Source organism: Microtus oregoni, unplaced genomic scaffold (genome assembly GCF_018167655.1).
Source record: "Microtus oregoni isolate MIOR12 unplaced genomic scaffold, Mior012 000016F_ref0000370, whole genome shotgun sequence".
Lineage (NCBI taxonomy): Eukaryota > Metazoa > Chordata > Mammalia > Rodentia > Cricetidae > Microtus > Microtus oregoni.
Window position 1 is genome coordinate 43,177,109 of NW_024543075.1, and position 144,179 is coordinate 43,321,287.

General features: G+C 43.4%; 7 protein-coding genes and 3 pseudogenes across 8 annotated transcripts; 4 read left to right on the forward strand and 6 right to left on the reverse strand.

The window, feature by feature from the left end:
* The first annotated feature begins 2,162 nt into the window (after window positions 1-2,162).
* On the forward strand, window positions 2,163-8,746 carry LOC121457431 (annotated as a pseudogene).
* A 7,049-nt stretch (window positions 8,747-15,795) lies between these two features.
* LOC121457432 (olfactory receptor 52I2-like) lies at window positions 15,796-16,797 on the reverse strand. Its single transcript, XM_041666091.1, has one exon. The coding sequence runs from the start codon at window positions 16,768-16,770 to the stop codon at window positions 15,796-15,798; it is 975 nt and encodes a 324-aa protein (XP_041522025.1). The 5' UTR covers window positions 16,771-16,797.
* Window positions 16,798-24,443: 7,646 nt separating this feature from the next.
* Window positions 24,444-40,199, reverse strand: LOC121457433 (annotated as a pseudogene).
* Window positions 40,200-40,374: 175 nt separating this feature from the next.
* Window positions 40,375-41,328, reverse strand: LOC121458071 (olfactory receptor 52M1). Its single transcript, XM_041667194.1, has one exon. It carries the CDS (start codon window positions 41,326-41,328, stop codon window positions 40,375-40,377), a length of 954 nt encoding a protein of 317 aa, XP_041523128.1.
* An 11,622-nt stretch (window positions 41,329-52,950) lies between these two features.
* On the forward strand, window positions 52,951-53,910 carry LOC121458070 (olfactory receptor 52M1-like). The gene has a single exon (XM_041667193.1). The coding sequence runs from the start codon at window positions 52,951-52,953 to the stop codon at window positions 53,908-53,910; it is 960 nt and encodes a 319-aa protein (XP_041523127.1).
* A 10,680-nt stretch (window positions 53,911-64,590) lies between these two features.
* Window positions 64,591-65,544, reverse strand: LOC121457434 (olfactory receptor 52K2). Its single transcript, XM_041666093.1, has one exon. It carries the CDS (start codon window positions 65,542-65,544, stop codon window positions 64,591-64,593), a length of 954 nt encoding a protein of 317 aa, XP_041522027.1.
* Window positions 65,545-75,357: 9,813 nt separating this feature from the next.
* On the forward strand, window positions 75,358-76,305 carry LOC121458072 (putative olfactory receptor 52P1). The gene has a single exon (XM_041667196.1). It carries the CDS (start codon window positions 75,358-75,360, stop codon window positions 76,303-76,305), a length of 948 nt encoding a protein of 315 aa, XP_041523130.1.
* A 9,194-nt stretch (window positions 76,306-85,499) lies between these two features.
* On the reverse strand, window positions 85,500-86,450 carry LOC121457435 (olfactory receptor 51G2-like). The gene has a single exon (XM_041666094.1). It carries the CDS (start codon window positions 86,448-86,450, stop codon window positions 85,500-85,502), a length of 951 nt encoding a protein of 316 aa, XP_041522028.1.
* Window positions 86,451-98,362: 11,912 nt separating this feature from the next.
* Trim21 (tripartite motif containing 21) lies at window positions 98,363-105,920 on the forward strand. 2 transcript variants are annotated; one of them, XM_041667191.1, is made up of 7 exons: window positions 98,363-98,436; window positions 99,435-99,848; window positions 100,179-100,274; window positions 101,321-101,551; window positions 103,128-103,150; window positions 103,624-103,724; window positions 104,012-105,920. In XM_041667191.1, exons 2-7 carry the CDS (start codon window positions 99,453-99,455, stop codon window positions 104,554-104,556), a joined length of 1,392 nt encoding a protein of 463 aa, XP_041523125.1. In that variant the 5' UTR covers window positions 98,363-98,436; window positions 99,435-99,452; the 3' UTR covers window positions 104,557-105,920. The 2 variants fall into 2 exon arrangements, with proteins under 2 accessions (XP_041523125.1, XP_041523126.1); XM_041667192.1 differs by lacking the exon at window positions 98,363-98,436 and adding an exon at window positions 98,678-98,739.
* An 8,296-nt stretch (window positions 105,921-114,216) lies between these two features.
* LOC121457436 lies at window positions 114,217-115,001 on the reverse strand (annotated as a pseudogene).
* Between the last annotated feature and the right edge of the window lie 29,178 nt (window positions 115,002-144,179).

Genomic DNA, 144,179 nt, shown 5'->3' on the forward strand with positions numbered 1-144,179 from the left:
TTTGATAGCCATTTGGGCAAGAAACTGCTCTTGCCTGGACTGTTGCATAAACTGGACCCAAAGAACCCGCAGAGAGAGGACTGCTGAACTTGCCTAAAGGTGAGATGATCCTTTGGGGTTCTTGTTTCATGAAAGAGTCTGCGAGACATTCTGCAGGATACAAAAGAAAGTGACTGAACTGTCTTTGGAATTTCCTGCTTCATGAAAATGTTTGCTGGATACTATGGGCCAGAAGGCCAAAGATGGATGCCCCAGTTGTACAGAAGAACTTTGGGTGACTGTCCAGGCAGCGAGATGTCTCTATCATTTCTAGAATTTTGGAAGTTGTTTGCTTCTTGTTTACTTAGGTAATATTATATCCTTCTGGAGTCTTTGATGGAATTGAAGAATGGGTAGTTATAGTTATAGTTTTCCTTAGTTATGATAAAAGATAAAATAGATATAAATATTGTAACTGTAATTCTTGCTTGATAACTGTTTTGTTATATGTAATTTTACTGTTAAAGTGAAAGCCTTTCTTTTCTGTTTAAACAGAAAAGGGGGAAATGGTGTAAGAAGGTCTTCTTTCTTTGTGTTGCTCTCATTGGTTGAATAAAGAAAACTGCCTTGGCCTTTTGATAGGGCAAAACTTAGATAGGCATAGTAGACAGAACAGAATGCTGGGAGAAAGGAGGTAGAGACAGAGAGTCGCCCACCCATGAAGCTACCCGGTCAGACATGCTGAATTTTTCCCGGTAAGTCACTGTTGAAATAGGAGTGGCGGGGCTGCGTCTCCAGCGCCCCGGTCGCCTGGCTAGCTTATGCCCCGAAATAACAACACACAAATTGTATTCATTTAAACACTGCTTGGCCCATTAGCTCTAGCCCTTACTGGCTAATTCTGATATCCCGATCAACCCATCTCTAATAATCTGTGAGCACCAGTCTTACCGGGAAGATTCTAGCCTACATCCATCCTGGGTCAGAGCCAGGAGCGGGGCATGGCATCTCTCTGAGGCGTCTGCCCCGAGAGGAGAGCTGTCCAGTCTGAGCTCACTTCATCTTCCTCCCAGCATTCTGTTCTGTTTTCTCCTCCCACCTATGTTTTAACCTATGAGGGCCAGCCAAGCAATTTCTTTATTTTTTTAACCAATGACCTTCCTCCATCAAGTCACGAAAAGATTATTAAAAATGAGTTGAATCAAGATGTGAGAGTCAGCCAATAAGAGGCTGGAACTAATGGGCCAGGCAGTGTTTAAATGAATACAATTTGTGTGTTGTTTTTTCTGGGTATAAGCTAGCCAGATGGCTCTGGGCGGGAAGGCGCCCTCCATTCCTTTTACAACACCTCTGGCCTCATAGGGATTCACAGAGACTGAACCGACAACCAGGGAGCCTGCATGGGACTGAGCTAGGCAGGCTGCATACATATTACAGCTGTGTCCTTAGAGGACGCCTAACAGTGGTGACGGGGGTGTCTCTTACTCCTTTACTGACCTTTGGGACCCTACTCCTCACACTGGGTACCCTTAATACATGGGGAGGTACTTAGTCTTACTGAAAATTGGCCTGCCATGTTTTGTTGATATTCATGGGAGACGGGCCCCTTCCTAAGCAAAAATGGAGGAGGACTGGATAGGAGGATGGGAACCTAGGGGGAGGGGAGTGCACTGAAAGGAGAGGAGGGAGGGAAAGCTGCAGCCGAGATGTAAAATAAATAAATTATTGTTTTTAAAAAGAAAAGAATGGTTTTAACGACTGTTTATGACCAAGATTCTTCTGCTTCGTCATTCAATATTGTTTCTAACTTTGAAACTAGGTTGTTGCAATGACGAGCTACCTGGGGAAGTATGGAAGTGTCGAGTAAGCCAGGAAAAACAGAAACGTTTGTTAATAACTTTAAGTGTCTGACATCTGGAGCCATGGTTAGCTGCACATCTTCCAGGAAAACACGATTCCTGCGTGTAAATATGCCACCAAACACTCAAGCTGGGACACTAATTCAAACCCCGCGGGGCTCCCAGGCTGCTGACGTCAACAAGGAAAAGTGACAGATTAACAGCCAATCAGGCCGCTTTTAGTGCAGAAGTGGGCTGGACCAGACCCTGGCCTGAGGTTCGTGGGTTCCGAAGCTGTAGGCGGGTCCTGGAGCTCTGCGGAAGCCGCCAGGTTCTACCAGTACCATGGCAGTCCGGCTTGAGGTCCTCGGCTTTCCGGACCTGGGTGGCAGGTTAAGATCCTTGCGGCTTCTGATGCTGCAGACTGGGCCTCTGGAACTCCGCATCGCCACTGCGGGTTACGCTGAGCATAGAGAAGGGAGGCGGCAGCTGGGGATCTTTGGAAGGCACAGGTCCTGCCCTCCTTACCCAACCCACTAGCCCACCACCCGGTGAACCTGCTTAGGTCTTCCCTGGCCTTCGGGTTCCCGGTTACCTCCAGGCTCCGCCCTCCCTCTCTCGCTCTCCTGTAGGCTCTGTGGAAGCGGCGGCTGGGTGCTCCGTTCTAACGTCGTCAGATGACTTGTCATCTACAAAGATCATGCTGGAGAACCGGGCTAACCAGAAGAGTTTCATAAAGAAAATTAAGTTTACAGTTTTGTGTTGGGCCGTATAGCTGAATATAGCTGTTCTCGGCTGCAAATTGAGCACGCATGAAAGGTTAATAATTTTAAGACTCGATCAAGTAATTTATGTGTGAAAAAGAGCATTAAAGCAGATTTTCTGTTGGAGAACTATTTCTATTTATCCCCAGATCTTTGACAGCTCCCCGTGGCTACATCTTTTTGAGGCCATATGTAAAAATAACATGTTTCTACCACTTTTCATGATTTATCGTTTCTGTTTCTTTGCCTCAGTTTGCTACAGCCAGTATCTTCCAAATTTTCAACTGCTGTTTTGGTTCTAATGTTTCTCTTTGTGTTTTTGATATCAAAGTGTGCACACACACACACAACTACCTTAGATGAAAATATTATATCAAAGTGTACACGCACACACACTACCTTAGATGAAAATATTATATCAAAGTGTACACGCACACACACTACCTTAGATGAAAATATTATATCAAAGTGTACACGCACACACACTACCTTAGATGAAAATATTAACAACTCTACTATCAGCTACCATCTACATTTATATTTAATTCTCATAAATTTGGCGTACGCCTTTAATCCCAGCACTCAGGAGGCAGAGGCAGGCGGATCTCTGTGAGTTCGAGAACAGCCTGGTCTACAAGAGCTAGTTCCAGGACAGGCTCCAAAGCCACAGAGAAACCCTGTCTCAAAAAAACCAAAAAAAAAAAAAAAAAAAACAAAAACAAATACTGAGGAATTGTTCTTGGCACTGAGAATACAATGTAACCAAAATAAACCATCTCTGTAATTTAAATTTATCGTGGCATTAGGAATATTATGATAAAAACAAAATATGCTTGGTCAATCAAACTTGTGGTAAGTGATGTCCCAGTTAAAACAGCACGACCCCAAAGAGGGTCAAATGAGTAGACGTGGGTCAAGGATCCCTCCAACGGGGTTTGCAATGAACCATGCGGGACTTCGGTATTTGCAGAACTGGATCTTAGGATTCCGGATCCCGTGGTCTGGTGGTGGGAGTGGAGCAGGGAAACGGTGAGAAGGAAAGACCTGCTGGTGGCCTGGATCCAAGCCCTACAGATTTTCTGTCCTGGCTCCTCCAAAATGCCCTTCTGCAAGAATCAACAGTGAGTTCTTCCTCTCTGATTTTGAATTTGTCTCATATCCTGAGCTGGAGAAGACAGGTGGTTTTCCCAAAGTAGAATAATAGGAACCTGGCACAAACATCTGCAAAATGAGAACAATGGTTTCTATCCTGGAAATTATGGTGAGATAAACATTATCCATGAAAAGTACATAGAGCCATACCTGGCACATAGTATATATTCAAGAGTGTTTCCTATAATTTCTTATATCTCCTAATAAACTGTAAGAGCATTTGGGGTCTAGGAAGTGTTTCCTAACCCTGATGTAATCACTTGGCAGGCGTGTATTCAGCAGTTCTTTGCCTGGTAGACACTATTAGATCCTGGAGATATAGCAGTATTTAAAGCCAATGTGAAGCCTCCCTTTACAAGGCCTGTTCAGGAGCACAACTTACAATGTGAGTTAACAAATATACCAAGAAAGCCTGCCACTGACCGCTCACGCTCCATACACATGTGTGGCCTGGGCAAAGTCTTCTGTATACATCTATATCCTGAGTGATTCTTGTTTTCCAAGGGGTGCTTTTCCCTCAGCTTCTAACATGCCTCACTGCCTGCTGAGGAGAGTGTCCCATTCTGTTGGTGAATGACAAGACACAGGAGAGGCCATTAGTAAGAACGGGACACTGAGAAACGACATTTTACACTTGAGTGTACAAGCTCTGAAATCCTGAGCAGACAGAGCTCCTGTGCTTTTGCACCTTGAAGAACATAACTGTACACAAAAGGTGTCACAGAGAGAAGCTGACAGTATTTTGTGGCCTTCTTCTGAATGCAGGAATATCACATTTTCAACTACCTTGTCAAAGTCCAAGTGAGAATATGTTGATTTCTATAACATGATGGGAATGGTAGGGTAGAATAAACTCAGAAGAGTCAGAATTGAACAAACAAATAAAGAAGAATTCTCTAAATCCACTGTCTTAGCCATCCCTACCCTTCTTGTGCCTTCTGTGGTGTGAACAGTGTTGCCCCATGAGAGTTTGGGTGGTGGCCAGTGTTCATTATAAATGGCAGCCAATGAAGGTTCTAAAACACGTGTATTTTTATCAATCACTAGTTTTGTTATGGGGGGCAGAGCTTACTGTTGTTACCTTTTCCTCTTATTTTCTCTTTTTTCTTTTATTCTTTGCCGTCTTCATTTCTGTTCTGGGACTGTTGTTAGATGGAACCATAGGTCCTGCAGCATTAGTAGAAGCCTTTGTGGAAGAAATGAGCTATCCTATCTGTATGCCCTTCCTCAGGGAGCCTGTGGGCATCAACTGTGGCCACACTTTCTGCCACAGCTGTCTCTCTGGAAGCTCTCGGGAGAGTCCCAGGACTTGGACCACACCTGTCCCCTTTGTCAAGCTCCTATGCAGCCAAGGAAACTATGTCCCAATTGGCAACTGGCCAGTGTTGTAGATGAGGTCTGTCTACTAAGGTTCTGTATGGAAATGGGACTAAAGACTGATGGGTGTGATCTCCATTAGGAACCTCTGATGTGCTCTGCAAAGAGGCTGACGCGGTAACCTGCAAGGCCTGTCATCAGTCCCCAGAGCATTAAGCACACAGTGTTGTGCCCATAGAGGATGTTGCCTGGGAATATGAGGTAGAATAGAAGCTGGCTACACCAGCCTTTTCTCTGCCCCTCATCTGGTCTTCTCTGTATCAGAAGTCTATCTTGGAGAGCTGATCCCCTTTCCCCTGGTGGCTACAAATGATTGCATCTAATATTCTGAGCTACATCTTTTCCTTCATTCATGGCCATCTTTGATTTTCTTCTCTCCCATTTCCTCTGCATCCCATCTCAAGCCTTATCTTGGGGATGCCTAACCAGAGGATGAGTTTAGTGTTGAGAACTTGAAGCAAACCCTTGGTTTCCATTGGTTTCTATGTGACTTGAATGAGTTTACATAATGACAGCTATTTAGTAGTTAAGAACCTGCTGACTTCCCCCTACTAGGGCCACATGAGTTACTTGACATTAGCTGAATCATTTTAACCTCCTTATTTTATAAATTCAACTCAGGCTTAGTAATTTTGGATCATGACACATTATTTGGGAACTGGAAAGGACTGTAGATGAATCCCTTAGGATTGATTCTCCAATGGCCAGGCATGCTGATGTGCTAAATATACATTAATACTCACAGGATCCATATTATCAGGTCTTTCCGACTTCAGTTTAAATTAAAGACAGATGAAAGGCTAGACTAGAGAGCTTGTTCTTTGCCAAGGGCTCCATTTCCCACAATTGGGGATAAGACCTCTGTCACATGCCTTGCTGGTTTGTCCTAACCACTGTGATCAGCTTCTAGGCCCCACCGTGCTCTTTCTCAGATATACATGAGAAATAATCTTGTTCTATTTTAATTCTCTTTCTTTAAGTTAAGATTAAAATGTAAGGACATATGGCAAATCCTCTGAATAAACATTTTTCTTATGGGACAAATATCTAAAACATTAAAAGTGTGGCTATTTCATTTCATTTTGAGAGTTTTAGAACAAGGAAATAGTTTAACATTCTGACACAGAGGCTAAGATCTTGGCTGGTTCCCAGCCCTGTCATTTATTAGCTTTGGATAGGGCACTTTCTGAGCCTCAGTTTTATTTATAAAATGGTGATGACACCAACATCTGGGGACTGTACTTTTATTAGTCGTTTTTCTTGTTGTTGTCATCAAATCCCAGACAAGAAGCCACGGTAAGGGAGAAGAGGTTCATTTTGACTTAGAGTTCAAAGGGATACAGGGCATTGTGGTGGGAAAATCACAGTGACAGGAGCACATGACATCTGGTCACATGACATACGTAGTTAGGAAGAATAAACAGGAAGTGAGATTAGGCCATAAGACCTCAAGGGCTGCCCCACAGTGATCCGCTTTTTCCACTCTGGCTAGACCTCCTAACGTTCCCTACAGCTTCCCACAACCATCCCCAGCCGAGGATGGGGCTTCAAACACATGGCCTGTTGAGGGTGCTTCACATCCAAATCCCAGCAGTATTACTGTGTTATATATGCTTGAACCATGTCTGTACTTTATATTTTTTTAATTTTATTTTTTCATGGTTTTATTTTTATTGGTTTTTATTGAGTCATATATTTTTCTCTTCTCCCCTCTCTTCCTCCCTGCTGCCCTTCTGCCCTCTCCCGTGATCCCCACACTCCCAATTTACTCAAGAGATCTTGTCTTTTTCTGCTTCCCATGTAGATTAGATCCATGTATATCTCTCTTAGGCTCCTCTTTGATGTCTAGGTTCTCTGGGATTGTGATTTGTAGGCTGGTTTTCTTTGCTTTATGTCTAAAAGCCTCTTATGCATGAGTACATATTATATTTGTATTTCTGGGTCTGGATTACCTCACTCAATATGATGTTTTCTAGATCCATCCATTTGCCCACAAATTTCAAGATGCCACTATTTTTTCCCATTGTGTAGTACTCCATTGTGTAAAAGTACCACATCTTCTTTATTCATTTTTCAGTCAATGGGGCATTTAGGTTGTTATTAGGCTCTGGCTATGACAAATAATGCTGCTATGAACACAGTTGAGCACATGTGTTGTAGTACAATTGAGCATCCTTTGGGTATATACTCAATATGGTATTGCTAGGTCTTGAGGTAAGTTGTTTCCTAATTTTATGAGAAATGGCCACACTGACATTCAAAGGGGCTGTACCAGCTTGCATTCCCACCAGCAACGGAGGAGTGTTCCCGTTACCCCACATCCTCTCCAGCATAAGTTGTCATCAGTGTTTTTGATCTTGGCCATTCTTAAAGGTGTAAGGTGGAATCTCAGAGTTGTTTTGATTTGCATTTCTCTGATGGCTAAGGATGTTGAGCATTTCCTTAAGTGTCTTTCAGCCATTTTAGATTCATATTGAGAGTTCTCTGTTTAGGTCTGTACCCCATTCTTTTATTGGATTATTTGTTCTTTTGATGATCAATTTCTTGAGTTCTTTGTATATTTTGGAGATCAGCCCTCTGTCTGATGTGGACTTGGTAAAAAAAAATCTTTTCCCATTCTGTAGGCTGTCGTTTTGTCTTGTTGACCGGGTCCTTTGCTTTGCAAAAGCTTCTCGGTTTCAGGAGGTCCCATTTATTAATTGTTTCTCTCAGTGTCTGTGCTGCTGGGATTATATTTAGGAAGTGGTTCCCTGTGCCAATGTGTTCAAGTGTACTTCCTGCTTTCTCTTCTATAAGATTCAGTGTGGTTGGCTTTATGTTGAGGTCTTTGATCCATTTGGACTTGTGTTTTGTGCATGGTGGTAGATGTGGATCTATTTTCATTCTTCTATATGTTGATATCCAGTTATGCCAGCACCATTTGTTGAATATTCTTTCTTTTTTCCATTTTATATTTTTTTACTTTTTGTCAAAAATCACATGTTCATAAGTTGTGAATTGATATCTAGGTCTTCGATTCAGTTCCTTTGGTCCTCCTGTTACTTTATAATTCCCTAACAGAAAACTTGCTGTTATCAGAGTGGAAGGCAGTAACTAAATGCTTTTGGCTTTCCCATAAGAATCTTTATTCTCCTGGGAAAGCATCTTACTGTGCGTCCGAACTACCCAAGGAGCTTCCTAAATTCAGGTTCTCTTTTTCTAGGTATAGGGTAAGACTCCAGAGTCTGCTATGCTTATGCTCCTGACTTTGGAGCACACTCTCAGCAGCAAGGTTTTGGGAAACAACAGGGAAGAATAATGAGTAATGAGAATAAAAATAGCCATGAGCAGGGAAGTCCTAAGTTATTGTTTCCTAGCCCACAGACACTTGGCAGCTATGCAAGTTAAGATGATTCTGAACCCAAAGAGCTTCCCTGGGTGTCACATGGGCAGTCTGTGCCTTCTGTGACTCACTTTTCTCTTCCATTTATCCAGCCTTTTGTCTGAGGAATATTGTCACACTCATGAGCTTCCTGTCTCTTGCAGTGCAAACTCCAGGAGGCTCTGGAACTTCTGAGGAAAGAACAGGACAAAGCCTGGAAGCTGGAAGTCAACAAGGAGGAACGAACTGCCAGCTGGAAGGAAGGTTATGCTTGAGAAAGGGACTCACGCCATCCTCCTCCTCCAGAGCTGACGGTGGAGGCTTCCTCGTAGCTGTGAAGCAGAATGCGAGCCTTCGGCTTTCCCTTTACCTAACACTACATAGCTTCTCAAGTCCAGCTTGTGGTTGTGAGGTAGCACTTGCCTCTTGTCTCACATCTCCATGTATGAGGAAAAACCAGTGCTCACACATATGAGCTCATGGGGGTGTGGCTTGTAGAGTGGTAGGCAGTCAAGAACAGCTTTTGTTTCACTTTGCCTAGTGACGGCAGAGCTGCTAAGACTTTGGTTACCTAAATAGTAGGAAACCACTTCTGAAATATATTTGAAACAAAGAGGCATGAAACTCTCTGAATTTTTGGTCAAGAGACAGTACAATAAACATAAAAACATACAATAAACAATAAACATAGAAACATCACCAAGAAGAAAAAGTACCCAACAGTCTAGTTAACATCCTTAGTAACCATCAGTATAACCTCCAGCCTTTCTGAAATGGAAGGTAGTCCACATCTTATCATACCAAGATAATTTGTTGTACCAGGATGGTGGGGCCTGCCTATAGACATGCCCTTGAGAGGCAGAGGAAGAGAATTGCTACAACTTTAAGTCCTACATAGTCTACATAGTGAATGGCAGTCCAGTGGGGCTACATACTGAAACCCTGTTTCAAGAAAAAAGAAAGGAAGTACGCTAGATCCTATGATGGCTAATAAGAGTAGAACAGATTAAACGTCACTCATTCAAAAATGTGAAATCCAAAATGCTCCAAAATTCAAAATGTCTTATAATCAACATAGTACCAAAAGTAGAAAAAAGTTCACATAATGATAGGTCACATTCAGAATGCAATAACACTAAAATTATTTTATAAAATTACGTTCAGGCTATCTGTACAAGATATATTGGAAACATAAATGAAATTCATGTTCAGACTTAGATCTCACTGCCAAAATGTCTCTTTATGTATACATAGTCACAAGTCCAGGAAAATGCTAAGTCTGAAATACTCTGGTTCCACTCATTATATGTAAGAAAATACTCTACCTGTGTAAGGACAAAAACCAAGCCCTTGAGGCTGTGAGGAGTCAGGAAGAGAGGAAGATTGGGTCCTTAGTCTTTGCCTCCGTGGCACCCAGTAAATGGTCATACCAAGTCATTTCCAGAGTGTGTGTGTTCCCACACATGAGTGTCCTCCATCCCACATGAACCTTACACCAAAAAGATCAGTGCTAATTACAGTCTTGGCACCACAGACACAGATGGAAACACGAAACTTCCAAGTTAGCCAGAGCTACACAGGAAAACCCTGTCTCAAAAAAGAACAAAACAAAACAACACCACCAAAAATCAGAAATCCACCAACACAACACCCATTCTCTTAAGGGTTTCAGTTGTCCTACCATGATCTGACACTGAGGTTTTGCCCATAGAGTTGGCATTAATGCCAAGATAGTTTTAAAATACAATGAGGAACTCACTCTCTGTTCTTTTACAAAGTGGTTCCAAAACTAAGCCTTTTGTCTGTTCATTTAATATTTTTCTGTTATCACCCGTTCTGAACAAAAGAGCCTTTCTTATACTATGTAAAACTCTGCTTCTAATTATGAAGCCTTAGAGTGTGTGAATATGGCTCTGATGTCATACAAAATATTGACACCAAAATGTAGTTGGATTAGGGATCAGAGTGGATGTGGCAAGTGCACTCTGAGTAGGCTCCATTCCTGCCTAAGCACATTTTCTGACCACTCCCAGACCATTCCTCTTTCTTGGGACATGCACAGGTAGTTTGACCTAGGAAACTATGAAGTAGACCACGGTAAGTCCCCCACACTTTCCTTAAGCCCAAAGAGCCTTAACATTGCATCATCGGAGGCCTTAGCCTGGCATGGCCATATCACCCGACAAGAAAGGTGTTGACTTAATATTCAGATGCAGCCCAAGAAGTGTTTCTAATATTTCCTTTCAACCCTCCATGAAAAGGGCTTATTTGCCAAGCCTTGAGACTAGTTAGTTTGTGTAGGCTCTCAAGTACCGTAACCCCTGATTAATAAAGGTTTTGCAGCCTAAGAGGTTGTCTCGTCCTTATCATTGAGTCCTGACTCTTCTTAGCTCTCAAATCTCCTGAATGGTTGAGTAGATCAGAAAGGTGAAAGTCGGTGTTAGGGTCCCATGTGCAGGAAAAGACATCTTCTGTGTTACCCAAACGTAAGATAAGCTGGGTCTCCAGCCTCACCACATGGTGTCCACTTGACTCCTGGAGGGATGACTGACCCCACACTGGTGCAGAATCTTCCAGAGTTTTCTAAAGACCCAATTTTCTAGGACTAGATATTCACATATGGTCTTTTTGAGAAAAAAAAATGAAAGACAAACCTTCAGAATAGTAAATGCTGTATACTGAGACTGGCTGAACTACAGAACAAGTTCCATGTCACGGTCAAATAAAATCCATCGCTGACAGATGAGATCACACTGAGGACTTCACAGTGGAATTGAGAAGAATCGTGAAAATGAAGCCTGGGTATCCCTGTAGCCGCAGTCTGTGTTTCGGATGCTACAGATTTGGGGCTGAGCTTTGGTGCCTATGGATTTGAAGAAAACTGAAGGATCCAGAATGCCCACACCCATTCTCCTCTGACCCAGAAGCTGCTCTCTATAAACTCACCTTTCACCTGTGGGTGTCCTTATGCCCTGCTCCACCTTCCTGTCTGCAGCACTGGGAACCTCATCTCTTCCCAGATCTCTCAGTGGTTTGGAGTTAGTGATAGTCCTCATTTCTTTTAAACATTTTTTTACTTGGTTTTATTTGCTTTTCTTCTTAGTTGGTGTTGTGTGTGTGTGTGTGTGTGTGTGTGTGTGTGTGTTTAGTCTTTTCAAAATAAAGAGCATTTGTTTTAATTGCTTACTCTTTAAAATATTTGAATATTTTCTTGAGAATATCAATAATGACTTCCATTAAAGATCTGTTGTGAATACAGTAACTTCTTAAGCATCATTTCCTGTATGCTTATTTTATGATTAGCTTGTTGGGCCACTCAAAACACATGCTATAAGATACAGAAATCTAAGATGTAGAGATTACACTCTCAACACACGGAAACATGCTGCTTGTTGGGGTGAATTCTTTCAAAAAGCCTATGCCCAAATCTCCTGAGACACCTTTCCAGCCTCACACTGGCCCTTAATCCCTGAAGGTGCATGTGTCTTCAGGGTTCATCCCTGAAAAGTGACCTAGGCAAGTCATTTAACATCAATAAGTAAATCATAGGATGTGAAAGGATATTTTATTCCAAATAAAAGGATGGAGGGATGCAGAATTAACATGCTGTCCGGATGAAAGCAGTACTGCATGCATATTCACTTGAATACAGCATTGCAGCCTGTGACAACCTCATGTGCCTCCGTCGACACCCAAAAACAATCTCACTCTGCCCTAGGGCATCTGTTTTCTCAAAGCAAGTCTTGGCCCCTAAAAATACATATTTACCAGTCCAGGGTTGTACTTACCTTTTCATTTCTCTGCTTTGGACACAAGTAACCCTATATACCTATTATATAGGTGTATAATATACATCTGCCATCCCTCGCATCCTTTCCAGAGGAAGTGCAGGTGTCCATAATGCCTCCAGACCTGGCCGGCCACATTATACTTATATACTTGGATAGGGAACTAGAATCCTCAGTTCTGACGTAACCCTAACCTCGAGACTTTTTAAATTCAAATGCTTTCCTAATTCAGTTATCACATAATAGATTTCCTCTTGTAGAGTTCATTCTCTGGTTAAGAATGCCTCCTATTACACATGTCTCACACCAAATAATATGTAGATTCACGAGAAGCAGTAACATCACAGGAACCACAGGAGATCAAAGACAATGGGGTTACTTTGAGTGTGGTCCTTTCCAAACACCTCCCACTGGTAGACTCCCTTTCCCATGAGATACTCTGGCGTCTGTCTTCCCAGAACACCACTGCTCTTGGCCTCTGCCCAGCAGCCAAACACTGTGACTCCTCCAGAGACTGCCTCTCTTCTCTGCAGTCTCTTGGGCATTTCAGACTGAGAGGAGTCAGGAGCCTGGAGAGCAAAGTGTTTGTGTCTTCTCATCTCCAGAGGATACTTAAACATTTGACTAATGATGCAGTATACATCTAAAAAAAATCAAATGGTCCAAGTTTAATTTTTTTCTCTTAGTACATTTTTTTCATTCATGTATTTGTTGACTTATCTATTTATTTATTGTGCATATGTATGTGGGGATGCCCATACCACGGTATACATAGGAAGGTCAGATAGCAGCTCGAAGTAGTCATTCCTCTTCTTCCGTCATGTAGCTCCTGGGAACTGAACTCAGGTTGTCAGGTGGCAGCAATGCCTGTACCCACTGAGCCATTGTACCAGCCCTGGTGTTATACTAGCCCTGGTTACTTTTTTAATTCTTCAATACTCCAGAACCTCTAAGGCAGTGGTTCTCAATCTTCCTAATGCTGCAATCCTTTGATACAGTTCCCCATGTTGTGATGACCCCCAAATATAACATCATTTTTATTGCTACTTCATAATTATAATTTTGTTACTTTTATGAAACATAGTATAAATAGCTCATATTTCCAATGGTCTTAGGTGACCCCTGTAAATGGGTCATTGAACCCCATAGAGGATGTGACTGAGAGATTGAGAAACACTGCTCTAGTGGGTGTTTTCTTAAGATTTCCACATTTGGTTTCTCAGTCCTCTGAAGGACCTGCTGTCATTATACCGACATTTCATCTCTGAACTTGAGATACAGAAAAATGTGCAAAGCTTCTAAGACCAAGGATGAAGTTGCAGATTCTAAATCAGAACATGCTTCACTGGTCTCATACGGTTTGCACATCTGTGTGATGCCATGAACGTGAGGGCCAAGAACTAAGCTTGGAGACCCGATTCCATTGTTTATGAATTACCTAGTGGGATTGCTGCATCATCAGGTTATCCCTGCTTTTCATATTTCATAGATTACCCATCCCACTAACATAGTGTTACTGTTCCAGTCTCCACTAACGGTACAAAGCGATTTCAGTTTGTTTGCACTTTCACCCAGAGTTGGTTTTTACATGGCAGGGGGTGGTCTAGTTTGAGTTTCTGTGATCACGCCTAGGGTCAAATGGATTATCTCACTGTAGTTTTATTTTTAATCCCTGTAATTATTAGTGACAAAGAGCATCTTTGCATATGTTAGCTGGTCACTTGTACATGTCCTTTACAGAAATATCTGCTGTTCTTTTGGTCCCTGCCCTAGCCACGCCTACTCCTTTTAACTCCTGACCTCCGCCCCGCCATCGCTCTCTTCCTGCTTTTCCTCTCACATGGGGCTTTGCCTCTCTCCTCCCCGAGTCACGGCACCAATCTTGTTCTTAAAAAATATCCCTTGGGGTCCCACGCCCCGCAGCAAACTCTGGCGGGTCCCAGCAGTGCCGGGCGCCGGCTCTAGGGTCCGGCACCCGAGCAGGCGGCTACAGCTTCTCACGCGGTGGGTCAGACATATAAACACAAAAATAGCCATAAATGTTTATTAAAGAGGGGGAGAGAGAAAGAGAGAGAGAGAGAGAGAGAGAGAGAGAGAGAGAGAGAGAGAGGAGAGAGAGGAGAAAGAAAGGAAGGAAGAGAGAGGAGAGAAAGAGAGAGAGAGAAAAGGGGAGAGAGAGAGAGAGAGAGAGAGAGAGAAGGGGAGAGAGAGAGAGGAGGAGAGAGACAAAGCCCCTTGTGAGAGGAAAAGCAGGAAGAGAGCGATGGCGGGGCGGAGGTCAGGAGTTAAAAGGAGTGGGCGTGGCTAGGGCAGGAACCAAAAGAACATTATCGATTGCAGTTTGAGTACCTGATTTGTTGTTGTTGAATTATATAATTTAATCATTTACTAAGTAAATAATTCTTATTAAATACCCAGTTCCAAATATACCTTCTTCCATCCCGCATGGCGTCTCTGCACTCTGTTTTATCTTTTGTTACACAAGATTAGTTCTGCTCCTTGTAGCTGCATCTATTTTTCGCTTTTGCTGACTACACTTTGGATATCATATCCAAGAAATTTTTGCAATGTTAAATGTTTTCTCTAGTTTTATGATTTTCAGTCTTCCAATTAGTTCTTCATATTTTTTCTGTTAATTTTTGCATACGGTGTAAGGTCTCCTCTAATAGTTTTGCATTTGAAAGTCCAGTAGTGATAACACCATGAGCAATGTCAGATCTGTTAACCAAATATACCTCTGAGTTCAGGTCTGAGCTCCCTATTAATTATTTTTCCATCTTTACGTCAGTACTATACTGATTATATTTCCAATAGACTTAAAACTAATTAGAAGAGGTGGAAGACAGTTCATTCTAATCAAGGGAACAATTAACCAACCTGCTACTGCAGTTTTTCCTAGCACTTTGGATTTTAGTAACAGATAATTAGTCTTATTAAGATTTTCAATTTCATTAAGAATCAAATATATGTGTCTCTGCCCTATGAAACTGTGTGGCTATCAGAAGGGAATTTCCTCCCAGATTCAGGATTGGTTTTTTTATTACTGTGTTTCTTTTTCCAGTTCATTCATTAGAAAGGGGCCAACACCATTGACCTTAAGTTTACATAAGATAAACTAAAATCTATTTTAGGTGAAGGAGGTTTGTGCTCCAAGAATAAACACGGGCATCAAATAAAATGGATTCACTGGTTAGCCAGAGAGGAAGAGGTAGTTTGTAGCACAGCATAACACTGGGGGAGGAACAAGAAAGTTCTAGCAAGGGAAAAAGGGACAAACTAACTTTCATCAACAGAGGGAATGATTTTAGATAGGAATAGAGATCTTTTTTTAAAAAAAAAAACAAAATAAAGAAACAAAATAACAAACTCATGCTCTGCCCAAATTTCAATATAGTAGCATGCTAAATAAAGACACCAGGAAATACAATCACTTCTGTCAAACTCTAGTGAGAAGCTGAAGTAAGCCAGTCCTTGTCCATAGATCTCAGAGTTTTCACGGCCGTTGGCTGGAACTTAAGGTATGGGAAGCTGTGTGCTCACGAACCGTGAGTACCCTGGTGAGAGAAGCCCTGCATCAGCAGACTCCATATCCGCTCCCGGATCTGCTTGGTCCTGATACCATAAATGACAGGGTTCAGGGTGGGCGGAATGATCAGGTACAAGTCAGCCAGCAACACTTGGGTGTGCAGCGGAACTTTGTCCTGCCCTAGCCAGGCTACATAGATGGACGCCATCCCAGGGAGATAGTACAGAGCCATAACCGCAACATGAGAGCCGCACGTACTCAGCGCCTTCCGCTGTGCTTGCTTTGATGACAAACCAAACACTGCCCTGAGGATCAAAGTATAGGAGGCAGAAATGAAGGCCACATCTGAGCCCACAATGATGGAGGAAAAAACCAAACTGTAGAGACTGGTAGGCATGGGATCAGCACACGCTAACTTGGCCACAGCCATGTGTTCACAGTAGGAATGTGGAACTACACTGGAGCCACAGAAAGGCAAATGACTCAACATCCAACTCAACGGAGTCATAAAAATCACAGCTCTAGTGGTGATGGTCACACTAATCCCCAGCATCACGTTAGGAGTGAGGATTCTCATATAATGTAGGGGCTTGCAGATGGCCACATAGCGATCAAAAGCCATGGCCAGTAGCAGCCCTGTCTCTACAGCTGTGGCTGCATGGACAAAGTACATCTGAGTGAAACAGGCATTAAAGCTGATGGAGCCGCCTCCTGAGCTGAAGATGCTCAGCATCTTAGGTACCACAGAGGAAGCCATAACAATGTCCACAGCAGCCAGAACACAGAGAAAGAAGCACATGGGCTCTTGGAGAGTGGAGTCCATGCAGATCACAGTGATGATAAGGGTGTTTCCTAGGAGTGCTATGCTGTACATGGAGCTCAATGAGATGGCCAGCCAAAGATAGGAAGACTGCAAGCCTGGAACGCCAACGAGGAAGAAGGTGGCAGGGGACTCCATTGTGTGATTGTAGGATGTAGCCAGCATCACTGGTCAGACTGCTTTCCTGTTCATTTATAAGGTACTATGAGAGAGGTAATTGTCTTACAAAGTTGATTCTTCTGTGTGATGGTCAAAAACTGTTGGGGTATTTTCTTCTTGGTGGTATTTGCATAACCTAAAATAATTAACATATTTTAAAAGTAACCTTTCATCCTATAAAAATTTTGCACTTAGCCAATTTCTATTCACATCTCAAGGATCAATTCTTAGTTTTTCTACAGGCGGTGTTCTCTCTCTCTCTCTCTCTCTCTCTCTCTCTCTCTCTCTCCATACCTATTTCCATGTAGGTATTGCATGTTTATTTTTATCTCAGGTGTTCATGGAATCTTTCATGTTGATCCTTAATGATTTCAAATTGATGATTCTATGGTTGATGATATACAGTCAAGTATGTATCATTTATTTGTAACTTTGTGTAACCCTAGCCTGTAGAACAAAACTAGGAGATACATTTCATATATTCCTTATAGACAGCTACTTCAACATAATGAATAATCAAAGAATTTGCCTTTTTTCTCATGATTGCTAAATTATACAAACTTATTGAGATCAAACATCATATTATAGCTGCTTAAGATCGTACCTAGAGAAATTAAAAAACGTTCTTGTTGATCAGAAATGCAATATATAGAAAGTGTAGGTTCAGGAAATAAGGCCTTTAGAAAATGACATAATTGCTTTCCATATAAGTAAATGGTTTTTAAACACTTTTAATTTCTCACTTTGGTGCTCAATTTCCTTGTAGTTTCAATTACTACACTAAATAATTGCACATTAACCCTCCAGATGCACATCAAGATGAACCTTCCCATAGCTTTTCTGCTTCTTCAATATGGTTTACCCCTTCTCATGATATCTACCAAGGTACTCCAGAGACCAAGGAAACTTTATCCTTGTGAAAGTGAAGCATGTTTTAAACAAAACATATGTCATACTAAGAGAAGAAACATTATTTATAACGAGAGAATTTTTACATTGATAATATACAGCAGGGATTCATGTAAAACAATTGACTTAAGTACTTAAATGAGAAAATACTTCATCCAACATCATGCAACACCATATAGTCAGTTTTGGGTTCCCAACTAGATCTTCCCAGCACTGACTCCTAGCAGTAGATTTAACACAGCACTGAAGTCAAGAGAACAGCTATGGACACTCACCCTAGAGAGTCTTACAGATTTGCCTTGACAGTTCTCCTCTGCCAGTCTGGGAGCCGCGTGCCAACCTTGGCAGGGCTTGCTTTGCCCTCATTCAGGTATTTCTGGGTCACTGGTTATGCAGTGACTTCCCCAGTGTTCTGTGCTGTAAGCCTTTGCTTCCCTCCCCTTTAATTTCTCATTTCCTGTAGTTTTACACAGCATTTGAATGTGTGTACAGCCCCAGAATACTCTGAGAACACATCACACAAGCCCCCTTTGGTTTGGTGATTTCTCTCAGACCTGGAAATGCTGGTGGATCTTCCAGAAGCACAACCTGAAATCCTTTCTGTTGTCTCATGCAAAATGTGTCATTAGAGTTATGTCGTTTAGAGACAGAAAAACAGTGGCAAACAGCAGTGGCTCTAAAATCATAAGGCACAGAATGAAAACCCCAGTTTGTCGCTTGCTAGCCCTTTTTCCTTGATCACATCCTGTACACCTTCCAACCCTAACTTTCACACTAGTAGGAAAGAAAATTGCCGTTCCTGTATCAAAGAGCTATTTTGAACTTAAATGAAAAGCTAAACAAAGAGCTTACTATGCTGATTTGAACAATATATTCTGTAAAGTATAGAAGTAGAAATCGGCTTTGCTTATCCTGCCTAATCTAGTATGTCCAGATTACTCTAGCTAACATGCTTAAATGAGTTTGACTAAATTCAAGGCAAAATAACAACCAAAACTCAATCAGCAAAACAAGTATTCCTGAGGTTTCCTCCTTGCCCTTCACTGACCTTACTGCACATGCCCCTGTATCGGAAGATGCTTGGTGTACAGCAGGGTGCTTGGTACTCAGTGTGCTCAATAAAGTAACTAATTTTGAAAAGACTGTTTTCATGGGTTAATCCAAGAAATTGCTCTAAATCACATACTCAAATGGGTAATTATAACTCAGAGACCAATTTTTTTAAAAAAGCATGCATTGCCTGACACTTTCCTCCTATCACCCGGTGATCTGCCAGTACGAGATACCCCCCCCCCCCCCCCCGAGATGCGCACAGTGAGCAGCGAGCTTCTAATGACCTGAAATTTGCTCTGGTTTTTTTTGTTGTTGTTGTTGTTTTTCAGGGGTGGGGTCTGTTTAATCATTTCATTGTCGCCTTAGTGGAAAGAGTACTTGTCCATCTACTAACAACTCTTTTCTGATAACAAAGTCTAAGAACTGTTACTGGGTGCTGCTGCGGTCTAAAAGTCCTTCCGGGGATGAAAGGATGTTTGGAGTGGGTGTGGCAGGCAAAGTGGTGCTTCCACAATTTATCCTGTTGCTCTCAAGAGCATTCTGCATCCAGGGGAAATGGACAGGTAGCTTAGGCTCAACCTAGTAGATTACCACATCAATTACATGCCTGTGTTCACTTAATAATAGACAAATACACCCAAGGAACTAATTCCTCAAGTTTCCAACAATCTTCAAATGAAGAGTTATTTGACAAGCTTTGAGAGCAGGCTGACATTCCACTAAATCCTATGACCTCTAGTCAGTAATGGGCTTCCAGGCTAAGCTGACATGTTCTTACCCTTGGATAATGTCTTGACTCTCATCCCCTCCTCAGCTTCTCTTCTGTGTGTCTGTGTGTCTGTGTGTCTGTGTGTCTATTACCTCCCTGGGTAACTGTATAGCTGAGACCTATGGGCATCTCTCCAAATCCCATTGCTACATTAGACATCTTCTCTGTTATCTAACGACTAGGAGAGTACTCACCTGTTCTCATGCTAACTGTAGGACATACACCTGCCATTTCACTGTCAGTCCCGGACAGCTAAGCACTAATTGACATGACATCCAGGTGTCTGCAGCCACCTTGAGCAGAGTTTTCAGGAATTATCTGCAAAACCAAATGTGTGAAATCTCAGTTCAAATTATGAAACTTTGAAACAAACTAACCACAAAGGGGGAAATGTTGTCTAATGACAGAGACTGAGGTCATGATAAGCTCCCCATGATGGAGCACAGGAACCTTTTTTTCCTCAGCAAGGAACAGGTGAGGACAGGTGGACACAGTCTTGAAAAGTGAAAACAGCTTAGGATACGCTAGCTGCTGTATCAGCCCTGAGTGCCACAGAGGCAGGGCTCAGCGTCACAGCCTAGAGATCTGAGGAAAAGCCCAAAGATCCAGAATTCCCACTGCTCCATTCGTCTTTGACCTTCCTCTCTTGGCTGCCTGACAGAAACCGGCCTTTTGCCGAGGGCTTTATGTACTTATGCCCTACCGTTCTTCTCTCTCCAGCCCTGACAACCTCACCTCATCACACTGTCTGTGACCTTCTAACGTTACTTACTTTCCTATTAGTCAGGACTCACAGAGGGTTGCATGTTTTACAAACATTTGTTTTGGTCATTTTTCTTCAAAATTTTTATCTCATTTATGAAGGTTTTTTTTTTTTTCGTGAAGATCAACAATGGGCTCCATCCAAGATCGGTTGCCACCCTGTGGCTCCTTTTCACATCAGTAACTCGTTGAGTTTTAGATTTTAAATTTCACCGAGGGTGAAAGTGAACTGCGATTCTCATCTGAATGTAGCCTAGCTGCCAGTGTTAACCCTGTGTGCCTGCCTCACGGCTGCTCCCCCACATCAGACACCCTGCCTCTCGGCCTAGACAGTTAGATCTTTTCACATCGCTCCTCCTTGTCCTGAAACTATCGGTCCATTATCCCAGAGCTGGACCTCTCCCTTCTTTCTGCTAAATACAAGTAGTTTTCAATTCCTGTTCACGCTCCCTTTTCCTCCACTCTCCCGTCGCTTGCTGCAGAAGCCCTTGGTGTTAGCGGCACCTTGCAAACCTGGCCAACCTCTACACTTTGGCAGAGGACTTGGTTCCTCCTTTCTAGGGTGGCCTTGCCCTAGAGACTGCGTCAGCCCAACTTCCTGTTTCAGTTGCTTTCGTGCCTGCCTTTTGTTTGTTTACCTTTCTCTAATTATCTATGTGTGATGATACACATTTTTTCACCGAAAAGAAATAAGATTTATTCTGGACCCTTCCCAGAAGCGGTGAGCACCACAGGAGACCAAAGGAAACAATGGAGTCAAGATGAGAATTGTCCTTGTCAAAGACCTCCCACTGGGATCCCTCCTCCCCAGTACTCCTTCCACCTGCCTTTTCCCTGGATACCCAGGGTCCCTTGGCCTCTGCCCAGCAGCTAAGCACGGTAATTCCTCCAGAGTACTGGCTTTTCTCTGTGTTCCATTTGGAGCTCCCCAGACGGCAGGATGACTCAGATGCCTAGTGAGTTGACCAGCTTTGTTTCTTCAGGTCTCAGGGAATAGCTAAATACCAATTTAATAACATCAAGTTCATCCTGAAAGAAAAGAAGGGTTCAACAGAAAGCCTGTATGAGCCTGGCTCCCAGGGAGATTCTTTTTTTTTTTTTTAATTTTTTTTCCCCAGGGGGATTCTTTTCATGGTGTTTTCTCATTGCCTTCTCAACCCTCTGATTTTGCTGGCATCATCATGATGGGGCTCCTCTTGGATATCCTGTTGTCCTGTGTCATGGAGATCCTGCTGTTTGGTATTTGTAGGTTTGTCCCTTTCAAATGCTCCAACAGTTGATAGATTCAGTGAGTGCTGGGGTGAGCTAACTCACAGCCCTAGTTCTGAGCCTGGGTGGTAGCAGGGTTGGTCAGCTTGCTAGACTTCCCTCGTCATTACTACCCAGATGAGCTCTCCAGCACTGCCTCAGCTAGCTCACCCAAGGCCAGAAAATGGAGCAGCCTAGATGTTTGCCAATTGATGAATGGGTGATGAAAATGTGATACATATGTATGATGGAAATTCATTCAGCTATAGAGAAAAATTAAATTTTGAAATTTGTATGTAGACGGAGCATTATACTGAGGTAACACAGACTCAGAAATATAAATGCTACATGGTCTTTCTCATGTATCTAAGCACTGAACCTTTAGATTTGTATGTTTTAACTGGAATACCCATAGACATCAGGGACCAAGTAAAAGTCTAAGAAAGTGATTGAAAGGGAGGAAAGAGATACATCACAAATGGTATTAGGTGAGAAGGAGTAATAATTGAGCCAGATAAGTTAAGGGGGTGCTTCTTACGCAAGATAGAGGAAGGGACTAAGAAAGGAAAACTAATGTTGAAGACCCTTGAAAAAGCCACAGAGAAACCTAGTACTTTAGAAACTTCATAAAATGTGTATCAATATAACAATAATTTGAATGGAATTATCTTGTAATGAATTGAAGGAGTGATGCCTTTCCCAGACACCAGAGACTACCAAACTAAAAGCCTAGTACCAAGTTGTTGGAGCCCCACAGATATCCAGAACATTACAAAGTATTGCTATTGTTCTTGGTTACCTTCCAGAGCTTGAGAGTTAGACCCTATTGTTGAAGATACCACATACTTGAATTATAGTACACAGAAAATCAGACTGACACTGACCCAGAAGCTTTTCCCTACTGTCTGGCTTTCATGGTACTGGAAACCCTTGGAGAACAGTAATCAACAACCTGACTCAGATGTGAAAACAAGCTGTAATAACAACTGACCTGGCAAGGCAGATCCTCTGGTGTAGTAGTGGCACAAATGTTATAGGAGTAACAAACCACTTTCTGATTGGTTTAGAAGGCCTGCTCCACAAAACAGAACTCGTTTCTAGTACTGTTAAACAGGCCAAAAACCAGTGACAGAATAGTTCATAGACTCTAGGGAAGAATCAATTATTATTATTCTGCTAAGTGGACATAGTGCTACATTCCTATGTACTTATCTTTATGCCAATAGATTGGTGCATCTCTCAACCCTCATCAAAGAAGTTTCTTTTTGTAGTGGATGGTGTTTAATGCAAAGACTCACAACTGCTCAGTGTGCAGGGAACAAGAGTCGTGGAGTGGTTGGTCCTAAATGGGACATATATATCATCCCCATTCCCCTCAAGACTCGAGACTATCTCAGAAGTGACAGAAAGCCTATAAAGCATTGGATGACTACTTCAACACAGTGTTTTCCAGATAAGACAGGACTACTGACTACAACTTGCAGTTGTTGTGACTGCATATATAAGATCTACACAAGAGCAAACTAGCATAATTCAAGCATGGATGGGAGAAGAGCGCATAACGTCCCTTTCTCCCTTGCTGAAGAACCTTTGGCAATCTTGTGGCTATAAGAGAGAGAGTTGATTTCCTTTAGAGATACAGCCTCTTATTGGATACACATGCTCCAGTATATGTCTTTATACCGATGTATATGCTAGCAATATTAAGCAGATTCAGTGGTTTTAAAAATGACCACATGAAATTGGGAGGGAAAAGTGGTAATGGGTAGAGGGAATATTTTAAGGAAGATGAAGTAAAGATCTCTTTCAAAACATATTATAAGCATGTATGAAATTCTCAGAAAATAAGAAAACTTCCACTGAGAATTGCTTGCCCCGTACAAAGACCAGGGATCACCCAGTATACAGAAAAAATTGTCCATTTTCATTTGGTCAAGACAGAAATGGTGGGACATTTATTACTGCCCTAATTGTGTGAAAGAGAATCTAGAAATATATTAAATATAAAAGGAAGTAATACCAGTAGAAGAAGGCATATATAAAGAACAATATCTGTATCTGGTTTAGTTATATCATAGACACCTGGACAGAGAGAAATGTAGTTTGATCATATAACAGTTTTTCTTTTCTCTACTTAAAAGCATTTTTAAATTTTGTTCATTTTGTTTGGGGGTAATTTCATATATGATCACTGTATTTACATCATTTTCCTTGTTCCTCTTCTCCCCCTAATTCCTCTTGTGTTCATCCCACTTCTTCCAACATATATAGCCTCTTATTCTTTAATTGCAATTATTAAATACACACACATATATATATACATACATATATATATATATAAGTTTATAAATACAGGATGCTGAGGTGATTCTCTTCTATGTGTTTAGGGCTGACCACTTGAAATTGGCTAGCCTTTTCTTGGGGGCTGGTCCCAGGACAAAAAGAGTATTTTACATGCCCAATTCTTCAGAATTACTATAGGACTTAATGAATCTTCATTGATGTAATTATTAGTTAATTGATAACTAAATTAAATAATTTTGAATTAGTTAGAGAACAAATCAGTTTAATAAAGTTTACTTTCAAGAATACTGACAACTGATGGGCAACTGCACAATTAAAATAATTCTTAACATTATATGAATGAATGTTTATATTTTGTAGCTAAACAATTTGCCATAGCTTATATTCATCTTCACTTTCAAAGAAGAAAAAGCATGTTACTTAATCAAATTGGATTTTATGATACCACATATCAAATACCTATTTTCCAAAATATAGTAAAGAACAATAATCACCATATTTTATCTGCAAAAATCTTTCTTGATCTTTTATTTTAATGTCTATGAATAACTGATTTCACCATAACTGCTAAATGCGAAACTCACAGTTTTTCCACTGTCTACTTATTCCGTATCCGGGATTTGACTCTGCCTCACTAGGCGCTGGTCTTTTTCCCCTGAAACACTTGGATGATCTGTCTATATATCTGCTTGTTCTTCACACTGTAGACAATGGGGTTTAGCACAGCAGGGAGAAGGTAGATATTGGCCATGAGCATGTGCACAATTGATGATTAATGTTTCCCAAATCTGTAGATCATGGTGGTACCGATGAGAGGAATATAAAAGAGAAGCTCAGCACAGATGCGAGAGAGACTGGTGTTGAGGGCTTTGAGCCTCTGGGCTCTGAGGCAATGCCCAGCACTGTCTTCAGGAAGAGAATGATGGGAGCATCGAGCCCTGACATGAGGACGATAAGGCCGTAGAGGCTGTGGACATGGTGCTGGCACAGGCTAGGTGCATCATATCTTGGTGCACACAGTATGAATGATAAGACATTGGAATGACAGAATGATAGCCAGAAAAGGCACAGGAAGACCACACAGACTGCCCGAGCAAAGACAACTAGTCCAATTTTTCCAGTAACACCATGAGTGAGGATTGATGCATAATGCAGAAGTTCTCAGATGGCCACAAATCTGCCGAAGGTCATGAACACTAGGACTCCAGATCCTACTACTCCAAATCCATGAATGAAGAACATCTGTGTTACACATGCATCAAAGGGAATCTCAGAGGCATTGAACCAGAAAATGCTGATCATAGAGGGCAAAGTAGACATGGAGAGACTAACATCAGTCAGAGCAAAGATACAGAGGAAGTACTACATAGGTCATGGAGACTCTGCTCCACCTTGACAACAGCTAGGATGGTGCCATTTACCAGGATGGTGAGTATGTAGAGAAATCCTAGGGGAAAGGCCATCCATGGGTTCTTGTCTGACATCCCTGGGATGCCTGTCAGAATGAAACTATGGTGATTTGCTGTGGGACAATGGTCTTGTACTTTATAAAGATTTGTCACTTGTATCATTTTAATAAAACACTGGCCAGTAACCAAGCAGGAAGTATAGGTGGGGCAACAAGAACAGGGGAATTCTGGGAATAAGAAAGGCTAAATCTACAGTCATCACCCAGACACAGAGGAAGCAAAATGAGAATGCCTCACTGATAAAAGGTAGCAAGCCATGTGGTTAAATCAGACAAGAATTATGGTTTAATGTAGGATGTACAAGTTAATAAGAAGCCTGATCTAATAGGCCAACCAGTTTATAATTAATGTAGACCTCTGTGTATTTCTTTGGGACTAATGGCTGCAGGACCGGGAGGAACAGAAACCTCTGGCAAAATGATATTTATGGGAAGCATTTGAGTTCATCTTGGTGATATCACCAGTGGATAAAGCTGGTCTCTCCAGCTTAGCTCACAGCTCCTAAACTAAAAAGATAGTTTCACATGAGATAAACAAATGGTTTTATAAATAATAGACAAGAACAGAGAAAAGAATCAGGTTAGCAAATAGTACCTAGGTACCGTGTGTTCTTATGTATGTATGTATGTATACATGTATTCTTATGTATGCATATGTGTGTGTATATATATATATATACTTTACTATACCCTTAACCCACTGTGTTTCTAATGAACCATTAACTATATGTCATGATAGACATGTTTGTGGATACTCATACACATCATTTAGTAGTTAATGCTCACAAATGTCAAAAATATACAATTTTTATCATTTTAATTTTAAGGAAGCAAAAAACAAACAATAAGATATATAAAAATTTATGCTGTTTATTTTCAGATTCTCTTAACACACCAGACATCTAAGAACCAATATTGGAAACTCTATTTATTCAAGCAACATTTAACTCCTTTTAAAATTTACCTCTAAAATATAAGAAAAGTTTATCTTTCCTTCCCATTCTTTTTTGGTGGAGTAAAAGATTTGAAACAAAGTCTCACTATGTATCTGGGGTTGGTCTTGAACTTGTGGCCCTGCGTTGGCCTCATGAATGCACATGTACCACCATGTTCAGCTTCCTTTCTCTCTAGTTTTATAGCTAATAAATAGTGTGGCTCTCTTATTTCAGGCTCCCTAAGTCGTTTTTTTCACATTCACGCCTCTTTCAGCACATTTTTTTCATTCTGAAGGGAGGATAAAATTTGTTCTAGAAATCTGAGTTACCAATTACAAACAAAATTTTCTTTATGAACTTTGACATACTTAGAGGAGAGTCATAACTTGCACTGTCAGAGCCCTCACAGTAGGATACAACACCTATCTACAGTTACATCTCTAGCAACTTACACCAGTTACTCTTTCATTTGGTCCCTTCAACCAAATTTGCATCCCTGGGTCTCATTAAAATACTTTCTGAGACCAAGTTTCTAGAAAATGCCTTTTCCAATTTCCTTATCTTGTCTCCCCCACATCTGCTTCTCTTTGTCTGGCCAGTCTATCCATCTCAACCAACCCTTTTCCAAATGCTAGCAGGAGTTTAAAACTCTTTGGCAAACTCCTTTCACATGCTGCAATCATTTTTTATATATGCATGAGTTAATTAAACATTGCATAAGTATTGAAAGTTAAACATAAAGGATAAAATGTTTCATTATTCATTACTTCATAAAGCATACATGAAGAATATACATGCATTTTCATATTGTCCAGTGAAGGAAGAAAACAACAAATGAATGAAAATAGATGATTATATATTAGGCTCTCTCAAGGATTTTTGAAAACTATCAAATACCTCCATTATCTTCTTTCTGTGGATTGAAATTGTCAACCAAGGAGGGGGAGTTTCTTCTCAAGGTCACAGAAAATGCATGGGACACTTTTGAGGTAAGGAATAGTGAACTTTTCTCGCATACATATTTAGTCAGAGAGAGAGAAAGGCAATCCAAAGAGCTGCTCTGTGAATCTAGTGGAGGAGGGGTGGTGGCCCTGCTTTTTCTGTCCCGTTTCTGTTGGGGAATGAGTAATTGTTACGTGGGGTCCATGATCACAAATAAGCTAGTTTTCAGACTGGGATCTCTTGGAATTCTTGAAAGGTAGAGTCCATGTCCATTACAGAACCATGCTGCCTTGTAACCAGATCCCAGGCTTCTCTCCAAGTCGATGGTGACCTCTACGGAAGCACCTTATAGTGTCTGTCTAGTCCTTCATTCTGAGCATGGGACTCTGTGAGACTTCACGTTCTCTATAGCAGCCCTTCACTTCTCAGAGGCTGTTGGTCCCTCCTTCCAGGCAATTCGGATGCCCCCTTAATTATCAGAGGAGCATCTCTTAGCACTGCTTTCTTAGTGTCCCATAGGTTTGGGTAGATTGTGCCTTCATTTTCATTGAATTCTAGGAAGTCATTAATTTCTTTCTTTATTTCTTCCTTGACCCAGGGAAGATTCAATTGAGCACTGTTCAATTTCCACGAGTTTGTAGGCTTTCTGCAATTAGTGCTGTTGTTAAATTCTAACATGGTGATCCAATAAGATACAGGGGGGTCGTTCCAATTTTTCTTTAATCTGTTGAAGTTTTCTTTGTTCCAGAATATATGGTCAGTTTTAGAGAAGGTTCCAGGAGGTGCTCAGAAGAAGGTATATTCTTTTGTGTTTAGGTGAAATGTTCTGTAGATGTCTGTTAAGTCCATTTCAGTCATGACATCTGTTAGTTCTCTTATTTCTTTCTTAAGTTTCTGTCTGATTGACCTGTCCATTGTGGAGAGTGGGGTGTTGAAGTCTCCTACTATTATTGTGTGGGGTTTGGTGTGTGATTTAAGCTTTAGTAATGTTTCTTTTACATATGAGAGTGCCCTTTATTTTGGCCATAGATGTTCAGGATGAAGACTTCATCTTGATGGATGATTCCTGTAATGAGTATAAAGTTTCCTTTTCCATCTCTTCTAACTGATTTTGGTTTGAAGTCTATTTTCTTAGATATTATGATAGCTACACCTGCTTGTTTCTTATGTCCATTTGACTGGGAAATCTTTTTGCAAGCCTTTACTCTGAGGTAATGTCTGTGTTTGAGGTTGAGACGTTTCTTGTATACAGTAGAAGGATGGATCTTCCTTTCATATCCATTCTCTTAGCCTGTGTCTTTTTATGGATGAATTGAGTCCGTTGATATTAAGAGATATTGATGACTAATTAATGATTGTTAATTCCTGTTATTTTAGATGGTAGTGTTTATGTGTTTCCTTTCTTTGGGACTTGCTGGTGTGAGGTTATCTGTTGCCTGTATTTTTGTGGGTGCAGTTAGCTTCTTTGTGTTGGAATTTTCCTTCTAGTATTTTCTACAGGGTTGGATTTGTGGATAGGTAATATTTAAATCTAGTGATGTCATGGAATATCTTGTTTTCGCCATCGATGGTAATTGAAAGCTTTGCTGGATATAGTAGTCTGGACTTGCATCCATGGTCTCTTAGTGTTAGCAGCATATCTTTCTAAGACCTTCTGGCTTTCATGGTTTCCAATGAGAAGTCAGGTGTAATTCTGATGGGTCTGCCTTTATATGTTACTTGACCTTTTTCCTTTGCATCTCGTAATGTTCTTTTTTTATTCTGAATGTTTTGTGTTTTGATTATTATATGGTGAGGGGACTGTTTGTTGTTGTTGTTGTTCCAGTCTATTTGGAGTTCTGTAAGTTCTTGTGCCTTCATGGTGATATCCTTCTTTACATTGAGAAAGTTTTCTTCTATGATTTTGTTGAATATATTTTCTGTGCCTTTAAGCTGAAATTCTTCTCCTTCTTCTATCCCTATTATTCCTAGGTTTAGTCTTTTCACTGTGTCCCAGATTTCCTGGATGTTTTGGGTTAAGAATTTGTTGGATTTATTGTTTTCTTTGACCAATAAATCTGTTTCCTCTTTTGTATCTTCAGTACTTGAGATTCTTTCTTCCATCTCTTATATTCTTTTTGTTATGCCTGCCTCTGTATTTCCTGTTCATTTACCTAGCAGCCTACTGTTGTGGGGAGCTGTGGGCCTCTTCCCACAGCCCGGCTTCTGTTGAGGGAGCTGAGGGTTGCATTCCACCACCCAGCTCCCGCCACCGGCTAGCTTTACCCGAAATAACAACATACAAACTGTATTCATTTAAACACTGCTTGGCCCACTAGCTCTAGCCCTTACAGGCTAATTCTCATATCCCGATCAACCCATCTCTAATAATCTGTGTAACATCAGTCTTACTGGGAAAGATTCAGCATGTCTGACCTGGCAGCTTGCTTCATGGCGTCTGTCCGGGAGAGGGGAGCATGGCCTCTGTCTGAGGCATCTTACCTCACTTCCTCTTCCTCCCAGCATTCTGTTCTGTTTACTCCACCCACCTATGTTCTAAGCTATGAGGCCAAGCAGTTTGTTTATTACTTAACCAATGAAATCAACAGATTGATATATGACACTCCCACATCAGCCTACCTCCTCAATTTTGACTTCATTTTAACTTCTCCATGAACTATTTTTAAAAGCATTAATGTTTCATATCTTATTTCCCCTTTAGCATTACATCATAGCATGACTCTCTATACTATTCTCTTCAGTCTTAATCCTCTGAGGATTCTATTTTTAAAATACCCCACAGTATCTTCTATACAATTTGCCTATGTAGAAGACATAACAAATGAGACTTCTCCTACCTATGTCAGTCCGTGTGCTCCAGTTCTGAATTACTTTCTCTTCTGTCTTCCCTAAGAATAGAATGCAACATATTTATGAAGATGACTCAGACCTCTGTGGATGTCTGCACCCAACATGATTCCATGGGGATTTTCAGCTGCTCTGGAAGACATCCCTTAAGGAGTGATGTGCAGCTGCTTGGGCTATTCTATTCTTATTTCGAGAACTCTAGCCTCTTTCTTCAGATAACACAGACCAATATTTTCTTCTCTCAAAACCTTCATTTTATTTTTCTTTGTGTTTTCTCTATGTCTGTCTATCTCTCTCTATCTCTCTGTCTCTCCATTTCTCTCTGTGTGTGTCTCCCTCTGCCTATCTGTCTCTGTCTCTCTGTCTCCCTCTGTCTCTGTCTTTCTGTCTGTCTCTCTGTTTCTCTCTCTCATACATACACACACATACACACAAACACACATGCACACACACACACTGATTTGCCTCCTATTACATCAATCAGTTATGAGCGCATCCCTCTTTGGATTGCAATCTTCTGTCTCTAAAGCTATTCTTAGCCTCAGTGATGATATCATGCCACAGTTTGCCCTGAAACTGTACTGGAGTTCACTGTACTGGAGTATATGAAAGAAAAGATTGCCTAAATTTTGTCCATCAGAAACAAAGAATTTTTTTTTTGGATTTGTGGGGGTTCTTAGGTTTTCTGGTTAATAATTTTAATATATTATGTCTAAGTTCTTACATTTGTTTTAATACACTTATGTGTGGTGATCCTTTCTGTCAATGAGATTATTCTTACTACAAAGTCAGTTACTCCAGTCTGCACCTTTGTGTAGTCTGCCCTTCATGTTCTTTTGGAGCTCATTTGTTTTTCTACGTAAGCATATTCATAACTCCACAGCAAATAATCACATATCAGATAGAAATAATTTATATGGTGATAATTTTTGTTAGCCATAATTGAGAGTATATAGCAGAACTTTATTTTCTTTTATGCTGTTTTATAAAGCTTATTTTAGAAAATGTATAAAAACTTAAAAAATATATGCTACAGTAATATGCAATATATTGATAGATGTATATATAATTATAAAATATTCAGCTCAAGTTAAAGATATGTCTTCAAATATTTATTCTATCTTATAATTCAAATATTTATTCTATCTTATAAATACAGGTGCTTGAAATGGACAATTTTCTTTTTATTTGTGGTTATCCTACCATACAATAGAACACAAGAACGTTTTTCTCATAACTATAGCTTAGTAGTCATTAACCAAACTCTCCATTCTTCCCTCCCCCATAGTCTCTTCAGTCTCTACCCTCTTTGAATTTTGTGAGGCCAACATTCTGAGAGTTCACATATGAATGAGATCATTTTTCTTGGTTTCCATGGCTTGTTTTATTTAGCATAGTGACAGAACTTCAGTGTGTTTATGACTGAGTAGTTAGCCATTATGCACATATGTGGCTCTTTTTAAATCCATTCATCATTTAAAGGGCACCTAGGTTGTTTCTTAGTCATTAATGCTGCAATAAACATGAATGTAGATGCTTCTTCAACACATTAATTCCATTTCCTTTAAATATATACTCAGAAGGGGCTGGAGAGATGGCTCAGCGGTTAAGAGTATCGCCTGCTCTTCCAAAGATCCTGAGTTCAATTCCCAGCAACCACATGGTGGCTCACAACCATCTGTAATGAGGCCCGCAGGAAGAATACTGTATACATAATAAACAAATAAAGAAAGAAAGAAAGAAAAAATAGTAATATATATATTATATATATAACATACACACACACACACATACATATATATATATATATATATATATATATATATATATATATATATTCAGAAGAGGGATTTTGGGGTGATGGAAGGGTTCTATTTTCCTGTGTTTGAAGAAATACCATGCTATTTTACATGACAATTTTACTAATTTGCATCCCCATCACCACTGTCCAAACGTTCCCCTTCTCCACACCTCAGTGACAGGAGGAGAACTCAGCGGCTTGAGGTTCACTTGAACTTCCATGATGATCACCACTGTGGCACATTTCTTCCTTGCCCTCATTGCCCATCTGTGTTCTTCCTTAGAGAAATGTCTACCTGGGTTGTTGCTCTCTCCTAACCAAGTAACTGTTTTTTGTTTTGTTTCACGATTGAGCTTTTACAGTTCCTTATATACTCTGGGATTAACCCATTGTCATTGGTACAATTTGTTGATATTTTCTCCAATTCTGGGCATTGTCTTGTCACTTCATTTACTGATTCCTTTGCAAAATCTTCAGGCTTCTGAAAACTGAATTCTCAAGTTTTGCTCTCTGTTGGAGTCTCATCTAAAATGTTCTGTACATTCCAAGGCCCTGAAGGGTTTTTCTTTTGTTTTCTTCTAGTGTTAACATGATGGTTTCAGTCCTTGGCACCACATAAACATCCATGCCTGTAATCCAGTCACTTAGCATGTGATGACCAGGATCAGTTTAAGGTTGTCTTAGCTATACTGAGGAAACTAGCACGAGACACATGAGATCTTTTCTCAAAAAATACAAAATAAATAATTTTAAAAGGATTGATTTCCAGATTATTCTTCATTTTCCAACCATGGTAGATTGCTATATCACCCATGAATGTTTGCAAAATAAAAGCTACCTACCAACATGCCATTTAAACAGAAAGATTCATTATCCTCAGACCAGGTCATTTAGAATCTCTCTATCTGAATTTCCTTGTTGATAAATTGGAAACCATGATATTTATCAAACTACTTAAAAAATTACTTAACTACATGTATAGGGCTTGTCATATTATCTAGGTTAAGTCAAGTCCTTCATAAATACATATCACTACGGTCAGTAATGTAGATAATATTTGTAAAAATGGAATCTTGGTGTGAATGTTGAAGATTTAACTTCAGTTTAATGTAGGGAGTCACCAGGGTGTGTAACTATTTGCTACACAAAGCATGCTCCTCAAACAAGTAGGATATCACCTGGGAGCTTGTTAAAATGTAAAAAGAAAATACAAAAATGTTTCACCTCGGAGCCCCAGTGATCAGTGCATTTTAACCAGACCTCCCGAGTGGTTTGCATATACATCAACATTTGAGAAGCACTGTTCTAAGCCACTCCTTTTGAGAATCACTGCTGCAAGAATTTGGGGATGTGGCATTAGCTCCCGGGGACATACACTAGCCAATAAGGTAACAAATGTTTCAATACTATGTAACTCCAATTACTATAACATGTTTGCATACATGTTTATACCTAAAATGTCTTAGGACATACTTAGACAGCTCAAGGGAGTGTAACAGAAAATCAAGCAATCATTTAGACAAGTGGATGAACTATAGGCAGCAGCGGGAATCTTCAAATGTCAGCAAACACACAACCTAGAAGTCCTGTTGCTAAGACCCATTGAGCAAGCGTGTAGCAGACTCACTAAGCAAGGATGTGTTTTGGGAATACCACCTTGTCCTGAAGGAAGAGTGAGGCTGGGTACACTGTGTGTTCATTCACACATGTGCACAGTAAGTACTGATTAATAAACTCAGTTTTAACCTTTGTGCTTTTGTAACCCTTTGTTTTAACCCTTTGTGCTTCAGCTAATTTTCACTTAGAACCTTACGATATTTTTTCAAGAAAAGAATTTTATTTTGGGCCATCAATATCACTTAATGAAAAACAGTTGATGGAATTCTTCATTAAACTAGCTCTTTATTGTAAAAAAAGAACAGAATGTGTATGAAAGTATAATAATAAAACTCTTTATTTTGTATGACTGATATATATAAAGAAGGAAAGGAAAAAGAAGAATAATGAAAAGAAATTTTCCAAGAAGCAAAATAATTCCCCTTGGAGACGGTTCAGTGTATTAAGTTTCTTGATGTCAGTGCTCTGAAAGAGACGCATCAACTATTCAAGGTCATTGACCTTTACCAAAGCCATGACTTCCAGCTCCCCACATTATCCTTTCTTAAGAATTCCATTGGTTAAAAGTTAACCAATAAACATGGAAACCACAAAGATGTAGTGTCAGTCAGAGATGTCATTCAATATTAAGTTTTTAAAGGCTAAATAGGTAGGTGGGTTTGATTTTTATTAATTCTGGTACTGAATAGTTAACTTGAAACATCAGAGACATACACACACATGCACACATGTTCACATACACACATGTATGCACATACATGCCTCCCCCGGCACACACTCCCTACAAACTCATTGCCACCTAACCATAGTGACTAGTTTACAGTGGGTCAAGGCCCAACTCTTTTCAGGAACACTCTGCGACATTTTCAAAACAAGCCTCCAGGACTATATGTTCTTTAAATGTCTGTAATTAGTGCTCACCCAAAAAGTCCTTCAATGAGCTGAGATTATTTCTGCTGATACAGAAAACAGCAAAAACAAATAACACAGAAAAAATTTCTACTCTACTTACATGAGGTGTGCAGATGTTTTTCTTTCCTAGATGTGATGTGGAGGTTTGACTGTTTATTGTGTAATAGATTGGATGCTATGGTCTTTTTTAGATAAATACTCATTTTGTTCTTAGATCTAAATTAGCACATCATGTATATTTCTTCTTTTGACTATGTTTACATCCAACTTTAAGCATACAAGTGTACCATAGCCTTTACAGTCACTCACCATAGTGTTGATGGTGGATCTTGCTATTGCTCAGATTAGCTTCAACCTCCCAAATATTTCTCCTCTCATTTAAGCTGTAAAACTGGTCCTGGTTCTATGTCAATCTAAATCAGTGGTTCTCACCTAAGACTGTCTGCCTATAGATATTTACGTTACAGTTATAACAGTGACAAAATTACAGTTATGAAGTAGCAACAAAAATGTTATGGTTGAGTGTCACCACAACATTATAGGGTTGCAACATTAAGAAAATTGAAAACCTCTGATTTAAATGAATAATTTTAAATATCCTCTTTATTTTAAAAATATTTATATACAATATGTTTGACTCCTTCCCCCAACTTCACTCTCTCCTTTAGTCTTCCTTTGGGTAGCCAGCTCACAAAAAAAAAAAAAAAAAAAAGAGAGAGACTTATTATTAATTATGAAAGCTCAGTTTAGGATTGTCCCACCAGCTCTTATAACTTAAATTAACTCATTTATATTAAACTATATTTTGCCTCATGGCTTTTTACTTTTCTTCCTTCTTGCATCTCCTGTCTCCTCCTTCGTGTCCTCTAGCATCTCTCCAAGCCTTAATTTATCTCCTCTTCCTTTTTCTTTGCCTATAAATCCTACCTAACCCCTTCGTGCCTAGCTATTGGCCGCTCAACTCTTTATTAAACCAATCAGAAGTCACCTTGGCAAAGGCACATCTTCAAAGTACACAAAAAAACTATCCTACAACATTTCCCTCTTTTGTCTAAATAAAAAGAAAAGGCTTTTAACTCTAACACAGTAAAACTACATATAATAATAACAATTATTGTACAAATAAAAAGGGAAGAACTTAACTTTAGCAAAGCAAAACTATATACAGTAAGAACAATTTTCAAGTAAGAATTATATTCATAGTGTCCAGTCCAGATGCATTTTGCAAATTTGTAGAAAGTACTATATTATCTATCTGACTTAGTGAGTCCAAAGTTTTATACCTAAATCATTTTTTAATCATATCTTATATTACCAACCTAAAAATATCTTTTTGGACAATAGAACATGCTGTTAGATAAACAATTCAAATTTTTATGTCTCTCAACCTTATACATTTTATATCTTTTTTGTAAGTTTCTTTTCTGAATTTGGTAACAAAGAAAACTGTAACTAAAACTATCTCATTTTCAACTCCATCAGAGACCTGAGAATAAAGTATTGAGTAAATAGGAAGTTTAGAACAAACCACTTCCAAAACTAAAAAACAACAGAGATATCTGACTGCCTGAACAGTCACTCTAAGGTTCCTCTGCAACATTAGGACATCTGTCTTCAGTCTATGGGTCTAAAATTATGACAGACTTTTCTGTAAAGCAGGAATTTTGAAGGACTGTCCTGTCTTGTATTGGCAAAGTTTGGCAGTTTTCTTCTTTTGTGTCCTGTCGATTTAGACAGCATATTGTCAGCACTCGAAGTAAAAGCAGTTTCTTGCCCAAATGGCTAGCTTTTGCCACAAAGAAAGCAAACTCCATGTGGTGGTTCTTCAATCCCCACTATCCTTTTTTGAAGTAAATTAGTGCTGTGAAGAATGAGTAGACAAGTCTCACTCTCATGAAAAGCCTTAAATTTTTTATTTTTTGAGATAGAGTTTCTCTATGTAGCAGTCCTAGTTGTCCTGGAACTAGCTTTTGTAGATCAGGTTGATCTTGAATTCACAGAGCTCTGCCTGCCTCTGCCTCCCAAGTGCTGGAATTAAAAGTGTGTGCCACCACTGCCCAATTTAAAAAACCTTATGTTATTAAAGCATTTTAAATGCCTTATTCTGTAGGTCTTTAAAGTGTCTGAAAATCACCTATCTAAAATATATATAAATATATGTGTATACATATTATATACAACTATATAAACAAACTTAACATGACTATGAGTTTGACTGTTACAGATAACTAACTATTAATATGTATTTCTGTATTATCCTAAATAACTTTCAAGGACTAAAACTTTACATTTTTTAATGAACTACATAGGTACAATACCTTAAACAAAAAGAAAAACATTTATATAGTATAATAAAAATAACCTTAAATTGTATCAATATACAAAATCCATTCCAATATAAAACATTTTAGACTAGTGTTTGTTCAAATTAGACTCAACAGTCTGCTCTTTTATTCCACCATTTCTATACTATATTCCCCTTTCTCCCTTTAGAAATAGATTCCTGAGTCTGATCTCTTTTGTTTAGCTTTCTCCCTGACCATGACCAGGAAAATTTGTAACCAACCTTTTAAGTTGAGAGCATAGCCTCCAGCCCCTGGCATCCAACCCAGCTCCCAGGTCTGGAAGTTGCTTTGTTCTGGACTCGAAATTCCAGCATGCCCACAGGGTATTTAAGTGTGCTCCCAGAGGAGAAACACGTGGTTTTTGGGTCTGCATGGGCTCCTTGCTGTCCTGTCTCCCCACTGTGCACTCGGCCACCCAAGAGCATCATTCTTAATAAAACAATGGGTATCTTGATTCAGTTTGATTTGACCTAATTGGACTTTCTTGTGCTGGCAGAGATGCCTATTTTCTTATTATTTTTCTTAACACAGTCCCCCTAAATCATGACAAACATTTATAACCCACAAAATGATCAAAAATTAACCATCCCACCTCTTGGGAATATAGGTGTTTTATCCTCTAGACTGCTTCCTGTTGTCTGGGAGATATGGAACCTGAGAAAATTGAGATAATGGTCAAGTCCTGGGAAACCTAGCCATAATCTTTGTGGCTCAGTCTTTGTGCAAAGGGAAAGCACAAGGTCTATCTGCAGTCCTGGCTGGAATAGTCTGGAGGCTAGGCCATCTCAGGCAACAACTTTGAATGAAGCTGTTCTGGATGCAGAACTCTGAAGAAACTGCAACAGAGGCACTCTGAGAGGCTGGGTCACCTGGGCCACCTGTTTTCGTTGGTGTCTGGTCCCTTTGCTCTAAAAACACAGACTTTCAAAGGTAGCATACGTATCTGGATTAACATAAGCATTGTTACCAGTGTTGTACACTGCTGCCCAAAGACGATCTTTTGTTTTATGTCTGAGCAGGTAAATATACGCCACCTCTCTTGTAGTTTGTTTTGGAATTTTTTGGGGTTTATTTCTTCATATTTGTAGTCAAGATTTTCAGGAGGTTTCTGCCTATAAAACCTGATTCTCTTTAACCTTGAAGGAATTCACAGCCTTTTGTTTGCTATAGAAACAAAAGCATAACCTCTCCTCTGATGCAATACAATTTTGAATTCCACTTTAAGGTTAAGGCATTCCTAACGTAGCTAGGATGGTTTAATTCAGCAGTTCCTCTTCTCTCCAACGTCTCTCAGAAGTTTTTGTTGCTCATCAGCAATAAAAAAATTTAAAGTCAACAAGACACCATACAGGATCCAGACTTTCTGTGTATTTTCCATTGTTACATGACTTATCATTTTTATACTATTTTATTCTCTGTAAAGACTTTATCTTATTATTTATAAACTACTTTTTCTATGACTGTCTATACTCATTTTTCTTTCTTTTTTAAATCTATGCACATTTTTTAAAACACATTGTAACATGTTTAGAGGTTCTTTTTCCTTCTGGATCTGTCTTTACTGAGCCGCTGCAGTGTTCTCTGGTCACATGAGACAAATCTTAAACTGTTATGTCTGCTGTTGTGTGGCTCAGCTTAGCACCTGGTGCTGGCACATGGTACTGGCCACTGGCTCCGGGCCACAGGTAGTGGCTGGTAGCCAAGTCTCTGCATACCACTGAGCCTACCCATGGTCACCAGGAAGCCATGTTTGACTCCAAGTTCTGAAATTTTTGTCTTTAAACATTCTTAGGCCTTATGTGGATATACATGGCCAGACATTGGACACCATATGTAGTCAGCCAGCTCATAAAAATCAACATGGAGACTTATTATTAATTATGAAAGCTTGGCCTTTAGCTTAGGTTTATCCCACTTGCTCTTTTTTTAAAATATTTATTTATTTATTTATTTATTTATTTATTATGTATACAATATTCTGTCTGTGTGTATGGCCAAAAGCCAGAAGAGGGCACCAGACCCCATTACAGATGGTTGTGAGCCACCATGTAGTTGCTGGGAATTGAACTCAGGACCTTTGGAAGAGCAGACAATGCTCTTAACCACTGAGCCATCTCTCTAACCCCCCCCCCCGACACTTGCTCTTATAACTTAAAAAAATCCATTTATGTTCATCTACATTTGTCTCTTGGCTTTTTACCTCTCTTCCATCTTGTACCTCCTGTTTCTTCTCAGTGTCCTCCCGTGTCTCTTCTGCATCTCCATTAACCTCCTCTTCCTCTCTCTCCACCCAATCTCTTCCTGCCTAGCTATTGGCCATTCAGCACCTTGATAAAGGCACATCTTCACAGTGCACACAAAGATTATTCCACAACACTCGGCCCCTTTTTCCCTCTCTCTCTCTCTCTCTCTCTCTCTCTCTCTCTCTCTCAAAATCATAATGCAAAAAAGCAAAAAGTCATCAACAAAATAAAACAGAAAGTACACACAAAAGAACTTCTAGTCCACTTTTCTACTCCTGGGAATAGGGCTCACCCAGGAGTGTTACTGACATAGTTAGCGATGCTTCATTGGGAATTTTTGGTTGATTTAGAGGCTTTTTAAATGTAGAGGAAAAAAAAGCCTATATAGTGGCGTGGAGGAATGCTGCTTACTACCTGCTTTCTTATACAACTCAGGACCACCTTCCCAGGGATGGCAAACACTCACAATGGGCTGGTCCTCCAATATCTGTCATTAATTTTAAGAAAATGTCCCACAGGCCTATCTGAAGCATTTTCTCAAGTGAAGCTCCCTCTTCTTAAGTGGCTCCAGGTTGTGTCAAGTTGCCAAAAACACTATCCAACACAGCTATTTTCTACATGCCAAGCTAGTAACACCTGCAAGTTCAGAACCAATGTGTTTATAAATTGCAACTTTATTTTAAACTGATCCCTCTTGGACAGAAATCCCACAGATGGATCAGGGCTCAAGGTGGGGGGATTTGAGTGGGAAAGGAGAGTTTCTCTTCCTTGAAGCCTCATGTACTTCAGGCCCAGAGCAAAAACCAAAAGGCAATTGGCAAATACAGTCATTTTCTCATTAATCCAATAGCTTTGTCAATCCATGCTCGGTTTCCTGAGTGGTGTCTGCACCCGCTGTGGACAGTTCAGTGTTCTAAAACACTGGGTTCTCTCTATTACTAAAATCTGTTTTAGCAACAGTTAACTCAGGAAATATTTTTGGATCTATGGTGACTTTGAAATGAGCAAGATTTTCAAATGTACTTATGAAAGCATGTCTAGAAAAAAACTAAATACAAAGGGCTAGTAATGACACCAAAGTGTCTTGTAAATTTCAATCAAATACTGAGCTAGAATGTTTAAGTCGTTTTATATGTGGATTATAGAGCAATTTTTCCTATTTCCTTATACATAAAATGTGAGCAATAATACCTCATAAGATCTGAGAGTATTTATAAGAATTGTGTGGAAAGTGTGGGATTTTTAAAGTGCTATTTACTTGCTGCTGGTATCAACGTCATTGTTGATTTATCTTCTTTGCAGTTCAAACATCCTCCAGTCATAAACAGACATTTCAGAATTGTGCACTCCTCCTGGACTACAAACGCAGCCCAGACTGGGTTTCCCAGAATGGGAGTCCATATTTGAATGCTTTCTTCTCCAGGGACTTACTTGAGAGAGAAGAGGAAACTGCAGTCACCTGATCTTGGTCCCTGTCTTTAGGATCTGAAGAAGCCTGTCTCGGATCTGCTTGGTCCGAACAGCATAGACAATGGGATTAAGGATCGGGGGAATGAGGAGGTAGAAATTGGCCAGCAGCGTGTGGATTGGCGGAGGCACGCGGTGACCAAACCGGTGAATGAGGGAAGAAACAGCAATGGGAATATAGAAAATCAGAATGGCACAGATATGAGAGCCGCATGTCCCCAGGGTTTTAAGCCTGGCCTCAGGAGTGGCCAGGCCCATCACAGCTCTAAAAATCATTACGTAGGAGGCAGCAATGGCCACTGAATCCAGGATCAACACCAGAAAGCCAATGCTCAACCCATAGACATTATTGACTCTGCTGTCACCACAGGTCAAGGCAACCACAGCCATGTGCTCACAGTAGGAGTGAGAGATGACTTGGGTTTTATAAAGAGGCAGTCGCAGGCGGATCATAATCGGTAGAGGTCCAATGTAAAGAACTCCTCGGAGGAGAGCAGCCAGCCCCAAACGACCCACCACGGCCTGGGTGAGCACCATGCTGTGTCGCAGTGGGTTGCAGATGGCTACATATCGGTCAAAAGCCATGGCAAGGAAGATGCCTGACTCAACAGTAGCAAAGCAATGGATAAGAAACATTTGGCATAAGCAGGCATCCAGGCCAATGCCGCCAGCACCAAACCAGAAGATTGCCAGGAGTCTGGGCATAGTGGAAGTAGACAGAACCAGGTCAATGACAGCCAGCATGCACAGAAAGAAGTACATGGGCTGGTGCAGGCTGCGTTCTATCCTTACCACAGCTAAGATGGTGATGTTCCCCACCACAGCCACCAAGTACATGGAGCCAAAGGGGATGGAGAGCCAGATGTGCAGGGACTCCAGCCCTGGGATGCCGGTGAGCCAGAAGGAGCTGGGTACTGAGCAGGCATTTTGAAAAGAGAGCATTTCTATTTATAAATAAATCTCATTTATGTCCCCAAATGCAACAACACATTTTCCCCTGGAAAGAAAAAAAAAACAACAGTATTCTTGGACATATAATAAATATCATAAAATATACAATGATACACAACTTTTACAAGAAACTGTAACATTTCATACTACATTGAATTTCATGTTGCATTAAAGTATCCATGTAAATTTAGCAAGCATAATAAAAAATCTGTGTTTGAATGAATGGATGAGTTTTACAGTATAATCCTCAATGAGTAATACTTTACATCAATAAATGAATTACCCTGAGGCAGGAGTGAACTCAATTGGTAATTTCTCTCTCTGGGTATACTATGAAGTGGTTTGGAGGGTCATATTAGAATGATTTTCTAATGTCCCATTAAGGAAGCAATCTGCTTGTCAAGAGACAATACTGGGTGAAGGTTGTGCCCCGATAGGCTGTTATCTAATACACACAGAGGACACACGGATGCTTGTGGAGTCAGCTGAAGGGGCCATTTGCAGAGGCACAGCCAGCCTCGATGGGATTATGAAGGATGCAGATGAGCAGTGAGCATGGTTACTAGCCCAGGTGTACTTGGCAGAACACATGGGGGACCACTTTCCAAGAGCTGAGGCTTTTGGTAGAAGAAAAGCCTCCCATCCTGAACATGCCTGGTGGGAAGGGCAGGTGAGAACAGCGTCTGGTTTCTGCTATTGCCCCTCTCTCTCTTCCTGGTTCCTCATACTGGCAGGGCCCGGCTGGAAACAGGGCTGTTCTTCACAATAACCACTCCTTAAAGAAAGCTCCCTGGAGGTGAGGTAGAAGCTCAGACTTTCTAGACTCTGCGGTAAATTAATCTGGGAGCCATCACTAACTGTCTGACTTTCCTTGCTGGTTACAGCCAGCAGCTCTTCACAGCAATCTTTCAAAGCTGCAGCCTGAAGGCTTGTTCTGGGAGTTGCATGCCATGTCCCATTCATTTGATACCAGGGTGCAAAATTAAGAATATGTTCATCAAACCTCAAAGAACTTGGAGCTATCCATCCCAGGGAGCAGTGGTAACAGTACAGTTGCTGCCCTGTAACTTTGTACTTCTGTCCATAAAGTGGGCTCACCCACAAGCTCCACAGAGATTGTTAAACAGACCTAGTGTTAGCAATGCATACAAAGACAAATGATGAGTCTACCATTGGGCTGGAAGGTAGGGTCCATCACAGCTGGCCTCTGAATTCACTGGACAGGGTAGAGCAGAGCCATGCCCGGGGTGAGTCTGTCTCAGTTCCCTGGCCCTATAGGCTGCCCCTATGGGTAACAGGATGGTGCATCCAGAAGGTAACCATTTCTGTGATCATCCAGAATGTCCTGTTTCCAGCCGGGCCCTGCCAGTATGAGGAACCAGGAAGAGAGAGAGGGGCAATAGCAGAAACCAGACGCTGTTCTCACCTGCCCTTCCCACCAGGCATGTTCAGGATGGGAGGCTTTTCTTCTACCAAAAGCCTCAGCTCTTGGAAAGTGGTCCCCCATGTGTTCTGCCAAGTACACCTGGGCTAGTAACCATGCTCACTGCTCATCTGCATCCTTCATAATCCCATCGAGGCTGGCTGTGCCTCTGCAAATGGCCCCTTCAGCTGACTCCACAAGCATCCGTGTGTCCTCTGTGTGTATTAGATAACAGCCTATAGGTGTACAACCTTTACTCAGTATTCTCTTGACCAGCAGATTGCTTCCCTAGTGGGACATAAAGTCTGAAAGAGGCCAGCCACAGGACTGAAAAACAGGAAAAACAGCTACAATGCGATGGCCAAGTCTAGAGAACCTTGTACATGACGTTGAGATTTATAATTAATGGAGATTTGTTTATTTCACCCCCTGCTTCTAATCAAATTACTTCATAGCTTGTGCAGGTTACAGTAAGCAGGACTTTAATGTGGAACTTAATAGCTTTGCTTTGCTTGAATGGAAAATACGCAGAACTGACAGATGAGTGCTTTCGTGCCCACAATTCTGCACGGCTGTTGCTACTATTGCATTGATGAGAGTTATTTCAGATCCTGTCTTCCCTCCCAGTGTCATGCAAGTCCCGCACTGCTGCCCTGGGGAGGAAAGGCCCTTTTAGGTTTGGGCAGACGAGTTGCACTGTAGAATCTTCCTCCCACTTCCCTATGTCTGAACACATACAGACCTGTTTTTCTGGATATCTCTCCTCCATTTTATCTCTCCATGCCAGCTCTTCTTAACAGCGAGAAAGGAGCTCAGGAGAGAGAGCTGTACCTCAGCTGCTGAGTGAGACTAGACAGAGCCAATCTTTTCTCCAGGGTCCTAACTAAATATCTCCTTATGCCCCTCGTCAGAAGCAAGCCATGTGTACCTTAATACCTGCAGGAGGGCAGGGTGCCTCTCATGGACGGAAGGGTTCAGTATTGACATTAAGACAGTCTCCCACCTGAGACCCCTATCCAGAGACATCCATAGCCAACCACAGCGGCTCTGATCCTCACCCTGTTTACTACTTTCCAATGGGAAGATGTTGGTTTGTGGGCTGTTCATGATCTTTTACGGCTGAGTTCCCCATGCTATTTCCTAGCACTGAGACAGTCCTACCTTCTTCACTTGAAAAATCCCTTGCTGTAATAATTAACATCGTAGGAAAGCCTGCTTTAATAGGCCTCTTCTGTAATGCAGAATCCTCTGACCTGCTGGTATGCTTGTTTCTCTGGGTATAACGCAAGTATCAGAGGCCAAGGGTTTGTCTGAAGCCTTCTCTACTAGAAATGCTTGCCTGGCCTGGTCTGCTGAATGAGAAGAAAGTGCTACGTCTCAAACACTGGAGATGTTAAGTGTTAAATCTTTGCTGGCACTGGCGTGTAAAAGATTTTCCAAGCACCCTCTGTGAGGCCACTAACCTTTTAGTCCAATTCCAGGAGCATCCCTTCCCTTGGTTTTACCGTGGAGACTTAAACAGAGGTGTGATCTAGAGTTGAATGCCCAGGAACTCCAAGTCTCCACCTCAGCTGCAAGTCTTCCTGGTAGTCAGTGCTCCTCTCTTGGTTACCCTTCCTAAGATGCTTTGATCAGGTCAGAAGAGCCCAAGACTCTCTAATGCTTCAGAGACTTATAAACACTCTGCTCAGCAGTCTTGGGAATACCGTCTGAGAGTGGTGGCGTGGCTGGGGCCCAGTGCAGAGGGTAATGCCCAGACTTGTCCCAGGAGGAGGAACAGAGAATCTGCTGTTTGCACAGCTCACCCACCACACCATGGCTGCTCTGGAGTGGGAAACAGGAAGGACACGGCTTCTGAGTTGCAATTTCTTAGATCTAAGTCCTGCTCTGTTCTCCTGTCCTGGCCTCCCTAGAAGATGTTCTAAGGATAGTATGCAGAAATAAGAAAGTCCTCCCAACTGAGTCTGCTTGGACTCAGAAGGGATGGGAGGTCCATATTTCTGAAAACTGTAAATCCCTGCATTCCTCTCTACAGTATTGGGGGTGGTGGTGGGGTCCTGAATTAATACTAAGGTATATTGAAGGACAATATCAGAAAAAATAGACTTTAGAAACTTTTTCCTATCTGTGGTTTACATCATGCAGGAAGGATCCCATGTGCTCATAAAGGAGATGGCCTACTACATGCACATTTATATGCACTAACATCACAAAGCATGCCATTCCTCATTTAAAAAAAAAAGGTATAGCCAAGCTGAGAATGCAGTCTCTCTCAGGGTATTCTAATGAGATGCTTAGGGTATGAGACAGAGAAACTCAAACTGTTCCAACTCTGTTTCTTCTAGTAGAAAATTAGATCATTTACCTCGTGCATAATTTTGTAACTTAGGTTCTTCTCCATAAGAGAGTTGGTGAACCAACCATGCTTAACCAGCGTTATCCCTCCCCATCACTAGTGTTCTTTCTGCATCTGTGGGAGACATCACTCTCCTGGGGCCAGCAGACACGAGCTTCCTCCTTCAGATCAGGATCAGGTAAGGTAGGGAAGAGGGCAATGCAGAAAAGTATATCCCCAGCTAGTTCCTTGGGCAGCTGAGGAGGGGGAGCTGAAATGGCCCTTTCCTATAGCCATACTGATGAATATCTTGCATATCACCATAGAAGCTTCATCTGTCGATGGATGGAGATAGAGACAGAGACTCACACTGGAGCACCAGACTGAGCTCCCAAGGCCCAAATGAGGAGCTGAAGGAGGGAGAACATGAGCAAGGAAGTCAGGACTGCAAGGGGTGCACCCACCCACTAAGACGGTGGGGCTGATCTAATGGGAGCTCACCAAGGCCAGCCAGACTGGAACTGAAAAAGCATGGGATAAAACCGGACTCTCTGAACATGGCGGACAATGAGGGCTGCTGAGAAGCCAAGGACAAAAGCACTGGGTTTTGATCCTACTGCATGAACTGGCTTTGTGGGAGCCTAGTCTGTTTGGATGCTCACCTTACTAGACCTGGATGGAGGGGGGAGGACCTTGGACTTCCCACAGGGCAGGGAACCCTGACTGCTCTTTGGACTGGAGAAGGAGGGGGAGGGGATTGGGGGAGGGGGGAGGGGAGGAGGCGGAAATTTTTAATAATGAAAAAATAAAAAATAAAATTAAAAAAAGAAAAGTCAGCGCAGGAAGGATGTGTTCTCTGCTCTCCTTCACGGCATCCTACTGATGCAGAACCTCAGGAGGTGGGAAGCTCGCAGCCTGCTGCGTTCCGAACAAGCTCTTTCGCTGCTTCTGAATCTTGGTTCAATATTCCCACCTCAGACAGATGAGCTCCGCCTTCGGTAAACTAAGCTTATCAGATGAGTCTTTCATAGCTGACTATTTTGTATTCAAGGCATTTTTAAGACTAATGCATCACTCTTTGATTGGCATGTACCAACTCTCAATCTTTTCATTTTCCCAAATAGAGAAAAGTGTACATCAGATTGAAGAACAATAAAAAAAAGGCCTTGTCTTACCCCACAAAATTATCTTAAATTTATATATATTCAAAAGATGCCTACATATAGCCTTGGAATCAGAAGCAAACATTATCATTCTAACCCTGTTCAGGAGAGGACACCCAACTGAAAATAAGGTGATGCTGGGCACCAACTGGGTGCGCTGACAAGGGTTTCCTGGAACCTATGTCTTCCCAGCAGCTGGGACAGCATGCACAAGAGCCCTACAAAGTGGCGCCGGAGAGAATAGCAGTGTGGGGAAGGGAGGTGGTCACTGGTGCCGGATAGAATAACTGTGTGGGAAGGGAGGTGGGCACAAAATCCCACCCCAGCTGAGGAGTGAGCAGCAGTGGACAAGTGCTGAGAGGGAGAGTCTATATTCTTTAAAGGATGGGCTGCTGGTGGGTTAAACCCTCTGGTGAAGGCCACATACCCAAGAATATATCAGCAGCACAAGCTATATTTAATTTTTTAAAAATAGGACACAAAGTTGAGTGGCCATAGAAGGCAGAAAGGATCTGGGAGGAATGAGAGGGAAAGGGTGAATATAGTCAAGATACATTGCATTAAATTTCCAAAGATGGGGGCTCTGTAAACAGTTCAGAGGTTAAGAGCACTGGCTGCCTTTCCAGAGGTCCTGAGTTCAATTCCCAGCAACCACACAATGGCTCCACAACCATCTGCAATGCGTTTCAGTGCTTTCTTCTTACCTGCAGTACAGGCATACATACAGGCAGAACACTCGCTAAATATGTAATAAATAAATTCTTTTAAAAAAACTGTTTCTATGTACATAGAAATGAATTTTTAAAAAATGTCAGAGGACATTTTAAAAATTAGAAAAAAATAGCAAAATTTAATCATTAAATTTATGTACACAGTTAAAAAAAATAAAAGAAAGTTTGATGCCACTAAACATCTTCCTCACTTATGTAATGATTCTACTTAGCCCTCAGTTTGGGTTTCAGCCAATCAGCTTTGTTGCAGAACTAAACTTCCAAACCGCTAGTGAAAATGTGTTGGTCAGACCAACACAGAAATACCGAAACACAAGACTACTCTCTTTATAATTTGAAATTTTAATTTCAAGTTTATAACCTCATCAGTGGTCTCTCTGAAACTGCCCACTGATTGTGTGTACTTCTGGAGGAAAACGTAATTGAAAGCTTGCTAGCACATATGCTAAACTGAAAATATATGGGGTCCTATATAATTTTAGTGGTTTATATACATTTACAAAGACTAATGGTTCATTTTCCCATCCGTGAATGTGATTCTAATAAGGAATAAGTAAAGAGTTTTTCTAGAATCCTTTTATCTTGAGCAGAAGACCCAATATTTAGGCTCTGGGATCACACACACATCCCATGTTCGTTTCCATGAGGAAAATGTTCTACCACGTTATTAGGTGAGCACAGCATAGGATGTCATCTAGCATAGTGAGCGTCACTTCTAGTTCTTAATAGACGTAGGTCCTTGGCATCTCAAAGCCTTAATTTTTCCTCATCCCCATTTCATTCTCCATAGTTCTCCCTGAATTTCACTACTTTTATGGGTACCCCACCATCCTCATATCATCCTGAGAGCCCCACGTATCCTCATTCCACCTACAAATGTCCTCTGACCTTTGGGACCTCTTCTGCCCGGATCTGTCCCTAGCCTTACAGTGGAGTATAACTTAGTGATAGAGCGCACGCATGGCACCCATAGGGTCCTTGGTTCAGTCTCCAGCATTACAACTAAGAGACTGTAAGGCTCTCTCCTTGTACAGATGTCCACAGCCCATAGAGAAAGATCTTTTCAGTATTTTCTGAATCATCCTTCCCATTGTCACAAATACCAAAAATCCAGAGAAAAGGGAAAAATAATTTTCAAAGTAAGTACATTGCCTACAAATTCTTTTCAAATATTCAATTGTTTAAACTCCATAAAAATAAAAGCAAAACAATGCCTTAAAATAAGTATATTAATTCCTTTCAAATAAAGAAGTGTTTATGCCGCATAAATAATAAAAGCAAATGGTACCCTTTTTCTTATCTGTAAAATGTATATTTTGCTTCAAGGACATTTTTCAGAAGAGTTTTCTTGATGCCATTGTGCATAGGCTAGAGAAATTCCTTAGGGAGAAAACTTAAACGGGACTCCTCACGCTATGCCCGACCATCAGCTTCCTCCTAGGAATCTAGTCTATGCTTCTACAGACTATATGATGTTGGGAAATATGTCTGTGCCTCTGCATATGGAGGGAAAACTAAAATTAGCCTTCTCATTAGCCTTAGAATATTACCACACACAACTATTTCCAACTTACAAATATTTGGGTGAAACAAAAATGAACTGAAAAAAGGAGTTTGTTTTTTTTTTAAAAAAAAAAAAGATTAACATTTAATTGTAAGTTGTTTTCTTCTTGGAATAGGCCAGATGTTAATTAAGGTGAGAGAGAGAGAGACTGCATATTTGTCTATATGTGTGTGGAGAGATAAACCTCTGACATCATTCCTTATGCACCGTTCCCTTTGTCTACTGAGACAGGGTCTCTCACTAGCTGAGAGCTCACTAAGCAGACCGTTGGCTGGCCATAAGCCCCAGGGAGCCGTCTACTGCCTCTCCTCTTGCCCTAGTAGTAGGATCATAGGCGTGCACCACCACTCCCAGCTTTTTTACATGGATTATGAAGATCATACTCAGGTCCTCATGTTTGCAAAGCAAGAACTTCAGCCACTGAACCCTCTCCCCCATGGGGTTAATGCTTTTTGGTTGTTTGTTGATTTTTTTGCTACTGCTGTTGTTGTTTTTGTTTTTAGAAGTAGTGAAAAGATCCTACAATAGTTACATGATGATCTAGGAGGATCTAGTGGTTTGCCCCACCCTTTTCTTGAGAGAGATCCTGAGGTAGGACTCTCAGAGTCTGTAAGTACCTCAGGCCCAAGGGAAAAGGCAGTCAAAGACCACACCAGCTAAGAGCTCACCAGAGGGTAAGAACAAGTCTGTGTCTGGCCCTTGGAGCTCGAGTGGACAGGGAGTGAAGACTGCTCCTGAGAGGGAATTAAAGTCCAGAGGGAAGCATGCACATTTCTCTGTGAAGCCTTGTGGAAATAACTGGCTAGTTTTCAGAACCTAGATAAAGGAAAGAAAGTGATCGTGATGGGGGCACCACCTTCCGCTTGCTGCCAACTACATTTTCCCAGGCATCAGATAAGAGCTAACCACTGTGAGGAACGGAGCCTACAGTTCTGTGGGCACGCCCCATGGGTAAGCACACACCAGGATCTCGGGGAGCAAAGCTCCTGGAAGCACGCTTCTAGAGCAGAAACTGCACTCTTCATAGGGTTAGTCAAAAGCAGCAGTGGTTGAGACTTTTTTGGTTGAATCAAATTAAAAAGAAACCACACTATAGAAGGCTTGGTGTCCTAGTATTTAGGAACTGCAGAGAAAAGCCTGGAGTCCTGCAGCCTAATTGAGCCCCTTGTCTTAAGTTACAGGAGCTCTTTACCCTGAACTGATCCCAACACAATCAGTATGTCTCTTCAATCAATATAAATTCATGCTAATGAAGCTAGCTGTGAAATTTCAAAATAAGACTCTTATGCATGTGACTCCTTGAAAGCAAAAGGCACATTGATGTGCTTACAGGACAGTCCACCAAAAACTAAGGAGCAAGGACTATGCAAAAAGAGAGAGAGGTTAGTCATTCGGCTGACAAAGAAGGTTCTAAGTCGCTATTGTCCTGGAGACAGCAGCACTGGGAGAAGGAAGGCAATTCAGCAGCTGGGAACCCTAACTCTGAGAGAGATGACTAATACATGAAGAAATGCCCAGGTTCCCCCAATCGCAGACCAGGAAACAAAATTAAAAACAAACACAAATTGCGTGAAGCTGTAGTACAGGAAAGACTAGAGTGAGGTTGTGCAGGTGGGCATGTCCTGCTTCTCATCTGTCAACAGCGGCTCTCTCCGAAGCCTCAGACCATTAGACCTCACGCTCCCTGGACTTGCCAGCTTGCCACCTCTGTGCAGGTACAAGTATGACATCTGTGAAAGCAGGAAGTACTGCCACGCAATGCTCTAGACTGAGGTAATTTAGTCACCACAGCCAGTTAAGACTGATGCCTATGATGGCAGTGTACATGGAATGGAAATACAGCACACTTATTTTCCAACCTTTTTCATCCTAGCCCAAAACTCAGTCATAACTTCATTGACTGAACTCGTTGAGACACAAATCAAGGATGGAAACTAAAGCCCATTGCTAGACTCAGATTCTCTCACGGCAAATGGTCACCATGCGGAAAGTGAGCCTGTGAGCTCCTTTCTGCTTTAGAATGGTGACATTGCACAGCCAGGATGCCCAGCTTTGAAATTCTCCTTGACTACGGACTGCCTTAAGTCTCTGTCCGCCTGACCTGTCTGTGCACCTCTGCAGACCCTTGAGGTGTACCAAGCATGGTGACACTTCCTGTTTGGGGGATGTGAATTTCCAGTCTGCTACCCATTTGAACTTCAGGGAAAGCATCCGCTGTTAGGTCAGACCCTTGTTTTCTATTCCAGGCACCTTCCATTGGCAGTAAACCTTTGTTTGTTTGTTTGTTTTTTTTACATATGGAAAAGAAGGCTTCAAGACTGTCAGGAAATTGCTGAGTACAGAGCCGGTCTAGGGTGACAAACTGGGCTTGGTAGACAGCAATTCCACGTCCTGGGCTGACTTCAAGGGCCACCCTCCCTTCACTGTCACAGATTGATCCAAGGCAACTGTACATTTATTTGGCCCTTGAAGAAGCAACTTTACAAGTTAACACTCATTTATGTATTCAAATATCCTAATCAAATATTTAATATAAAAAATCTTGCAAATTATTTTAAGATTCGCAAAACGTGGATGTTTCTACTCCATTTCTGGCCAACATCTAGGTGTTAAGTAAGCAAATGAACTCTTAAACTGTGTGTGGAGCCTGAGGCAGTGGCCTCAGAGGCTATGCTGGGGCTCCCTCCTGTTTGGTAAGGAAATGGATGGCTAGTCCTAATTTAGACAAAAACTAAAGTGTATGTTTGAGACAACTTGGGAGTTTACAAGCATCCCCCACAACATCCACACATACAAACACACAGACACACACACAAACACACACACATACACACACACACACACACACACACAATGTTATAGGTTAAAGATACCATAGAGGGCTTTGGAAAGGGTGACCTGAAATTGGCCTTAAAGGATGGGGAAATGGCCTCCAGTTGAAACAGAAGCAATGAAAAACCTTCTCAGCTGTAAGAGCCGTGTGAAGAAAGTCAGGTTGCACACATGGGTGTGGTAAAAATTCACTAGTAAGGCTCTGCTGAGAAGGGCCAGCCTGAGGGGGAAGGGTGCAAAGGGTGCAGGAGCTCTCAGACTGGGACTGTGAGGAAGTAAATAAGGGCTTTCAACAGCTGGATCTGAAGAGCAGGAAGCAGACAGGACCGGAAAGGCCAGGCTGGGGCTTTCTTTGGTGCTGTAGAGATCAAGGATTCATATGCAAAGAAGGGGCCTCATCTGTTCAATCCCTGCTTGTTACTCTACAACAGCAGACAGTAGAAAACTTAAATGAAATTCACTCTAAGAAAAAAAATGAAATGGACCTTTTCAGTCAAATCACAAATGGTGCCCAGTACTTGTCCAGAAAAACTTACTAAGAGTCGTCTTTTTCTAGAGTAACTGTTCCCAAGAAGTTGAGTCTGTTCTTAGATCTGTTTAAGCTTAAAATTCAGCTACCTGAAATGTGTGTGAAATCTGTGTGTGTGTCTGTCTGTGTCTGTGTGTGTTTGTATATCTGTCTGTCTGTCTGTGTCTGTGTATGTCTGTGTGTCTGTGTGTTTGTGTATCTGTATGTCTGTGTCTGTGTTTGTGTATATGTATATCTGTCTGTGTCTGTGTGTGTTTGTGTATCTGTATGTCTGTCTGTCTGTGTCTGTGTGTTTGTCTGTATGTATGTGTGTCTGTGTGTGCCTGTGTGTTTGTGTGTGCACACATGCATGCACACACTCATGAGCATGCATGTGCACAGGCACATGTGTCTCATTGTACATAGTGACAATCAGAAGACAGCCTCCATTTGCTACCATTATATTGGTAAGTGCATATAGTTTTAGTATATAATTATTAGTATATATAATTTTAACTCAGTAAATGTACAAATTAAAATTTTAGCAATGCTTTATTTATGTTGACCACAAATCTCCACTTTGCATTTAGAATAAAAATATGAAGAGGCTAGTTAGTGTACATTATTGATATCAATGATATTGATCTATTTAAAAAAGCATGCATATACAGTTACTGAGTAAACATGTTACTTTTTATTTGCATTTAACTATTATCTGGAAATCATTTCTGCATTTTCTTTATCTTTCGGAAAAGTTCTCCAAAATAAACTTCCTGGGTCAAGGGTGTATGTTTCTATACTCCATTTGGAAAGTCAGTGACAGAAACCCTGAGCATGCCTGTTTTTGTGTTTAGCAATGGGTATCATCATACATAATTCTTATAAATTAAATAGCAGTGATCTTTCAAGCTGCCATTCAGAATTCTTCTTTTCGTAGGTGCCACAAGTTACCAAGAATGGAAATGAGGATCTGTTCCAGAACTGCAAGAGGCATTCTCTCTCACAGGAGCAGAAACCTGACCTCAAGAGCACCTCTGCATAACCCCTGCTCCCAGGCATGCTCATTTCTAACAATGCCTGCTCAGTACCCAGCTCCTTCTGGCTCACCGGCATCCCAGGGTTGGAACACCTGCACGTCTGGCTCTCCATCCCCTTTGGTTCCATGTATCTGGTGGCTGTGGTGGGGAACATCATCATCTTGGCAGTGGTTAAGACAGAGCGCAACCTGCACCAGCCCATGTACTTCTTTCTGTGCATGCTGGCTGTCATTGACCTGGTCCTGTCAACTTCTACAATGCCCAAACTATTAGCCATCTTCTGGTTTGGTGCCTGCAGCATTGGTCTAGACGCCTGCTTGGTTCAGATGTTCTTTGTCCACTGCTTTGCTACTGTTGAGTCAGGCATCTTTCTTGCCATGGCTTTTGACCGCTACGTGGCCATCTGTGACCCACTACACCATACATCAGTGCTTACCCATGCCGTGGTGGGACGTTTGGGGCTGGCTGCACTCCTCCGAGGAGTATTCTACATTGGACCTCTTCCGCTCCTAATTCGCCTGAGGCTGCCCCTTTATCGAACCCAAACCATTGCCCACTCATACTGTGAGCACATGGCTGTGGTCACTTTGGCATGCGGTGACACGAGAGTCAACAATTTATATGGAATGGGAATTGGATTCCTGGTGTTAATCCTAGACTCGCTAGCTATAACTGCATCTTATGTAATGATTTTCAGAGCTGTGTTGGGATTGTCCACCTCTGATGCCAGGTTTAAAACTTTAGGGACATGTGGATCTCACATCTGTGCCATCCTCGTCTTCTATGTCCCTATTGCTGTCTCGTCTCTCACCCATCGCTTTGGCCATCATGTGCCTTCCCATATCCATATTCTCTTGGCCAACTTTTATCTCCTCATCCCACCGATCCTCAACCCAGTTGTCTATGCTGTGCGCACCAAGCAGATCCGAGAGAGACTTTTGCACATTATTAAGTCAGGAACTCAACCCAGGAACATATAAATATTTGGCGATGATTGGAAGAGGCTCTTCTTAAATGAGGAAGCCCATGATATTTCTGGGTGCCTCCTAAACTTTGGTGTGGATACGAGCCTAAAAGCAGAACTAATGACTATTCTGTTAGCACATGCATTTTCTATGCAGTATGAATCCAATATCTTGAAGTAGAAAAGGAAGATTAGATGATAAGCTCCTGTACTGTAATTCCCTTTTTTAAAACCTATTTAATTTTGTGCAATGAAGCACAATAAGCTTAATAATAATAATAATAATAATAGGCCATGAGAGCTGAGATCATTTTATCCTTCACTTTCAATGTATCAGATTTCCTGTTTCTCTATGGCAAGGGTAATCAAGCACAACTTGTAGATAATAGAATTCTAAAACCTTCTTAAACACAATTTACTAAATTCTTTGAACACTTTCAGATATTTATTATATTGGCAAACTTTTCAAATTTTCTTGAGTTGTCCCTATTAAAATGACATTTATCTATCAAAGATGGATGCAACATAAATATGAGAAAGTTTAATGAGGCTTAGAATGGGATTTAACTGTCCATCAGTTAACGTCTCTAAACCAAGTCATTCCTTCATTTAAACAGACGAGGTGGACGTGGAATACCACCTCTCCCAGAACTGAATGGTGAACAAATAGAAGATAGCAAAGAACATTGTGAGATGCCATTTCAGAGGTTCCATAATAACAATAGCTTTGCTGAGATAACAAAGGGATGAAGGAAAGGAGGTAAAAGTGAGATTGCCGTGAAGGCATTTGGGTAAAAGAAAAGTCAAAGGTAAAGAAAATAGATAAAGACCATGGTAGATAAACACTGAAAATGTTCCAGGTCCCTTTGACTCTTCTTGAGCCTTTGCTATGACTTATCCTTACATTGCTAACTGATCACAAAAGTTCCATGAGAAGACTTTGGCTCAAAACACTTCCATAAAAGTTTTGATGATGCACTTTTAAACAGCAATCACTCCTGGTGCTAAGGCTTCAGAATCACGCTTCTGTCCATTTTGGTTAGAATCTTTTTTCAAATTTTAAGAAATTTAGCTTCAAGTTTATAAGTCATGATGAGTTTTTAAAGACCAAAATGGGTGCTCTTAAGTTAAAAAAAAAAAAAGTCACTTTAGCACTTTAGAAAATATAATCTAAGAAAGTCAATAGTCAAGCCAGAACTAAAATACAAGTCTATCATTTTAAAAAATAAGATAAATAAGAAACTTGGAATAGCACAAACCTTCAATGTTTAATGTAAATCCCTGACTAAGCCCAAGCTTCATTTTACACGTCCCTAATACCAAGATTGCTTAGATAACATTTGTTCCTCTTTCTCCATTGCCTCAGGTAAATGACGATTATTCTCCAATCCTCTCAAGGTCCCTGACTCCAGGACCAAATTTGAGTCAAGTTATTATGAAAAGATATGGAGTTTATAAGCATAATTTTAGCTCTAAAATTAATTTTTAGTACTGGCTTTTACATGAAGTTGGAGAAAAGAAGCTTTCGAGTTCTCAAAACTAGAAAATCTGCTTTAAATATTAGGCTGTCCTGGGCACAGGAGAAGACAAAAGAGGATAAAAGAATGTAACTTTCAAACCAGTGGTGGAGTAGGCTGAGGGACATTACCAGGAGACTTTGATAGTTCACTATTTAATGCCTAAATTCCACCTATACCTTATAATTGTACATATGAAGAGTTTGAACTTTTAAAATGCAGCTTTATACTCAGAACTTTGTGGCGGAATAGCTTTAGAAAATCCGTAGCTAGGCATTTCTCTCTAGATAATCTGTTGAGTCTCCCGTAGACCAGAACCAACTCCAGCATCATACAGAACTGAATGGAAAAAAAAAAAAAGAAAGAAAGTTACAGTTGAGAAGTTGCAGTTAATATTGTTAGAAGACATTAAATGATAAGAAACCTAGCCATGCCTAGGTCTTTGCACTAGTCTAAATACTTTGTAGATTCATATCCCTTTGTCCTTAACAGACACCTGTAACATGGAACTTATTATCAACACAATATTGGGAAATCTAAGACGAAAAAATTAACACGTTGCTAATTAAATTGGCAGACGTCTGATCTCTCTTCTTTTGATGAAAGATTTCTGTCTCCTCCTTAATTTTTCTGTGACCTCTTCCAACAGCATCATCAGGCTAATATCTGCCCACCATGTTCCACAACCTCCTAAGAGAAGCACAGATTTTGAAGCCATAAATTCCCAGATTTGATTGAAGTTTTACCACTCACTAGCTGTGTGAGCCTAGATTGTGTGTGTGTCTCTCTCTTAAAATAGAAATTGGGGGAAGGAAATAGGACATTTGTGAAACTACAAAATTGACAAACCTCTGTAGATATTCGAAAATTAAAAATTTTCATTTCCTACTGCAAAAAAAAAAAAGAAGAAGAAGATCTGAATGATTGCGGGTAAAGATAAGAAAAGGGGCCAGGCAGTGGTGGCGCATGCCTTTAATCCCAGCACTCGGGAGGCAGAGGCAGGCGGATCTGTGTGAGTTCGAGACCAGCCTGGTCTACAAGAGCTAGTTCCAGGACAGGCTCCAAAACCACAGAGAAACCCTGTCTCGAAAAACCAAAAAAGAAAAAAGAAAAGAAAAGGGATGAGTTTATGCTCACGCTCCATCCAGGGGCCACCTCCTAAGAGCATCAACCAGACTCAGGGGTGTCATCTTAGTTTCAATAAGACATTTAGTCCTCCTGCCATCTGTGGGCATAGCTGTACGGTTTGGCGGAAGGCTTACGTCAACAAACTAGAAGGGAATGAGCACTAAAGAATTTCAATATGGAGATGTGACTAAAAAGTAAATATCAGAATCAAACCAGTGGTTGCTTCCTCCTCTTGCAACTGTGTTCTCGCCCATAACCAATGCTCTGGAAGACTACCATGCCTTTTTCAGCCTGGGAAATGACTGAGGGAGGAGACACTGATGTGGTATTTGCACAGGGTTGTGTGGCCCAAATGTCTTAAGAACTTGGACTATAGAATCGTAAAGGGCAGAGGTGAACCTACAATAGTATGTCAGACTTCGGATATGATCAAAGCCTGTTTCAATTTTTGGAAATGAAAATGATGATAATCATTATGGGTTTATTGTAAGGATGCAATAAGATAATGTAGCATTCTTGTGTGTCGCCTGGCACACAAATTATAAAAATCAACTTGTCTCCTAAATAGTGTGTTATACATTGAAAGACTCCCTGAGACAGAATGAGCAATAAGGCAAAAAAGAGTGGAATAGGTCCTGGGGCTAATTAGGGCAGGAGAGCCGGCTCAGGAAACTAACACTGGCTGCTCTTCCAGGGAGACAGGATTCAGTTCCCAGCACTGACATGGTAGCCAACTATAATTCCAGTCCCAAGAGAGCTGAGTCCTCATCCTGTCTCCACAGGTTCCAAATGCACATGGTGCATAGGTAAATATGCAGACAAAGCACCCATATAGAGAAAATAAAAATAAATAAACTCTTTTCTATCACCTCCGGTTCTTGCAGTCTTTCTGCCTCCTCTTCCTCACAGATTCCCGAGTCTTGAGGTGAGGGGACTGATGAAAACACAGAGAATTAGCCAGGCAGTGGTGGTGCACACCTTTAATCCCAGCACTCAAGGAGGCAGAAACAGGAGGATCTCTGTGAGATTGAGGCCAGCCTGGTCTACAGAGTGAGTTCCTGGACAGCCAGAGCTACACAGAGAAACCATGTTTGGAAAAACCAAAAAAGAAAACAGAGACTTTGAAGCACTCAGACCTAAATGGGATGTTTTCCATTGTGGGAAAAATCTCAAAAAAGAAAAGTTAAGAATGTCTTAATCATAGCTCACTTATAGATGTAGAAACTTCTTAATGCTGATTTTTTTTTCTCTGCAGAAAGACATATCTACAAAACTAGCTCTGTTCTGTTTTGTTTTGTTTATTGTTGTTGTTTTCTGTTTCCTTTGGTTACCCAGCACACACTCATGACTATTTGAGGATTTTCATCTAAGATGATGCTTACCAAACTAGTCTTGGAATGACAAAAGGCTAAATATATATCACACAAGAACTGTCATGTGGGTGCTGTCCTCTGGAAGAGCAGCCAGTGTTATTAACCACTGAGCTATCTCTCCAGCACCTTAACTTTAAGACTCAGACAATTTTAATTTATAATTCAGTCTTAAAATCCCTCCTAGGTGTTTTTTAATTGACTTCTTCCTTGTTCTAATGTTAAGACACTTCAGTAGGAAGTGTTCAGTAGGAAGTGAAGTGGACTTCTGGACAAGTGTCACTCAGGCAGTCCTAGAGAGGGACTGCTGCTGCTTCCTGGTTCCTCCACTGGCCTCTGAGCCTGATCCATCTTGTGCTATAATAAACAGTACTCCTTCACATTGTAATCTGTAGAACCAGACCTAGGAGACTATGGTATTGTTCATCCACTGAGATAAAGGACAATAGTGTTCCCACAGGACCCTGGCAAAGACTCTCTGCCATGCAACCTCCTGGTATTGGCCCCTCCATCCTGACTGAGGACTCTGTACGAACCAACCAGCATCATAATTCTTGCTCTTTTAGTCAACCACTTGATCTCTTGTGTCCCAGGAAAGAAGTGCTAATGATGCAAAGTCCTGTGCCCCTAGGGACCTTGGGAGTTCAGCTTGGTGGAAAGAGGACACGATCCCAACAAATGTCTCTTCTTTTACCAGGTACAAAAGGTCTGGGTGTGGGGGGCCAGCCATGATAAGCTAAGCCTAGGCAGGTCACCCAAAGGAAGTTCTCTACTTCCAACCATTATCACCTGGGACTCTGGCCATCGATGAATTTAAATGGAGTCTGGAGTCTCAATAGTTTACCTTGAGACAAGCCTGGCTGCAGGATGAACCACAAGCCAAGATTGCCCAAGAGCAGACCATTCAAAGGAAATGCCTGGCATTCCAAGAGCTGTAGACAGAGACACCTGCAAGCTCACCTCAACAGGTCACCCCTAGACAAATGTCAGCTAATCAGGAGTCCCACCTCTACTACAAAAAAAAAAAAAAAAAAACCCTATTCTAAATGAGCTCGGGGCTCTCTGGATTTTCCAATATATTGGACATGTGAAGAGACCAAGTTTGCAAACTTGATTAAAATAAAGGCTTTTTGCTTTTACATATGGGACTTGGTATCCTTTGTTGGCTTTTGTGGGGACCCCGCGGATTTGGGCATAACATTGGTACTTAACCTAATGAAACCATGCAGAAAACCCTGCCTTCTGCTTCAAGTCTTTCTGAAACTCTCTTCTATATAGTGACATAATTTAATATTTTGTGAAGTTACAGGATGCCATTTTACTTTTTCTTTATTTGTTGATATGTGCTTTGTATATTAATATATAACTCGTTTTGCGGAGAGTTCCATAGGCTACTAAAAAGAATGTGTATTCTTTCATGCTTGTGTGGAAGATGTCTGTTAGGTCTGCTTGGTTTATGATGTATTCCAACTCCTGTGTTTCCCTGTTTTGTTTTTGTCCAGATGACCTGTCTATTGGTGGAAATGGGGTATTAAAGTTAATCTATGATTTTTCATATAGTTGTAATTCTTTTATAAAATTAGGTGCGCCTATGTTTGGCATGTATGTTTAGAATTGTAACACCCTCCTGGTGGGTTGTTCATTGAATGAGTATGAAGTAACAATCCTTAGCTCCTCTGACTAGTTTTAGTTTAAAGTCTATTTTTTCAGATATTATAACCTGCAACAGAGCAGCACAAAGAAGGGAGGATAATTGAAGGCAAATAATTTAAGAGTCTGTTTGAGGGCCCCAGATACAGAGCATTGCTTAACAAGAAAAACCTTGGGTTTAAACTCAGCACCATGAAGGAAGAAAGTCTATTGCATTGACTTAAAGGAGTATGATGTCTCAGAAGCAAGGTGGTATCAGGGAATGTGACAAAAAAAAAAAAAATCAGTAGGTTGTCTCATAGAAGAGAAAGTGGGCAATACACTCGAACGCATGGGCACAGGAGACCACTTCCTTCCTAAATATGACCCTAGTAACACAGACACTGAGAGAAACAATTTAAAAAAATGGGGCCTCTTGAAACTGAAAAACTTCTGTAAAGCAAAGGACACAATCAACAAGACAAAACAGCAGCCTACAGAATGCGAAAAGATCTTCACCAACCCCACATCAGACAGAGGTTTGATCTCCAAAATATACAAAGAACTCAAGAAATTAGACACCAAAAGATCACATAATCCAATAGAAAAATGGAGTAGAGACCTAAACAGAAAACTCTCAACAGAGAAATCTAAAATGGCCAAAAGACACTTAAGGAAATGCTCAACATCCTTAGTCATCAGAAAAATAAAATTCAAAACAACTCTGAGATTCCATCTTACACCTGTAAGAATGGCCAAGATCAAAAACACTGATGACAACTTATGCTGGAAAGGATGTAGGGTAAAGGGAACATTCCTGCATTGCTGGTGGAAATGCAATCTGGCCCAGCCCCTTTGGATATCAGCTTGGCAATTTCTCAAAAAATTAGGAAACAATCTTCCTCAAGACCCAGTAATGCCACTTTTGGGTATATATCTAAAGGATGTTCAATTGTACCATAAGGACATGTGCACATCTATGTTCATAGCAGAAATGTTTGTCATAGCTAGAACCTGGAAATAACCTAAATGTCCCTCGACCAAAGAATGGATAAGGAAAGTGTGGTACATTTACACAATGGAGTACTACACAGCAGAAAAAATGACAACATCTTGAAATTTTCAGGCAAATGGGTAGAGCTAGAAAACATCATTTTGAGTGAGGTAATCCAGACCCAGATAGAGAATTATCACATGTACTCACTTATAAGTGGTTTTTTTAACATAAAGCAAGGAAAAGCAGCCTACAAATCACAATCCCAGAGAATTTAGGCAAAAAGACAAGATCTCCTGAGTAAATTGGGAGCATGGGGACCTGGTAGAGGGTTGAAGGGGAGGGGAGAGGCAGGGAGAGGAGCAGAGAAAAATGTAGAGCTCAATAAAAATCAATTTAAAAAAAAACTGAGAAGTAGAAAAAAAAATCACTAGGTTGTGCACATCTGACAAATGTACCAAAGGATTGAGAAAGAAGCAGATACAGGTGTGAAAGAAAGGGGATTCCAAGCCAACATCAAGACTTCTATCTTGAGCAAAAGGAAGAGAGCAAGGTTCTATGGGAGTCACTAAGTAGAACAAGACCTCCCTGTCAAGCATAACCATTATGAACCCATCGTGTGGCATTGAAATACCTCTGGAGGGGGGAGACTCTCACTCAAGTTTCGGGATAACACGACCCCCAGGAACTCATGAGAGACTATCCTTGCTGCAATCGCACAAGGTTTATTGACAGGACAGGAACCAGTGCACAGGGGCCAAGACTCATTTCCCATGTAGGGGTAGAGAGTTCAACCCCAAGTAGCTGGGAGAAGGGGTATTTAAGGGAAGAAACCATAACACAATAATCCAAAGGGGGTAGGGAGGGTGTCATTGGAAAATTCCGAAAATACCAGTGATCATTGAAAAATTCCGAAAATATCAGTGATAATCACAAGGGGGTAACTCCCTGTTTCTCAAGATTATAATCTAACGTTATCTTCAGCTAGTTCCTGAAACAGAGTCACTAAACCAGCTAATCTAGATTTTTGATTCTTCTCTCCCTGGTTAGATTTTTGGCTCTATTTTTTCTGCTAGAGGGGTCTGGATTTATCTTGGTCTTTCAGCATGTGTCTATGTGTCCTAGTTGAGGACACATAGTTGGGATGTTACAGTTATCCTGTAAGACCCCAACTCAAAAAGCCTGCTTGCAGTTGCGTTAAGCATATGCCCTAGGTGGATGGTAATTAGCAGTGGAAAAGTACAAAACTTGCAAAACAGCCCTGACTGCCACTTGCCCCCTGACCACGGTACCCTGCAACACCAGCCTGCCAGGAAACACCTAGCACCCATGATAGGGCTTGGGGACTTTCCAGGACAGGGTTTGGGGTTTTATGGTTTTCTGGGAAATAGAAGGAACAAACAGCTATGGCCTAGAACTGACCCAATAATATAATGTAAAATATTATATCTAATCATTCTGTACCTCATACCCATTATGCTAATGTTGTGGGTTTTGCCTATAAAAACTTGCTGGAATTGCTGTTCGGGGTTGCTCTGCCTCTCCGGAGACTAGACACCCAGTCACGTGATCATTAATAAACCCCCTTGCTTCTTGCATCTGCTGGAGTGGTTAATTGAGTCGCAGGGCTTCTCCCTCTTGGGCCTGCACCCAGTGGATGAGAGTCTTTCAATCCCATGACTGGAAATATGTAACCAAGCCAAGACTGCACCATTTTCTATTTACTAATCTTGTATTGTCTTCTTTGAGGGTAAAATATATGTGCCTTAACCTGATGGCATTTCTTGTTTATACTTTGTGTTCCAAGCTCCAGGAAGCTAACACAAAAAATGTCCCTTTCACTATTTATGACAAACCCTCATCATGATGATGGTATGTGTTTCCTGCCTAGGGATTCTTTTATTACCGGACTTACACTATAAACAAAATTCTTCTCCTTTTGTTGAGGGTGAATCTGGCCTGCAGGATGATGGTGTTCCTTATATAAACCAACAGAAGAGTAATCACAACTCTTGTTATATGTAATTTCTTAAGTCTGGAAAGATAACTCAGTAGTTAGAAGCACATTCTGCTCTTGCAGAAGACCTGAGCCCAGTTCCAAGCACCCGTGTCAGACAGCTCACAAACACCCATGACCCCAGTTTCAGAATCCGATGCCCACTTCTGGCCTCAGAGGACACCCACACTCACACATGAAAACACCCACACACAGACATGTACACACATATATAAAAAGTTCATTTTTAAAAGTAACTTCTCCATAGCTACTGAGAATCCTGTCTCAGAAAACAAACAAAAAAAGTAACTTTTTTTTTTGACAAAAACTGACACTTGCTTTTACCAAGGAACTAATCCAAATTACAAAGTTTGTTTTTCAGATATTATCAGAACATTCTGGCCCAGTTCTAAAGCTTATTTACTATGCTTCCTTGCCACAAAGTGCTAAAATATGTTCCAGACATGTGAATACATAGATTTGAATTAGAATGTGAAAGACATTCCAACCACAGTTCAATGCATATCTTGTGTATAACTGCTCTGAAGTATATTATTTTGTGTATTATGTGTCTGTAGTATACATTGAAATAGAATGTAAAAGAAAGATATGCATACAGATGATACGACCAACTACCCGAGTGTATTTTGCCAATGAAAGCACCAAATAAACCTTGAACAGTGGGGAAAAAGTAACATCTTTTACTTCATGCTACTCTCTGCTTATATGTTAATATTCAATGCTATTTTGAAATTATCCTTATATCCCACCATACTCAAAAGAAGCCATTCAAAAGTTTTTATTACATTAGCAATAAATGTAATATATAATACCCTACAGAGAAAAAGAGATATAATTCCTACATTACAGCCCGAGGAAACAAAGAGTGGCAAGATAAAAGAGAAATGATACACTCAGGGAGACAAGCCTTAGGGCTTGTCTGAGAAGACCACAGGAGCTGTCCGGGTTAATAATAAGAAGATGATCCAGCATGTAAGTTTGCATGAGACAAAGGGAAGATGGCTTTGTATTTCTTTTTCTTCTCTACTTTGTTTTTCTGATTTTTCTCCTGAGTACTAAATTCTGGGATTGAAGTTAGAGATGCAAAGAACAGAATCTATTGAAATTATTTCCTTCTCTTCCTAGGACTTCTGCCCACACCCAGCATGTCTACTTTAAGATGCATGTGTTCCAAGCTCCTAGAGCGCAGGTTCTCAACCTTCCTAATGCTGTGACCCTTTAATATAGTTCCTCATGCTGTGGTGACCATAAAATTATTTCATTGCTACTTCATAACTATAATTTTGCTGCTGTCATGAATTGTAATATAAATACCTGATAAGCAGGATAGCTGATATTCAACCCGCAAAGGAGCTGCAACCCACAGGTTGAGAACTGCTGCCCTAGACACTCTTGTCTGGATTAATAAATAATTCACATTTCATTGAAAACATAAGGAGTTTTTTTACATATGTACAAAGAAAGCTCTAAATGACATAAGATGGATCAGAAGATATGCTGTGTGTTATTCAGTGTTTAATGAGAGCAGATGGCTGTGAGGATGAAAAGGTGAACAGAAGTCAAAGAATGCGCAGGCTGGGTAAGGAAAGAAAGAGCGGTCTAGTGACATGAACCTGGAGTCCCAAAACGTTACAAACCCCAACAGTGAGAGCATTCCGTCTGAACCTGGGCCCCAGCTGTAGTAAGTGATAAGAATCTCTTCATTGATAGACTCTTGGTGCTTATCCAGGTTCCGAGTAGACAGATAAATAAAGCTTTATGTTCCAGGGACGCAGACGAGAAATCAGACCCTCAGGCTTCTCATGAGCAAGTGAGCTTAAGAACATCGTCTTTATTTGAAGTCTGAAGGAGGTCAGCAGTTCATGGCTCTGTCGTGCTACTGTAGGGTAGGAGTGAGGATTCAGAAAAGTTCACAAGAAGGAATTGAGAAAGATGCTTTGTCAATGGCTAGACATTTTTCAAGATCACATCAAGCTAAAAGTAACCAGGGAGACCCTGGCATTCCTGCTATCATCCTGTGACTAACTCCTTCAACTGTCCCTCACCCTCCTTTTACATCCTTTCTGAGGAAGAGTCCTAGGACTCGCTCTCGAATCTGCTTGGTCTTGACACCATAGATGATAGGATTGATCATGGGTGGAAAGAGCAGATAGAAATTAGCCAGGAGTATGTGGACATGAGGGGCGGCCTGACGAGCTACACGATGCATGACTGAGGAGACGACCACAGGTGTGTAGAAGGCTAAGATGGCACCTATATGAGACACACATGTCCCAAAGGCCTTGTAGCGGGCCTCCTGAGAGGCAAGCTTAAGAACAGCACGAAGGATGAAGAGATAAGACAAGGCAACAAAGAGCAGGTCCAGCACCACAATAAACATGGCCACAGCAATGCCATAGATGTTGTTGAATCTCGTGTCCCCACACGCCAGCCTTACCACAGCCATGTGTTCACAGTAGCAGTGGGCAATCACTGTCCCTCGACAGTAGTGGAAGCGTCTGAGCAGAAAGGGGAGTGGAGACATTAGTGTCACAGCCCTAGTCACAGAGGCCAGGCCAATTTTGATGATGAGGGGCTTGGTCAGAATCGTGGTGTAGTGCAGCGGCTTGCAGATGGCTACATAACGGTCAAAGGCCATGGCCAGCAACATTGCTGACTCCATGATAGCGAAGGAATGGAGAAAGAACATTTGAACCAGGCAGGCATGGAAATTGATCTCTCGATCCCTCAACCAGAACAGGGCAAGCATTTTGGGCAGTGTTGAAGAGGAAAGAACCAAATCTATTGCTGCCAACATGGCCAGAAAGAGGTACATGGGCTCGTGGAGGGCTGCATCAACCCAGATGATGAAAAGGAGGGTGCAATTGCCAAGCACAGCCAAGGTGTAGGCTGAGCAGAAGGGGATGGAAATCCAAATATGTAGGTGCTCTAGGCCTGGGATCCCCATCAACAAGAAGACCACTGGATGAGTTGAGTTGATATTGTTAGCAAACATGGCTGCTGGGAGTTTTCTTCCTCCTAGCTGCTTCCACAGAGCCCTTCTCAAGAGGATCCACCATTAGTAGAATCAGTGTTCAATTTAAGTCCCAATCAGTTGTGGAGGAGTATCAGCCCTTCTTCACATTTGTGAATCTTTAAATAAATAATAATAATACATATCAAAAAATTACACAAGCGTCCTATACCCTCAAGTCACCTGCTACCAGAATATCTAATACTACTGTGGGTGGTACCAGAAAGCAACCTTCTTGGGATCGATTAGTTCAAGGCCATTCTGGACTGCAGAGGGAATTCAGAGGTGTCTCTGTTAAAGATAAGGATTTCTGCTTTCATCTTGTGAAACTTTACTTGGTCTCACTGACTTCTTGCTGCCTCCCAACTCCAACAAAACTCCTTAACACAAAAAGAGCTTCTTTCTGAAATAACAAACTTAACTATATGAAAAACAAGCAAACTCATCACCTCTTAATTTACTTATCTGTAAGTTTTGGATTGGTTGGTTGGTTTTATTTGCTGTGCTGAGGTTTAAACCTAGGGCCTTACAAAGACGAATCACATATTATCATTGAGGTCTATCCCAAAAGCTCTTTTTACATTTTACTTAAAATACGATTTCACTAAATTGCCCAGGCTGGCCTTGAACTTGAGATGTTCCAGCCTCAGCCCCTCTAGTAGTTGGGCTTTAGATCTGATCCACAAGACCCAGCTACTGCTGGATTCTATACTACTACTATATTCTATACTACAGTATATAGTATATTCTATGCTACTGTATTCTATGAATTCTACTGAACACACAATAATCTCTGCAATGAACATCTTTTCTACAGCTAAGAAAAACATGAAGAGTCTTTTTTGGCTCCTTCATGTACCTTGATTTCCATCTCTAGTTCTCTCTTTCACCCGCGTCCTTGCTAGATTTCATGGCATTCAGAAAGCATTCTATCCTACCATTTTACAGGCTGATCTTTGACTAGATTTCATGGCATTCAGAAAGCATTCTATCCTACCATTTTACAGGCTGATCTTTGACTAGATTTCATGGCATTCAGAAAGCATTCTATCCTACCATTTTACAGGCTGATCTTTGACTGTGGCACTACTTGTTCTTTCAACTGGGACCCTTGTCTTCCTCTTTTATCTCCTTGTTCATTATCTGCTTTGAAAATACTTAAACAGAGCCAGGTGTGGTGGCACACATCTTTAATCCCAGCCCTAGGTAAGCAGAGGCAGGAAGATCTTTGAGTTGGAGGCCAGCCTGGCCTACAGAGGTAGTTCCAGGACAGCCAGGGCTACACAGAGAAACCCTATCTTGAAGGAAGAAGTAAAGGAAGGAAGGAAGGAAGGAAGGAAGGAAGGAAGGAAGGAAGGGAAGGAGAGAGAGAACCAGAGTGGGAAGGGGAACAATTCTCAAACACAGCTGAGAATATAGCAGAATGCTAGAGCTCTTGCCTAGCATACAGAAGGTTTGAGTTTTCCCAGGTGACGAAGACAGGGACTTGTGTGATTAAAATACATGTACCAAAGACGGGTAAGTCTGGGAAACAGCAAAGTGCTCACCTAAGGCAGATATGCTTATTACTATTTATAAAAAGGGAGGGATTGTGGGGGCCCAGAAATGTGAATCGATTTCCTCCCCGTATGATGGTCAGAGAGTTGGAAGTTGCTCTAAGTGGCTGGCAAGTTGCACATCCCAACTCAGAAGGTAATTAGTTGATTCTTTTGACATTAAAATAGCTCCTGCAAGTAGGTCCACGCCATCCTGACAGGTGGTCAGGATACGCAAGTGTACTTCTGCTCCTTCTTTTGTAACTGTGGGATCTCCTGGGAAGTGGCTGTCTTCAGTATGTGTGATCCAGAGCAGCTTCACTGCCTAAACAACAAAATGCTAATGATTTGATGCCTCAAAGTGTTAAAGCGATTAACTGTTTGGGCTGTCCTTTGTATCATGTTAATAAAGCCTTTTGTCACATTCCCCCCCCCATTTATATTTGGGTATAAAAACATATGGAAAAATAAACACAGGCGATTTCAGGGGGGGAAAGGATGCTAGTTTCAATTCCCCACTACCATAAATAAACTTAAATATTTTATCAAAAAAAATGTTGACACATACTCCCTCTTACCTTTTCCAGAGACAGCCTAAAATGTTTCTTTTGAGGATTTTGAGAGTATCATGTAAAAAGACTTAGCATAAAACATACTCAGTAAATGCAGGTACCGTTTGAGTTAGGAAAACTGGCCGTTCTTACTGCGGATGGTTACACAGCTGGAAACTGTTCACATCAAATTTGGGCTGTGAGAACTTTGTTGTAAGGAATTTAAATGAAATTTGCAGGAAACGGATGGCTCTTACATGTGTTCCAGTAAGTGAGTAAGTCTAGTCTCAGAAAGACAAAAGTCTCAGCTTTCTCTCTTACGGAGATCATGGCTTTTAAGGTCTGTATGAATATAAATAAGCAATTGTGAGGTGGGTATAGGAGACCCAGAGAGAAGGACAAGTTCTGAGAAGGGGAGAGAGCAAAGCTCACAAGTTACATGGAAGTAGAAAGAAGGCTCCTGGGAATGAGGAGGGTGGATCTGAGGAGGTGGGGGAAGGAAATCAGCAATCAGAATATATTATATAAACAAATCTAACTCAATTTAAGAAAGAAATAATTGCCCTCTCCAAGGCGGTATAGAACTGTGAATTTTCTCTAAGACACAAGTTAGGGGTGGACAGCATGAAAGGCCCAGGAAGACAGGATGCTCTTTTGTGTTTACGAACACCGTGAGGTCAGGTCGGCATTTGCTAGGTAGTCACTGACTCAATAAAGCTGTATCCTCTGACATCCCATCCTAAAGAAATGTGCTGCTCCTATTCCAAGCAAGCCACTACTCTTCCCTGAGTGTAGTAGAAACGGTGGGCTACATCCCACCACCCGGCTAGCTTTACACCTGAAATAATTACACAGAAACTGTATTCTTTTAAACACTGCTTGGCCCGTTATCTGTAGCCTCTTATTGGCTAATTCTCACATCTTGCTTTAACCCATATTTAGTAATCTGTGTAGCACCATGAGGTGGCTTACCAGGAATATTCTTAACCTGCATCCATCTCGGAGAGGAGAGCTATGGCGACTGCCTGACTTGGCTTTCTTGCTCCCAGAATTCTGTTCTGTCTACTCCACCCACCTATGGGCTGGCCTATCAAAGGCCAAGCAGTTTCTTTATTAATTAACCAAAGAAAGCAACAGATAGACAGATGACCCACCTACATCACCTGAGTGACCTTGTCTCTCTTACTTCCTACACACTCCTGATGACTGTTGCTGGCCCTCTGGTCTGTTTCCCCTCATGGCTCAGTCTCAGATCTTGTCTGTCATGTCTACTATACCCAGAAGCTATCAAGTTTTGCTCTTTTCATCTTCCAGGAAAACATACCTCCAGTTCCATTCACAGTCTCCACCAAACATTTAATCCACCTTGGCTTGGGGGTTATTCCCAGTTCTTCATGTCACTGGGACAGCTATGTTCATTGCCTGCCTCCTCACCAATGATATCAGTGAGGAGCCAAAAGAAGTTGTTTTCCCCAAACCACAGCTGATAGCATTGAAGCAACACTGTTGTCTACTTAGTTCACTATGCCTTTATCTAGAAAAAACCTTAAAATGGTAGATTATCACCAAGTCCTCGCGGAGGACTCAAGCTTCAGATCTAAGCCTAGTTTCCACATCTTTTGACCCTTCCAGGATTGCGGCTGTAGGAGCACACTGTGGAGACACAGCTGCTTGTTACTGAACTCTTTAATGAACCAGATGTCCCACCGGTCCTTCCCAATGCCTTCAGCCACTGAACCGTAGCTGTGGGTGAGGGAGAGAGCACCTGAATGTGGAGTGGAAGGAAAGTAATGGCGGCAAGAGGAGAGAGGGTCTAGGCAGGGTCTGGGTTACTCAGCCAGGGTTTGCTGGTGGTAGTAGACTGTAAGGAGTACCCCAAAGACACAAGCAGTCAGGGCTTCTAATGATGGCGCAATGAGAGGATTGGATGCCCAAAGCAGACAAAGCCTCAGAAGAGGGTAGGAAGTATCTGGGCGTATACTGGAATGGGAATGAGAGCAGGGAGCTAAGGCAATACCCTGACCTCTTTTCTTGATCTGTTCTGCCTCCCTACCCTCCAGATAATCTGCTCGCGTCCTACCCCCAACCCTCCAGAGGCTCGCTGACCCCACCACAAGTTCCCTTCCATGATCAATCTGCATCAACTGCCTCATACCTCAGAATGTAGCTCCATTCACTTCCTGCAGGTCATGGCAAAGCCCTGTCATGCTCCTCTCTCTGTGAGAAGGGATGGACAAAACAGACTGGATATACCCTTAGCCTTCCCTTTTCCCAAAAGAAAAGGAGAACAGTTGACCTTGTCTCTGAGGAACACCCTAACCAGGCCTTGTCATAAGTACTGAATCCTCTCTGGGGAGACACTAGGGCTTTCTAGTCTTTGCCTCTGGCTTCCTACCAAGTCCACGTCCTGGCCATTTTGTGGCTGTTACATTCAGTCTTACTTCTCCCTGGAGGCAGAGTGTGGCCTAATTATAGTCGGGTAGTGAGTGTGCCTCTTTCTACCATCCCTTGGTGTCTGCTGAGAACTGCAGCCGTCTCCAGAAGACACAAAGAGCTCGTCCTGATGCTGCTTGCTCCTTGGCTGAGGAAGGGAGGATTGCTGGTTCATAACGAGAGCACGGTCATCTGTGGTTTTATCTTTGTTTGTAGGTTTGTTTTCTACACTGAGCTGTCATTTAAGATTATGGACAGGAGACCTGGGTTTAAATCTAGTTTGTAATGTTGGCAAGGTACTTAATCTCTTCATTCTTTGGATGGTTTCATTCTCATGACCCCAGTGCCTGGTCCTTCACACCTTACAGGATCCAATGAGATCATTATAGAATAAAAAACTATGCTATTAATATTCGATAATCATTAGTCTCTAATATTATCAAAGTATCAACACCCCCCAGGACTGGTCTTAGATCTACTACTCTGCCATGATCCTAAGGAGAGAAGCTGGAGTTCAAATATACCTCTGTACCCCTCAGCCTGAAAACATTACTCCCTGAGGCACTGCAGTTACTTCTATTGAAGTTGTGTCCTCTTCCTGTGTGGGTGTCCTAATGTTGACCCTCAGAAGTAAGCATGCACCACCCTTGGGCCTGTTGTCTCCAGAACACATTGCCCTGAAGCAGGACTTCCCCACATTGTTAAGGTCAGACTTCAAATCGCCCTCAAAACTACTGTCTTACACGATCCTACTACTGTAGCCCATTGAAGCCCACTTATAGTGTCCAAACGCTTTTCTAGTCCAGAAATATTCTAGCCCCAAAGTATTCCATATTCCTCCAAACAAAAGCATGGTCAGGACAATCACAACAATGCCATACTTCTGGGACCAACTTTTATCTTAGATCACTGTGAAGAGATACCATGACTATGGCAGTTCCTAAAAAATAAAGTATTTAATTGGGGCTGGCTTACAGTTTCAAAATTTTAGTCCCTTACCATCATTGTGGGTAGCATAGTGGCACACAGGCAGACATGGAGCTGAAGAGGTAGCTGAGAGTTCTACATCTGGATCGGCATACAGCAGGAGGAAAGAGTGCCACTGTGGATGACTTGGGCTTCAGAAACACCAAGCTCACCCCCAGTAACATACTTGCCCCAACAAGGCCACACCTCCTAATGGTGCCCTTCCCTGTGTGCCTATGGGACTCACAACCACCACTCTCTTCAATGTCTTTCATCATGTTTCAAGCAAACAGAATCCACACCACAACCTGCTACAGCCTTTGTCTCATTGGCCATGGCCTCTTCACCAAACTCATTTTTACTTTCTCCTCTGTCACTCACCTTAGTGACTGGCCTGAGGCTGTCTTCCAAATTCATGAAATGCATTCCAGATGCTTCCATATCTACTGTTCCTTTTGCCTGTAGCAATATACCTCATAGACCAGCTTGCCTTTCTCACTTACTTCATCAAGATCCCCAACTCAGTCAGCTCCTCAGAAAGGTCTATCATAATCACCAACTTTAACTTTCTAACATTTTCTTCCTTATAATTCATTTTTTTCCCAAAGCACCTCTCATTTTTTAATTTTTAAATAAAATTGTGTATGTTTATCATGCATAGCATAATGTCTTAAATATATGTACTTTGTGACTTGGATAAATAAAGCTGACTTAATATGTACATTAATCCCACAATAAAGGGGCAGATCACTTGTCTAGATTGCTGTGGGACAATGGTCTTGAACTCTCTGAAGATTTGTCACTTGTACTGGTTTAATAAAATGCTGATTGGCCAGTAGCCAGGCAGGAAGTATAGGCAGGGCAACCAGAAAAGGAGAATTCTAGGGAGGGAAAAGGCTCAGTCTGTAGTCATCACCCAGACCAAGAGGAAACAAGATAATAACGCCTCACTGATAAAAGGTACCAAGTCATGTGGCTAACACAGACAAGAATTATGGGTTAATTTAAGACCTAAGAGTTAGTTAATAAGAAAATCTAAACTAATTGGCCAACCAGTTTATAATTAATGTAGGCCTCTATGTGTTTCTTTGGGACTGAATGACTGTAGTCCAGGCAGGACAGAAACCTCTGTCATCACTAGATCATGCAAGAACTGGATTGGATCACCAGCACTAAGGAAAAAATTTTTAACTATTGTTAACTAAGTTCAGAGCATGGGCCCTGGAGAAGTTCCACAGAAGACCACCATCCATGCATGCAATCAACGAGAGCATTTGTTATCTCTAGACTAGAAGTGCTAGCATGCTGGGGTTGCACATCCAACACAAAGGCAAAAACGGCGAATGGTGACCCTAAGGAAAGCTTGCAGGCTGTTTTATAACTAAAGGACTTCCAAAAGCAGTGTGATTTTGGTGTTTAGTGTGTGATTAGTATGTTCTAATTGGTTAGAGCTAGCAGGAGTTAGCTAAGCTTACAGTGTTTACAGCAAAGGTCACAGGCTTTGTCCATATTTGGCTATTGCCCTAAGGCAATGGGGAGTTTGGTCCAGGCTTATCAAGGGCAGTTTTCCGAGTCCAAAGTGTGTTGGCAATTGGATATGCTTTGTTGTATCTTCCTCAGAAACTGTCTTGTTTAGTTTCAAGAGGCAGGAACTGGGCCTAGCTCTTAACTGAGCTGTTAGGAGTTTGTCATATTTGCCCTCTCAAATCTACCCCTCAATTAACTTCAACTTCTGTGTCCTTTGATCTAGGTTTCTTTTCCCACCACGCCAGTCTTTAAATTCCACAGATAAGAGGAATTTGTCTTTCTGTGTCTGTCTTCTTTCTCCTAATACAATCTGCAGTTCATCCATAGTGTGGCAAATAGAATTTTGTTCTCGTTATGGCTAAATAGCGTTTATCTGTGCATATCCACTGCATCCTCTTCGTCCACTTATCTTTTGATGGCTCTGAATCCCATGCCACTGGCTGTGAATAAACACTGGAAGTTCAGATATCTCTTCACATACTGATTTCATTTTCTTTGAGTATACACCCAGTAGTGAATTGAGAGGTCACACGACAGTTTCATTTGTAAATAAATAAATATCACATAGTAACGCAGAAACGAGGACCTTGCCAGGTGGAGCCCCTAGAACTTGAACTTGCGAGCCTTTAAAACCATAAGCCAAAAAATTTTTATTATTTATAAAGCACACTGTGGTATTGTTACAGCAGAAGGTGGATTAAGACATTCTTCCCTCCTCAAACAAAGTAAATTTCAAAGCTTCAATTTGATGCTTCTCTGCAGCATCCCAGAGGTCTCTTCACTGTCCTTATCACCAGGGAGTTTCTGCTCATACCTAGAGCCCTAATGACAGGATAAATACTGAAGCTCTAAGCCCCACAGGACCTGAACTCCACGATCACCCTCTTCTCATACCTGGTAAGTCTGTCTGTAAGCTCACTTCTGCATTAGACATACGGTAAGCTGACCACAGACCTGAGTGCCACTAGGATCGTTTGTTGCTGAGATATTCTTGGCTCTTTGGATAAAGACCTTCTCTGTCAATCAACAGTGTCCTATAATGTATGGATCAGCCTCTCCAGGTCACAGGGAAGCAGGTGAGCAGAGTATAGGAGAGATCATTGAATCCACACAGCTAGTGAGTTTCTGCCGGGATTTGAACTGCAATGATCTTGGTCTTTCATCAAGGAGTGATGAATTCTGGCAAAGGGTTTTCATATGCTCAAGAGAGGTGAAAAACCTGTTCCTTACCTCAAAACTTAGCTCTGTTCGTGGCACCTGGGCACCTATTCTTATATGTTTTAAGTAAGGTCTGTCCTATAGCAAATGCTAACATGATTCAAACAAGGTGAATGGATGAGAAACTACTTGCTATTTTGAGAGAGTTATTTGGAAGTGGCTGGGATATGTTTGGTAGACTGCAGGTTGCAGATGAATCAGGAAAAAAACATTAGCGAATAAAAAGATGGCTAGGAGATATAGAGATACAGGAAAATGCAGTAAAAGTGTCCGGTACCACCTTCACCTTGAATGGGCTCAGCAAGCATGCTGCTCAGCCCTCAGCCTAGAGGTCACTAAATCAGAAGACAGGAGTCCCTGTAAATGCTGATGGACACGCAGCCAGGACATGCTCGGGCCCATCTTGTCATGAGCACTTCTCTCCGCGTGAACTCTGCCTTTTTTCTCTTCTCGCTTTCATTTTCATCAGCATCTCTCCCCTACTGTCCTCTGCCCATATTTTTCACTGGATCTCCCCACTCTCTTAAATTCTCAAATATTGATGGTTCATGTATAAAAAAGTGAGAAGATATATGTAGGTGGAGGGAGATCGGAGGAGTGTGTGAGGCAGACAGTGTGGAATAGAGATTCGTCAAAGCCCAGTGTTGTCTTTGGACAAAGTTTAACTCTGCTTGCTTATGGGTATTGTATATTGTTGATGATTAAAATTCACATCTCATGCTTTTACATAACTTAACATTTTATTATGGAATATATTTGCAAGCAATTATCTGTCAATGGTCTCAACAAATCATTTATTATGACACTCAACAAATCATAAATCAGCTTGACAGCTGCTGCTACCCATTCTGCATCGCTTCACCTGGTTCTACCTACAGCTGCATAGGACACCTGACACAATTCCAGGATCTTACTAAATTTGAGCCAGAAAATCTTCTATCCACAGAGGCTACAAGAGATGTAGTCCTTCATCTGGTCAAAACTGAAGTTTCAGTCCTCATGCATGAGTTGTGATAGACTTAGGAGCTTGGAATCTCCCGCCCCCCCCCCAACAAAATGTCTTTACCCTCCATTTACTTCCTTCAATAATAATCTTCACATCTCGAAAAGGAACCATATCTGAAGCTCCATTCACTCCAACTGACCCTGTGCTAACATCACCTGTGTGTTGTCACACAGCCAATGCATTTGAAGAAAATACTACTTGAGAATTTTAAAGGTTCATAGGCAGAGACAACTATGTAAACATCTCTAGCTCTGAATTTACCATGTGGTGGTTCTATAGCCATGCCCCCTCGCACCGCCCCACAGACCAGACATTATTAAATCACACAGAAATGAGAAGGGTGTCCTTTGAACCTTGCTGATACTAACCCATCTCCTGCTTTGTTATTTCCCAGGGCCCTACAAATCTTCTCATCCCAGATGCTCTTTTATAGAGTCTTAACTCAAATGTTTCTGCTGCCATTCAGCTAGAGCAGAAAGATGATCTTATCTCTTAAGGCTTCATAGAGCTTAGGGCAAAGCAGTGAGATCTTCCATACATGCTGGTCTTCTGCCTGACCATGCAATACACAAACCACAGCCATCAGAATCCAAGCTCCTTCCTGCTTATGGGAATTCCTGGCCTGGAGTCATCCCACTTCTGGATTGCATTTCCTTTCTGCTCCATGTACGCCCTGGCAGTGCTTGGCAACATGGCGGTCCTGCTGGTGGTGCACTCTGAGCCGTCACTGCACCAACCCATGTACCTGTTCCTGTGTATGCTGTCCACCATTGACCTGGTGCTCTGCACCTCCACTGTGCCCAAGCTCCTTGCACTCTTTTGGGCAAATGCTGCTGAGATTGCCTTTGGGGCCTGTGCTGCCCAAATGTTCTTTATCCATGGCTTCTCAGCTGTAGAGTCTGGGATCTTGCTATCAATGGCCTTTGACCGCTACTTGGCCATCTGTCGGCCGCTGCACTATGGGTCATTGCTGTCCCTAGAGTCAGTGAGCAAGTTAGGGGCTATTGCTCTGCTTCGTGGCTTGGGGCTCATGACCCCACTTACTTGCCTACTGGCAAGGCTGAGCTACTGTGGCCGAGTGGTGGCACACTCCTACTGTGAGCACATGGCTGTGGTGAAGCTGGCTTGTGGCGGCACACAACCAAACAATATATATGGCATCACGGCAGCCACACTAGTAGTAGGAACTGACTCCATTTGTATTGCCATATCCTATGCGCTCATCCTCCGGGCTGTGCTGGGCCTCTCCTCCAAAGAGGCCAGAGCTAAGACCTTTGGCACCTGTGGCTCCCACTTGGGTGTCATCCTTCTCTTCTACACGCCAGGGCTCTTCTCATTCTATACACAGCGCTTTGGCCAGCATGTGCCCAGGCATGTCCACATCCTCCTGGCTGACCTCTACCTGGTTGTGCCACCCATGCTCAACCCCATCATCTATGGGATGAAAACCAAGCAGATCAGAGACGGAGCGTTCCGACTACTGAAGAGGGGTCCTGTCCAGTCATGATGTTTCAACCCCACCCCAGACCCAGCTGCCAACAGGATGGAAGGCAGAAGCCCACACTCAATGGAATCCTTATTTTAATGTGGAGATCACATATGTGGAGGAGGAATCATTCACTGATAGGGTCACAATGCTCAGGAAGATTTGCCTACAGGAAGACACAGCTTCCAAACTGATAGTGGCTTCCCTGGAAATCTCACTGTCTACCATCTCTCCTCTCTTCCAAAGGACGCTGATTAAATGGGAGAAATGTGGCTCCTGACCGAGAAGAACAATACTTCCCACCCACGGGTTGCTGTGTCCACCAGCTAATTCCTTTTCATTGCTGACAAACACTACAGTTTGCAAAGCCACCACAGTTTGACTCTCTGATCTTGGGCCCCTGGATGTTTTCCACTTTGTGCTGGTAGGAAATAAAGCTGCTATATTTCTTAACCTACAATTGCTAGGAAGAGGGGAGGTGTGTATTTAACAGAACCTGCTGGATGGCTTTGCTCAGTGTAGTTGTACCGTGTCACAGTCTCATCAATGATGTCAAGCAGTTCCCAGTTGTCCCTCTCCTGCCCATCTTTGATAGTGTCATTATTTTTTTAACCACTCCAGTGAGTGTAAACTAAAAGAAATTCACTGCAGCATTGAGTTGAGTTTTTCTTGTAACCAATTATGTTAAACAAATTCTCTCATGTTGACAATTCATGAATATTCTTTTTATGAAAACTTTGGTCTTTTGCCCATATTTAGAGATTCTTGCTTAGTATTATCTGTTTTGTCTATTTGCTCTGAGTCTAGGTTATCTGTCAAACATACATACTATTTGTCTAATTTTGTGATTTGCTTGCTTGCTTGCTTGCTTGCTTGGTTTTTGGCTTTTCGAGACAGAGTTTGCCTGTGTAACAGTCTTGGCTGTCCTGGAACTCTCTTTATAGACCAGGTTGTCCTCAAACTCACTGAGATCTGCCTGCCTCTGCCTCCCAAGTGCTGAAATTAAAGACATAAGCAACCACCGCCTGGCTTGCTTTGTTTTCTTAATGATATCTTTTACTTACAATTCAAGTTATGATAAACTGCAAATCATTTTATTTGTAGTTTATTATTCAGTTCATATACTTACATTTTAATTTTAAGTGTATGATCCAACACAAATATCAGCTATTACAGCATAAGTTAGGACTTGAGTTTCCTTTTTCACATGTGGATATCCATCTGCTCCAGCAATTTTTGTTGGAAGTTCTTCCTCTGTCAAACTGAGTTGCACTGAACCTTGTCAAATTGGTCATAGCACAGGCATAGAGGCAAGAGGAAGTATTTCAGGAGTCAGTTCTCTCCTTCCACATGTGGCTTCTAAGATTAAATGCAGGTCATCAGATTTCATGGTAAATAGCTGAGCCGTCTTGTCTACCCTGCTTTTTATATTCTTTATTTATAGAGTATTCAATGATAACTAAATGTTTCAAAAATAATTCCTGCGTGACTTCTCTCATTTTCCCTCTTAATCGTCTACTTAAATATATGCTATGAAAATCTGGTTTCCACGTCTGTACAGTATTTGGGGTTTTTATTGCTGCACACTATACTAATGAGGCTTTTGTGCTTAAAAGCTCATGCTGAGAAAGGCCTAGGACTACGCTGGGATCCTGAACACTCGGCGTAGTCCCGACTGGCTAATGAAGACTTTCTGTTGACTTCAGTCCATTCCAAGTCATCTCTTGTGGATGCCCCACAGCACTGAGTTTTGTGCCAACTTGACACAAGGCATCGTCATCTCAGAGAAGAGAGCTTCAACTGAGAAAATGTCTTCATAACATCAGGCTGTAGGCAAAATATAGGTCTTTTCTTAATTAGTGATTGATGGAGAACCCAGCCTATTGTGGGTGTGGGGCCATCCCTGGAATGTGGTCCTGGGTTCTAATAGAAAGCAGACTGAGTAAGGAATGATGAGCAAACCAGTAAGCAGCACCCCTCCATGGCTTCTGCATCAGCTCCTGCCTCCAGGGAAAGACCCTGCTTGAGTTCTTGTCCTGCCTTTCTTCAGTGATGAACAGCAAGGTGGAAGCGTAAGACAAATAAACCCTTTCCTCCATTCTTGCTGTGTTGTCACAGCTACGGTAACTAAGACACCATGTTGTTACTTTTCCTGTCTAATCTAACTAATGCAGGTGTACCTGGCCTGCAAAGGCTGAGGGATGGGGACATCATGAGAGACAGGAATGATATAGGAGCCCAGCAGCAGGCCTCACAGCCAGGAACAAACACACACTCAGCAGCTAGAGCAGCTTTTCTTCCAACTCCAAGAGTAGTGGGAGCCTCTGGCTGCCCAGCCAGCCATGAAGACAAGTGGATCAAGGTAGCACCAACTGAATCTGGCACAGGGAGGAAACAGCCAGTCTGAAAGAGAAAGACACAATGAGGTGATGGGGTGAAATGAGAGGATTTGGATCTGCTGTATTGGAGGAAATTAAAGAAAGGTTTTTTTGTTTGTTTTTTGGTTGTTTTTTTTAACAGCAGGAATTGAATCAGTTTATTTAAAGATAGAAAATTGCTAAATACTACATTGTTAGCAAGAACACATTGTTTTTGTAGGCTCGGAATGTAGCTCAGTTTAAGAACACTTGCTTGCCTAATGTGTATGGGGCCCTAGGTTCAATCCCCAGTACTGCAACAAAACAGCAACAACAGCAATCAATCAGAACACAAAAAAACCTCAATAATAGCAACAAAGAAACTCTTGGATTAATTAGACCATTTCTTCAGTTTTTCAAAAGCATCTAAAAATGTATCTTTTCATATGTGACAAAATGGCCACCACATCTTTTTTTTAATATCTAGGATTTGTTAATAACTCCTAGGTCAGGCACACTTCATTTTTTAATTGTTTTTATTGAGCTATATATTTTTCTCCTCACCTCACTTTTCCTCTCCCCTTCTACCCTTTTCCATTATCTCCACGCTCTCAATTTACTCAGGAGATCTTGTCTTTTTCTACTTCCCACGTCGATTAGATCCATGTAAGTCTCTCTTAAGGTCCTCTGTGTTGTCTAGGTTTTCTGGGATTATGATTTGTAAGCTGGTTTTCTTTGCTTTATGTTTAAAGACCACTTATGAGTGAGTACATGTGATAATTGTCTTTCTGGGTCTGGGTTACCTCACTTACTATGATATTTTCTAGCTCCATCCATTTGCCCACCAGCTTCAAGATGTCATTATGTTTCCACTGAGTAGAACTCCATTGTGCAAATGGACCACATCTTTGAAGAAAGTTCTATAGAGTAAAGAGATTCACTGTTAAATGCTGATGTCAGACATCATCATTTCCATTAAAATGGAAACTATTTTAATGTTTTTTTAATTAATATAATTATAATTTCCTTCTTTCCTTTCTTCCTCCAAACCTTCCTATATACCAGTCCCCTTGTTCAATTCCTGGCCTCTTTTCCTTGAACATTTGGTATATATATTCCTACATACATGCCCACCACCTGCCCAGTCTGTAAATGATATTTGCATGCACGTGTTTTCAGGGCTGACTGCTGGTATTGGTTAACCATTTGGTGAGCTCTTCCCCAGGGAGACTCTGTCCCACTTTAGCTTGGATTAATGAGTCATCCCAGTGGAGTTAAGGAGCTGAAAGCCTGACCTGACCACGAGAGAGGATAGCAAGGAAAGAATTGGTGATGATGAGTGCACAGCGTTTCCATTCTTCCCCATCCTTACTGAATAAAAGGCCCATGCCTGGTGTGGGTCATGAGAAAAACTGCTTTCTCACAGGAGGAAAATCAAACCAAAAAATTTAACAAGGCCTCTTCTTCTGAGTGGCTGTTGTAAGGAGGCCACTTGCTTGTTTCCCAGCTGCCCAGCACCTCAGACCCAAAATAATCACACAGAAACTATATTATTTAAAACCCTGCTTGGCCCATTAGCTCCATCTTCTTATTGGCTAACACTTATATCTTAATTTAACCCATTTCTAGTAGCCTGTGTATTGCCGCATGGCTGTGGCTTACCGGGTAAAATTCCCAGTGTCTGTCTCTAGTGGGGCTAAATGGCTTCTCCTTGACTCTGCCTCCTCCTCTTCTTGACTCTCCCAGCATTCAGTTTAGTTTTCCCTGCCTTCGTAAGTTCTGCCCTATCAACAGACCAAGGCAGTTTCTTTATTCACCAATGATATTCACAGCACTCAGAGGGAAATCCCACATCAAGTTGCCGTATGTACCAAACCATCTTCTTTAAGGGGCAGGGAGTGGGGGAGATATATGTTCATGTAACCACAAACATGCTTCTGGATGAAGACAGAAGTGTGTTCATGCTAACCACACAGCATGCTTCTGGATGAAGACAGAAGTGTGTCCATGCTAACCACACAGCATGCTTCTGGATGAAGACAGAAGTGTGTCCATGCTAACCACATAGCATGCTTCTGATGAAGACAGAAGTGTGTCCATGCTAACCACACAGCATGTTTCTCGATGAAGACAGAAGTATGTTCATGTAACCACACAGCATGCTTCTGATGAAGACAGAAGTGTGTCCATGCTAACCACACAGCATGCTTCTGGATGAAGACAGAAGTGTGTCCATGCTAACCACACAGCATGCTTCTGGATGAAGACAGAAGTGTGTCCATGCTAACCACACAGCATGCTTCTGGATGAAGACAGAAGTGTGTCCATGCTAACCACACAGCATGCTTCTGATGAAGACAGAAGTGTGTCCATGCTAACCACATAGCATGCTTCTGATGAAGACAGAAGTGTGTCCATGCTAAGACACAGGATGCTTCCAAATGAAGACAGAAGTGTGTTCATGCTAACCACACAGGATGCTTCTGAATGAAGACAGAAGTGTGTTCATGTAACCACACAGCATACTTCCGGATGAAGACAGAAGTGTGTCCATGCTAACCACACAGCATGCTTCCAGATGAAGATTGGAGTGTGTCCATGCTAACCACATGGCATGCTTCCAATGAAGAGGGCCAGTGACTGAATATTATTTGTTTCCTAATATATTCAGCTTGGAGATCCATTAGGATTCTTGTGGTTACATAATCCAACTGGTAAAGTACAGAAATCCCTCTCTCAACCCATCCCATAATAAATTGGACCCTTCAGAAGTATAACCTTGTATGTTTGTGCTTTAGTTTCTCTCCTTTTTTTTTTTTTGGTTTTTTTTTTGTTTGTTTGTTTGTTTTTGTTTTTTTTTTTTTTCGAGACAGGGTTTCTCTGTAGCTTTGGTGCCTGTCCCTGAACTAGCTCTTGTAGACCAGGCTGGCCTCGAACTCACAGAGATCTGCCTGCCTCTGCCTCCCGAGTGCTGGGATTAAAGGTGTGCACCACCACTGCCCGCCTCTTTAGTTACTCTCTTGATGGATGAAATTGACTTAAGCAGTTCTCCCAGTGAAATGGTTTTATAAGCTGACCCATCCTCCTGAATTAAAAATGCTTTATCAGGTTAGCAAGTTTCACATCTTCTCCAATGGGAAAAGAAGATGATATAAATTAAAATTAATTTATAAAGAGGGATGACCCCAAAGGAAAAAAACGAGAACTTGAAAAACGGCAGCTGCCAAGCTCTAAAACATCTTTCATTGTCTCATGCATGAAGCCAGCTGGCTGTCAAGCACAATGACTGGGTTTCAGGGAAGAGAACAGAGTCTTAGGGCCAGGCCTAGTGACGTATATCTGTAGCTCCAGCATTCAAGATATTGGGGTCTAAAGATCATTAATTTGGGGGCAACCTGAGATACATAATGAGACCCTGTAACAATAAAGAGGGAGGAGGAAGATGAGGAAGGGAAGGGATGGAGGAGGAAGAGGAGGAAATAAAGGAGAAGAGGTAGGGGAAGGAAATTAAGCTTTACATCTTTACAAGTGACACCTGACACGATTGGCAGTTTTGGAGATACAGAAACTTAGCCTAGCTGAAGCACAACGCTCCCTTAAAGAGCCAAATCGTGGAATATACCATTAAATGTGGAATTGTCCCTCATAGGCTTAGAGTATGGTTCTAATCTGTGCCTATTAATTTCAAATGCCTGATGGTAACAATCTAAAGTCTTGGGGAAGTGACATTACACGTCTACATTACCACATGATCAATGCTTTATAAATACCTGCCAATGATGAGAAGAAAGGTGTATAGAAAGGGAGGTAGAAGTAGGGCCCTGCATGAAAAATCATCTATAAACCTTTAAAAATAGAAGCCCAGGGGCCAAGGAGATAGTTCAGTAAATAAAGTGCTTAGAGGAATGACAGCCTGAGTTATCCTCTGGCCTACACACACACACACACTCACACATACACACACACTCACACACACTCACACACACACACTCACACACACTCACACACACACACTCACACACACACTCACACACACACACTCACACACACACACTCACACACTCACACACACACTCTCTCACACTCACACACACACTCACACACACACTCACACATACACACACTCACACACACACACACACACGAGCTTTTTAGGAAGACTATAAACAGCAGTGAGAAGGCAAGTCTCTCCTCCCCCAACTCTCAGACATAGCAATATTCTTCCTCCATAAAAGGGAAATATCAATGCAAGCCTCCTTTGCTAGGCAAGGGTTAAAAGTCATCTTCATAAATACTTCTAGAGTGTAGGTCAACATTCTTCTTAAGTTTAATTGAATTGTGAAATTGTATTAATGGTTCAGGTGATAGGGAATTAGAAGACTCTCAAATCAGCTCTCAAAGCTAGGAGATGTCTCTCGGGGTTCCTAGAACTTTAGGAAAGGATAATTAAATTAGACATGATCTGGGAGTGCAGGCAAGGGCACCGCCTCAGATTTATGAGGCCCAGGGGATATATGACACTAAGTTATAGCATTATTACATTTCCTGTACTTCTTAATATTCTCCAAATAGACCCCATTTCATCTCCACGTCATTGTGGTGTAAGGGCAATTGCAACTTGAATCAATACTACCTTCAGTTGCAAAACACTAGGAATGCAGTCTTTTGATTATTTCTTCATTACATAAAGGGCTTGTAGTAGTACTCTAATGTGTAAATTGCCATATTTTCTTTATCCATTTTTCGGTTGGGGGCATCTAGAAGCTTCATCCAACAACTGATGGAAACAGAGGCAGAGACCCACTTCAGAGCCATGGACTGAGCTCCCAAATTCCAGCTAAAGAGTGGGAGGAATGAGAATATGAGCAAAGAGGCCAAGGTCATGATGGGGATACCCACTGAAACAGTTTACCTGAGCTAACAGGAGCTCACCAACTCCAGCCAGACTGGGAAGGAACAAGCATAAAACCAAACTAGTCCCTCTGAATGTGGGTGACAGTTGCATGGCTGGGGCAGACTAAGGGGTCACTCTCAGTAGCACCAGGATTTATCTCTACCGCATGTACTGGCTTTTTGGGAACCTATTCTCTTTGGATGGATACCTCGCTCTGTCTAGGTATAGTAGGGAGGGCCTTGGACTTTTCACAAAGCAATGTGCCTTACCGGGGGTGGGGAAGTGGGAAGGTGTGTGGAGGGAATGGGAGGAGATGAGAGGAAGGGAGGGAGTGGGAACTTGGATTGGTATTTGTTAAAAATCTAATAAATAAAATAGAAAGAAAGAAGAAACCTCACTTCTCAAGATGAAACCTATACCTGGCACTGGCACTGTTGCCAGGGTCAAGAATCTGTGGCTGGACAGGTCATGATCTCTAAGGGAGAAACCACGACTCTTCTGCTAAACAGACACAGCCATCCAAAGAACATCATCACACCCATAGATGAGTGCATCTCTCAAGTTTCATCAGACAGCCGCTTTCGGAAGAGCATAGTGATGGATATGGACTCGCACAACTAGCCAAGGGGCAGAGAATAAGAGAGTCTGAATGCTCAGCCTTAAATGGGATATCCTTATCACGTCCTCTTTGTCCAAGGCTCGGGGATCACTACAGCAGAGATGGAAAGATTATAGGTCACTCTCGGGAAACCATGCCTCCCAGACACAGCTGGGTAGACGCATGCAAAATCACAGCAGCTGAGACAGCATGCACAAAACATCTGCAGGCTTCAGCCAGATAAGATCCCTCCATGGAAGAAGGGGATAGGTCCCACCCCTATCTGAGGCAAGCTGTCCAATAGGAAGAGAGTCCATTCTATGTGGTTGCTGATAGGTAAAGTACATCCTAGTGAATGGTTGCATACCCACAAGTATATAAGCAGCACAAGGTGGACTTGATTTTTTTTAATGAGGGCACAAAGTTAAGAAGATAAAAAAGGAGGTGGGTCTTGGAGGAGTTTGGGAAGGAATGATTATGATCAAAATACGTTGCCTGAAATTCTCAAAGAATTTTATAAAGATATAATTACCTTTCCCTAAGCTGCAAGTAAGTGCAATATTGTCATCTGTGTTTCCCCATCACCTGCCCCCTCTGTGCTTGTTGACACGGGAGTCATTTAATACAAAATTTGGGGGAAGGCAAATAAGCATAGTTTATGTCAGTTCTTCCTTGCGTTTATGCACAAAATGCAAAGGGAAATCTAGGAAGGAGAGATGCCTGTGTAGACAGGGTGCCAATTATTTTAACTATCAATTTGACACAACCTAGAACCGCCTGAGAAGGGAGTCTCCATTGAAGGATTTCCTGGATCAGCTTGGTCTGTGGGCATGTGTGTAGAGGGTTGTCTTGATCATTAAATGAAACAGCCCATTCTGGGTGGCACCATTCCTCTGGCAAGGTTCCTGGGCTGTAAAGGAGAGAAAGCGGTGGCTGAGTACACAGGCTAGAACCCATGTGTTTGTTCTCTTTCTGCTCTTGACTACAGACATGATGCTTCCAGTTCCTGTGCTGGCTTCCATTAAATAACAGACTACCTGTAAACCAGATAAAAACTTTCTCCCTTGTAGCACTTTTCACCTGGGTATTCTAACACCGTGGCAGAAATGAAACAGATTGATACCAACATTCTGTCAGAGAGACTGGAGCCTGGGTAAGATGCTGCAACATGGTTCAATCTAGAAAGTTCAGCTCTGATTTAGAACATGGAAAAGATTATCGATGGAGTTCTCAGATAAGCTCAGTGTCTCAAGTCTATAATGATAGAAGCTAGGAGGGCCCCCAAAGAGTTCAACGGTTAAGACATTCAAAGGCCTCAAAAGTTGACGCATTCACTACACCTCACCACCCCAAGATTTATGGTGGCCTAGAAAGCCTCAACCCTCTTCTGTTGGAAGCGCTTCAGGAAGCCCTGACGGATCTGCTTGGACTTGATGCAATAGACCACAGGGTTCATGAAGGGTGGCACCAGGAAGTGCAGGTTGGCCATGAGCACCGCCAGAGCTGGGTAGCTGTGTTTCTCCACTCGGTGCAGCACAGACAGCCCCAACTTTGGCAAGTAAAAGATGAGAACAATGCAGAGGTGCGAGACACACGTGTTGAGTGCCTTGAGCCGTTCCCCCGGCGATGCGATGCTTAGCACAGTCCGCAGGATCAGAGCATAGGACAGCATGATGAGAGAGGAGTCGAGGCCCAGGGAAAGGAGGATGGAGACCAGGCCAACCATGCTGTTGATCCGAGTGTCTGAGCAAGCTAGTCCCACGAGGTCACAGTGCAGGCAGTAGCAGTGGGAGAGGACGCTGATCTGAGGAAAGAGCAGGCGCCGGAGAAGGATGGGTGCAGGGAGATTGAGTAGGATGGCCCTTACTAAAACAGCAACCCCGACTTTGGCCACTGCGGAGTGGGGAAGGATTGTGGCATAGTGCAGAGGATCCCGGATGGCAATAAAACGATCAAAGGCCATGGCCAGTAGCACGCCAGATTCCACGTAGGTGAAGGCATGGATGAAGAACATCTGTGCGGCACAGAGGTCGAAGGGCAGTTCCCGAATACCCAGCCAGAAGAGCCTCACCATGGTGGGGAAGGTGGAGGCACAAAGGCCCAGATCAGAGGCAGCTAGCATGGACAGGAACATGTACATAGGTTCATGTAAGGCTGGATCTGTGCGGATCAGGAACAGGATGATGCTGTTGCCCAGGATGGAAACCACACAGATGAGATTGATAGGAACGGAAACCCAATGGTGGGAGGCTTCCAGGCCTGGAAAGCCAGTGAGGAGGAAGGTAGAGTGACCAGGAGCGCTGGTGTTGCAGAACATGCTGACTCCAGGAGGAAACTGTCCACCCTATGAGAAGAGACATTCACTCATGTAGCCACTGATGTAGAAAAGGAGAGTTACTCATAGCCCATAATCAGGCCACTGAAAAACAGCAACACTCCTCCTAGGAGCTCTTGCCTAGTTTGATTTCCTTCTCTGAAGAACGTGTTGTTGGATACATTTCCTGAGTCAATTTCTGATTTTTGCTACCTGCCTTTTCTTTAGCAGGCAGCACCAGCCTTCACTGGGGCCTTAGCAACCTCTGGTTTTCACCTGAGTGAAACCTTAAAGCCTAATCATGGAGAGAGGCTTCTCAGGCTACATACTAAGGGAAGAATAATTCTCCAAAGAAACGGATGGTGGCCGGCAAGATACCTCAGCTGGTAACAGTGCCTTCTGCCAAGCCTGAAGCCTAAGTTGGATCCCTGAAAGCTACACAGTGGAAGAAGAGAATCTGATTTCTACCATTGTCCTCTGATTGGCATGTGGCACACGCACATGCATGCGCGCGCGCACACACACACACACACACACACACACACACACACACATGTGCGCGCACACACAATAAATATTTTTTGATTTTAGGATGACAATACAAACAAAACATATGGCCCAGTGAGAGGAGTGTGGCTGCATTGTCGCTTAGAGGTGGGTTTTCCACCCGACACTGCCATCAAGCATGCCCGAAAGGACAGTGGACCAACAGTGTGTTTGCAGAAGCATCCCCTTAGGAGGCTGGCTGCTTTCCCTTCTCCTGCTGTTGTGTGCATTTTCTGCAAGCCTTCTGGGAAAGGCTTTGGGGGAGGAAAACAGGTTTTTACTTTGTTATATCTCATTTTTAGTTGCTGTTGACTGTTCAAATGTGTGGAGTATTTTGTACCAATTAATGTGTACATTATATAATCATCGATTCAGCCAGCTAACATTTTACACCTTAAACATATTTAAACTTTTGGTGAATGTGTAATAATTGTACATATTTGTAAGGAACCATGTGCTATTTCAATACAGACATGCAATGTGTACTAGTCAAACGGGCTCACTGGTGACGAATTTCTCTCCCGTGAAGATGAACTGGCTTGAAAGAAGTGGCCAAGAATTCCTCAGAGTCTGGTAAGCAAGGCAAGGTGGGAATTTACCAAATGGATTTAATCTTGCTAGTGCTTTTTCCAGTCCTACGTCCACCTCATCCTCTATGTAAAGCTTTCATGTGTGATGCTGACCTTCCTATAGGCATAGGGCTCTGGTCACAGACTCAACTAAAGAGCAGTGTCTCTGAAACCACCCCTTTCAGCCCTCTTACTACAAAAGCTCTTAGATGTGCTCAGCTACCTCGAAGGTCTCCTTGGCTGGGAACAGAGTGGGTTGGGGGTGAGCTGACAGAGCTCAAGGGCATCACATGATGTCAGGCAAAGCAGAATCACGTGCTTCCAGAACCCCAGGATTAATAAAGATCTGCCCAAGAGTACAGACTGAAGTGTGCGCTCTCCTGTCCTCACACACCAGACTGAAGTGTGCACTATCCTGTCCTCACACCAGACTGAAGTGTGCGCTCTCCTGTCCTCACACACCAGACTGAAGTGTGCACTCTCTCCTGTCCTCACACCAGACTGAAGTGTGCACTCTCTCCTGTCCTCACACCAGACTGAAGTGTGCACTCTCTCCTGTCCTCACACAACAGACTGAAGCGTGCGCTCTCCTGTCCTCACACACCAGACTGAAGCGTGCGCTCTCCTGTCCTCACACACCAGACTGAAGTGTGCACTCTCCTGTCCTCACACCAGACTGAAGTGTGCGCTCTCTCCTGTCCTCACACCAGACTGAAGTGTGCGCTCTCCTGTCCTCACACACCAGACTGAAGTGTGCGCTCCCCTGTCCTCACACACCAGACTGAAGTGTGCGCTCTCTCCTGTCCTCACACCAGACTGAAGTGTGCGCTCTCCTGTCCTCACACACCAGACTGAAGTGTGTGCTCTCCTGTTCTGACACACCAGACTGAAGTGTGCGCTCTCTCCTGTCCTCACACACCAGACTGAAGTGTGCGCTCTCCTGTCCTCACACACCAGACTGAAGTGTGCCCTCTCTCCTGTCCTCACACACCAGACTGAAGTGTGCGCTCTCCTGTCCTCACACACCAGACTGAAGTGTGCCCTCTCTCCTGTCCTCACACACCAGACTGAAGTGTGCCCTCTCTCCTGTCCTCACACCAGACCGAAGTGTGCGCTCTTTCCTGTCCTCACACACCAGACTGAAGTGTGTGCTCTCTCCTGTTCTGACACACCAGACTGAAGTGTGCTCTCTCCTGTTCTCACACTTCACACATCACTTTCTCCCAGCTTCTCGCCCCAAAGCACAGCTGACCTTCCCTTGTCCACCTAGCCTTGCACACTGGTCTACATTACGGGTTGAATGAACAAAACATTAATCCCTCCCATCCCTCCCAAAGCCACAGTCCCTTTCCTGTGGACTCCTGTCTCCTTTCCTTTGTTTTATCCATAAAACACTCAAAAACCTGTCCTTTTACTCTGAATATATTCCCGTAATCAGTTAATCTTTGAACTTCTCTTCTCTTCAGATCCCAATGAAACTAATCAAGCCAAACCCACACCACTTTTCTGAGTAATGAATCGGCTCCATTGTCCCATTTACTGCAATCTTTGTGTATTTCAGTTTTCAACTTTCCATTTGAATTAGGCTCAAAATATTTATGGAAAGTTCAGTATAAGTACTTAAATTTTACATATACAGCTAAGAACTGATAAATGAATCAAAGAATGAATGTGTATATAAATAAACAAATAGGGGGCACTTCTGTTTGGGCAATGCTGGCATTTGTGAGCATCGAAGGCCCCTGATGTACAGAGGAGCAGAGCTAAGCGGTCTCCACGGGGCCCATCTTATGTCTCTAGTCTTTTCAGTCCCCTTTCCCCTACGTACCCTGAATTACTGAGATATCCTTCCATTCATCGAATTTGCTGTTTGATTGTTTAAAAATATGTTGATTAGGACATAGCACTTACACAAGAAAGTCTGCAAATCCATAATGTAAAGCCTAATGGATTCCCACAAGGTGAGTATAGCCACGTAGCCAAACACTGAGGGCCAGCAAGATGGTCAGAGTAACCAGCCTGGCAAACAGAGTCACTCCTCATGTAAAGGTGGAACAAAAGAGCCATGTCCACACAGCTATCCTCTGATCTGCACACGTGTGCATAGCATGTCCACCTCTATTCCTTTTCCTCCCTCCCCCCACACACTCATACACTCACTCACAAAATAATAGTACATTTTAAAATAAGAAACCAAGTGTTTTCAGAATCTCCAAGTTCAATTCTGCTTCCAGTGACTCGATCCTCCCCCACCCTGATTCATGACACCAAAGATGAATGTCACAAATCTTGGAACTTTATATAATTATAATCATGTAATTCACTCAACTTTATATCTATGACACATCCATACCACTGCATCTACTTGCACTTTGTTCATCTCTTTGCTGCAGGATTCTTCCACTGTGAGTATATACAACAGCATGTGTCTGATACAGTGTCTACTTCACCTTGTCAGTTTGTTCTCTCATTCAGTGAAAGCCTGGGGACCTCAGAACTCAGGAAACCCAGTGCAAGAGGAGGCGGAAGGAGTGTGGTAACCAGAGGGGACAGAGGACACCAAGAGAACAAGGCCCTCTAATCCAACCGAGCAAAGCTCATGTGAACTCGCAGAGACCAAAGCCGCAAGCACAGGGTCTGCGTGGTGTGCACCAGACCCTCTGAGCATATATCATGGCTTTGAGTTTAATACTTTTGTGGGACTCTCGTTGTGTGAACAAGCAGGTCTATGATTTTTGTGCCTGCTCTTGAGACTTTTTTTCTTCTGTTGGTTTGCTTTGTCATCTATTATAGATATATATAGATAGATAGAGATATATACATACATATACACTAAATTTCATGAAATGCTTTGCATTTTCATCAATTTTATATTTTAGATTACAATAAAATTCAATAGAGATGTAGTTTGGATTGCTTCTTGAAAAAAAGAAAGAAAAGAAAGAAAGAAAGAAAGAAAGAAAGAAAGAAAATTAAGTCTGAGGACACTCTTGAGTAATGAAAACCCGAAATATAAGTTCTTAAACAGTATCAAAGTTCTGTCATTCCTTCTTTTGCCCTATTTTAAAGCACATCTCTCTGGAGAATTGTGAGGATGAAGCTTGCTGAAGGAAAGTTAATGGCAGGCATCATCTTGTCTGTCTGAATCCTACAGTCTACCCGCATTGTGTGCACACTTGTATGCTCTGCCTAAACCTCTCTGTCACACAAGTCAAACCACACTTGGTCTCGTATGTAAACATGAGCAACTATCCAGTCAGAGTAACACTGCAAGGGCTGCCCTCTACCCTTCAGCCCCAGTGAGTGTGGCCTCCAGAAGCTGTGTTTCTCATCTTGAGCCAGGATCATCTCCTTTCATGTAATAAAGGACCACGACACTGATGTCACAGAGTGCTCATGAACATGGGAAAGACTGCACACCGTTTTACACATTGTAGACATTGATGAAAGGGCAATGCTAACCATGCCCTAGCCTAGATTCTATAGCCCACATCTCATGAAGCTCCCACCTTCCAAAACCTTTGAGTGGCCTTCTCTCCTTCCTGAAGACGAGAAAACAATCGAAAAGATGAGAAATCCTGTCTTACCTCATTAGAAGTAAGCAGAAGAAACAAACGACTTGATACCAATGATGGTGTGCCTGCTATCAGCATTCTCACTCCCAAAATCTTTTTAAATACCATCTCTTCCTATAAGTGTGTGTGTGTGTATATATATATATATATATATATATATATATATATATATATATAGAGAGAGAGAGAGAGAGAGAGAGAATTGAGTGTATATATATGTATTGAGTGTGTGTGTGTGTGTGTGTGACTTGAAACAGTGCTTGGTACATGAGCACTGACATGGCTACCACACACATACTTCATCCCTATCGCAGTGGTGAAGCACACCTGCAATGCCAGTACAAAGGAGGGGTTGGGATAAGAAGATTGTGGGTTTGAGGCCAGTCTAGGCTATACAATGAGCTCCAATCTCAATAATAATAATATTATAAATTCCCTACTTATTATAGGGGTTTGCTATATTATGAGAATAAAATTATCCTCCCATTTTCAAAAGGGAAAACTGAGACACCAAGTAATTTGATGACTTGCCTAAGACCATGAAGTGAAGAAGTGAATGGCCAGAATAGAATTCGAGGCAGCCTGATCCCAGAGGCTCTTGGCACCACGTTATGATTGCTTCTTCTATTATCTGTTGGGCCTACTAACATGATTAGTGCTGGAAATACTGTCCCCAAAGAGGTGACAGGAAGGTACATACTTGAGAGTGCTGTTCATCTAGCACCCCTGCCTCCTCCATGACTCCTTCAGTGTCCCAGTCACCAGTCCTTGAGAATTCTCATATTTCTACACCCTAAACCAAAAGGAGCTCACAAGCTTAATGGCCATCCTGTGTGTAAACCCTGTGGATCAGATATGGAGATATGGCTGAGGAAGAACATTCTCAAAGCAGGAATCTCCTGAGAGGGACCAAGACACTTGGCCAAACTAGATGTAGAGGGAGCAGGGTGTGGACAGGGCTGAGGACGAGATAAAATAGATAAACGATGCACAGATTGGGAAGATAGAGAAAAGTCAGAAACACAGTCAATTCTGGGCATGGAAAAAATTAAATTAGATTCTCTGTCCTTCCATCATTTTACCTATCCGGGTCCCAGAAGGTTGTGAATAGTATAAAGTCTATTTTGTTTTGCTAATCAAAGAAGATTTCTATGGCAACCAAGCATCAGTCACCAACACTCAAGGGAATGTGAGGGTTTAAGTCTCTGGCTTTGCCATCTGAGTCCTAGGGCCTAAAGGGAAGACACAGAAAAACAGATCACAGTGCCGAATCCTAAGCCTAGCAGAGAATGGCATGAGCCAGAAACTCAAGTTTCCTCAAGCCATGAGTAGGATGTGCCTCGGCTAACATGAGGGCTAAAATTACACTGCTCAGAAATAAGCTTGGGATACACCTGCCTATGCCAGGCACCCGTGACAAGGAAGTTATGAACTGTTTGCAGGGTCACCAAACAGCTCACACTCCTCCACCTCCGTGGCTTCCCGATTGGCTGAAGTTTTCACTGTGTATGTGGTAGAGAGGATGAGTGCAGGGTGGGCGAAGAGGTGACATGCTCTCCACACCTCCTTCCCTACACCCCTTCAAACTGGGATCCTCGGAGTCCGTGGATCAAAACTAATAACAAACTTGGGTCTGATGCTGTCAGCGGAGTTGCAATGAGGTTAAGAGAAAAGAATGGAAACTGGAGACTCTTGTAAAACTTTTTGTTTACACACTCCTGATCTTTATAGGAAAAAAATCTTTGTTTTAAATAAATCAGATCCTTCTCTTGTTGTTATTCTGACTTGTATTAAATCTCTTCCGATGTTTTAAATAGTTGATCTTCAAAATCTAATCGTATGAGTATTGTCTTTGCTTTAAAACAAAGAGCAACTAAAATCTTACATTTAACTGGTGAGGTTACCATCTACAATAAGTCCAGAATATATTTAGTATCAAGATATAATAGCTATAGATACATAGAAGAAAGGATGGAAGGAAGGAAGGAAGGAAGGAAGGAAGGAAGGAGGGAGGGAGGGAAGAGAGACGAACAGTGATTGACACGAAGGCTTTTATGTAAATCACAAGCACCATGACTATTTCATAGCAGGCCACTGGGCTCCTCCTCCAGGATTAACACGGGTAAGCCTAAGGACACCTGAGCTCACTGAGAACGTTAAAACCCTTTAACTTCCTTGGGCAATGTTAGTAGCATGGAGCATGCAGGCATGTAATATATATTACATTCTAGGCAGGCAGCACAGGATTAAAGGTGCACACTCTAGGGGCTGAAGAAATGGATCCAACATTGAGAGCTCTTGTTGCTCATGCAGAGGGCCCAGGCTGGCTTCCCCACGCCACACGATAGATAACGACCCTTTGAGAGTACATGTAGTGTGCATACAGACATGCAGGCAAAACACTCACACACATAATAAACTAAACTAATCTAAAAACATTAAAAGTCTGTGCTTTAGATCCATAAAGTCTGGATTTGAATCCTAGCATTGCTACTTGCCACCAGTGAGTATTAGGCATGCTCTGATACCTCTTTGTTCTAAATTGCCTGATTTGTGAACAAGAAATAACACAAGCGCATCTATCCTTGAGGGGCAGTGAAGGTCTATGAGATCATCCAGAAGTCATGAAGTAACACTTACTGCTCTAGTAAGTGTTAACAGGACCAGCGTCACACGGTTAATGCCTCCTCAAACCGAGTTAGCTTAGCAGAAGAGAGACTGTCAACTGCCTTCCTCAAACTAGTCAGAAATCGCCACTTAGATGGAGGTTTAGCAAGGCAGCTGATCCCATGCTGTAGCTAACTTTGCCCCACAGAACGAGCTGTAGAACACTTCAGGTTCTGTCTGTGCCTGAAGCAGCCACTACACGCGTCACAAGGAAGACCTATAATAGCTCTTCCCAGATTGGAACAGTTAGTGGAGAATTGAAGAACAGTGTTACCCTTCATCCTGAGGTGCCCATCTTCTCGTGCTAGTCCTTGGTCCGAGCCCTAAAGAGAGCCTCACAGACCCAGGTCCCTCATGCTAAGAGATCAGGAAAAGCCTTCATCCGGGCACTCTCACTTCTCAGGGACAACTGACCCAGAGGGAAGGCGGTGGCTGTAGATGGCTACGGTGCTGCTCAGTAGCGGAAATGATGGCACAGGCAGACGGTACAGGCTCCGGTGCCCCGTCCCTCCGCCCATCCCCGGCAGCTCATCCACTCACTCACCACAGCTCCGGAGCCCGTGTCTCCTCTCATCCGTTCCTCTGTTAGTAAGAAGCATCTCTTGCTCTGCCCATAAAGGCCAGTGCTTTATAATCTTCCTGTTGGAAGTGGAGACATAACAGGTCTGCTGGGAACCAGACGCAAATCCAAGAGATTTACTCAGCTCACCTTGTTGAGGTCCCTGAGCTCTGGGACAGGCAGCTCTGAGACTTGGTGTGGAAGCACCAGGCAACTGTTTTAATACCTGATGAGTTTTCTTAGGAGCACCAGGAGGGCGCTCAAGACAACTCATACAGAGTGGCTATGTTTCCTGAAGACCCAGCCCCATGAACTCCTGTGACAGACGGAGGCAGGTGGGGAGCAAGAGGGTACCTAGAGATTGGGCACACTCTGTCCTTCTGTGGAAGAGACCTTGAAGAATGCCTATATCTAGAGAGCATCAGTGTGATCTTGCCAAATTCTTCCAAAGAGGAATTAGGCTAGCCAGAAACACACACCAGTGCCTTAGGCCTGGGAAACTTGGGAGAGAGGATGAAAACTTTTTCTGCTTAACCCCAAGGTGGCGCTTGGAAATGACAGTGTTAGAAGGTAAAGACACTCCAGAAGCGAGCTTTCTCTCATTCCCAGAAAAGCCCTTGGTGACCATTTGCCTAGCTTGATGTAGTAGAAAACTTCTGGGCTGTTTATTTCTGGGTCTGTCACCAAATATGTGATTGTGAACAAGTGACTTCCTTGATCTTTAGTCTTTGTTTGTATATTGGAGGTGATGATTGCTCTACAGAATCTTTACTGTGATTAGATTAGGACGTATGTGGCTGGGAGACCGTGTACAGTGCTTCTTCCTACTCTTCCAGAGGACCGGATTTTGGTCCTCAGCACTCACATCAGGCAACACAGCTGCCTAATAAGCCCAGCTCCAGAGTATCCAGCATCGCTGTCTGGCCTCCATGGGCACTTGCACACATGCGCACATAAACACACACACGTAAAATAAATCTCGTTTTTCCAACACTCATTAATCTGGTTTATTTCAGATCGTTTACTTTATACAATGACTGCACGCTCTCTTTTAAAATACAAACCGTTCATGTAGAATTTTTTCTTTTTTACTATTTGAGAATTTCATACATGCTGTGTTTCATGCATATACTGTGTTTTGATCAACTGTATTTCCTATTCCCCATTCCCTTTCCCCCAGTTCCTCTCCTACTCCGCTACCATTTTTACACACACACACACACACACACACACACACTTCAGTCCTTTAAAACCTAAATAAATTATAATACATGGGCTCTTGGGAAAGGACTTATAAACTTTACACATGCTCTTTTGACTTCCCCATTAGATATTAAAAGCTGGCTTTGTGGCCCATCAAGCCTCCTCTATCCCAACACACATATTAACCTCGCCCTCCCCATGGTCAAAGCTGTGGAAGAGTTTTACTATTTTGGGGGGGTGGGAACTGTATCAAACTCATTCAAAGAGAGAGACCAGTTCTCCAGCCAGCACCTCAAGCCAGCCAACTTACAACCAAAATTAATCTTACAGTCTGTGCATTTGCTTACAGCATTTGATCCATAACATGGTCTTAAGATTGGAGATCCCAGGGGTTGGAGAGATGGCTCAGTGGTTAAGAGCATTGCCTGCTCTTCCAAAGGTTCTGAGTTCAACTCCCAGCAACCACATGGTGGCTCACAACCATCTGTAATGAGGTCTGGTGCCCTCTTCTGGCCTGCAGACATACACACAGACAGAATAATGTATACATAATGAATAAATATTTTTAAAAAAGATTGGAGATCCCATCACTTCCTGGGGGAAGTGGAAGGAGGAAGCTGGGGGTTCCTGGAGAAAGTGGAATGCTGCCATTATGTATAACACTAACTCTTAGCCTGCTTTTTTGCTGTGCCTAGGAAAATCTGAGCAGTATTCTAGTGATATTATTTACATTAAACGAGTGGAATTCTTCAAACAAAGTAATATGCCTGCATATGTTTTTCTTTTTATGTCTGCTAAGTGTTGCCATTTTTAAACCTGCACCACTAAGCTATTTCCAAAGCATTATCTGTAACCAGGAAACTGTTTTAGATCTAGCGAGTCCTAATAATGGGGCTTCTCTAAGGAAACCATTCATCCGGGATGTGCATCATCAGCTAGGACAGGCGGCCAGCAGACCTGCCGAGAGCACAGGTGTGACGCCAATTTGGAAGCCCATCTGCTGTGATCTAGATGTCTGCGTATGCATGAAATTCATATACGAAGGTGATGATGGTGACGATGATGCTGACGACGCTGACGATGATTACAACAAGAAACGAAGCTGTGGCTTAGAATCCAGATCCAAAGAGAAGGCCCCATCTTAAGAGGAGAGCAGGTATGGGGTGGCAAACCTGCTGCAGCCGTATCTCGGACTTCCCGCCCTCCACAACCATAAAAAAGAAACCAGTTTTTATGAATTACTCAATCCGTGGTATTTTATTGCAGGCACAGAAACCAGTAAACACCTCATTTATGAGGCTAATTCTGATGCACAGTTAAAATGAGCGACCCTCTCTCGCCCACTCTTGTGCCTCTCCCACTCCTGGTGAGCCCTTCCTCTTCCCGACTGGTCCTGCTTCTACCTCCACGTCTTTGGAGCCTCTTAGGTCACTAAGTTAGAACTAGGCAGAGGATGTCCTTCCTGTCCTAGCCAGAGTGGACTTATCCCTACCACCAGGCACAACTTTGGCTACTGACACACATTAAAGTAGTCTCAGTGGAGACTACGATCAAAACCCAAAATACTCCTCCTCAGTTCACTAAACAGCCAGTATGCTGGACTGTGTGTCAATGCATTACGCCTTCCCAAATAAAGATGTGGGTCATTTTAAGTGGGGGAGGGGTGGAACAGGACTGGAATATAAAAGTACTATCTGTGGGTGAAGAAAATTTGGAATGAGTGATAGTTTGGATCTTCAAACATTTATCAACGTGGGAGTTGAGGCAGCTATCTACACCTATTGTATTAGTCAACCTGTGTGCACACTTACCAACAGAACCCTAGGGTGGGTGTGTCAATCCAGCCTGCAAACAGAAACAGAGCGCCTTCTACTGTTATATAGCAAAATAGACACCGACTCTTCTCTGCCTTATCTGGGGATAAGGTTCTTTTCTGGCCTGATGACTGCAGGAAACACAGGTCTTCAGGGGTGTGGAGATGTCGTCTTCTGAGGTCTACAGCTCTCTTGGTCACTTTGCCTGACTCTGTTTTTCATTCTGCTTGCTGGGGCTGTTTGTGTTCCTGGAATCAAATCTCACTACAGCAGCACAATCTAGACAGTATATGTCACCTGAGAAAATCTCTCCTAAATAGGACTAAAAATTTCAAAACATGAGATGCTTTTATGTTTTCTAAATATAAAAAATATTAAGAAAAAAATCAACCGATTTTTTTTTTTTTTTTAGCGTGTTATAAATGCAGTCGATGCCCACAAATCCCAACTCCTTTCACTGGGACAACACCTACCTTAACATCATAAGGAATCAATTTTTCACCCCAGACTATGTGAGAAGAGGGGAGAAAAATCGGAAGATAGAGCAAGAGGAAATGAACTTAATTACAGTACACTGTACAATTAATATATGCTAATAAAAAAGTGGCGGGATCTTTCAAACCCCAGATTTTAAAGAACTTCCAGTCTTGTGGGAAGGAATCCATTCCCGGAAGTAGCAAGCAGACGGCGATTCATTCCTCTCCATCTCTTCTCCCAGATGTGACCTGAAGACCAGGGTCCGAGACAACAGATCGGTATCCTGTAGGTTACGTGCTGGGAAATGAGACGAGGTGGCCTCAGAGAGAACGCAGAGAGCAGCAGAGAGGACTCAAGAGAGAACGCAGGACTGAGTTCCCTCCTCCTGCCCCTTGGCTGACTGTGGCTTCTAGCACCTTTAACCTCTTTTCTCGTAGTCCCCGCCCAGTCTCCGCCCTCCCCTTGCTCCACCCTCTTCCTTCTAGACAGGCCTCTGAGAGGAAACTGAAAGTGAAATTTAGGGATCAGGCTTGTGCAGCGAAGCTGAGAGCAGTGGCCAATGCTGAGGATCCTGGTAAGGTGAGTGAGGCTGGGATCCCCAGCCCACGTGGGACTGCTCTCTCCTCCGCTCCAGATTCGGGGAGCCCCCTCCCACCAGAGTCTCCCACCCCAACCTGCGGGCCCGCCTGCTGCTTCTCTTCTGCAGAGTTCTCTAGTTCCAGCCCTGCCATGGGGGCTGGGCTCTGAAAGTGACTTTCCATTGGCCTGGAAGGGCCCTGGTGAGTGGTGAGTGGTGCCTGGTAAAGGTGGGAGAAGCAGGCTGTGACCTAGCCCAGAGGGGAGCTCAGGTAAACCCCCGCCCCTTGAGAAACCTTGCTGGAGGTAAGTGCATACATACTACATACATACATACATACATACATACAATGCATCCCTCGCGGCTGGGAATGTGCTCTTAGCCGGTGTGCTAACGAATGCACATCTTGAAGCACACGTGCATGAGCCTGTAGGGGAGCAATGGCACACACGCTGTATGGTCTAGCGTATCAGTTGTTTACTTACCACATACACAGCCCCTCACATTCAACCACTCTGCCTTGTGTAATGAATAACTGTGGAATTCCCGACTCCTGTGCTTATAGTCAGGATCAATGAAGACTAACATAAGCTTGTGCACCCGGCTGGAATGTGGCTGGCCCCTGGTAAATATGGTGTACGGGAAATAGCTGTGGTTAACTTCTCTGCACGCGGAGGCGTGAGATGAGAAAGTGTATGGGAGAAGTCTGGACCCTGACGGTTAGCAGGGATGGATGTGATGAAGGTGGATTTGTGGTAACAGCATTATCACCGCCAATTTTCTGTGCCTCTCCTGGAGACTCAGTTTCCCCTTCTGCCTGACTATGGAGGAGAGGCTGCTGTTACCAGGTTGATATTCTTGCCTTCTTTCGTTTCTCCCTTGCATGTCATTCTCCCACGCGTTTTCCGTTGCATTATTTTGGGGAGTTTTAGTTTTGTCTTGCTTTGGCTTTTGTCTTGCAAACTTTCATTTTATCTCTCCCCCTCTCTGCACTCCTCAGAATTCTACAGCCTCAGAAATGTCTGTGGAAAGGATGTGGGAGGACGTCACCTGTGCCATTTGCCTGGACCCCATGGCCGAGCCAGTGAGCATCGAATGTGGCCATAGCTTTTGCAAGGAATGCATTTCTGAGGTTGGGAAAAATGGAGGCAGTTCATGTCCCGAGTGCCGGCAACGCTTTCTGCTCAAAAACCTCAGGCCCAATCGACATATAGCCAACATGATAGAAAACCTTAAAAAAACAGCCCAGGATGCCAAGAAGGGCAGCCCGGAAGACCGCTGCATAAAGCATGGAGAGAAGCTTCACGTGTTCTGTGAGGAAGATGGGCAGGCCCTTTGCTGGGTGTGTGCCCAGTCTGGGAAACACCGTGACCACACCAAGGTCCCTATCGAAGAGGCCGCTCAGGTGTACCAGGTGAGGCCCAAGCACAGAGATACACGTGGGTATAAAAAGATGGCCTAGGAAGGATGCTCTGTTCCCCAGAACGGTGGTTATTTTCTTTGTTCACTGAGAGGAACTTACACATCAAACACAAGCTTATTTCTCAGGAGCTGAGGCTACCATGAGTCCACTACACGGATCATGTGTTTTGGCTTCCTGGTGAACTAGAGATGTAATGACCCAGACCCCATCCCCCTGTCAATGTAGCTCTGTTTTGTAAGACATACTAGGTTTTCCCCAAAGTCTTCCCATCCCCCTCCTCCATGTCTCTAGCTGGTGACTAACTGCCGCCTTTTTCTGCAGGAGAAGCTCCACATGGCTTTAGAAAAACTGAGGAAAGGGAAGGAATTGGCCGAGAAGCTGGAAATGGATCTTGCAAAGCAGAGAACAGACTGGAAGGCAAGAGGACAAGGGTGGGCTGGGTCCCAGGTCTTGACCTCAAGCGAGCATTAACCAAAACTGTGCCTCTCCAAGGGCTGGGTCACTCCCCAAGAACCTTCCACACTATATCCCTAGATAGAGAGGAATTTAAGGAAGGGAGGGAGAGAGGAAGAAACTTGAAATCAGATGAGATTTCCCCCAATCTGGCACAAAGATCAAGAATTACTGGAGAAAGTGTAAGAAGGCCACTCCGTTCCTTCTGACCTGTCTCAGTGGATAACAGAATCAATGCTGTAGTTTCTGGGTCTGAGGTATCCTGAGTGTAGCCCAGCTGTGCCCTTTAGACAAAGGCTGGCTGGGGGGAACAGCTCGAAGAGATCTATGTGAGTTGTAGGATGCCCACCTGATTCAGCGACTGCTTAGTGGCGACCAGGTTATTAGTTCAAAGTCTGATAAGGAATTAAAGCTTGTCACGTTGGTAATTTGCTGGTAGAAAATGGGATACATTTGAAACTGACAAAAAAAAAAAACAAGGGCTCACAGCAATCACAGACCCCAAAAGAGGAAGTGGGATTAACTAAAACCGAATCAACTGTGGCAGCAAAGAGGTCATCCTGGGGTGGGAGAGGTGACCCTCCCATTGGGGGGGGGAGGGGCATTGTTGTGCCCCAGGGCTTAGGAACAGTGCATTACTGGAAATGGGAACAGGTTTGTTTACTCTTCGTGACTTGTTGAGATAGATAAAAGGACTCACATGGGTGTTGCTGGGTTTTGGAAGAAATGTTGAAAAATGACTGTTGGTGTCAGAAATTGTGATGCTGTAACTTACTACAGCTCCGGCCCCAGTGTGCCGCTTACAGCGCTGTTTCCCTGGTAGTCCCAGAGGTCGTGTATGCGCTGGAGAACGCGCTCTGTGCATGGTATGGGTGTGTGCGTTCGAGCGTATTCCTAGACTTGAACAGAGGGATAGGTGACCAGGGAACAGAAACGCCTCCCCACCAAAGCCTAGGAAATTTTATTAAAAATAAAAATGTAAAACTCCTGTCCTTGCCTTGCCACCGCAGAGGAACGTGGACATACAGAAGTCGAGGATTCATTCGGAGTTTGTACACCAGAATAACTTGCTGGCCAAGGAGGAGCAGAGGCAGCTGCAGAAGCTGGAGAAGGATGAGCGGGAGCACCTGAGAGTCCTGGGGGAGAAGGAGATTGAGCTAGCTGAGAAGAATCAGGCCCTGCAGGAGCTGATCACAGAGCTGGAGCGGAGGAGCCGGGGCTCTAACCTGGAGCTACTGCAGGTACGACCCCACCCCCACCCTACCCCACCCCCTGCCCCCGCACCAGCTCCGGAGTAGCCAGACCTATCTGGAACCACTCTAAAAGCAAGTGCCACCTTAATCTTTGGGATACTCTTAAATACCTGAACCGTGTACCCAGGAGTGGCTTCCATTTCAGGAGAAAGTGCTCCGTGTAGCAAGCAATAGACAGACATCCCTGGGAAGCTGCAGTGGCCCGCGTGTGGGAACTGGAGCACCGCCCTAACACACGTCCCTGGGATGTAGTACTGCGTATCTCCAGTGGTTTGTTTCTTTTTTCAAAAAGAATTAAATGAGAAAATCCATTCTGGTGCTTAGACAAGCAGCCATGTTTTAAAGAATATAATTTATAAAACTGAACTGTGTTGTTTCCCTCCGAGTGTTAGGTCATGGGTTTTCCTTTCTCTACTCAGCTTCTCGTTTGTGAAGCCGTGGAGGGTGGACAGGAGCGTGCCCTAACGTTAGTCCAAGCTGCTGCGTTTTAATTCTTTGTGTTCTCTGTGAGCCGCCTGCTTGCGTTTTAGCTTGTCCTGCTTCTGCAAATAGGACTCACTCTTTTCCCAAAATAAAGTTAGCTTTAAAATAATTTTTTCCAGAGCACATTAACTAAGAAATTATGTATTGGTGCTACAATTTTTTTTCTAATTTTTTCCCGTAATGATAACTGTGGAGTCCTAAACAGCACACAGACGGCTTACTATGGTTGAGGTAAGTGGTACTGTGATCCCATCCCATGGATGAGGAAACCAAGGAGCAGAGGCTTGACACACAGTGAGAAAGTCAAGTTAAATGTTTAAGTAGTAAGAGGCAGAGATTAAGATGACACGTGTACATACTGCTCTTAGGATCACGTAGATTCCACAGCCGTCCTGGAACACTGTGGAGTAGATGGCCTTTCTCCCTCTTCCATCACTGTGCCTTCAGTCAGATGCAAACAGACATTTCTCTGGGGTTTGTTCAGGAAAGCTGGTCATATTGGTTTGACGTGAGAGGCTTTTTCTTGCCCATCACTGAACTGGGCTCCCTAGTGCCTGTTGACTGAGCCTAGGAGCCTGTCAGTTCCAACATTGTGGCTGTCACTCTCTGGGAATGAATATTCCCACCTAAGCTCCCTCTAAATATGGCAGAGGATTAGCCACAGCACAGGACAAAGCTTCCAACCAGCTGACCCTTCCTCCCCAAACTCCTCAAGGCCATAAATGGCAAGGAGCTTTTCTGGATATCCTACCTCAGCCTTTCATTCTCTCCCTGAAACTGCCTCTGGGCTTCAGTTGGGTTTTGCTATTTATTTTCCTCTTCTTCCATCTCCATGGTCAATCCCCCTCCTCCAAGAACCTAGCCCTTGTTTTCTCTATCAGTCTTTAAATCCCTGGCTGTATCCTAACTACAGCCGTGTTGGATCCTAGATAGTCTATGAGCAGTCACTTGTCCTCTCTGCTAAGAGTCAGAGGAATCCCCTGTGGTTCAAGGGAACGGTGCAGAGCATGTGCCTGGGGAGTTAGGTCTCAGTGAGCAATCAGAAACTCCAGAATTAACTCTATGTCTCTTCTCTCCTCAGGAGGTGAGGATTGTCCTAGAAAGGTAAGGAGAGGCAGCCCTGTTCTCAGAGACCTGGTCCTGTCTGAAATGTTCTCTGGCCTCAAAAGGACATCTCAGCTGATGAGTTCTCTATGTGGTTAGACTATATCATCTTTATACATTAAAGTCCTCCACAAACAAACCAAAAAGAAAAAAGGCAGGGAGGAAATCTGATTGTGCTGGGAACTCCAGGTTCTTCACAGAAGAACCCAGCCTCCTAGATCGCTGCCTGCAAAAGTGTGTAGAACAGACTTAGTGGTGACCTCTGGCTTCGGGAAGGAATGGGGGTTTCCTTGAGTCCTAGAACATGGAACTCTGAATTTGTTTCTTTCCTTTCACGTGGACATCGAATGCATGAGTATTTGTCAATTTGTATTGAATTTAATTATCAGAGGTGTCCAAGATGAATGTCGTTAGGGCCTGGGGTAGAAGACAGGAGTGCCAAGTACGATTCTCAAACTCTTCTTTTCCTCTAGGAGTGGATCCTTGAACCTGGACACGTTAGATGTTACCTCCCCGGACCTGACAAATGCATGCCATGTGCCAGGGCGGAAGAAGATGCTGAGGACATGTTGGGGTGAGGTGACTTCTAGGAACTGTGGGCTCGTACGTAAGGGGACAATGAGGGTCATGGGGAGCACAGGATGGTAGCATGTGGAAAAGCCAGGTGGAGCAAAGACACACAGGTAAGGTCTTCTCACCCATCGGAGGAAGAGCCAGGATTGCTGTGGGTCTTTCCTCACATAGTGAGGTTCACGGTCACCCCTCCCCTTTGAGTTCACATGAATCCCCTCACTACAGGCAGAGTTGCTGGCCCCACCGGGGCTTACCTATGACCTATGACCTATCACCTTCTTTCCGCAGTCCATATCACTCTGGACCGCAACACAGCCAACCCATGGCTCGTCATCCCAAAGGACAGGAGACAAGTGAGGCTTGGAGAGACCCGTCAGAATGTGCCTGAAAATGAGGAGAGATTCGATAATTACCCCATGGTGCTAGGTGCCCAGAGATTAACCTCTGGGAAGATTTACTGGGAGGTAGATGTGACCGGAAAGGAGGCCTGGGATCTGGGGGTTTGCCGAGAGTCTGTGCAGAGGAAGGGGCTGTTTTCACTCAGTCCTGAGAACGGCTTCTGGACCATTTGGCTGTGGAACAAAGACAACTACGAGGCTGGCACCATCCCCCAAACCACTCTCCACCTGCAGGTGCCTCCGTGCCAAGTTGGGGTCTTTGTAGACTATGAGGCTGGTATTGTCTCCTTCTATAACATCACTGACCACGGCTCCCTCATCTACACCTTCGCGGAGTGTGACTTTGCCGGACCCCTGCGGCCCTTTTTCAATGTCAGTTTCAATGATGGTGGGGGAAACTCAGCCCCTCTGAAGCTCTGTCCACTGAAGATGTGATGGTTGGACTCGGTGCCTGCTGACCACACTTTGTGGATGCTGTTCCCTCCTCCCTGTCACGACTACTGAAGGCAGTTCCCAGAGACTGTTACTTCCTGTTGGTGTTCCTGCCATGCACTCTGCCTTTTTTGCCCATCCAGTGGAACCATCTCACACCCTCATCTCTTTAGAGGAGCCAGAGCCCCAGAATGAAGGCGTTAAGCTGGAGCAGTGAAAGTTGGTGTCAACTGACCTTCAACATCAATATTCCTACCGTAGGTTCCTTAAGGACTCCCGCCAGTAAGACCGACTCCTCACAGTGAACCCGAACTCTTCTAACCCAGACAAGACCACATTTCTGTCTCCTTCGTGTGACTTCCTTTGTTTTCTTTTCTCTGTTTCTTGGCTATTAACTTGGGCCACTTACCTCTCTATTCCTGTATCGTCCATGGCTTGCCAAAAGGCGTCCTAAGAAACTGTGCCTCGGTTCTTGTTGGAGAAGCCCAAATATGTGTATTTAACATTGTACATCTTTTAGTTTGGATTGGGGTTTTTTGCTACCAGAGGTTTTTTTTTTTTTAATTTTGTTTGTTTGTTTGTTTCTTCCCCCGCTCCGGAATGCCAGCACACTTCATCTGTAGACTAGGTCAGGAATATCGAGTGTGACAAACCAAAGTCAAAATAAAATAGTGAAGCTGACTGTAGCCATGACAGTGTACTCATGTCCCCAGTGATGACCGAAGTCTAGGTAGACACTGAAATGAGTACCTGAACTAGAACACAAATATATCCAGAGCTTCAAAAATACTGTAACAAGATAAAATGAAGGATGGATAAATGTACAATAAAGAAAATTGAGGGCTGTTTTTAATTCAGTCAGTAGTTCCAGAAGATTTTCTGTACAGTGTGGATGGAAACAACTGTGACCCAGCGGCTGCCAGGGTCAAGAAACCGCAGCTGCTCCCTTGTTGCTGCGGCTCAACCCCAAGAAACCTCCCTGCTGTAGCAATGCAGCGTCACGGAGACCCAGCTCACCCCAGAACTTCAGCGATCAAAGGTTAACCGGGTGTGTGTGTGTCTGTGTGTGTGTCTGTGTGTCTGTGTGTGTCTCTGTCTGTGTGTGTGTCTGTGTGTGTGTGTGTGTGTCTGTGTGTGTGTGTGTCTGTGTGTGTGTGTGTATAAGACAGGATGAGACCCAGCTAAGCACAGAACTTCAGCGACCAAAGGTTAACCCGTGTGTGTGTGTGTGTCTGTGTGTGTGTGAAAGATAGGTAGGATGAGACCCAGCTAAGCACAGAACTTCAGCGACCAAAGGTTAACCGGGTTTGTGTGTGTGTCTGTGTGTGTGTGTGTGTGTGTGTGTGTGTGTGTGTGTGTCTGTGTGTGTGTGTCTGTGTGTGTGTCTGTGTGTATGAAAGACAGTTAGGATGAGACCCAGCTAAGCACAGAACCTCAGCGACCAAAGGTTAACCCGGGTGTGTGTGTGTGTGTGTGTGTGTGTGTGTGTGTGTGTGTGAAGACAGCTAGGATGAAAGTACCCCGTTGGTTCAACAGGTCAGAGTATCAAAGCTTACTGCCAACAACAGCTTACCTCAGAAAGCTGAAAGAATCATTAAAGTAACTGCTAGAAAAGATGAACATGGGATGTACTCACTCATATTTGGTTTCTAACCATAAATAAAGGACATTGAGCCTATAATTCGCGATCGTAGAGAAGCTAAATAAGAAGGGGAACCCAAAGAAAAACATATAGGCGTCCTTCTGAATATTAACCTTCATCAGGCGATGAAAGAAGACAGAGACAGAGACCCACATTGGACACCGGACTGAAATCCCAAGGTCCAAATCAGGAGCAGAAGGAGAGAGAGCACGAGCAAGGAACTCAGGACCGCAAGGGGTGCACCCACACACTGAGACAATGGGGATGTTCTATCGGGAACTCACCAAGGCCAGCTGGCCTGGGTCTGAAAAAGCATGGGATAAAACCGGACTCGCTGAACATAGCGGACAATGAGGACTACTAAGAACAATGGTAATGGGTTTCTGATCCTACTGCACGTACTTGCTTTGTGGGAGCCTAGGCAGTTTGGATGCTCACCTTACTAGACCTGGATGGAGGTGGGCGGTCCTTGGACTTCCCACAGGTCAGGGAACCCTGATTGCTCTTCGGGCTGATGAGGGGGGGGGGACTTGATCGGGGGAGGGGGAGGGAAATGGGAGGCAGTGGCGGGGAGGAGGCAGAAATCTTTAATAAATAAATAAATTAAAAAAAAATAAATACATTTGAAATGCTTCTAAACAAAAATAAATAAATAAAGTAACTGCTAGGAGGATGAGCAGAGGACTAGAGACATCCTTTATGTCTAATGAAGGCTTTGTACCCAATGAAGAGGCCCCGGAATCAAACTGGAAGAGTATCAACAGTTGGACTGGGAGAAAGCATCTGTGCTTCTTTCATTACAAATTTTGTTTAACAGTGTGTGTTCTCCTAATTATCCATTGTTTTGTTTTTTCTTTGTGGTTTTCCAAGACAGGGTTTTGCTGTTGTTTTAGAGCCTGTCCTGGAACTAGCTCTTGCAGACCAGGCTGGCCTCGAACTCACAGAGATCCCTCTGCCTCTACCTCCCGAGTGCTGGGATTAAAGGAGTGCGCCACCACTGCCCGGCTGATTATCCATTTCTTAAGAAATTAAGGCCCTATCATACAACAAAAGTATATGCTCAACTATGTTCATAGCAGCATTGTTTGTAATAGCCAGAACCTGGAAACAACCTAGATGCCCTTCAATGGAAGAATGGATGAAGAGCCGGGCAGTGGTGGCGCACGCCTTTAATCCCAGCACTCGGGAGGCAGAGGAAGGCGGATCTCTGTGAGTTCGAGACCAGCCTGGTCTACAAGAGCTAGTTCCAGGACAGGCTCCAAAACCACAGAGAAACCCTGTCTCGAAAAACCCAAAAAACAAAGAATGGATGAAGAAAGTATGGAATATATATATATTAGAGTACTACTCAGCAGTAAAAAACAAGGACTTCTTGAATTTTGCATACAAATGGATGGAAATAGAAAAGACTATCCTGAGTGACGTAAGCCAGACCCAAAAAGAGGAACATGGGATATACTCACTCATATTTGGTTTCTAACCATAAATAAAGGACATTGAGCCTATAATTCGCGATCGTAGAGAAGCTAAATAAGAAGGTGAATCCAAAGACAAACATATAGGCATCCTCCTGAATATTAACCTTCATCAGGTGATGAAAGAAGACAGAGACAGAGACCCACATTGGAGCACCGGACTGAAATCTCAAGGTGCACATCAGGAGCAGAAGGAGAGAGAGCACGAGCAAGGAACTCAGGACCGCAAGGGGTGCACCCACACACTGAGACAATGGGGATATTCTATCAGGAACCCACTAAGGCCAGCTGGCCTGGATCTGAAAAAGCCTGGGATAAAACTGGACTTGCTGAACATAGCGGACAAAGAGGACTACTGAGAACTCAAGAACAATGGCAATGGGTTTCTGATCCTACTGCACGTACTTGCTTTGGGGGAGCCTAGGCAGTTTGGATGCTCACCTTACTAGACCTGGATGGAGGTGGGCGGTCCTTGGACTTCCCACAGGTCAGAGAACCATGATTGCTCTTCGAGCTGATGAGGGAGGGGGACTTGATCGGGGGAGGGGGAGGGAAATGGGAGGCGGTGGCGGGGAGGAGGCAGAAATCTTTAATGAATAAATAAATTTAAAAAAAAAAGAAATTCACTTGTGGTTTTGTTTGTCTTAGAAGTACACTTTGCAGAAGCCACCTCCTTTCTCAGTAACTTAGAGGTAAAGCTTTGAACTGTTGCCGAGCAGTGGCTTGTCTATCCAGGAACGCAGAAGCTGACCATGGGTCTCACACTGTTTGGTCAAAAACGTGGCTTTTGTGGACCACATGCAGGTGTGACATCAGTGGCGGGATGTAAACACTGAACTTTGAGCTAGTAGGAAGTTTGCCAAAGAATGGATTAATAAATAAAAGCAATGAGATTATTTATAATATGTTCTGTGTTTCAGAATATCAATCAATATTTTAAATTTTTTCATCAATTTTTGTCAGCATATAGTAAGTTTCATTATTACACTTAGGTGTCTGTGCTTGGCTCACATTCCCCTCCTAGAGCACTCCTCCCCTCTTCCTCCAACAACACTCCTCCTCTCCTCCTACAGCACTCCTCCTCTCCTCCAACAGCACTCCTCCCCTTCCCCTCCAACAGCACTCCTCCCCTCCGCCTCCAACAGCACTCCTCCCCTCCTCCTCCAAAAGCACTCCTCCTCTCCTCCAACAGCACTCCTCCCCTCCCCCTCCAACAGCACTCCTCCCCTCCTCCTCCTACAGCACTCCTCCCCTCCTCCTCCAACAGCACTCCTCCTCTCCTCCAATAGCACTCCTCCCCTCTTTCTACAACAGCACTCCTCCCCTCCTCCTCTTACAGCATTCCTCCTCTCCTCCTCCAACAGCACTTCTCACCTCCTCCTTCTAGAGTACTCCTCCCCTTCTACAACAGCACTCCTCCCCTCCTCCTCCAACAGCACTCCTCCCCTCCTCCTCCAACAGCACTCCTCCCCTCCTCCAAAAGCACTGCTCCCCTCCTCCTCCAAAAGCACTCCTCCCCTCTTCTTCCTACAGCACTCCTCCCCTCCTCCTCCAACAGCACTCCTCCCCTCCTCCTCCTACAGCACTCCTCCCCCCTACTCAAACAGCACTCCTCCCCTCTTCCTCCTACAGCACTCCTCCCCTCCTCCAACATCACTCCTCCCCTCCTCCTCCAACAGCACTCCTTCCCTCCTCCTCCAACAGCACTCCTCCCCTCCTCCAACAGCACTCCTCCCCTTCTCCAACAGAACTCCTCCCCTCTTCCTCCTACAACACTCCTCCACTCCTCCAACAGCACTCCTCCCCTCCTCCTCCAACAGCACGCCTCTCCTCTTCCAACAGCACTCCTCCCCTCCTCCTACAGCACTCCTCCCCTTCTCCTCCTACAGCACTCCTCCCCTCCTCCTACAGCACTCCTCCCCTCCTCCTCCAACAGCACTCCTCCCCTCCTCCTCCAACAGCACTCCTCCCCTCCTCCTCCAACAGCACTCCTCCTCTCCTCCAATAGCACTCCTCCCCTCCTCCTCCTACAGCACTCCTCCCCTCCTCCTCCAACAGCACTCCTCCCCTCCTCCTCCAACAGCACTCCTCCCCTCCTCCTCCTACAGCACTCCTCCCCTCCTCCTCCTACAGCACTCCTCCCCTCCTCCTACAGCACTCCTCCCCTCCTCCTCCAACAGCACTTCTCCCCTCCTTCTATAGCACTCCTCCCCTGCTCCTACAGCACTCCTCCCCTCCTCCTCCAACAGCACTTCTCCCCTCCTTCTACAGCACTCCTCCCCTGCTCCTACAGCACTCCTCCCCTCCTCCTCCAACAGCACTCCTCCCCTCCTCCTCCAACAGCACTCCTCCCCTCCTCCTCCTATAATACTCCTCCCCTCCTCCTTCAACAGCAGTCCTCCCCTCCTCCTCCAACAGCACTCCTCCCCTCCTCCTCCAACAGCACTCCTCCCCTCCTCCTCCAACAGCACTCCTCCCCTGCTCCTACAGCACTCCTCCCCTCCTCCTCCAACAGCACTCCTCCCCTCCTGCTCCTATAGTACTCCTCCCCTCCTCCTTCAACAGCACTCCTCCCCTCCTCCTCCAACAGCACTCCTCCCCCTCCTCCTCCCACAGCACTCCTCCCCTCCTCCTACAGCACTCCTCCTGTCCTTTTTTGGACTTCAGCTTCTCCCCTGGGATTCTTTCAGTGGAAGGGAATGTCTGGTAGCTGCTGTGGGCCCTGCCCTGGAGTTAAAGATTCCATAGTCCTACCCAGGCCTTTCAGTCTGTAGGGCCCACCGAAAAAGGGACAGCAGCCATGTGTGCAGCCAGTTGGGCCTGTGGGGAATGCATTTTGAGTCCTCTGATAAGGCTGCCTGAGAATACGGTGCGGACATTGGAGCCCGAGCTCTGCAGCCCCTTTGCCTATGACAGCTAGTTGTGGGAAATAACTGATATTGAGCATAGCTAAATTTCATCTTGACTGACAATGGAAGGCTGTCATACCTGATCTGTCCAACACAAAGTGCTTTGCAGACTCTCCTGGAGAAACCAATATTAAAAGGAATGACTTGTGTTTTTATAGGGTGTATGGTCTTTCCCCTGTCCCTATCTGTATACCCTGAGCATCCTCAGGCTCCTCCAAGGAGAAGCCCAGTGGTGGCATAAGTTTTCTTGAGAGTCTAGCGTATGTTTGGGGTTTGTAAACAATTCAGCTGACATAAATGCTTGTTCAGAAAAGTGTACATCGTGTGCAATTGAAGATTATTTTTGTAATATTAGAAGAATATGCCCTTCTAATAGACTGTACATCCAGAAACAGAATTGACAACATTTCAGCAGATCCAAACAGGTTCCCCTCAAGTCATAACCCATAGGGTAATTGCTAACTTCATATTTATAACAAAGCATCATAGAATTATTATAATCTTTTGACTATAAATTATTTAAAAGCTTTCCCTCCTTTCTCCTATGTCTAGCTTAATTTTACTTCATAATGTTCATAATTCAGTATTATATTGGTTAGAACCATCCCTTTTTTAGTCTGTGTGTCTTTTACATCATGTATCTTTTTTAAAAATTTATTTATTTTCTCATTTATTATGTATACAGTGTTCTGCCTGCATGTCTGCCTGCAGGCCAGAAGAGGGCACCAGATCTCATTACAGATGGTTGTGAGCCACCACGTGGTTGCTAGGAATTGAATTCTCTTAACCTCTTGAGCCATCTCTCCAGCCCTACATCATAATCTTGTTACCATTCATTTCCCCATCCCTTTGCATCATCCCTCTGCCCCTGCACACAAATAAAAAAAAAAAACTAAAGAGAAATAAAATAAAGGGAAAACTTAAAATTTCATCATGGAAACTGCAAGTGCTCATTGCAAAGAGTCGTTGCTCTGGTTCGAGGTCTCTGGTTTCTACCACACTATCAATGCTGGGCCCTCACTAGGACTCTTATTGGATCTCCTGCTGTTGCCCTGTGTTGTGAAATCCTGCAGCTTCGGGTCTGCAGGCCAGGTTCCTTCACATGTTCCAGCAGATAACAGACGGGTGGATGTTTAGGCGGGTCAACTCATAACCTTGGGTCTGGGTCTGGGCAGCTGTAGGTTGATCCACCAGATGAGGAATGGGGACAGCTCTCCCGCGCTCACAACTTGGGGGCTGGCTCACCCACACCTGCTCTCCCAGTCCTAGGACACAAGGCCAGCTCCCCCGCCTGCCTCAGACCTTCATTCCTTGCATTACCAGTGCAATCCTTCCCTTTTCAGTGCTAGTCACAGCTCATTGCTTGGGCATACGCCCGTCTATTCATTCCATTCTTGATGACACAGGAGTAGTTTCCAGCTTGGGGCTATTAAATAGGTAAACATTTTCTTTATAAATATACTTAGAAAAATCTAAAACATAAAGATGGCTACTAGATTACCTTAAAGATCAGAGTGAACAATATCAGCCAGAATTTCTATGAAATCTTACAAAATTTCTCCCCACTGAAGTAACCTTGCCTGACATTCTCGATTTCACATATATGTTGTATGCAATGAATATTAATTTTATATCTTTGTGCAGATATGTACATATTCTAATAAACATTGGGGTAAAGACTCCCAGGAATATATGATGGTCAGTCAGTTATGATGGCTTCCCTCACAATTATTTTTATCTTACAGTGTGCAAAAACACACACATACAACCATTGTGATTTTTACTTTAAGTATCCCAAGATTTTTCTGAGATAACCAACATTTATTATAAAAAGGGCTTTGAGTTAGATGATTTTGCCCAACTGAAAAAATTTAAAGTAAGCCAGGCCATATTCCTATGCTCCTTATCTGAAACAGAATCTAATTGCCTTGGGTACATCTGCTGTGTATTTCACGAAATATTCAGATATTATACAAAGATGTCAGTAAGTTAAAAAGAGTTCATGGGTAAGAGATGTCCCTAAAGAGGAGTGGCAGTCTGTCTAAATACTGAACAGAAAGGAGATCCTAGGAAGGGAAATTTCAGAGAGCAGAACAGACGAGAGAGAGGGCTGAAATCTACTTGCTGTTATTATCCAGTCCGGTCGGCCAGATGGTGCGCAAAACCTGGAGCTTAAGCGGACTCAGCCCCGAACCTACCTTAGCCTGGCCACAGGAGCGCCTGGCTCGAGGCAACCACGGAGACCTGAGATGAGCAACAGTTCACTGTCTGGACTGGACCTCCTAGAAGGGTCATTGTGGCCCTGGATGCCACCAGAGACCAAGTGAGAACTGGTGGTCCTTGCTGCTGCACCATGCCACGAAGAAACCTGAGCCCCGTGTAGACATAAGCGGTCGCTGTGGTTGCCTGACGCTTTGGAGCCGTCCTCCCTCGGGGTGCCATGCTGATGTGACTGACCTGTGTACACCACCTGAGGCCATGCCTAGGAGGCTCATAGCCCCTGGAGCTGCTGAGAGTCAGAGTGGGCCAGTGTCTACACTGATACAGGGGTCTACTGCCCATGTTACCATGGAAGCCCGTCCCAACGCTGTGGTTTAGGCTTCTGCCTGGGGCAGTGTACACAGGCACGCTGGCCCCTCACTTCACCACCCCACTGAACAGCGACAGTAACAGGCAGTGGCGTGGGCTCAGGCCACTGCTAGGCTCTGCTCAGTTGGTGACTTCTGGTATGGATGCAGGCAGACACTCATCTTTCCTTAGGAGACTGGCCACTAGGAATCTGACCATGTTCCAGAAAGCATATGAACAACACAAAATGGACTTCTTTCCCTTGGGGTGGGAAGGTCATAGGGAAGAGAAAGCAGACCTGGGAAGACTGGGAGGTCTGTGAACAGGGTACACGATGTGAAATTCACAAATAATCAATTAAAAATAATTTTAAAATATTGTGTATAGCCAGGCGGTGGTGTTGCACGCCTTTAATCCCAGCACTTGGGAGGCAGAGGCAGGAGGATCTCTGTGAGTTCGAGACCAGTCTGGTCTACAAGAGCTAGTTCCAGGACAGGCTCCAAAACCACAGAGAAACCCTGTCTCGAAAAAACAAAAAAAAAAAAATATTGTGTATATATAGACACATTGTTTCATTCAGCTAAAAAGGGTATGAAATTACATAATTTGCAGAGACTTGGATATAGTTGGAGATCATCGTGTTAGGCAAAGTAAGTCAGATTCAGAAAGACAAACATCTCCTTTTCTCTCATTTGTGAACTGGAAATTTTAGATGCATGAAATCACACGTATTTGACATACATAACTACACATGTATATGATGTGAAAGTCGAAGTAAAAATAGAAGAACGTGGGAAGGGGAAGGGCAGCAAAGGGGAAGTGAGGGAATGGGGTGGACATACTGGCAGGACATGAATAGTCAAACGAGAGTGGAGCCCAGCACTGGGCGCAGCGAGTATACAGTAACAAAGCTATGCATCTTAAACTCCCAGTATTCCCATCCCGTTCCTGATCTGAGACCTTGAGAAGCATATCACAATTCCCCTAGTGCAGTTTATCCACAAAGAGAGTCATTGAGATAAATAGTTTGGCTCAACGTTGCTCAGCTACCAGGGCTGCAGAGCTCACCTCATACGTGACTAGAAGATTGAGAATACAACAGATCGTGAGTCACTTGGTCTCGGATGTGTTCGGTCTTGACCCCATAGATGATAGGAGTCAACACTGGTAAAGCCAGAATGCAAGCACTGGCAAGCAGCACGTGGGTATCAGTTGCAGTCTGTGGGGTTGAGAAGATCATGGGCCCATGAAAGAGTATGACACAGACATGACACAGGCCCACAGGATTAAGAGCTTTGTGGCAAGCATCTTGGGAGGGGAGGTAGAAGATAGCACAGACAATTGGTATGTAAGAAATAAATATTAGCACAACATCTAAAGTGACTGTGGACATCAAAACAAAAAAACCCATGCTAGATATTTACTTGAATGTTGTTACAAACCAACAAGTCAGTGTGTTTAAGAGCTGTGTGTGGAAGACTGCTGGTTCTGGAAAACGTTCGTCTTTTCAAAAGCAATATTGTGGGCAAATTTGAGATGAAGGTGGAACTGTTGGTGATGCAGGGATCCAGAGAAGTCTCCCCAGCACGGGACCAGAAAATGGCCAAGGCCTGGGAACCGTGCGGGTGGAGAGGACAATGCCTGCTCCAGCCAGCATGCAGAGGAAGAGGTCCATGGGTCCATGGAGACCAGGCCTGAGAGAACAATGAAGATGAGCAGGCTGTTCCCAAGCAGAGCTATGACGTGGGAAATGAAGAAGGGGAGGGAGATCCGTGTGTGCTGGTCCTCTAGGCCAGGAATGCCCAGCAGGCAGGAAAGTGTATAGCCGAGACCAGTGTGGTTGACAGTATCCATCGACGCAGACGGCCTTCCACAGAGAACTGAAATCTCATGCTGTGCCCAAAGGTGGTGTCTGTGATACCAGAGTCATATAGTTCTTCCCTGCTGTGCTTCACGGCTGGCGTGCCTGGAACTATATCAGATGACCAGCTGAATAAGATATGAACTGCATCTTTGAAGAGACAGAAATAATACAGCCAGGTCAAGTTTTGCAATGCTAATTGAAATAATATGCTCACTGAACATAGTAGTGTACAGTAAGAAGTCTATGGGACCACAAGGGGGAAAGTAACTTGCTCAGCTAAACTGAAGGATCTGATTTGGCCCAAGTTCTATTGTGGGCATCTGCTACCACAGTCAACCAACCTACCAAGAATAAAATGTATGTACCCTGAGGGAAGTCAATCAACTGCTCACCAAGAGTAAAACTGTATACACCCTTAGGGAAGTCAATGAGGTACACAAACACTAGAGGGGCCCAAATCCAGCTCTGTGCATCACCCTCCTGAACAGAAACAAGAGATGCAGATAAAGTCCAATAATTGTATGTAAATAGGAAGAGATGCTAGGAAGGCTTCCAGGAGTCAAGAGGTGCCCAGTGCTTTTGGATAACAAAGCAGCAAAGTCTTATTTTAACTGTTTTCACTTAGTTTGATCTTAATTGATTTTGAACTTCATTTTTCATTGTATACTTCTAGAATCTAGCATGTAAAAATGCTGAATGAAATTTTAAGTCTGTGCTATTTAGTGAAAAGATTTTGAAGTATTGATGTTTCTCTGGAGACTATAGAATATAATTATTATGAGTCTAGTCATGGCCTTTCTTCTGAAACTTCTGTGACTTCTCCTGGAATGTTGAAAACAAACATCTTACTCATCAGAAGTAATCAGTGATAACAGGCCTAAGATATAATTCCACCCAAGTCCAACTTGGCAAATGAACAAGTTTAACAAAGTTAGGAGTTGAATGGGGTCACTACCAGGAGCATGGAGGACACAAAAACCCAACCCAGTATGGGCTATAACTCATAAAAACCACATCCTTGGAACTCCCTGCCTGCCTGGTACACAGCTTGACACAACTGAGAGTCTCTTGTAAACAGAAGTTTCTGTCCCACCTGGTCCGACAGCCATTCAGTTCCAAATAAATATTCAGAGGCTTATATTAATTATAAACTGGTTGGCCTCTTATTCTCAGGCTTATTACTAACTAGCTCTTACCACTCATAATTCTTATCTATGCTTAGCCATGTGGCTTGGTACCTTTTCTCAGTGAGGCAGCACTTCCTCTGCATCTGACTGGTGATTGACACTTTCTCTTCCCAGAATTCTCCTAGTCTAGTCACCCCACCTATACTTCCTTCCTGGCTACTGACCAATCAGCATTTTATTAAACCAATATGGTTTAACAAATCTTTACAGTGTACAAGAGCATTACTCCACAGAGCCTCTCTTTCCCAGTAGTCACTACTAGTTATGTGGCCTTGGTAGGGACCCTGTGAATGGTGTTGGTTTTGAGTCCTTTCCTGAGATTTCACATTCTGTTCACTCCCTGAGTCTTATAGCCTCCCTCTAGGATGAAATGCTGCAGTTCAAGGACAATTACTATATAACAAAAGTTCACTTTTATTTTTTTTTTCATTTAAACACTGCCTGGCCCATTTCTATTAATGTGTGTAGCACCAAGGTGCGCTTACCAGGAAGATTCTAGCCTACGTCCATCCTGGGTCAAAGCTTCATCGCGTCTGCCTGGGAGAGGGGAGCATGGCGTCTGAGCTCACTTCCTCTTCCTCCCAGCATTCTGTTCTGTTTACTCGACCCACCTATGTTCTAACCTATCAGGGCCAAGCAGTTTCTTTATTAATTAACCAATGACCTTCCTCCATCATTTCCCCTTTTTCTGCTTAAACAAAAAAAAAGGAAGGCTTTAACTTTAACATAGCAAAATTACACATAACAAAACAGTTATCAAGTAAAAATTACAATATTTACATCTATTTTATCTTTATCATAACTAAGGAAAACTATAACTATAACTAACTATTCTTCAACTCCATCAAAGACTCCAGAAAGATACAATATTACCTAAGCAAACAAGAAATAAGCAACTTTCAAACTCTAGAAATTACAGAGACATCTTGCTGCCTTGACAGTCACCCAAAGTTTCTCTGTACCATTAGGGCATCCATCTTCAGCCTCCAGGCCCATAGTATCCAGCAGACATTTTCATGAAGCGGGACATTTCAAAGGCAGTTCAGTCACTATCTGCTGTGTCCTGCAGAATGTCTCACAGACCCTTTCATGAATCAGGAACCCCAAAAGACCATCTCACCTTTAGGCAAGTTCAGTAGTTCTCTCTCTGCGGGTTCTCTGTGTCCAGTTTATGCAATAGTCCAGGTAAGGGCAGTTTCTTGCCCAAATGGCTATCAAACTCCATAAGGATCCTCTTCGATGCCCATCTTCTTCTTGAAGTAGGTTGGTGCTGCCAGGAGCAGACATGTCTCATTGTCATGAAAAACCCTAAGTTATTAAAACATTAAATGTCATATTCTGTAGTCTTTGAAAGATATGAAGAATGTCTATCTAAAATATATCTATGCACATCTAGAAAATCTAACTAACATGACTACAAGCTTGACTATTAATAATTATCCACTAACATCCTATATACATTACATTTTTAAATGAACTACACAATCACAATACCTTATACAAGAGCAGAAATACATATACATATAACAAAATTGACCTTAAAATCCATACCAATGCAAACTATTCATATCTATATCATATCCCCCTTTAAATGTAAAAGAACATTTATAAACAATATTTGGGAATATGGGTGCAGCTATTTCTCTCCAAACTGCTTCCTGCTGTATGGGGGCACTGTTAATCAGTTCTTTCATGGTATAACCTGTGTGCTAGATTCATCACAGTCGTCAATTGAGTGAAGTAATTTTTTGAGGGTGTTCACAGCAACCTTTCAGGAGGGCATGGTCCATCATACCATATTGGGATAGAAGCAATCCACAGGGTTTCATCCTCTGTGAAAACAAAAGAAAAATCTCTTTTCCAAAGTATCATATCCTTAGATCCAAATTCTGAAGTCAAGATATTTTCAAAATATCTATGTTGGATTAGTTCAGCAGCATTTATAAACAAATATCTTTTAGCAGCTGTTGCTCCTTCCTCAGCATTCAGACAATTCAAAGAGAGCATAATATCATACAATATCAAAATTCTCTGTTTATTTTCCATCTTTGTACGGCTTTATTTTAACTCTATTTTGTTTATTTTTACTTTTTGAGACAGGTTTTCTGTATATCTTTGTCCTGGAATAACTCTGAAGACCAGGCTATCCTTGAACTCTCAGAGATCCGCCTGTCTCTGCCTCCCAGGCATTGGGATTAAAGGCGTGGGCTACCACACCTTGAAGTCACAGAGGTCAATCTCCCTCTGCCTCCCAAGTGTTGGGATTAAAGGTGTGTACTACCACACCCAACTACTCTCTTTCTTCCTTTTTTTTTTGTTTTTTACTTTAAGAACTTTAACTTTTAGCCTGCATATATTTTTAACACACTGTAAATCATTTAGAAGTTTTCTTTGTTTTTGACGCTCTCTTTACTGTATCTCTCTCTGTTTTTCTGACCACATGATTGGTCTTTAATTTACCAAGCAATCTCAGTAGGACTAAAGCCATGGCTTTGCCGGCTAGATGTAGCCCATTCCTTAGCTTTCCAGCCTCATGGCTGAGGTACTGGCTGTAGCCATGTTTACCGCCACAACTCTATGGCGTTTTTAAGGTCCCTGCCAGCAAGCAAACTGCAGCATTCTGCTCACAGACCACATTCAGTCAGACTACCTGCTTGAGTCTGAGTCAGAGTTTGCCCTGGCAGGATGGCCCAGAAAACCGGCATTTTAAAACAGCACAACTTTTTTCCTGCTACGGCTGAAAACAAACAAACATTCAGTCGGCTTTTATCAACACCATTTAAGCGTTTCGTGGCAGGACCTCTTAAGAGCTGCAGGGTTTTGCAGCTAAAGCTGAGTCAGGAAGCCTCTCTTAGATGAGAGTGCTTGCTTGCCTCTAGCAAGCAGAGCAGACCCGAGAAATTGCTGCTACCACATCGGGCGCCATTCTGTAGTAGGAAGCTGTGGGCCTGCGTTCCTGCCACCCAGCTCCCAGCCGCCTGGCTAGCTTATGCCCCAAAATAACACACAAACCGTATTCATTTAAACACTGCCTGGCCCATTTCTATTAATGTGTGTAGCACCGAGGTGCGCTTACCGGGAAGATTCTAGCCTATGTCCATCCTGGGTCAGAGCTTCATTGCGTCTGCCCAGGAGAAAGTAGCATGTCGTCTCTACTTTTATTTTTATTAATATGGCAACATTGGCTTTCAATTGATTAGTGTTTCCATGATATAGGATTTCTCATCTTTTTACAGTTAATGTTTCTGCCTCAGAGCTTATGATGGTCTTCCTATTGGAAGGATGCATAAAGAAGCAATGTTAGTTGACTGCTGACCTGAAAATCTTAAATGTTCCTTTGGAATACTCACACATAAATACATAGTGCATATTGTTCTACTTCTGTTTACATCGACTCTCACGCTGTTTATTTTCTTTTTACTCTCATGATTCCTACTTCTTTAACTTTCTGTCATGTTAAATGACTTAATCACCATTGTATTCCATTTTTATTAATTTTTAAATAATATACATGTCTATGTGTAAATAAGGGCACTTTTGTGCCGACGTGTGCATTGGTCTACGGAGACCAGAGGTAACAAATGCCTTGGAGCTGGAATTGCGTGAGGTTGTGAGCTGTGTGAAATGCAGAGTAGAACTGAACTCAGGTCCTCTACAGGAACAGCACATTTTACTCTGCTAGTATTCTGCTAGTGTGTTTGAAAACATAAACACAGAGTCTGGGCTTGAAAGTAAAAAAGCATTTTCTCCGTGATGTCACTAGCACGTGACTACTTTCAGCAGGCAGGCTGTCCTGCTTCCTAACTGAGGCAGCTCCAATTAGTTGGGCGGGGTTGGCTCCTGTTCTTTGTTTGCACCTGAGTTCCACCCTTTGAACAGTATTTTAAAACAGTCTTTTCTCAGCTTCTCAGACTTTATCACCCCAAACTGCACAGTTCTTTTGTTGATTTTCCAGAGTTTTAATACTGGTGGCAAACAGGCATAAAAGGAGGGGAAAGCATCAAAAACCACTGGAATTTCAATTACAACTTATTTCCAAGCACACGTGGTATTAAATGTGCTCTCTGTGAAGAAGGAAGAGCATGACAGTCATCTCACAATGTTTACTTATTTTAAAATGTGTTAGACACAATCAATATATAAAAATGTATTTATGTACACAGACCACCCTCCTTAATTGTAGATCCTCTATCAATGGATTCAATCAAAGGCAGATAGGAAGGATTTGTGGAGAAATGTTTTATACTTCTTTAATTTATTTTACACCCCAGCAGCAGTTTCCCCTCCCTCCTCTCCTCCTCCTAGTCCCTCCCTCCTATTCCCCTTCTGTTCTCACCTTTCCAATCCACTCTTCCATTTCTGTTTAGGAAAGGACAGGTCTCCCATGAGCATCAACAGAACATGGCATATCAAGTTGCAATAAGACTAAGCACCTCCCCATGTATTAAGACTGGGCAAGGTGACATCAGTATGGGGAGTAGGGTCCCAAAAGCCAGCAAAAGAGTCAGAGACAGCCCCTGTTCCCACTGTTAGGAGTCCCACAAGAGGCCCACGCTACATAACTGTAACTTATATACAGAGTGCCTAGGTCAGTCCCGTGCAGGCTCTCTGGTTGTTGTTTCAGTTTCTGTGAGCCCCTATGAGCCCAGGTTAGTTGGTTCTGGGAATTCTCTTGTGGTGTTCTTGATTCCTCTGGCTCCTACAATTCTTTCTCCCCTCTTCTGCAGGAGTCCTTGAGCTTCACCTAGTGTTTAGCTGTGGGTCTGCATCTGCTTCCATCAGTTGCAGGATGAAGCCTCTCTGATGACAGTTGGGCTAGGCACAGATCTGATCACAGAAGATGGCCAGTACAGGTTATGTGTCTGCTATTGCTAGGAGTCTTAGCTGGCTGGGGTCATCCTTGTAGATTCCTGGGAGATTCCCTTTTACCAGGTTTTTATCTGACCCCAAAATGCCTGGGGTGGGGGAATGTGGTTATGCTAGACAAATGCAGACCTTTTATTCTTGTCATTATTGGTTTATTATTTATTCACCAAACAATACAATATAGCAATTGCTTTACAATATTTACATTGTATTAAGTGTTATCAATAATCCAGAGGCAATTGAAAAAGCACGAGATAGCGTGTACAGGCAATATGTAAAGGCTAATCCATTTTTATGAGAGACAGGCCTCCCAAAAGTTTGGTAGCCATAAGGAAATTTGAAATGAATCTTCCATAGTACCAAATATGGCTGCTAATTTTTGTCAACAAATAAACATAGGGGTTGGGGAGATGGATCAGGATATAAAGTTCTTGTGACGAAAAGGACACATACTTGAGTCTGGGTCCACAGTGCCCATGTAAAAGCCAACCAGGGTAGGTGAAGGACTTGAATATCCCCTAAAAGAGCTTTGAAGTACACAGCCTGACTTCCTCATTTTTCTGCCAGCAGGCTCCACCCCTGCAGGGACCACAGCCTCCTTCTCCAAAAACAAGTCAGCAGACACAGGCGTCTCAAGGCTGGTCTGCAAATGTGAAGCACATGACTTACAGTCCGGGCTGCTTAGCGTGTACGCCATCTAAGTACGTTTCAGTAGGGAATAACAGCAGATGGCACAATTGGATATCAACATATAGAAGAATACAGATAGATGCACAAAACTCAAGTCCAAATGGATCAAAAACCTCACTGTAAAACCAGCCACACTGAACCTCATAGACAAGAAAGTGGGAAGTACACTTGAATGCATTGGCACAGGAGACCACTTCCTATATATAACCACAGCAGCACAGACACTGAAAGAAACAATTAATAAATGGGACCTCCTGAAACTAAAAAGCTTCTGCAAAGCAAAGGACACAGTCAACAAGACAGAACAGCAGCCCACAGAATGGGAAAATATCTTCACCAACCCCACATCAGACAGAGGGCTGATCATACTTAGCCATCAGAGAAATGCAAATTGAAACAACTCTGAGATTCCATCTTACACCTGTCAAAAACACTGATGAAAATTTATGCTGAGAGGATGTCGGATAAGGGGAATGCTTTTCCATTTCTGGTAGGAATGCAAACTTATACAGTCGCCTTGAAAATCAGTATGGCAATTTCTCAGAAAATTAGGAAACAATCTACCTCAAGACACAGCAACACCTCTGTTGAGTATATACCCAAATGATGCTCAATTGTACCACAAGGACATGTGCTTGACTATGTTCATAGCAGCATTATTTATAATAGCAAGAGTCTGGAAACAACCTAGATACCCCTCGAAAGAAGAATGGATAAGGAAAATGTGGTATATTTACACAATGGAGTTCTACACAGCAGAAAAAAGCAATGACATCCTGAAATTTGCAAGCAAATGAATGGGTCTAGAAAAAAAACACATCGAGTGAGGTAACCCAGGCACAGAAAGACAAATATGATATGAATTCACCCATGAGTGTCTTTTAGACATAAAGCAAAGGAAAACCAGCCTACAGGCCACAACTCCAGAGAAATTAGACAACAAAGAGGACCCTAAGAGAGATATACATGAATCTACATAGGAAAGTAAAAAAGACAAGATCTCCTGAGCAAATTGGGAGCCTGGGAGTCACATGAGAGGGTAAAAAGGGAGAGGGGAGGAAAGGAAGGGAGTGGGAAAAAAAGGTATCGCTCAACAAAAGCAATGAAAATAATTTTTAAAAAATTAAAAAGAAATAATAGCAGAGCCCAACGTCACTGATCCAGGATGTCACTTAACTGAAATAAAGCGTATGAAGGAATGAAATGTTCTATGTGGTGGCCCAGAGATATCATAAATGCCTCAGAGCTTGAGAAACTCCATGAAGCGAATCCCAAGGCAACAGAGTGCTCTCATTCACTTTGTTCCAAAACTCATGCTAGTACCATGGGAACATGATGTCTGGAAACAACCCCATCTACCCCAGAGTCTGCACAAGAGAACACGACACTGCTCTCGGGTAGGAAACCAGAGATTAAGTTCTACAACCTCCCTAGCAAAGTTGCTGAAGATGCAAAATTGACTGAGATATCTGTCAGGTGACCTGTCCCATCCACCAGTTCCAAACACCACTCCATAGATAACCGTGGATTCCAAAACCTGAGTTCTGAATTTTTGGGCCAAATTCACTTATGTTTTGTAAACAAGACATGAATTACCTGCTCCTGGGTTTGCCTGGGCTTGGTCTTCACTCCATAGATGATGGGGTTCCACATAGGAGGGGCCAGAATGCAGACATTGGCCAGCAGGATGTGGGCATGAGGTGGAGTGTGGTACCCAAACCTCTGAGTGCGAGTCGTGAAGATCCCAGACCCATAAATCAAATGGTAGAGATTCTCAGGGACATCAGGGGCAAGGCTTCTGTACTTATGGATTCTCAAGATTTTCTTACTAGTCAAAGGTAGACCCGTGTCACACTGTGTGAGCCCCTAGGACCACGCCTATTTGGAGGGAGCCAGGGCCAGTTTGTGACTCTGCTCTTTCACTTGTCAGAGATCAGCTTCAGCTACGTGGGGACGCTACAGTGTAGGGCAGAGCCCGACTAGGACAGGCCTTTCCCAGGAGCGTGCTTGCGACCCATGATGTCAGAGGTCAGGCAGCAAAGAGAGAACACGGGAGGAAATGGCCTGTTTTTAGCTTTTTATTGATGCCTTGTAGATTTCACATCTTACATTCCGATCCCACTCATCTCCTCGTCTCCTCGCTCAACCCTCTGCCCTTGCAAAACAAAATTTAAAATATAACAAAAACAAACAAACAACAACAAAGATAAACTAAAACAAATCTGGGAATGGAAGCTGTAGTGTGGCCCAGTGAGTCCAAACATCTTTGCTTGTAAGTATGCACTGCAGTGAGTCATTGGTCTGGCTCGCAGCCTCTGGCTTCTGCTACACCATCCACACTGGGTCCCTCACTGGGGCTCCTCCTTCCTCTTGGGTATACTATCGTTGCCTTGTGTCATGGAGATCCCATAGCCTTGGATCTGCAGGTCCAGCCCCTTCACACATTCCATCAGTTCATAGCTGAGGTGGGTGTTGGGGTGGGCTAACTCATAGTCCTGGTTCTGGGCTGGGTTGGTCATCCTGTCAGCTTTCCCTCATTGTAAAAGACTAGGTTTTGCCGGCCTGGTGACACATATCTTTAACCCCAGCATTTGGGAAGCAGAGCAGACAGATCTCTGAGTTTAAAGTCAGCCTGGTCTGAGTTCAAAGACAGCCTGGTCTGAGTTCAAAGCCAGCCTGCTCTATAGAGAAGTTCCAAGACAGTTAAACACAATTTTCCACATAAATAAAAAGCTGGTAGTATTTATTGGTTACTAGTAGTTCTCTCTCTCTCTCTCTCTCTCTTTCTCTCTCTGCTTGTATGTGTGTGTACATACATACATGACATGTATGTGCATGCTAATATGTGAACAAAGGCCAGAGGAGGCTGTCAAGTGCCCTGCTCTATGACTTCCTGCCCTTTTTCTTTGAGATGGGGTCTCCCTCTGACCCTGGAGCAAAGTTGGCTGCCAACAAACCCAGGTGATTATCCTGCCTCTTTCCTCAACAGTGCTAGTGCTACAGGAACTCCTGGCTGCGCTCAGCTTTTTTACACGGGTGATGGGATCCAAACAAAGGCCTTCCTGCTTGCAGAGCAAGTGCTCTGACCCGCTGAGCTATCTCTGCAGCCCTCAAAGTTTTACCCTTCACGACAAGGACTGTGTTGAAGAGATATTCATCCTCAGAGTAGCGGAGAGTAAAGCAGATCTCCGCGGTCTAAAGAATAAAATATCCATTGCTCATTAATAGGACATGCAAGCTCTGATTGTCCAAGACACAGTTGGGTTTGCTTTATTTTTAACAATTTATTTTATTTTGTTTATTTCTATTTTATGCGTTTTTCCTGAATGTAGGTCATGCATCACTGGTGCCCGTGAAGCCCAGGAGAGGGCATTGGATCCCCCAGAACTGGAGTTGTGAGCTGCCGTTTGGGTGCTGGGCATTGAACCATGGTTTTCTGTGAGAACAAGTGTCATCGACCACTGAGCTGTCTCTCCAGCCCCCGACTCGTTTGTTTTCATTGTTTGTCTCCTTCAATTGCTTCACTTTCACTTCACCTGATGCTGCACCCAAGCATAGCTTTCTCTGCCTTTATCCTCCATTACACAGCTTATGATAGACAGAGACAAGCAGAGACAGATGACCCTGAGACCAGCTGCCTTAGTTAGTTCTATTGCTGTGAAAAGACCCCACAACCACAGCAACTCTTATAATGGAAAACACTGGGGTGACTTACAATGTCAGGGGCTTAGTTCATTATCATCATGGCGGGACATGGTGCTAGAGAAAGAGCTGGAAGTTCTACATTTTGACCCAATGGCAACAGGAAGTGAACTGCCTCACTGGGTGTAGCTTGAACATATGACTTCTTTGGGGAACAATGCCTGAGAATAGCATGAGTGGCTATCCTGTGGCAAAACCCTGGAGGCTCTGACACACTTGGCAAGAACCTGTGAACAGTTTTCTGCATAATTCTGAGAATGACTCAGAATTATTTGTTTTAACGAATAAGACTTGCCTGAAGATTAGAGTGCAGAACTAAGCAACCAGAGGCCAGGCAGTGATGGCTCACACCTTTAATCCCAGGACTTGGGAAGCAGAGGCAGACAGATCTCTGTGAGTTCAAGGCCAACCTGGGCTACACTAGATTGATCCAGTCTCAAAGAGAAATAGAACCAGGTGGTTAACTCACATCTTTAATCCCAGTACACAGGAGTCACACGCCTTTAATTCCAGCACTAAGGAGGTGGAGACAGGAAGGGTTGTGGCTGGGCAGAGAGAGGAACATAAGGCAGAGGGGACAGGGGTTCAGTGTAGTCTGGAGATTCAGTCTGAGGATGCAGTCTGAGGATGCAGTCAGTCTGAGGATGCAGTCTGAGGATGCAGTCAGTCTGAGGATGCAGTCAGTCTGAGGATGCAGTCTGAGGATGCAGTCAAGGAACTTGTCGATTTCTTCCAAAACTTCAGATTTATTTCTATGTAACCACTTTTAGTACATTTTTCTTATTCATTAAATTTCTTCCTGTTCAAACTAGAATCGTGTTAAAAAATATCCCATGTTGGTTGTTTTAGTCTTTCATTTTTCCTGGTCATTTTCTATTGTGTTAGTTTCTAAAAAGAACCGTTGAGCTTAGTCAATTTTCTCCATTTTTTTGTTTTTATTTTATTAATATCTGCATCTTTGCTATTTATTATCATCTACTGTGTTTGGATTTGGTTTTATGTCTTTTTTCTAATTTTGGGAGATGGATAATTAGTTTAATTTATTTCAATAGATGCAGTTAAGTCTATAAATTCTGACATTCCATAAGCCCCCCTGTGTTTTATTTTATTATAATTTGACACAAAAAATAAAAAAGAATTCGTGCTACATGACCCTAGAAACATGTGTGCAACATGTTGTCATTCCTTTTGCTATACAAGCTTTTGATTTCACTTTGTCAGTTACAGCTGAGATACCTCCTACAAAGAGAAGACTTCCCCATCACCCTCTCTGTGTGAGCCAGAGGGGATGTTGTTAACATCATACAGTGGACCTGACTCAGCCCTAAAGTCTTTGATGTTTCGAGAGTGACCATGAACTCGGACTTCTTCAGAGCAGCGCGTCCTGCAGCCAGCCAAACACGTCTGTCGCAGTCGCTCATGAAATTTCCGTGTCACATATGTGCAAGCTGCTCCAGGAAGGACGATTTTAGCCACATAAATTTTAAAGAAACGTTATTAAATAGATGATAGTAGGAGTTAATGGGAGCATTCGAGGAACAGGGAATGAAACAGAATCAAAGAAACCCTCAGTTCCCTCATTCAATAATAACTGTGCAATACCCGCAAGAAGTTAAGGGAGATAAATGGAAGGACAAGGGACAAGCAGTGCCAAGTATTAAGAGTAAGTTTCCAGGTAATGGTGCCTTCAGGTAGGAAAACCTGGTATATCCCCAAAGGAGACAGAGTAAAGGCGCAATGGATTGATCTAGCTTTGGCTGGTGAGTCGGTCATGAGAATGCAGACCCTCACAAACGTAAATAGTAACTATAGAAAACAAAACTGTCTCTCACTTTGCATGACTATGACCACATGGGCTGCCAAGTGAATACGCTGCTCTACCTGTAGGTGAGCCTAGTTAGAAAAGTTCCCTTGTAGCTTGCAAAATCGCTTATGCTTCTGATGGCAGAGATTATATAGACCAAAAAAAAGGGCTACCAGTGGGAGCGTTGGGAGATGGAAGGGGAAAGAGCGAAGGAACAAACTGGTAATTACTGTAACTGTTTTTAGAAACTTAGGTAGTAAAAGCTGGCTGTAAAATTGTCCCAGGCTATGGGGGCCTCTTGCTTGAGCAACAACAGGCAGTCACAGTCTCTTCTTAGCTCTGACTCCACACATCTGCCCCAGGTCTGTGAACCCATCTGGAGTAAAGTCTCCAGCACAGAAGACTTTAAAGCCCATCCCCACAGTGACACTCCCTCTGTGAAGACCATTCCTGCTCCGACAAGGCTACATCTCCTAATAGGGCCACTCCCTTTGGTGCCCCTTCCTTTCAATCTACCACACCAAGCATGACAGAGCAGCTGATGACCATAAAGACAAGGGTCTTTCACGATTTCCTTTTTGCTATCTTTTTAAATTTTTTAAACAAAATTTCAGTTACAGTACAGAATGGGTTTCATAATATTCTCACACAGCTAAACCATGGATCTGGCTCCTGTCAGCTTCTTCCCCACCTTCCTTCTCTCCCACCCGCAACTTGCTAATCTCCCTCCAAATAATCCCTCTTATGCCTCAGTTCTCACTACCAGAAATTTAGTTGTGGAAAACACACATGCTACATTGTATATATTTAAAGCTAGATTGTGTATAAGAGAAAACATGGCATTTTGTCTTCCCCCAAGAGGACAAATTCTCTTGCCCTCCTCTCTTAGGTCCCCTCACACTCCCTTCTCTATCTTAATGCCACTTATTAGTTTATCGATTTATTCAAATCTAGACTCTGCATATGAGACCAGTGTCTTTTTAGTTGCTTCTTTACCTTCTACACCTGGCCTGTGCTTATCATTTTGCATGCACATGAACTATTTATTGATTAAAATATGATTAATTAAATGGGTGGAGTTAAAACATGAATGCTAGAATTACATGACATCTGTCACTGGGTGTGACTTTGCAGGTGCTTGGATGGCCTAGCGTCTTAAGGGTTCCCCAGCCGGGAACGGGGTCGTGGGATATGTGGAGATGCTGACGAAGCAAAGGAATGGCATTTGGGAGCCCCTGACTGTTCAACTTCAGGGAAGATTTTTCTCACAAGTTTTCCCTGGTTTGGCAACTGAGGCCCTAGCAATGGTGGTGTAAATCAATGATGTGGGAAGGTCTTCTGTATATGTGGAGCTTTATTGGCTAATGAATAAAGCTGTTTCAGCCAGTGATTTAGCAGAGTAAAACCAGGCAGGAAATATGAACAGGGATATAGAGAGATAATAGGCAGGGTCAAGCAGATGCCAGCCAGTCACCAAGGAAACAAGACATGTGGAAAATGAGGTAATGCCACAACCATGTAGCAATATGTAGACTGATAGAAACTGGCTAATTTAAGAAGTAAGAGCTAACTAGAAATACACCTGAGCTATTGGTCAAACGGTGTTGTGGTCAATATAGTTTCTGGGTGATTATTCAAGTCTGGGCAGCCAGGAAATGAAAGCTCACATCTGATCATTTCCTGGCAGTGAGAACTGTTGAAGGCATTGCTGCTGCGACTCACCTTCCCAGAAACACTTCCCATGGACCCATCCTCAGATACAGCACCTCCTCACCCACCATCCTACTGACACGCTGTGCTGTGCTCTTCGCTATTCTCTGCCCTTACCCTCACTGGCCAGACTCTGGGAGCATCTGCTTTGATGGATAAGTGAACTTGGACTCAGTCCTTATGCACCATCTGAATCTTCCTCTTTCATGGTGTGTTACAATTGCTCTCCACACTGCATAAATCTGGTTATTTGCATTTAACATAAAATTAGTTACCTAGTTAATGATTTTGCATTTATGGAATATACAGTATGGTGTCTTAAAAACACATACACTTTGGAATAGCCAGAACAAGATATTTTGATTTTTCTATTCTTTTATGCATGTGGTTGCTTTGCCTGCTTACATCTGTGTTCCTAATACAACCAGAGGCCTGATAAGGGCGTCAGAGAGCCTCAGGAACTGGTGCTACAGATGTTGTGAGCGAGCTGCTGTGTGGTCTCTAAGAACCCAACACAAGCCCTCTGGAATAACAGCTAGTACTCTTAGCCACCACGCTACCTCTCCAGCTCCCAAGCCCAGCTAGTTAGTGAATGCATTTCTTTAACCAGTCGTTTTCTGGTTAACGAGAACTCTTAAAAAGAACTTTTCATTTTCAAATATGTAGCACATTGCTGCTAGCTGTAGTCCCAACACTCGAGTGCACATTCAAGTCTGTGAGTGTAGGGGACCGCTACTGTGCCACACTTACAGAGGCCAGAGAGCAGCCCTGGCTGCCACACTCGTCTTCCGCATGTCACACCTCTTTTGTGGTGTTTGCTGCTGCACACAACAGGACAGCTGGCCCAGGAGTCTCTGGGAATTCTCCTGACTTCTCACCACAGCAGCAGCAGGACGGTGGGTGTTTTGTTTTTTTTTTTCTCACACAAGTAGAAAGAAATTTTATCTTCCCCTTAAGTTTTCATGCCACACAGATGTCTTAATGTTAACAAAAATAAACAAAAATCCTGGGAAATATGAAAGCTCAAGCCCTCAGAGACAACTCAACGATGGGTTACATGGCAGCAAAGAAGTACCTGGAGATTAACCCTGATCACTCCATTATTGAAACCCTCCGGCAAAAGGCAGAAGCCAACAAGAACGACAAATCTGTGAAGGATCTGGTCATCTTGCTGTACGGTGGGTGTTTTTTATGTGGCTCTAGGGATTCAAACTCGGATCCTCACGCTTGTGTGGCAAGTGCTTTGTGCACTGAGCAATCTCCCCGCCCATGATGTGCTATAACAATGAAATGTCTTAGGAAATGCCATCACAGACAAACTAGAGGGCACTGCAAATTCTCTAGTCATCTCTTAAGGGTAGAAAATTGATGATCAGAATTAGCCATCATAGTGAAGTGAAGCATATTTAATTAGCTCATTTTAGCTATTCTAGGTATCTTAAATGATTGTCTTATACTGTAAGAATATACAATCATTTGTCAACTACAATTTTTAGTTTAAATTTAATTTTGTTTACATAGTTCATTATATATATAATATATACATACATATAATATATATATAATGCACTACGGTTATTCTCTTCCCTCACCATCTCTTAACTTCTTTTCAAGACTTTGGTTTTATTGTGTGCCTCATTTTGTTTAATAATAATGTCTTAGTTTGGGTTCCTCTTGCTGTGAAGTGACACCATGACCATGGCAACTTTTATAAAGGAAAACATTTAACTGGGGCTGTCTCACAGCTCAGAAGCTTAATCCCATGTTCTCACAGTGGGAAGCATGGCAGCACATGGCCACACATGGCGCTGGAGTGCTGTAGGATAATCATTTTGTACACTGTGAAGATTTGTCACTTGGATTGGTTTAATAAAAAGCTAAGTGGCCAATAGGTAGGCAGGATTTGGGGGGCAGAGAGGATGCTGGGAAGAAGAAGGCAGAGACACTGAGAGTCATCAACAAGAGATGGAGGAAGCACATGTTTTTCCTTACATAAATACTGGATGACATCTTATACATTTCTTATCTCTAAGACCTTCTATCACATTGATGAGTCTACAGCTCCACAAATACCAGTACCTTACCCCATCCGTATGATAATCAAAATGCCCTAAAATTTCTCTAGTAGACAAGAATATGATCCAGCAAGAATATCTAGCCTAATGCCTTGAGGAAGTTAAGCCAGTTAATGTCTCTAATTGGGCAAAGAGTCCACAGGATGACTCAGCAGACAGTTTGACAAATTGTGTTCTATCCCCAGAACCCACATTGTAGGAGAGAACCAAGTTCTACATGTTATCATCTGCACACACACACACACACACACACACTGTGACACAATTATTTCTACATACATACACAATGATAATGATAATAGTAAATGCAACAGATTCTCAGATGAATACAATGAACACCCTTCATCAAAGAAGCCTCTTTACAGCAAATGAAGACCATGACAAAAAAACCACAGCTGGACACGATGCAGAGATCCACAGATCAGACACGTCTACTCAGAGCTCCTGCACCTGGACTTAAGGAACGGACTCTTCAAAGAGGGGACGGGAAGATCGTAGAGCCAGAATACCAGGAAGTCTGCAATGAAGACAGTCTCTTAAAGAAATGGCTTCATAAAGGAGACCAAAACAATGACGACATCACTAAGCATGGCAGTGTAAACGGGTAAGTTTCATGGGGTCCCATGAAATTAGAGAACTAACAACTGCAGGGGGAAGAATTTGCTTCTCCCAGAGATGACCCCCTCCTTACTGGTGTCAGTCTTGAAACCATAAAGAGACAAATAACAAAAATGGACCCAGCAAGACTTACCCCCAGTACCACAGTCATTCTCAGACATAAGCTTTAGCAATGACACAGCCTCTCAGTCTCTGCACAGCTCCCTTGGAGCCAGCATTCGAGCCTGCAGATTAGTTAAGTAACCTGCATTTCTACCTGGGGCTCGTTCCAGTGTTCACCTCTGCCCAAAAAGAACTGACACATAGACATGATGGTGCTGGACCCTAGCGTCCAATCACCGAAGAGGAGGAGTCACCCCCAGAGACCATCTCTCACACCACAGCTGATGTAAAAGCATGAAGATTTTATTAATTCTGTCATGACAGGGTCTTCCAGCAGTCGGGAGGCTAGAAGACCTTGAATGTCTGGTACAGGCTATTTTTTAAAGGGAAAAAACACAGAAGGAAGGGGTGTCTGGGGGTTGTTCTTTAACTATTATGATTGGCTTATTCAAAAGGGCTATTACCAATAATTGGCTGGAGAGTGGTTGCCAGATCAGATGAGGTAAGGGAAAACATCTGAGGGTCACTTTGCCCCTTTCCCAGGGCCTAAGTCAAAACATCAGTCTCTGAGTCAATACCTAAGAGTTATCTTGCTCCTATTCAATAGCTGAGTTCTATTTGGAGAACATTCACAAGGACTCAGAAAGATGATGGAATGTTCCCAACTTGTGTGGGCAATTGTTAGGTCCTTGGTTCCCAGGGGAAGGGAGAGCATTACTGCAGAGACTGAGAGTTGTCAGAAATGGCTTCAGGATTGTCTTACAGTTCTACAATGGTACGTGCCTGCGTTCCCAGCATATAAATATTTAAAATAAGGAAATCTATTTCTATTCTTAGTACATATCATTAATTAAGAGAATGGAAAGTTGAGAGTGTAAATTATTGTAATAATGATTCTAAACACCAAAAACACCTGTGCCATTTTATAATGCTGCAGGAACAAATCTATAAAGCTGTATTTATGCTGTATGTCTCTTGACTAAGGAACTCCTTGCAGGACAAATATTCCCAAATCACTAACCACCCTAAAACTCCTCAAAGGGTTGTCCTTGGACGGATGGATGGACGGACTAGCAGCAGCACTTGATGAGAACTTGGGGGAAACACAAATCTGAGCCCCAAGCCTCTGAACTGAAACGGGAAACCGTGGAGCCCAGGAACTGTTGAGAAGCCTCTGGATGACTCTGGAGCACCTTTGCCTTCTCAGTCAGACCTCACTTCCCTACCGAGGAAAACAAGGAATAATCTCAGGGGCGCACAAAGGAACACAACTACCTTAGCCACACAGCAAAGGTAACTGGCAAAACATTTTGCATAAAGAGTGGACCACAGCTCAGCCTGGGCCAGCAAGCACATTTAGCCAAGATGGCTTCTTTGTTTGATCACTGAAATTCACATAACTGTTCCTTATTCCTTTTGTGGGAGCTGAACTTCACAATGGATCTTTGTCTGGATAACTACCCTTTATAGAAAAGAAAGTTTCTCCCACTGGTGAGACATAGACAAAGGTCGACCCACCCAGGAAGAGGAGGCTTGGACCTCCCACACTCTCCCTTCCCAGGTATCCCCAGGGCATATCCACATGCTGAGAAGACTGTCTCTAACAGGCCATTTGAGTTTCTGCTCTCCGCCCTTCGCATGTCCTGCCAGAGCTGGCATAGCACAAGACAGTCTGATGCAGCATTTGGGGAGAGCTTGCCAATGCGAATTCTGGGAGAGCAACCTATAATGTGGAGGGGAAATGGGAGCAAGAGCCCTTGGCATTGCAGGACTAGAAAGATCCATATGAGAAGCCATATTTCCAGCAGCCAGATGGACAGGAGGCAACATGGGAGCCTGTGTCCCAGAATCCTCTGGAGGCTCATATATGTGAAGAAGACTGTCTCCTGACACCCACTCAGCGTTAGATGGCAAGAGAATCTCCCCCACGCATCTGATGAGATAAACACGCTTTGGGAACACACGCTTTGTGAGCTACAGACTCCCACCTGGAAGCAGTTATGAGTACACACAGGAATGTATTAACAAAGTAGCACGCAGGCTTCTGGGAAAGTTCTGCCCCTGCTGATCCACCTAGGAAGGACTAGACAGGAATGGCAGGGATGGAACTGGCCTGCCTGCCCAGAACAGTCTGCTCCATCAGGGAAAGCTCAGTGCCAGAACAGGCCGCAGGGAAATTAGCTGTGGCAGGAACTGGCCAATGGAAGCAGGGACCTCAGCCTGCCAACCACCGGAGTATAGAGGCAGCCATGGCCCCAGCAGGGCCCACTCCCAGAAGTGGTGGAGAGCCTGGGCCAGGAAGAGAGAGGGATGAAAGCAAGAAAGGAGCAGTTTGCTGCTCTACTCATGGCCCACCTGTGAGCTCCCTTGGGAACCCCTGTGGGCTGGGTTTGGCGCTCACAACACTCTGCCGCAGGTGAGAAAGGTGGTATGCCTGCCAATTTTGTCACTTGAGAGCCCAAGTGCCTAGAATGGAATTCTTCCTGCTTCTGACCCCTCCCTCTGCCCCAGAATTATCACCAACATACAGCCACGTGCTATATAACTACTTTTTATTCAACACCAGACCACACATACGACAGTGGTCCCATGAGACTGTAGGAGCTAACACCCCAATGCCTAGCGCATCATGGACTAGCACAGCCCTCACACGATAGCACAGCCCTCACACGATAGCACAGCCCCTCACATGATAGCACAGCCCCTCACACGATAGCACAGCCCTCACACGATAGCACAGCCCTCATGCGATAGCACAGCCCTCACACGATAGCACAGCCCTCACACGATAGCACAGCCCTCATGCGATAGCACAGCCCTCATGTGATAGCACAGCCCTCATGTGATAGCACAGCCCTCACGCGATAGCACAGCCCTCACGTGATAGCACAGCCCTCACGTGATAGCACAGCCCTCACATGATAGCACAGCCCTCACATGATAGCACAGCCCTCATGCGATAGCACAGCCCTCATGCGAGAGCACAGCCCTCATGCGATAGCACAGCCCTCACGTGATAGCACAGCCCTCATGCGATAGCACAGCCCTCACATGATAGCACAGCCCTCATGTGATAGCACAGCCCTCATGCGATAGCACAGCCCTCACACGATAGCACAGCCCCTTACTCATATACGATCCTGGGCCTATGCAACAGCTGTGGACTGGATAAAGTATAACATATGCAGTCACATACATTCGTAATTGTAATAACCAGGTACGTGGCACCGGGAGGACCCTGGAGGACTGCCAGGAATAGTGACAGAGTCTCCTCACATGCAGCCTGCTCCGCCAGGAAAGGCTCAGTGCCAGAACAGGTCGCAGGGAAATTAGCTGTGGCAGGAATTGGCCAAGGAAAGCAGGGACCTCAGCCTCCAGCAGCCAGAGTATAGAGGCAGCCATGGCCCCAGCAGGGCTCAGCTCCCAGGAGGGGTGTGTTGTGTTACGAGCGGCAGGGCTGCGTCCCTGGCACGCGGCTGCCCGCATGGCTAGCTTTACCCGAAATAATTATACAGAAACTGTATTCTTTTAAACACTGCCGGACCCATTAGTTTCAGTTTCTTATTGGCTAGCTTTTACATATTGATCTAACCCATTTCTATTAATCTGTGTAGCCCACGAGCTGGCTTACCAGGAATGATCTTAACCTGCGTCTGTCTGGAGTGGGAGAATCATGGCGACTCCCTCACTCAGCTTCTTTCTCCCAGTATTCCATTCTGTTTACTCCGCCTACCTAAGGGTTGGCCTATCAAATGGGTCTAGGCAGTTTCTTTATTAATAAGAAATCACTCCCACATCATTTCCCCTTTTTCTGTTTAAACAAAAAAGAAAAGCTTTAACTTTAACATAGTAAAATTACATATAGCAAAACAGTTGTCAAGCAAGAATTACAGTTACAATATTTATAACTATTTTATCTTTTATCATAACTAAGGAAAACTATAACTATCTATTCATTCTTCAACTCCATCAAAGACTCCAGAAGGATATAATACTACCTAAGTAAACAAGAAATAAGAAAACTCTAGAAATGACAGAGACATCTTGCTGCCTGGACAGTCACCCAAAGTTCTTTTGTATGGTTGGGGCATCCATCTTCAGCCTTCAGGCCCATAGTATCCAGCAGACATTTCCATGAAGCAGGAAATTTCAAAGACAGTTCAGTCACTATCTGCTGTGTCCTGCAGAATGTCTCGCAGACTCTTTCATGAGTCATGAACCCCAAAAGACCGTCTACCTTTAGGCAAGTTCAGCAGTCCTCTCTCTGCGGGTTCTCTGTGTCCATTTTATGCAACAGTCCAGGCAAGAGCAGTTTCTTGCCCAAATGGCTATCCAACTCCATAAGGATCCTCTTTGATGCCCATCTTCCTCTCAAAGTAGATTGGTGCCGCCAGGAGCAGATATGTCTCATTGTCATGAAAAGTCCTAAGTTATTAAAACATTAAATGCCATATTCTGCAGTCTTTGAAAGATATGAAGAATGTCTATCTAACTGAAATGTATCTCTATATATCTAGAAAATCTAACTAACATGACTACAAGATTGACTATTATTGATGATTAACCATTAACCTATATTTCTTAATTATACATTACATTTTTAAATGAACTACACAATCACAATACCTTAATCAAGATCAGAAATACATATACATATAACAAAATTGACTGTAAAATCCACACCAATGCAAATTACTCATACCTATATCATTTCCCCCTTTAAATGTAAAAGAACATTTACAAACAAAATTTTGGGAACATGGGCGCAGTTTTTTCTCTCCAAACTGCTTTCTGCTGAATGGGGGCGCTGTTAATCAGATCATTTAGGGTGTAACCTGTGTGTCAGGTTCATCTCAGTTGGCAGTTGAGTGAAGTAATTTTGTGAAGATGTTCACAGCAACTTTTCGGGAGGTCGTGGTCTATCATACCAAATTGGGATAGAAGAAATCCACAGGGTCTGGTCCTCTGTGAAAACAAAAGAAGACCCTTTCCAAAGTATCATATCCTTAGACCCAAATTTTGAAATCGTAATACCTTTATATCCATTCTGGTTTAGCTTGGCAGCCCATGTAATGAAATGTCTGTCTGTACTTAGCTCCTTTACAGTCAAAAATTTTAAAGAAAACACAATGTACATAATCCAGACGCTCTGTGAATTTTTCATTTTTACGTGGCTTATTTTTCTTTATTTCTTTTAATCTCTTAACTCTCTGTACTCTGTCTCTTTAAAGACTTTACCCTTTTTTTAAGACATTTACTTTATTCTCTATATTTTTATTCTTCTCTCTCTCAAGCCTACGTACATTCATCCAACACTGTGATCCACTGAGGTCTGTTATGTCTGAATCTGTTTTATTGTGAATCTGTAATATTTTTACTATCCAGGAGCATTTCTTAAAATGTTAAGCATTTCTTAAAAACTTAAGTTGCACCATGTACAGGTAATACGGTACCACCTGTGTCCTGCCCAGTCTAAACCTTAACTGTGCTGTTATTATGGTAATTACGGTAGTTCCTGCCAACCAGCACAGTTCAGCAAGGAGCAGCCGCTCCTGCCTCAGATCCATTTGGTGCCCCTGAGCTGTGCACAGTTCCAGGCACACAGCAAGTCCTCATTGGAGCCACACTCAGCAGTTTAATTTTGAGACTGAGCATGCAGCACAGAAACTCTTTTTATCCAAGTTACAACCAAATCTGACATGCAGAGCACTGAGCAGTCTGAAAACACGTCTCTTCCACCATGCTCTTCCGCCTGCCTAAGCCTGATTCTGCCATCTGCCCAGGTGCAGGCGGGGAGCGCTGAGAGCACTCTCCTTCCGATCCCAAGCGGGAACACAAACATCCAGTCCCATAAAATCCATTGAAATGCTTTAAAGCCAGAGTTTGCACTGGCGGCACAGTCCCAAGAAGCCGCACTTTAAAATGACGCAGCTTTTTTTTCTGCTGCTGTTGTCGAATCAGGAAATCTCTCTACAGCACGCCACCAACAAAGAGCAAAAATCTGTGTTAAACTCTCTCTCCCTTATTTTTAAGCCTTCTCAGGTTTTTAAGTGGATTTAGCCCCACGTTGGGCGCCACTCTGTTGTGTTACGAGCGGCAGGGCTGCGTCCCTGGCACGCGGCTGCCCGCATGGCTAGCTTTACCCGAAATAATTATACAGAAACTGTATTCTTTTAAACACTGCCGGACCCATTAGTTTCAGTTTCTTATTGGCTAGCTTTTACATATTGATCTAACCCATTTCTATTAATCTGTGTAGCCCACGAGCTGGCTTACCAGGAATGATCTTAACCTGCGTCTGTCTGGAGTGGGAGAATCATGGCGACTCCCTCACTCAGCTTCTTTCTCCCAGTATTCCATTCTGTTTACTCCGCCTACCTAAGGGTTGGCCTATCAAATGGGTCTAGGCAGTTTCTTTATTAATAAGAAATCACTCCCACATCAGGGGTGCAAGGAGCTTGTACCAGGTAGAGAGGAGGAGGCTTCCAGATTAAATATAATACACTTTTTGTCATGTCTGTATTCACGTGTATGGGTATGGTGTGAGTGCCACAGCCTTGTATGGAGGTCAGAGGACAGCCTGAGGCATCAGTCTTTGTCTTCCAGTTTGTTGGAGACAAGATCTCTTGTTTGCTACATGCACTGGGTTAGCCAGCCCCAGAGCTTTCAGAAATTGTTTTGCCTTCACCTCGTATACAAGGCTTCTCCGGAGCACTGGAATTACAGACATGCCCTTCAGGGGACCTCTTATAAGAGAAATAAACAACTCAGTGCTGCCCCGCAGAAGCCCATGCGTTCCCATGTCTCTAGGCTGCATAGTTTTCTCCAATGTCTGACTTAATATGGTGTTTTGTTCAGCATGGCCTTGGAGCAGTAGCAGATAAAGCTGGGCATTGCAGGTTGTACCATCTAAGCTTTCACAAGTACACTACGATGTTCACACAACAGCAAAACCCCCAAAAGGAAATTTCTCAGTATAGAGCCCATTGCTAAGCAAGTCACGCCTGCACCACACAGATGATACATGCAATTCACAGTGGAGGCAGGAGTTGCCACGCCACCGTGAGATGGTCTGAGGATGACAGACGCCTTAGAGACAGAGTCCCATGGAGATGGCATCCCACACACTGATGCTGGCCTGCACATTTGAAAGAGAAGTGGAAACCCCTCAGAAAACAGCAACTTTCTGAAGAGCCAAGGATGATGGGAAGAGGGGCTCTTTCATTATCTTGCTCCCACAAATAGGAACATCATAGAGTAACGAAGGACAAATGAACTCTGGACTCTTAACCTTTTTTTTTAATTAAAGACTTGCTTTTTAATCACAAGATTAGGTCATAAGGCCAAATGCCAAGCCCTATGTCCAGACCAAGTTAAAACTAGTCAGATTCAAAAATGGCTACACAAACGAGAAAGGAAAGTGTGAGAAAGAAAAAACCTCATCCCTGCATGAATACCCTTTGCAAATCCTCCGAGTCAGTTCTAATGTCAGGCAGGCTGTCAGAGCAAAAAGGCTGTAATTAACCCTAATTCGGGATATCGCCCAGCTGAACTACGGGTAAGGCCTTGACACAGGCTTTATACCAGTGCTCTGGGTACCCTGACCTCCTCGACATGGCCTGCAGGCCTCTGATGGGTAACGAAATGAGAAGGCCGGGCAACTCTGTCTTCATGCTGTGTCTGTCTGCTTTGCTGTCTGAACGTCTGAGCCAGATCCTCCTCAACTCTGCCCTTAGAGAGATGTTGATCATTTAAAATGTTTTTTTTTTCCAGCTGGGAATGGTGACACACCCATTTAGTCCCAGCACTCAGGGTAGAGAGGCAAGCAGATCTCTTGAGTTCAAGGTCAGCCTGGTCTACAGATAGAACTCCAGGGCAGCCAGAGCTACACCGAGAGACCCTGTCTTGTAGGAGGAAAAGAAGATTTTTTTCCAAAACTGCAATTCAGAGCTAACTTGTTTGTTTCCCACTGCAGCCTGGCGAGCTTCGTCTACCCGGCCCTTGTACTTCTCAGCAACTGAAGGACCGACAGTCCCTCAGGTTGATCCACACAAACCAAGAAGCCAAGATATTTGTACAAGACAATAAAGAGCTCAGTAGCTCCCGGTTTCCATTGCTATTGGTAAGCTTACAAATCCCAAGACCAGAATGCTTGTGCACAAGAAGAAAGTTCCACTGTGCCCATGAACGACGGGAAATTAGCAAGCCTTAGCCTACCCCACCTCCAGATCAATAAAAGCTTGCTTCTCTTGACCAAGGAGCAGCCTGCTCCCTGCCTCCAGTGAGCTGAAGCCAGGCAACTGGAGCTGAAAGTTCAAGAAAGAAGCCTTTCTCCTTAAAACGTGCCTGAGCCTCATTCCCGCTATTCTCATGGCCCAATACCTTCCCCTTTTTCCGCACACTCTGAATAGGCCCTTCATCTGCCAGTCTTGAAATACCCAGCCTCCAAAACTGTCAGAAGTTAATGGCAAGCCACTCCAAGCAGAGCGGATGAGGTACCACCCTCAAGAGGACATCACCACTCCCCACCCAATCTATCAGAAGTACAGGCATCGCACTCAGAGGGTCCACAGTGCCGTGGACGTCAGGATTAGGATGAGCTACCCGCAGACAAGAAGCACCATTGCTTCCTAGACAGAAAGGACAAGGACACGGGATGGAGGGGGGCGCACGGGACAGCGGTAGAGCCTTCCCTGCGCTATGGAGAACAGAAGGAAGTATAGCAGCGACGAGTGCTAGCTGGTGTGGTTGTCCAGAGATTTTAGCCGGACTTCTCTCAGAGCCACGCCCATCCCAAGCAGGCCTGGTTTCTCCAACAGGGTTAACAACGCCAAACACAGGTTCTAACCCCTTGGGTTGGGGGGGGGGGGATATTAGGGGTTAGGGTTTTGTTTATTTTGTGAGGGGGTGGGAGAGAGGAGGGTTGTTTGGTTGGTTTTGTTTTGTTTTTGTTTGTCTATTGATGCAGGATCTCCTAGTGTCAAACTTGCTGGGTCAAGGATGACCTTGATGGGTCTGCCTCCACCTCTGGGGCTTGTATTAACAAGCATGTGTTAATATGATCCTTTAACATCTTAATTTTAAGTTTCCCTTGGTAAGGAGAAGAGAAAGATTAGTCGGACTTAAACTAGAACACAAGCAGAGCGTTGAGAACCGCAGCATGTTGCCAGGTAGTAAAGTTATAAAAAATGGAGGCGCCCTAGCATGTCTGCCCAAGACCTTTCCCTGCAGCTCCATCAGCCCCAGGCTGGCTACAAGACTGTTGCGTTTATTTTTAAAACCTGAGTGAGAAGATTCGGGATCAATGTTTTATCGTGGAGACACTGAGATCCCCCACACCGCCTGCACTGGCAGCTGCTAAACAAGGAGCCTTCCCGGAGCCAGCGCGCCCAGTGTCTCGCAGCCTCGCTCGCCCTGCCGGCTCGTTCTGTGGACTCGGGCGCCCTCTCGCGGTCGCACACCGGCCTAGGGAGCCCGAGTCCCCTGGCGGATCCTCGGGCTCACCGCCCGCTGCCGCCCTCAAGCCCGCAGCCTCCCCCGGGCCTCGTCAGCGCGCGGGGAGCCCGTGTTTACTAGATCGCCGGGCTCCCACGGGCCGCAGCGTTGACGGCCAGCCCGCGATGCTAACGAGCCCCAGCGGAGCGCAGCCGAGGCCCGGCCTTGGCAACCGTGCAGCCGCCCGGCAGCTCCCGGAGCCACCAGAGCGGAGACGGCCGCGGCCCCCCCACTGAGGAGACAGAGAGACCTAAACTAGAGTTCATTGTGCCTTGGCCCCATCCCCAGATCCCCCCCTTCCTCCCGGCCCACCCAAAAGCCTTGGCTGCCGAACCCTAGCCCCTGGTCCAATGACATTCCCAGTGACCAGAGGTCAAGGGGAGAAGGGGAAGTGATCACTGGGTCTCAGTCTGGGATGTGTGGATGTTCCACTTATACTGCAAACTGAAAAGACTAACCTCGGGACAAGATCCACACATCTGGAGGGGAGATCAGTCATGGCTCCAGCCCAGAGGAGGTTTGCATGTATTAAAAAGCCAACACTTATTGTTGTGCGCCAGAAATTATGTAGAATTATATTGGTTTCCTCACTTAGTCCTGACAACATTGAGATGGGCCCTTTTGTGCACACACATGTTCCCATTTCGCAGAAGGAAACTAAGCCCACATGGCAACACTGAGACCCACAGTGACACACTGCAGCAAACAAAAGCCCTGTGAGCTTGGCTTCGTGGCACACACTGATGATTCCAGCACTCAGGAGGTAGAAGCAAGACGGTGTAAAATTCAAGGCCATCTTCCACTATACAGCCAGTTAGAGTAGCCTGGGCTATGGGAGACACTGTATCAGAAATTTAAAGAAATAAAAAAAGGGGCTGGAGAGATGGCTCAGCAGTTTAGAGCATTGCCTGCTCTTCCAAAGGTCCTGAGTTCAATTCCCAGCAACCACATGGTGGCTCACAACCATCCGTAATGAGGCCTGCAGGAAGAATACTGTATACATAATAAACAAATAAATAAATATTAAAAAAAGATTTAAAAAAAGAAATAAAAAAAGGAAAAGGCAAAGAAAGCCTTGTGTTTTCCCAATTGTCTTTTAGGAGACAAACACACCGGTGCTACAAACAAAACAGCACTATGGCCCCGGCCCTGAGTTTGAGAACCACTGTATGCTCTCTCCCTCATCTTTCAGGGCTGGAGGGCTGACAATTTCTGTTAATGAGTTGGAGTCTCTCGGAGGGGAAAGGTGTTTCTCTTGGTTCAATTCTTTGAAAAGATACTAGCGTCCTGTGACAGTTTTACGGAGTGCACCCTGGGACACACCTCAAATGCTTGCCATGCTCAAGAATACCATCCTTGGCCTTGTGGGACGTCCCCTCGTAGTGTGGGGTAGTGACAGCTTTCTCTGTCCACATCCTATGTCCCAAGCACCATCCTACATGCTAGCCTATTCCTCCAAGCACCCCAGATTACTTTGAGGGAAGGGAAACCGCTAAAAGCTGAGGGTAAAATGCAATAATACAAAGCTGCAGCGGGGGCAAAGAATCCGTGGTCTGCTTTTGCCATTCTCCCATTAGAATCACTCTCCGTGGTCTGCTTTTGTCCTTCTCCCTTTAGAATCACTCTCCGTGGTCTGCTTTTGTCCTTCTCCCATTTTGCAGAATGAAACCTCTGTGCACAGCAATGAAGTCACTTTTTTAGGTCAGAGTCACACTGTTAGCAAGTGGGTCAACGGTGTGAACTCAGGCCAGACCCGTGGTGATAAGTATGTCAGCGTCTCCACTGCCTCTCCACCACACTTGCAGGGGAAATCTCAAGGCTGAGTCCTCTCTGTACAGCTAGTTTTATGGTTCTCTTCTCCCTCTAGGGCCTCCCTCCTCTGTCTGTCCATCACAACCACCCCCATATGTGAAGAAATATCACCCCAAGGATGAAGAAATGGGGACAAGATTTGAGTTTAAACAATACTTGATTGGATCCTGGCACCACTGTTTGCCAGCAGGGTGGTTTGCGAGAACTAATGTAACCACCACCCCCAGTAGAAAAGCGACCTCATTGCCTATGAGAACGAGGTGGGCTGAGGTTGTGTTTACAGAACACTTGGACAGGGCCCAATCCTTTATAAGAACTCAACAAACCCTGTCTGACTTCAGTTCCTCTGGGAACCCTCCGCCCCACATCTAGATGAGGATGGAGGGCCTCTGCTAAGGGGTTTGGCCCACCTCAGCCACCCCACCCTTGACCTTGAAACTATGGCCTTATGTATCTGAATCCCCTTAAAATCTGTCTCCAAGGACAGCCGTGTTCACTGCTGAAAACCCCAGGGCCTACAGCACCAGCCTTGGCACACAATAGGAGCCGCTTGAGCTGGTGGGTCAACGGCTGGATCATAGTAACTGCAAAGATGGCTGGAATTAACTGTTGAGATCCCACCACGCAGAGGACCAGCTCCAGCATTCCCCATGAACTCACTTAACACAACTACCCTATGAGGTGCATGCTAATATTTTGTGATTTGGGGAAGCAGAGGCACAGAAATAATGGAGAAAGGCTATGTGCACAGTATGACTTTAGAGTCTGCAGATGGGTAGGCAGATGGCTGCTTGTTTCCCGTCACATGGCTGCTGAGGTGGCCAAACAGTACTAAAGTACATAGAGTATCCACGCAGCCCTTCTCCTCCCTAAGCCTGTATCTCCTCCCATCTGTGCAGTGAGGGGCAGGCCTGGTTAGGGACAGGCCCTTGACTGTCTGAAAGCCTAGGAAATTGGGGGAGAATAGGGAAGGACTGGTGCCCAGGGAGACCTAAAAACAGCACAGTCACTAGGTCAACCCAGCCTGGAGCAGAGAACTCAGGGGTCACCAGAGTAGTAAGCCCTCACCAGTGTTTATGAGCACCAGGATCAGAGCTGGCTGAGTCC

Bases quoted from the DNA above. Each gene is read 5' to 3' on its own strand.
- LOC121458070 (XM_041667193.1), top strand. From the start codon at position 52,951: ATGCTCATTTCTAACAATGCCTGCTCAGTACCCAGCTCCTTCTGGCTC.
- Trim21 (XM_041667191.1), top strand. From the start codon at position 99,453: ATGTCTGTGGAAAGGATGTGGGAGGACGTCACCTGTGCCATTTGCCTG. The intron at 100,275-101,320 runs GCAAGAGGACAA...TTGCCACCGCAG, and splicing joins AGCAGAGAACAGACTGGAAG to AGGAACGTGGACATACAGAA. The intron at 103,725-104,011 runs GTGAGGTGACTT...TTCTTTCCGCAG, and splicing joins GATGCTGAGGACATGTTGGG to TCCATATCACTCTGGACCGC.
- LOC121458071 (XM_041667194.1), bottom strand. From the start codon at position 41,328: ATGCTCTCTTTTCAAAATGCCTGCTCAGTACCCAGCTCCTTCTGGCTC.
- LOC121457435 (XM_041666094.1), bottom strand. From the start codon at position 86,450: ATGTTCTGCAACACCAGCGCTCCTGGTCACTCTACCTTCCTCCTCACT.
- LOC121457434 (XM_041666093.1), bottom strand. From the start codon at position 65,544: ATGTTTGCTAACAATATCAACTCAACTCATCCAGTGGTCTTCTTGTTG.
- LOC121458072 (XM_041667196.1), top strand. From the start codon at position 75,358: ATGCAATACACAAACCACAGCCATCAGAATCCAAGCTCCTTCCTGCTT.
- LOC121457432 (XM_041666091.1), bottom strand. From the start codon at position 16,770: ATGCTGGCTACATCCTACAATCACACAATGGAGTCCCCTGCCACCTTC.